Genomic DNA, 144,179 nt, shown 5'->3' on the forward strand with positions numbered 1-144,179 from the left:
CATTCTGTTACGTGGCACTAGGGATTCGAACTGCTGAACTGCCGACCTTTCGATCGACAAGCTCAGAGTCTTAGCCACTGAGCCACCATGTCCCTCATACATCTTTACCACCATCTAATGAAAGAAAAAAATATGACATTTAGAGACTTATTGCAGTTCAAATCTTATAGCTAAATTAAAGAATTTCTCTAATTGTTTATGCTGGTCATAAGCCAAAATAAAGCTTATTTTTATTTGATCTATTGATTACTGAGTGACAACAAGAAAATGTGGATTTAAATTCATTAAAAAACATCAACACAACTTCAACACTACAAATGTGTTGCCACCCCATCCAAAATAGTAACTGGGATAGTTATAGAGCCAGATAGTTTCTGGACAAACAACAAATTGCTTGTTGAAGTTCAGCCTAAGTCTATTTTATCCTACCCAGTTCCTCACAGCTTACAAACCATAGATCATAGGGCCTCTGTGGCTCAGACTGGTAAGACAGTCTGTTATTAACAGCAGCTGCTTGCAATTACTGCAGGTTCAAGGCCCACCAGGCCCAAGGTTGACTCAGCCTTCCATCCTTTATAAGGTAGGTAAAATGAGGACCCAGATTGTTGGGGGGGCAATACAAGTTGACTTTGTATATAATATACAAATGGATGAGACTATTGCCTTACACAATGTAAGCCGCCCTGAGTCTTCGGAGAAGGGCAGGATATAAATTCAAATAAATAAATAAAATAAAAAAAAAAATAAAGCTTATTTTATTTGATCTATTGATTACTGAGTGACAACAAGAAAATGTGGATTTAAATTCATTAAAAACATCAACACAACTTCAACACTACAAATGTGTTGCCACCCCATCAAAATAGTAACTGGGATAGTTATAGAGCCAGATAGTTTCTGGACAAACAACAAATTGCTTGTTGAAGTTCAGCCTAAGTCTATTTTATCCTACCCAGTTCCTCACAGCTTACAAACCATAGATCATAGGGCCTCTGTGGCTCAGACTGGTAAGACAGTCTGTTATTAACAGCAGCTGCTTGCAATTACTGCAGGTTCAAGGCCCACCAGGCCCAAGGTTGACTCAGCCTTCCATCCTTTATAAGGTAGGTAAAATGAGGACCCAGATTGTTGGGGGGGCAATACAAGTTGACTTTGTATATAATATACAAATGGATGAGACTATTGCCTTACACAATGTAAGCCGCCCTGAGTCTTCGGAGAAGGGCAGGATATAAATTCAAATAAATAAATCAAGACTTCAGCTGAACTGGGTATTGTCCTGTTCAGCATGTACATTATCTTGAATCATCAGAAAAACTTTCCCATGTACAAATATGACAACCAACCACCAGAAAAGACCTTAAAGAGTGGGAAAAGAGCTCCAAAAATATACACTACCATTAGATGCCAAAAGAGTTTTCCATATATCTTTAAAAAGGTAAAGGTTCCCCTCGCATATATGTGCTAGTTGTTCCCGACTCTAGGGGGCGGTGCTCATCTCCATTTCAAAGCCGAAGAGCCAGCGCTGTCCGAAGACATCTCTGTGGTCATGTGGCTGGCATGACTAAATGTCAAAGGCACACGGAATGCTGTTACCTTCCCACCAAAGGTGGTCCCTATTTTTCTACTTGCATTTTTATGTGCTTTCAAACTTCTAGGTTGGCAGAAGCTGGGACAAGTAACGGGAGCTCATTCTGTTACGTGGCACTAGGGATTCGAACTGCTGAACTGCCGACCTTTCGATCGACAAGCTCAGAGTCTTAGCCACTGAGCCACCATGTCCCTCATACATCTTTACCACCATCTAATGAAAGAAAAAAATATGACATTTAGAGACTTATTGCAGTTCAAATCTTATAGCTAAATTAAAGAATTTCTCTAATTGTTTATGCTGGTCATAAGCCAAAATAAAGCTTATTTTTATTTGATCTATTGATTACTGAGTGACAACAAGAAAATGTGGATTTAAATTCATTAAAAAACATCAACACAACTTCAACACTACAAATGTGTTGCCACCCCATCCAAAATAGTAACTGGGATAGTTATAGAGCCAGATAGTTTCTGGACAAACAACAAATTGCTTGTTGAAGTTCAGCCTAAGTCTATTTTATCCTACCCAGTTCCTCACAGCTTACAAACCATAGATCATAGGGCCTCTGTGGCTCAGACTGGTAAGACAGTCTGTTATTAACAGCAGCTGCTTGCAATTACTGCAGGTTCAAGGCCCACCAGGCCCAAGGTTGACTCAGCCTTCCATCCTTTATAAGGTAGGTAAAATGAGGACCCAGATTGTTGGGGGGGCAATACAAGTTGACTTTGTATATAATATACAAATGGATGAGACTATTGCCTTACACAATGTAAGCCGCCCTGAGTCTTCGGAGAAGGGCAGGATATAAATTCAAATAAATAAATAAATCAAGACTTCAGCTGAACTGGGTATTGTCCTGTTCAGCATGTACATTATCTTGAATCATCAGAAAAACTTTCCCATGTACAAATATGACAACCAACCACCAGAAAAGACCTTAAAGAGTGGGAAAAGAGCTCCAAAAATGCCATCTTCTAAATGCCTACAACTCACCAACTGGAATTATCTAGGGAAGAGCAAAATTATTTTAAAACAGTGCCTCCAATCTCCAACCTTTGCAGGTGATTCATAAAGATAACATAATTGGTTTTATCAAAGCCAGCTGAGAGATCAAGTACGACCAGAAAGGATACAATTCTTTGGACAGCTAACATCAAAAACATCATCAAAAAAGCACATCAAAGAATATTCTTTTTGCAGTCAGAAAGCTCAAACTGCCCAAGGAGTTGCTGATCCAGTTTTACAGGGGAATTATTGAGTCTGTCATCTGCACCTCTATAGCTGTCTGGTTTTGTTCTGCAACCCAACAAGACAGACACAGACTTCAGAGAATAATTAGAACTGCAGAAAAAACAATGGCTACCAACCTGCCTTCCATTGAGAACCTGTATACTGCACGAGTCAAAAGAAGACTGTGAAAATATTTACAGACCCCTCGCATACTGGACATAAACTGTTTCAACTCCTACCCTCAAAACAACGCTATAGAGCATTGCACAGCAGAGAAACTAGACACAAAGACATTTCACCCCCCACCCCCACATGCCATCACTCTGCTAAACGACTTGTTGGAAGGAATATCCATCTGGTTCAGTTCTGGTGGTGTTTTGAGCTGGTCGGAGGGGCTGTTTTCTCCTCCCAGCTCTTTCTCTAGGCCATCGGGCTCTGGATTATTGGCCGACTCTTTTTCTTGGCCATCCGGCCTTGGATTAATTTTGGAATTTTCCTTGCTGTTTCCCTCGGGGACCTGATGGCGTCGCTGGGACTCTGGAACCTCAGCTAAGTCTTGCGCCTCCCCCGGGTCATTGTCGGCTGTGGATTCAAAGTGGTATTGGTCATTACCTGTCTCTGTTGGTTTGGTTTGGCCAGTTATTCGTTTCCTTAACTGATCTATGTGGCGCCGCCACATTCGGTTGTCTGGTAGCTCTACCACGTACGATTTTGGCCCTGTTACTTTGTTACTTGTCCGGCGACCCAACTCGGGCCGTCCCCATAGTTTCGGCCCACACCGGTCGCCTATGCTCATTTCCTTGTTTTTTCTAGCTCCCCTTGTAACCCTCGGGTGTGTAATGGGGGTTCAAGCGAGTCAAGTGGGCACCGGAGTTTCGTCCCATTAGCAATTCGGCTGGGCTTTTCCCGTGGCTGTGCTTGGGGTTCTGTGCTGGACGGCTAGGAAAAGTCTATTTTGTTTGCCAGTCACCTGGCTTGAGCCTGGACAATGCCTCCTTAGCGCCCGGACGGAACGCCTGCAAGGCCATTCGACGCAGGGTGGAAAGGTGCAGAGAGGGCATGTCGGATGCCTTCCTCTGCCAGGTACTCTTCAAACTGGGCTGCCGTGAATTGGGGCCCATTGTCGGACACCAGAGTGTCCGCAACCCGTGAGTTGCGAATAGGTGGCGAGGGTTGCGATTACTGCTCGGCTGTGGTGGACTTCATAAGTATGATCTCTAACCATTTGGAAAATGCGTCCACCACCACTAGGAACGTTTGGCCGTGAAAGGGCCAGCAAAGTCAAGGTGGATGCTTGACCAAGGCCCTTGGGGCTTTTCCCATTCTCTGACTGGGGCTGTTGGGGGTAGCGGTCTGGACTCTTGGCAAGCTTGGCATTTCCCTACCCTCTCAGCAATCTCTGCGTCCATGAGTGGCCACCATACGTAGCTTCTAGCTAACCCCTTCATCCTTACGATGCCTGGGTGACCTCGTGGAGGAGGTCCAATACCTTGCCCTTAACTTAACAGGAATTATTACACGATCACCCCATAACAGGCACCCCTTGAGCCGAGAGCTCATCACGTTTCTTACCAAATTCTTTGAACCGTTCGCCCGGCGCAGCGCGCCACCCTCTCTGTACCCAACCGAGTACAGTCCTTAACACAATGTCCCGGTATGATGCCCGAGCCACCTCCTTAGATGTGACTGGGCCAGAGTCCAAAGAGTCAATAAGTAGGATGGGTGTCCCGGAGTGGGGTCTTGATCGCCCCTGGCAGTGGGCATCGGCTCAATGCGTCTGCATGCCCCACTTCTTTTCCTGGTCGATGCTGCAGCTTGTATGAGTAAGCGGCTAAAATATAGTCCATCGAGTCAAGCGTGGCGAAAGTGCCACAGGCGTTGGCGGTCGCCAGCCAGTAATCCCAGTAACGGTCTGTGGTCAGTCACGATTTCAAAATTCCGCCCAAAGACATACTCATGGAATTTTTGACCCTGATACAATGGCTAATGCTTCTTTGTCTAATTGGCTGTAGTTCCTCTCTGGGAGGACATCGTTCTAGAGTAGAACGCTATAGGGGCTTCTGTGCCGTTTGAAGTCTATGGCTGAGTACAGCCCCACCCCATAAGGGGCATCGCAAACCAGCACTAGGGTAGTGAGTCGTGATATTGGATGAGCAGGCTATCACTTGAGAGCAGGTTCTTTACTGCTTCAAAAGCCCTATTTTCTGACTTTCCCCAAGACCAAACAGTATTTTTCCCTAAGAGCCTATGCAGCGGTTCCATAGCAGTTGCTTTGTTCTTCAAAAGACCGCGTAAAATTAACCAATCCCAGGAATGCCTGCAGCTCTGCTTTGTTTTTGGGCGCTGGAGCCTTCCTAATTGCCTTAACTTTGCTCTCAGTAGGGTGAATTCCTTTCTTGTCTATCCGGTAGCCCAAGAAATCGACCGATTCGACCCCTATCTGACATTTATTTGTCTTGACTTTTAATCCGCTGTCCGGAAAATGCTCAAGACCTTTCTTAACCGCTCCCCAATTCCTCCATGTTTTCCCTGAAATTAGGACATCATCAGTAGGGAACTACCCTGGGAGCCCTTGCAGTAGTCGTTCCATCAGGTTTTGGAACAGCCCTGGTGCCACACTAACCCCAAATTGCAATCGGGTGCACTTGAATGCCCCCTGTGCGTCAATCGTTTGGGCTTCGGCTGTGCGGGCGTCTACTGGCAGTTGTTGGTAGGCTTGGGCCAAGTCTAACTTTGCAAAGACTTGCCCTTGCCCCAAAGAGTGCAATAAATGTTGCTACGGGAAGTGGCGCTTTTCTGTAAGGCTTTGTTAAGCGTCGCCTTGTAGTCAGCGCAAATTCTAATTGACCCGTCCGATTTGATGGGCGTGACGATTGGCGTCTCCCACTTTGTGTGATCGACTGGCACCAAAATCCCCTGATTTATGTGCTTGTCCAGCTCCTTATCAATTTTTGGTTTTAGGGCAAAGGACTCTCCTCGCCTTAAGCCTAATGGGGGCTACCTGGGGATCTAAGTTGAAGGAGATAGGGGTCCCCTTGTACTTGCCCAGGCAGTCCTTGAAGACATCTTCGAACTCGTTAAAGAGAATGTCTTTCAAATTGCAGTCACTTCTGTAGATGCCAGTCACTCCCATGCCCAGGGCACGAAACCAGTCTAGTCCCAACAGACTGGGCAGAGTTCCTTCGACGATCGTGATGGGCAGGGTCTTCTTGTGAGTGCCGTACTCGACTCGGACGGAGGTGGTCCCTCGAACAGGGATGCGATTCCCTGGTAGTCGTGCACTCGAGCCGCTGTGCTTGCAGATGGCGCTCATGACGGACGGCAGCGACTTCGCCAGGGTGTCCCAGGACATGATGGTGATCGCTGATCCCGTGTCCACTTCAAGCCTGCACCGTACTCCCTCGATCTTGGGCTTTGTGAAAATCTTCTTTCCACTTTGGTTGAGGCGCGCCTATAATGACAGTCGTTTGGTTAGACTTGCGCCTTTCTTGTTTGAACCAATCGCGGGCCGCCTTTCCGGTTCCGCTTTGATTGGCCGATTTGAATTTTCGGCGGAAGGTTGGGCCGCTCTGCAAACCTGAGCTAAGTGTCCTTTCTTCCCACACCGCCGGCATGTTGCGTCTTTAAACCTGCAGCGTTGGCGCTGATGCTGCCCTCCGCAGCTTCCGTGACGTCACGGTCCTCAGTGTCGCGTTTCTCGGTCCGGCAGACCCTTCCTCATCCTCGCCTCACCTTCGGATTCGGACTGAATCTCCTCCTGGTGTACTGGCGTTGGCTGCGCCGCCTTGGATTGAAGAGGCTTTTGCAGAGTCTCTGCTGCTTTAGTAGACATTTCGTGCTCTGGCCTCGTCCAGAGCGGTGGCTAGTGTCAGGTTGCTCCTGGCTAGCAGTCGTCGCCGTGGCGGATGTCCTTGACCCCTCGGATGAGTTGCTCGAGTAGCACTGCCTAAGTCTCGGTATCCGCAGTCCTTGGGCGCTCTTCTTAAAGCGGCCATGTAGTCACCGATGGACTCGCCTCCATCTGTCTCGTTCTCCAATTCAAACCGCTGCACGTATTTGGACGGCGTCGGTGCGAAATGGTTCTTCAGCAAAGTCTGCAGAGTCGGCCACGATACCGATTGTATCGGCGTTGGCTCTGCCAGGGCTTCCGCAATCTCGATTACCTCCGGCCCCCAATGGCTTAGGAAGTAAGCCCCCTTGCCGTTATCAGGATCCCTGTAGTTCGTTGGCTTCTAGAAAGCTTTCGAAACGGGTCATATATGTTCCCCATTTCTCCTTGCCCGGGTTGTACGGTGCGGGTGGCGTGTTTGCCATTTCCGCGTTTCTGCCCTGAGTTTGCTGGGTTCGGGACTAGCGTGCTTCAGCTCGGTTCTGGTTCTCCTTAGCCTCGAGATCCCACCTTCGTCGCCAATGTTAAGTTCGGGAAGTAACGAGGCTGGAGACCAGGGTAGTGACAACAGCTCTTTAATATAGGGTGAACCCAGCAACAGGCTGGGGCAAAAACCTCTCCTTTTATACAGTTCTGCTGGAGGCTTCGTCCAATCAGCAACGTGCTGATTTCCCGCTCAAATATTTAAAGGCACAACTGTTAATACATAACATTTTCTTTGCTTATGAATAGAGGCATCTAAATAGTTGGGTTCTTCTTTCAATAAGCTCTTAAGTACTGGCATCTGCTATGGGCTCAGAGGGGGGTTTCAGCAGGTTCTGACCAGTTCTGGAGAACCAGTAGCGGACACTTTGAGTAGTTCGGAGAACTGGTAGTATAAATTCTGATTGGTCCCACCCCATCTATTCTCTGCCTCCCAATTCCCAGCTGATTGGGAGGAAATGGGGATTTTACAGTAACCTTCCCCTGTATTGGGGAGGGAATGGAAATTTTACAGCATCCTTCCCCTGCCACGCTCACCAAGCCACACCCACCAAGCCAAACCTACAGAACAGGTAGTAAAAAAAATTGAAACCCATCACTGTATGGGCTATTAAGAAAGACTTGGGGGGGGGGCTGTTTCTTGCCTCTAATAAACATGTTTCTCTATTTCTCATTTAGGGAAATATAATATTCTGCCTTTTTAATGTTTCCTAAAACATTTCATTCTTCTGTGGGGTAGGTGCTAATTCCCACAACTCTGTCAAACTATTCATTAAGGCTGTATTACTATTATTCTTGTCATCTTTCCTATTTCTATCTCCTTTTCTACTTAGGACTATAACTTTGTTGCTTGTATCTTTCAGATTCATATTGTTTTATTTTGTTTCCTAGTATGATTTATGTTGATTGCTTATTTAGTATCCTATGACTATCACTAAGTGTTGTATCTTATGATTCATCATAAATGCATTTTTATGATGACTATGATGATGATTTATCACTTATAGCTTTTATGTTCACTGAGAATTTATGCACCGAAGACAAATTCCTTGCGTGTCCAATCACACTTGGCCAATAAAAAATTCTATTCTATTCTATTCTATTCTATTCTATTCTATTCTATTCTATTCTATTCTATTCTATTCTATTCTATTCTATTCTATTCTATTCTAACAAAACACAGAGAAAGGCCATGTACAGCAGGACCTTAAAGACAAAGCAAGCCCTGAAGGAGGTTGCTAAGATTGAAGGTAGAATCCCCAAAATTAGGCCAGATACAGGACCTCATCCATGCTGATCGACATTTCCATTTTTTATTGGACAGCAACCCTGGACACAGAAGATGATGTTTCTGAGGTACCACTTTAACCAACATTTCCGGGATTTCCTTTCTAGTGTTGCCTGGATGGGAAACTGTTCTCCAAAAGAAATAGCACCATCTCTTATGTTTCCTTTCAGGTGGAGAAGAAGTTGTTGGAGGAGGCTTTTGGCCTGACACTGAGGAGCCTTCTCCGGCAGTCACCCACCACAAAGCAGTTTATTTTCATTCTGAAGGTAAGGGTCCAGAAATCCCACAGCAGCTCAAAGGAACACCATCATAACCTGCACACGTGTGTTTTGGCAGCAAGATTCTTGTCACAAATGAGAAAACATGTCTTTTCTTTGTTGATTCCACAGCATTTGGACCCAGGTGGGAGATTGTTCTTGCAGGCGCTCAACCAGCTCCTCTACTGTGGGAAACATCATCCCAGGATCGATGTAAGTAGCAAAACTAAATTAACATGAATTGTAGCCTTTGAGTCCCCCACAGCTTTTGGGACCCCACCCTCAAATAACCTTCCTCTTGGAGCCAGAGAGAGTGGAGGGGGGTGGTCTTTTTCCTCTCATACCACTTGAGGAAATTCTGGGAAGGATGGCTTGCTAGCAATATGTGAGTGATGGGCCAAGGGAAGGAGAATTACTCTCCAAGAACCTTGGCAACAGTGTAAGGGATTTCTTTATCTTACAGTTTGATGAAGTCCAGCAAGCCTTCCCTGATGTTCCCAGGGAAATCTGGCAGACTGGAACCACCTATGAAAACATCAATGAAGGTAACTTTATTGAGAACACTAAGGGGAGTGGGGAGAGTTACTTATGACCTGTCTTCTTATTTACAACAGTCACATCAACCGGACACTAATGTCATCACATTTTGGGTAGTTGGCAAGAAGTTCAAATTTACAATCCTTTGCAGCACCCAAAGCTTGCATGATTGCAGTTTGAAATATTTTCATTGTTTTAAGGCAAAAAAAAAAGGGGGGGGGCGTGGGGGGAATCAGCCACTGGATAATCTGCTTTTGGATTCTCCACCATGTGATTCACTTAACAACTGTTGTAAAAACAGTTGTAAAATCAAATTCGGTCATGTGGCGACTTAATTTAAAACTGCAATGACTGGTCATGAGTTTGAGCTCCCTAGTTGTCATACGTTGAGGACAACTCCCATAGATGGAAAACCTGTATATGTTTTCTACCTGTGTAGCAAACATATCAAATTTCAATATCTCTTTCTTTCCATTTTTCTCACCTTTTATGTCCATGCAGGAGATCTAGAAATAGAGGAGTTGTGACCTCCACCCTCCGCCATTGATCCACCGATGTTCCAGGATGGATGAAGTTCTACTCCATCTAAGGAAATGGCCCTTTGTTTCTTCTTTCTATAAATTTTATAAGTTATATAAAATAGTTGAATTTGACCTGCTCTAATTTCTGACTGCATAATAACTGTTGACACCTGTGTTTCTAGATCACTGGAAGACCAGAACTCCCTACTGCTGAAGTTTCCCTTGTGGTTTGGAAGATGGCACTGGGGCTGGATATGTTCTGGAGCAGATGCTGACCATAATAGTTTTTAATATGCTGCAGCAGGTTGGTAATGTGGAGGGTTAAACTAAGGGATGGTTCAGTTTCTGCAAATGTGGGGGTGGGGTTTCTCTCAAGCATATGCTTGATTCTGCTTTCTGGCCTGTGATTTGTCTCTTAGGCTGTGTAGCAGCTTGGAATTCCATACGGTGGCTGTAACTGACCTGCTTGCCTGGACCATCACCCGTCTGGATCAACATCTCCCCAGGACAGAAGAACAACGAAACTCAGATGGATGGACTTAGGTTATTAATGGCAGTGTTTTTTCTTGTATCTATGGGACATTTATATGTCTCCAGCTATATGCCGCCATTGAAGGAAAACACAAGGTAAAGAAGTTTAGTCAAGGGTGCTTGACTAATAAGGTCGAATTAGCACATTTAGTCATATTTCCTGTCTCGTTTCCCTTGGAGGCCTGACAAATATCTGCAGGTTGGTTGAAGTGTGTGTGTGTGTGTAAGAGAGAGAGAGAGAGGGAGGGAGGGAGACGCCTCCCAGATAAACAGACAGGAAATGTGACTAAATTTGCTAATTCTACCTTATTTTAAGGCTATATTAACAGAAACTTGAAAGTCTAAAGGTAGCCCTCTTGACTGAATTTCTATCTTCTTTATCTTATGTTTCCTTAAATAGGTGGCATATAAATTTCCCATAGAAAGAATATATGTTTATTTTCATGTATCTATATGTATATGTTTATGTATTTATTTGCTTGTTATATTCTGTTCTTAATTGTCTAATTGATTTTATGGTTGTTTACGACCCATTGTCTCTTGTTTGACATAGGCTCCTCTACAAATTGGTTAAATAAATAAGTATACTTTGAATATTTTTCCTTCACTTGTTTTCTTAACGAACCTGTGCTCCTTTCTTTATTTCATTATTTTTTAAAATCTGTATTTGTTATATTTGATTTCCAAATATAAATAAAAGTATGATATAAATCTGTCGTTTGTAGAAAATTATTTATTGCATTCATTTGGGGACCTTATGTTCATCAAAACTTTGAGTATAACTGAAGTGAAGTTTTAAACAGTCAGGAAAGATAAGCCCATGGATTCCTTGATAAATGATACTTTTTTTGTAGTAAGGTCTTAATAACACTAAAGAATGTTTTATAACAATTTGTAAAGCCCCAAAAGAACAGACATTGGTTTATTTGTTTGTTTTAAAAGCTTTCTATGGTATATCTATACCCCAAAAGAATAAGATCATAATAAACCTAAAGAATGCTTTAGGTTTATTATTAGCCTTCCTATACTACCACTTCTCACAATACTAGACAACACAGTATCAGCAACAGAGACCTTCAAGTTTCTAGGTTCTATCATATCTCAAGATTTAAAATGGACCTAACATAAAAAATGTAATTAAAAAAGCACAAAGAATGTTCTTTCTGCACCAACTCAGAAAGCTCAAACTGCCCAAGGAGCTGCTGATCCAGTTCTACAGAGGAAGTATTGAGTCTGTCATCTGTAAACTGTCTGGTTTGACTCTGCAACCAAACAAGACAGACACAAACTTCAGAGGATAATTAGAACTGCAGAAAAAACAATTGCTACCAACCTGCCTTCCATTGAGGTCCTGTATGACTCAAAAAGAGGGTCAAAAACAAGACAAATTCTTTTTATTGGCCAATCACACTTGGCCAATAAAAAATTCTGTTCTATTCTATTCTATTCTATTCTCACAGCTAGGTCCTGACAAAATTTATTCACCAGAGTAACCAAGATGTTTTTGTCCTATGCCAAGGTCTGAGCCCTAACTGAACATTAACCAGTTAATCTAGTACATCCATCATGCTGTTCCCTTGAAGCCATATTATCTTGTCAACAGCTATCCATCAAAAGGGAAAGTGGAAGACATTGTTATTGAAATTGATGGATTGAGAAAAGGCCTCTGAGAAAAGGGCATACCAGAACTTTCCACTCAACCAAAAAGGAACTGGCTATATCATGGATAAAGCTTCACCTCTGGCCATCTATAGGAGCCTGGAAGGACACTGATCAAACCGCAGGTAGTTAAAGTCATGCCAGAATCATTTCAACAGAATACAGAATCTTTTATAACACACACACACACAAATCTGTTCCAAATATCTGCTCAGATTCAGTTCAGGGAAGACAAGACTCTGAGAAATTTGGCTGATGCATTGTTTACATACACATTATTCTATGTGTACATAGTTCTACTTCTTTATCATCAAGAAAGCACATGTGAATTTGACAGCGTAGAAGTCCTCCAAACCTTATTTATTTAGCAAATTTATATAGCAACCCATCACACCAAGCAGAGGGTGATTAAAACCAGAATAACAATTCAAGCCATATCATAAGATAAAAAACTTCAGACATAAACAACAAGAAAAATAAATAAATATATGCATAAATACATAAAAGAGCCCCAAGATAGCAGGAAGGCAACCAATATTCCATCACATTCAACCTCTTTGCAGGCTCACCATGGGATACCCAGAGTTGATGGGAAAACCATGTTTTCAAGGCTTTTCAGAAGGCTAACAGAGATGGTACTAACCTCATCTCTGTTGTAGGGGGATACAACAGGAAAGGAACCTCTCTTTAGTCCCACCAGATGGAACTCCTTAGTAGGCAGGACCAGAGGTGAAATGCTCTGAAGTCAGCAACAGGTTCGCTTTGCTACCAGTTCCCTTTGCATGCGTGTGCACGATGTGTGCCAAATGCGCACTTCATGCACATATGCACCATAGGCGCTACCATGCAGCACTGAAAAAAGAGGATTAAAAAGCCTTTTCTGAGTCTGCAAAAGTAAGTAGAACACAGATGGGGGGACAGCTGTGCCTCACAATTTAGATTTGCTATAAAGCAGGAAATCCTCCTTTCTAGGGAATATAAATCGCGCAGCATAGCTGATTGTTGCGCAGCTGATTGTCAGAATTTTTTTTTACTACCAGTTCGCCCAAACTGGTAGCATTTTTTACTACTGGTTCGGGCAAACTGATCCGAACCGGACATCTCATCATGTCCAGCAGAAGAGTGCGCTCTGGGTCCTGCCCAGAAGTGAAAGGCTACCAGTGTAGCATTTAACTGAGAAGAAACAATCCCTCCTTGCCATGTAGGGGTTTAAAAATCAAAACTAGCACCTTGCACCTAGACCTAGAAACCAACTTGGCAACCTATGCAGCTTGCAAAGCAAAGGCATAACATGTGATCCTAGAGACACACCTAGCTGTTTAATTTGTAACTGTTGAATTAATTTTTATACTATACTTATCCTATGTATAGGCCAGACATTTGGGAAGGAAATAGCAGGCATAGCCTATTCTGTTCTGCTCTGGCTGCTGAAATTCCCATGCCAAAGAAAATGGTATCTGATTTTCTCAAAGAAGAAACCTTATAAATCAATCAAATAAATAGGTAAAGCAATTCTCAGCAAAGTGAGAAAATTTAGTATTTCAGCTGCATTCTTTGGATCTCCAATACTTAAAATAAAGTTAACTCAAAAGTTGTGGGGGAAAAAAAAATCCTTGTGGCAGTATTAGTACTTCTTGGAAGGTGATCCAATAAGGGGATGGTTTTAATTAGACCTGAGATAGGGTAAAGTTAGCTTATACATTTTTAATACTATTTGCTTGGATGCCTTGAATTAATCAATGATTCATGCAATATGCAAACCTTTTGATGTGATGATGAAGAAAGCTCTTTTTCCCCTCTTTATAATTTAAGAATAGCCTCTTTCTTATCTACTAATGAAAGCATGAAATTTGATTTTAAATACTGAGAAGGTTTTATGATTTATTCATTTAACAGGTTAAATGATAGGTTCAACTACATTTCTCCCAACCTGGCAATTTTCTTTTGATGTAATATTTGTGTGATTTAAATAATGCAGATCCATTAAAGAATGAGAGAGGAAAATGAAAAAAAAATAATCTAGCTTGTCATTGACTAATTACCTATACTAACTAGAATGCACTACCTATATAAATATATATATATAGGATTGAGTATGTGATCTGAATAGAATAGAATAGAATAGAATAGAATAGAATAGAATAGAATAGAATAGAATAGAATAGAATAGAATAGAATTTTTTATTGGCCAAGTGTGATTAGACACACAAGGAATTTGTTTTGGTGCATATGCTCTCAGTGTACATAAAAGAAAATATACCTTCATCAAGGTACAACCCTTACAACACTTAATGATAGTCATAGGGTACAAATTTAACATTTAATGATACACTTAATGATAATCATAGGCTACAAATAAGCAATCAGGAAATGTGTAGCAATGACAATGCATTGGGACCATACTAGCTTTATGAATCAATGTTTTCCAATGAAATTGTTTTATTTCCCGATCAAGTGGAAGGTTTTGCATCGAAAATAGTTAACATCAAGCATTAATTGATATGAGATCTGAAAGTAAAGACAAAAGTGATTGTTCTTTTGCCCAAGCACAATTAATTATCGGTTTTATTCCACTTTCCATTTGAAGTTGAATACTGAAGTTCAGTATTCTTTTGAACCAAAGTTTAGATTAATGGATCACATGCCAAGATGTTTCTGCTTCAAGTTTCATCAAGTGCAGTCAATGAAGTGCTGAAGTTGCTTCAGTAACCACTGAAAACTGCAAACAGTCATTTCTCAAAATGGGATATTTTATTTCAGACATACTTTCTTTCCTTGATAAAGTTTCCTAATCAACTGCAGGAAATGTATAGATTAATATCGTAAAGAAGGCAATGCAACAACTGTTCTGCTAGTTTGCTTTCCACATAAACATAGTAACCCTGTTTATAATTAAAGTATAATCATAATATCAACAGCAGTATTTTAATTTATTTATTTCTATCCCATCTTTATTATTTATGCAAGGTGGTAAACATATTCGGACCTTTCGCTGGGAACTGAAAACTTATTTATTTATACAAGCGGGACTGGCCTGATTTTTAAATTCTAAATTTTAAATTTTTAATTTTTAATGGGAATTTTACTGGGTATTTTATATGGTCAATTGGACGGTTTTAATTTCGGCCTTTTATTGAATAAGCTTTTTAATTGTTATTTTAATATGTATATTAACTGTTTTAAATGAAGGCTGTACACCGCCCTGAGTCCTTCGGGAGAAGGGCGGTATAAAAGTTTAATTAATAAATAAATAAAATAAATAAATCCAACACAACTTCATCCTCTTCCTCACAACAACAGCAACCCTGTGAGGTTCATTAGGCTGAGAGAGAGTGAATGGCACAAAGTCAACCAACTAGCTTTCATGGCTAAGGCAGGACTTGAATCCACAGCCTCCTGCTTTCTAGCCATGTACTTACCTTTTGGTAGAAAGTTCATTAATGTTGTTGTTAATTTTAGCCCTATAACAACAGCAGCAACTACAATAACAACAACTTAATGAGACAAATTTTAAGTTATCCAGAGGACTTTATGCCCAAGCGGGGACTCTATGTTATCCTAGCCCAGGGTCAGCAACTGGACCCTCATGTGGCTCTTTCATACCTCTGCTGTGGCTCCTTGTCGCCGGTCGGCTTCACAATTGATAGGGCTTTCAGTTAGGACAGGTAGAGGAAAAAGGACGCCATGCTAGGAGGAGACCCTATGGTGGGGGAACCAGACTCCTGTCAGCGGTGGAAAAAGGACTCTTTGATGAGGGAAGTGGACATCCGGTCGGCTCCAGAATTGAACAGGGAGCTTCCGGTTAGGACCTCTGTAGTTCTTTGAGTGTTTAAGGTTGCCAACCCCTGTTCTAGCCTATGTCTGACTCTGTACCCCTAAAGGAAATTATAAGAACCTATTGAAAAGGTATCAGATTGATCTGAAAATTGTATATGGCAATAATTTGCCTCCTTCTAAAATCTAGGAATATGCAAAATTTTAGGAGATCATAAAGATATATACTACAATTATATGTAAAATATGAGTGCAGCTAATGGAATTCATCTCTTTCCTTGTTAAAAAATACGGTTAATTACACCCAAAGTTAAACATCTGTTACACTGAATTTGCTAATAGATAGAACGGGACAAAGAAAGCTTAATTAATCAGAGTAATTGAAGGCAAAGTTAAAAGCAATATCTTAACAGGGAAGGAAAAATGACAACACACTGAAGTGCTGTATGTATTATTAATTACAATATCAGAGTCTATTAGCACAAACTAGACTGAAAGGGCTGTCAAAACGTCTTCATTCAGAAATCATAAATCATCTGCAAAAAGTAGCTCACAGCAAAACCTTGGAAGGCAAACTGTATTTGAATGCACTTTATTAAATTTGGCTTTTGATCTCTATAAATACTTGTATTTTAAATGAAGGTGAATTAGAAACATAGCTCCAGGGAGGGGAGAATCTGACATAGGAGAAAATACTTTTGTTAATCTTTACTTCTAAACAAGTTCAGTTCCTTGTTATATACAGTATATATCTATATACACATATACATGCACACATATATTCACGTACATATATATAAGAAGAATTGATGGCAGGTGGACCAAGGCAATGGATAGACAATAGCTAAAATGATGATGATACATGCTCATATGTGTGTGTGTGTGTGTGTGTGTGTGTGTGTGTGTGTGCGTGTGCATGTGGTGTGTGTGTGTGTGTGTGTGTGTATATGTAGATCTTTGGTTATTCAGGTATTCTCCTACGTAAAATTGGAAGTGTCTTGGCTTTTACGCGGGAGAATACCTGAATAACCAAAGACCTACATACAGACACCTGCGAAAACCTCAGAAAACATATATATATAGGTATGTGTATATATATATATATATTAAAGTACAGGATTCTCAGTAGCTTACTGATTACGCATTTTTCTGAATTTCAAATTCATTCAGGGCAAAACTGAAGAAGCAATGGCACTTGGTGTCATTTTCTCCAATTCCTCCCTATTCTGAGTACCTTGTATTTAACTATGCCCATATAATCTGATCACACAGGATGTCCAGTTTTATCACAAAATTAATAATCTAACTCAATATCTGCTTTTCAATTCCTTGACAGTTTTCTTCCTAAATGGAAGAGCCCTAGTTTTGTATCTTATGTTCACAGTACCTGTGAGCTCACAGTACCTGTGAAATTCATTTGGCCATGTTTTTGAGCTTATATTGTTCTTGTATGTAGCAATGTGTTAGGTTTTTGTTGTTGTTGTTGTTTTGTTCACTCAGAATCTTCCCTGTGGTCTACCCTTCATAACCTGGAAAAAGACTTAACAAGCAAAATTCTTTCTTTGGAAAATTTTGAGGTAAGGCTGGTTGGAATCCTCTTTTTTTTAATCATTTACTATGGTCCACCTGTATTGGCAAGGAGGTCCAGAAAGTCCACAGAGAAGGTCCAGAGAGTACAAATATTTAAAAATCAAAAAGACAAGAAAAATGTATTAATGTGAGACACTGTAAGAAGGAAGATGGCTAAGGAGAGGAAATTTAGATCAGGGGTCTCCAACCTTGGTCCCTTTAAGACTTGTGGACTTCAGCTCCCAGAGTTCCTCAGCCAGCTTTGCTGGCTGAGGGACTCTGGGAGTTGAAGTCCACAAGTCTTAAAGGGACCAAGGTTGGAGACCCCTGATTTAGATTATGGAAGAAAAAGCAACGTAGTCCAGATAAAGGTAGGTCCCTCCCTCCCTCCCTCCCTCCTCCCTCCCTCTCTCTCTCTCTCTCTCTTTCTCTCTCTCTCTCTCTCTCTCTGTGTTTGTGTGTGTTTTGTCAAAAAGACAAAACTGCCTTCTCTGTCTCACTATATGGCTGCCTGGGAATTTACTCTTACAGTTTCCAAGGTAATGTTTTTATCCCTGATTAGCATTCAAGCATCCGTTCTAAAAGCCATTTGAGTCCCACTTTGGTTGACCATGTAGTTCATGTTGTACTTGAAAATCCAGGTAACTGCATGCTGTATTTTTTTTTCTGTCCTCGTGCTGGAGGAAAGGAGAGGAAAGGAAAGTATGGAAAGTAAGATGAAGAAGAACTCCTAAAATTGAGTCTTCCACTAGCCAAATCTAGAGAGGAAGAAATGACAAGCCTTTCACTCTTTCTGCTACTAAAGCTGCTAGTGGTCCATAGATTCCAAGGGACAAAGGATTAATGCTTGGGATGCCACAACTCCAACAGTTTAACAGTACAATGAGAAGCCTGGAGACTTCTGCAGACATTACCATACATTGAAGGACAGGCATTTGCAATACCCTTTGACTATCTAAGTAAGTGCAACTATTGTTTATTCAAATGTATTTGTGTATTTGCATTTATTAGGTCAATTTCAGTGGATTCTGAATGGTGTAGAACACTGGAAAATCAATTTTTAAAAAAACCATATAACACATCAAACCAAACAGACAACCCAGGAGTGGTTAAGTTGCTAGTACAGAAACCTGAAGATTGTGAGTTTAGTCCTGCCTTATTCATGAAAGCCAGCTGGTGACTTTGGGCTAGTCCTTCTCTTTCAGCCCAATCTACCTCACAAAGTCATTTCTTTGGCCAAAATAGGAGAAAGAATATCATGTATGTTTGCTGTTTTGCTCTACTTATAAAGTTATAAAGGCAGGTCTCAGTGTTCCAGAAAACCCCAACTCCAATTAAAAACTCTAAAGCAAGCATTTTCTCAAAGTTCCATTTATAAGAGTAGGTATACTGGCACATCCAGGAAAACCCGAATCTGAGAGCTCCAGGTTTTCCCTCAGTCAATCAAAACTCCCCAAACCATCCCCTCATTCATCAGTCAATCACATGCTCCAATCAGCATCCATCCCATCTCAAGACATCACTCCAACCATTCCTTCTCCAGATGCGGGATTGTCCTGACCTTGACCGAAAGGAAGAACACTCTTTTGTCTAAATACATTCCCTCTACTAAATTCCCACCTCCTACTTTCCCACACACGAGACAGTGGCAGCGTGGAAGCTTCCAGTTCTAATATGGCTTCCAAAGCTGACAGCAGGATAAAAACCTAATAAAGAAATAAAACCATATTATAAACAATGAAACACAAGGGCCTCAAAAATACAATGATACATTACTAGGGTAACACTCGGCCTGGGACCAAAGCCGGATTTTAAGAGCTTTCCAGAAGAGAGGGCACCATACCTACAGTATATGTAGATGGACACTATTCTAGATTCATGGTATGAGCCATGACAAAGAAGATAGCCATTCTTGTTCCCACAATGGCGGTGGTTAATATGGGGTAGACAAGAAACAATTGGATACAAGCAGTCCCTCAAAGTATACACAATTTTTACTTTCCTGGAATTTTCTTTTTCTATAAAAGAAATTTTGAGAGCAAATTCTCTTTAGATGACTGAATAATATCCTGCAGATTGGAAATGGAACACAGTAGAAACCAGAGAAATAAATGCAGCTTTATGTTAGAGACAGGACAAAATCCGGCATCTATAGGCAGTGTAACCAGGTTCTAATTTCCCAGATTAGTGCGTAATTCAAGATGTAATTATTTTCATATTACACATTTTTATAAAGGTATAAGTTGCACTTAGGTTCAGAAACAGCATATAAAATGTATTTATTACAGAATTATAAAAAAAATGTTACTTAATAGGAAAAGCTGACTTTAAAAAATCAGTGTGAAGTTTTTATATATTCAGTGCAGATTGATGTGAAAATTGGATGATATTGAGCTCTGATAAAATATGTGTAAAGCTAACATATAGGCTAAAATACTTAAAATTAGTTTTAGTCCCAAGGATAAATGTGGTTACGGTTAACTGCACATTTGACATCTCTAAGCCACTACAATGGTATTAACTCTTGACTGGCTTTACAAATATTTTAATATCCTTTTCCTGATGAGTGCCAAGAGATACATGCTGAGGCAGGCTTTCATTTGAAATTATGATTTAGCAATAACAATTCTTAAAGTGTTAATAGTGTACACAATTTCTAGAAGACACCCATTGAGCAAAGGTAGTACCCAGAGCAACACTGGAACTAAAAAAAAAAAAAAAAAGATTGGTTCCTCAACATTTTCCAGAGATTTCCCATATGAACTATACCACAGTGAGATTTCAGCTGCTGAAATGTTCTTCATTCAATTCCAAGAGTATCCCAAAAGCTTGATATTGTTCATTTTTTGCCTTAATTAATACATGTTATATAGAATAGAATAGAATAGAATAGAATAGAATAGAATAGAATAGAATAGAATAGAATAGGGTAGGGTAGGGTAGGGTAGGGTAGGGTAGGGTAGGGTAGGATAGGATAGGATAGGATAGGATAGGATAGGATAGGATAGGATAGGATAAAATAACAGAGTTGGAAGGGACCTTGGAGGTCTTCTATTCCAACCCCCTGCCCAGGCAGGAAACTTTACACCATTTCAGACAAATGATTATCCAACATCTTCTTAAAATTTCCAGTGTTGGAGCATTCACAACTTTTGGAGGCAAGTTGTTCCACTGATTAATTGTTCTAATAGGATACTTCTCCTTAGTTCTTCTTAGTTGCTTCTCTCCTTGATTAGTTTCCACCTATTGCTTCTTGTTCTACCCTCAGGTGTTTTGAAGAATAGCTTGACTCCCTCTTCTTTGTGGCAGCCCTTGAGGTATTGGAACACTGCTATCATGTCTCCCCTAGTCCTTCTTTTCATTAAACTAGACATACCGAGTTCCAGCATAATTTAATCCCTAATCATCTTTGTTGCTCTTCTCTGCACTCTTTCTAAAGTATCAACATCTTTTTTACATTGTGGTAACCTAAACTGGATGCAGTATTCCAAGTGTGGCCTTGCCAAGGCATTATAAAGTGGTATTAACACTTCACGTGATCTTGATTCTATCCCTCTGTTTATGCAACCTGGAACTCTGTTGGCTTTTTTGGCAGCTGCTGCATACTGCCAAAAGGAATATATCACTTTCATGTACAAAAGTTTGGGGCTTTATCACTCAGAGAACCATCATTTCCTTTTATTTATCCATATCCATATTTATCCATGGGTTCTCTCCCATGTGAGAAAGCCATGATAGGATGGAAGGTGGTTCAGCCAGTCTATTTGGCCACAAATATCATCATGGTGACTTGCGGGGAGTGGAGGGGGTAAGGCTAACAACTTTAAAAATAATAATGCATACAACAAAAGATACAATATATTTATATTCAAATGACCCCGAAATAACATGTTAATCTTTCAAAAAGTTGTTGATCTTAAGTAACCTCTTAAAATTCATTTTTGGATATAGAGGCAGAATTTTCTAGCTTCTTTTTTTTAAAAAAAATGCTAGTTTTGAGGATATTTTCCACTCAGATGTGGTTCACAGAATATTTAAATCAAGCTATATCATTTTTCAGATACTTTGGACAGTGGTGGGTTTCAAATTTTTTTACTACCGGTTCTGTGGGCGTGGCTTGGTGGGTGTGGCAGGGGAAGGATACTGCAAAATCCCCATTTCCTCCCGATTAGCTGGGACTCGGGAGGCAGAGAATTGATGTGGGTGGGGCCAGTCAGAATTTTTACTACCGGTTCTCCAAACTACTCAAAATTTCTGCTATCGGTTCTTCAGAACTGGTCAGAACCTCCTGAAATCCATCTCTGACTTTGGATCCAAGTTCTGTTAGGTGAAATACTAAAGTGTATACTTTAGTATTTCACATGTTAAAATGCTATAATAAAGTACTAAAATATTTTAAAATACTGAAGTTGTGAAGGTCCTATCAAACCATACTGAATATGGTTTCAGTTTTATTACAATGCAGTCAGCTTCTGTGCATTTGAGGGAGGTCAGAATTGCAATCTTTTCTAAAAAGATTTGAATGTCATCTTTAAGATTGAAAAACATGACGGTTATGTCCTGGAGCCCACAAATATTCTATCTCTCATGAGCGGATATCCTTGAAATAATTGTGGGTCCAGAATCAGAAATCATTTTGTCTTCCTCACTATTATTAGGTAAACATTTGCCTAAGTTCATGGAGAGAACAATCTGTGTACAGAGCAAGGTCATAAACACATTTTTCCACAGCCAGGAAATTTTGAGGGTATCTTTGACTCCAAGAAAGATTCATACATGATCCAGGCCTAATTAAAACACTGAGTTCTTCTGTCACTTTATTAACCAAAGGAAACAATAGGACAGGAATGGTAGGCACGCTTGTGCTCTTATGCACGCCCCTTACATCATCATCATCATCATCATCATCATCATCATCATCATCATCATCATTATTATTATTATTATTATTATTATTATTATTATTATTATTAATTATTAATTATTAATGATCATGTGAGCATTTCATTATGTGCTTTCATACTTCTCATCTGAATATGCATTGTTGTTGTTGGTAGTTGCGAAGTTGCCTCCGACCCATCGCGACCCCATGGACTACATCCTTCCAGGCCTTCCTGTCCTCTACCATCCTCTGGAGTCCATTTAAGGTCACACCGACTGCTTCAGCCACTTTGTTCTCTGTCATCCCATTCTTTTGCCCTCAATCTTTCCCAGCATTAGGCTTTTCTCAGTGAGTTCTTCCTTCTCATTAAGTGTCCAGAGTATTTCAATTTCATCTTCAGGATCTGACCTTCTAAGGAACAGTCAGGGTTGATCTCCTCTAGGACTGACTTGTTTGTTCACCTTGCAGTCCATGGGACTCTCAGGAGTCTTCGCCAGCACCAGAGTTCAAAGGCTTCAATTCTTTGGCACTCAGCCTTTCTTATGGTCCATGAATATGCATATATCACCCTAATTATAATACTGGGTATTTGTTCGTATGATCCCTTCATTTATCAGATAAATAACAATAACAACCATATAATGTAATATGTGCATCACAGTTCATGCACTTGGACATGAAAGCCCATGGCAATTGTGATATATTTCTTTGTCACCTGAGGAATGTACAATATATCCTATGAATATATCCAAAGGGAGGTCTTGGCATTTGCTGGTACATCTTAATTCTCAGGAACCTTTGCACTGAGTTCCCAGTGTGTTCCTTAATGGAAGCTGGTAATCTTTTCATCAATACAAATAAAGTATTTGCTTTATAGGATGCACCTTAATTTCAGAGCATAATTGAGGAAACACAATCAATGAAAAACTGAGTAGATAAGTGACCTTAATTAATGCTTTGCAGTGATCACAATTTGAATCCTGCTGCTAGACCAAGGAATGTCTGACACATCGACTAGCTAGCATTTCTCTATTCTTCTATCCAAGGAACAATGATTCCACACTCAAGCAATTCACCAAGTTGGCTTTTCTGTATTTCCATGGTTGTGAGTCATTTATAAGGTAAATAAGGTAAGTAAGGTAAGGTAAATAATGTGTTGAATTACGTATATGGATTATCTCCATCAATTTTACCATATTGCCAAGATGTGTGATTTTTTTTTTTTTTGAAACCCAGAAGTTTAAGAATCTCATGACTGTGGGACACAATCTTTCCCTTGTTTTCCACGAAAAGTGTCCAAAACTAGCACAATGATCTGCTACACTGTTAGTATTGCTCCTTCCACATTTGTTCTTCTGCAAATCAAATTCCAGAACAATGCATACGTTGGAAATCAATAGTTCCTTCACCCTACTGGAGCGATGATAATTAACCTTCATGCAGGAGGGATGCATGTTGCTCTGGAAGTAAAGAGAAGTTTCCTAACAGTGAGAATAATTAACTAGTGGAACGACTTGCCTTCAGAAGTTGTCGGTGCTCCATCACTGGAGGCTTTTAAGAAGAGACTGGACAGCCAAATTGTACAGGATATCCTGTTTGAGCAGGAGGTTGGACTAGAAGTCCTGCAGGTCTCTTCCAACTCTATCATTCTGTCCTTGGCTACATTATATGTGGACCTAGACACAATATAAAATCTCTTTACCAAAAGTCAGTTCGGACCTCTCATGGAAGTTGCTCACAGTCTCCTGTGCCAGCGATGAAACGTCAAAGTAAGAATATAGAACATATAATAACAGTGTTGGAAGGGACCTTGGAGATCATCTAGTCCAATCCCTACACAAGCAGGAGAGTCTATACAATTTCAGACAAGTGGCTGTCCAGTCTCGTCTTGAAAACCTCCAGTGATGTGGTGCTCACAACTTCTGAAGGCAAGGCTTTCCACTGAATAATTGTTCTCACTGAATGATTGGGTTATCAGAAAAATGAAGGAAGAAAGGAGGGAGGTAGAGAAGTTTGCAGAGGAAGAATGACTGTCCTGCTCCCCCAATTACTCCTGTCTCTGTCCCCACACAATCCTTCCACATCTCTTTCACAAACTCACTTCCACAGATTTTTTGTTTAAAGTCCCATTATTTGCTCGTCAGTATGAATGTTTCAATAAGCTTCCTTACTCCGATTAGTCCAACATTTGGGCATATTAATTGAAAATCAAATGCCTTGCGTTTTGAGCGCCATTAGATTAAACAAAACAATAGTAACAAACACTGTTGGGGGATGAGGATGCAGTTCAGCTACCCTGATGGTAACTTACATCCATTTCATGAAATAACTGGTGCCATCCTGCTAGATCTTGGCAATAACTTCCCAATAACTTTTATAGACTAGGAAAGAACATTCTAGTTTAGATATGGAGATTCATTTTCCTCCTTTTTATTCTTTCAAATTAACAAAATAAAGCTTAATGTGTGTACCAATATATCTCAGTTTAACTGTACTGTGTAATTCCTTCTGCCAACTTCAGCTCTCACAGGCAGAACGCTACTGCCATCTTAAGGGGAAGAAGCAAAAATAGTTGTCTATTCCAAGTTGATCCGAAAAGCGGATAGATCGTAAAACGGACCAATTCGCCTTCCATCCACCTCACTCACCAAACACCACTTCACTCCTTATGTCACCAAGGGATCTGTGCTGAAATTGCTACGTCGAGGAAAAACATTTAGTGCATTTGGTGTTTCTGGACTGCCTGGATAATCATCAAAATGACAAATCGCTATCTCCTTGATTAATTTTCTCTCTTGTCAAGGCTGGAGAGATGAGAGATTTGGGGGACATCACGCAAGATGTCAAGGAAATGCCAGCTGTCTCTATTACATCTCTGCGTTAACAACAGTGCAAGATTAATGATTCGTGTGCAGCGGTTGTTTTTGTAACTTTCACAGATCTGAATTCCTCGGTAGATAAAGTAATAGGATCTGTCAGTCAGCGGAAGAATCCTTGGAAGAGAGGGGCAACGGGTATTTCAAATAATCAATAATGTAACACTTGAAGCTGCTTGCTATAAACATAAGCAGACTTAACATTTCATAAATAAGACAGATATTACTTAAGTTTGGCATGTGATATGGACCCTTACCACTTTCAGAGAGACTTAATCATAGCAGATGATGTAAAGGTAGGGCCCCCAGCTCAGATATGGTTCTGTAAGAACTTACTATCAGATACGGAGTCTTGGGTCACAAATGTAGTAAAGAATTGGAAGCTGGCTTGAAACTTAATTTATAGGCAGGTAAGCCGCCCATGATTGCCACATGAATCATTGCAGTGGTGAAATCCAACATTTTTTTACTACTGGTTCTGTGGGCGTGGCTTAGTGGGCATGGCAGGGAAAGGATATTGCAAAATCTCCATTCCCTCCTCACTCTGGGGCCAGCCAGAAGTGGTATTTGCCGGTTCTCCAAACTACTCAAAATTTCCACTACCAGTTCTCCAGAACCTGTCAGAAACTGCTGGATTTCACCCCTGAATCATAGGCATTGTGAACTTGACAGTATCAGGGCAGAAGACTTGCCCTTAAAGATGCTATTTTCTCATGCAAAAGATATTGCAGATTAATATCACGATCAAGCCAGAATGATTCCTACTGGGTCTTAGGGATAAAAAGGAATTTTTTAAAAAAGGAATATGGCAAATTAATATTGCATCTGTGGTAATTGCAAAGAGATTATTGCATGCAAAAAAAAAGGAAAATTAATGATTAGATTCTAAGATTAATTGAATAAGTAGAAAAGATGAAGCTGACCAGTTTGTTCAGGGTAAAAAAATGAGGAAGTTCTTCTTGAAAGACTTTTTCCTGAATGAAGCAAAGATTAAATTATGATTTCAGGATATGGGGACTAAAAAGATACGAAGAAGATGGGGAAAATGTTAAGATAATAATTGTTCAATAGAGAGAAGGCAAAAGGCATAATTCTTTTTTTCCCCTCCCCTTTTCTTTCTGAATTCTTTTTCTCTTATGTTTTTTTTGTTTCTTCATTTTTTACTGCACTAAAAAAAAAATCTACGAAAAATATATTAGTAGAGAAAAAGGGTGCTGTTTCTATTAAGAACTGTCTGGTCAATGCCAGCCTATTCTGAATAGGTAGGTTAAGTGGAAGCTTTCCCCGAATTGTATTTCAGTTTGTTGTTTTCGTTCCAAAATAATACTATGCCACAGAGCAGGGGCACAGCATGTCTCAACAATTTTCATTTCCCTGGAAGATGACTTGTCTCGTGAACAAGCAAAGGTGCTATTAAAGCAAATCATCCACAGGCCATTGAACTGGCAATGTTTATTACACTTTTCATAATTACAACATGCCACAACCCCAAATTTTACAGGAAATTTGATTATATGATTTAACCATATATGATCATAGACTGCCAAGTTCTCTATCAACCCACATAAAGCTATTTCTTTCACAAGGAAAAAAAAAACAGAGCAATTTAACACTTGTTACTAACTCCCAGTAAAATTGAAACGTTCAGAACTTGTTCACCATTACATCATCAGGCCCCTCACCTTATCACAGGGGTGTCAAATTCGCGGGTCCTCATGGCAGCATCATGTGACATATCATGACTTTTTCCCCCTTCGCTAAACCGGGCATGGGCGTAGCCAGAGTGTGATACATCCGTGCCAAGGGCCACGAGCTTGACAGCCCTGCCTTATCACAATTTATTTTTTAATCTTAATGTCGTAGTTATGGGAAAAAACACCTTGTGATAAAATTATAATGTAATGAAAATGGTTAAACTACCCAAAGGTAAGAGAGAGAGAGACCAAATGAAATAGGAAGACAATGGATAAGCGCTAACAGTTACAACTCATAGCAGGGTGCGATTACACAAAGTGTAATTAACTTAGCAACATTTAGGGCAAAGAATTCTCTTTGTTGTCTAATTGATAATTTAGGTAAAATAAATCAGAATGTTGTGGGAAATTAGAGAAAAAGTGGGAAGAATTTAAACATTCACTAGATAAATATTTAAGTCCCATCCTGCAAATATTCAGCCAAATAGTTTGTTGGTCTTCAAATACGATACATAAATAAATAAAAATAAGATCAATTGCAAACAAGAATGTCTATACACTTGCAGTAAAACAACAAGGGCCTCTGGTGGCTCAGCAGACTAAGTCTGTCTGTTATTAACACAGCTGCTTGCAATTACTGCAGGTTCAAGTCCCACCAGGCCCAAGGTTGACTCAGCCTTCCATCCACCTCACTCACCAAACACCACTTCACTCCTTATGTCACCAAGGGATCTGTGCTGAAATTGCTACGTCGAGGAAAAACATTTAGTGCATTTGGTGTTTCTGGACTGCCTGGATAATCATCAAAATGACAAATCGCTATCTCCTTGATTAATTTTCTCTCTTGTCAAGGCTGGAGAGATGAGAGATTTGGGGGACATCACGCAAGATGTCAAGGAAATGCCAGCTGTCTCTATTACATCTCTGCGTTAACAACAGTGCAAGATTAATGATTCGTGTGCAGCGGTTGTTTTTGTAACTTTCACAGATCTGAATTCCTCGGTAGATAAAGTAATAGGATCTGTCAGTCAGCGGAAGAATCCTTGGAAGAGAGGGGCAACGGGTATTTCAAATAATCAATAATGTAACACTTGAAGCTGCTTGCTATAAACATAAGCAGACTTAACATTTCATAAATAAGACAGATATTACTTAAGTTTGGCATGTGATATGGACCCTTACCACTTTCAGAGAGACTTAATCATAGCAGATGATGTAAAGGTAGGGCCCCCAGCTCAGATATGGTTCTGTAAGAACTTACTATCAGATACGGAGTCTTAACAAATGTAGTAAAGAATTGGAAGCTGGCTTGAAACTTAATTTATAGGCAGGTAAGCCCATGATTGCCACATGAATCATTGCAGTCGTTAAGTGAATCTGGCTTCTCCATTGACTTTGCTTGTTAGAAGGTCGCAAAAGGTGATCACATGACTTTGAGACACAACAGCGGTCCTAATCTGAACCAACTGCCAAGCATCTGAATTTTGATCACATGGTCATAGGGCTGCTGCAAAGGTCATAACTGTGAAAAATGGTCATAAGTCGCTTTTTTCAATGATATTGTGACTTTGAACAGTCAGTATATGAACTATTGTAAGTCAAGGACTACCTGTATTGCACATGCATTACTGGGGCAGAGGATTTTCATACTTCTCACTTCTAGAGAACTAGACAGTTCCAAATGCAAAGCACTTCTGATATTGCTGCAGGTATTCTTATTAGTTGGAGTACATCAAGTTCAATCCACTGACTGGCATTTTTGACAGCACATTATTTAGAACTTCTAGAAGTGCAGTGCCACTTGCCTTATTCAGAGGATGAAGTTTCATGTACCTTGGACAGTAAAGTTGAATATTTAAGCCCCATCCTGCAAATATCCCAGCCAAATAGCCTCCTTAAAATTGCTAGTAAAGAACACAACAGCTGAATGTGTTAGGAAGCTCACTTTTGAATGTTACATTAACATAGGATTTTGAATGTTATATTAACATAGCATTTTGCTATCAGATCCCTGGTGCTTAGGCAACAGGTGTGTGGAAGGAAAGGCTCAGGGTAATGAGCATAAATCACAATGATCCCATTTCCTTGTTCTTCTCAAAGTACCACTTGTATTTTCTGCAAGTGGGAAAAAAAACCCCAAATCTGAGACTTACGAGCCATAATAGTATGGACCTGAAAAAGAGATGTTGTTGTAGGCATTGATTTTAATCTTTGTTATAATAGCACAGTGTTAAAGCTCTATGTATAATAATAATAATAATAATAATAATAATAATAATAATAATAATAATAATAATAATAATAATAATAATAATAATAATAATAATAATAATAATTTATTTGTATACCGCCCTTCTCCCGAAGGACTCATATAAAAACAACAATCAAATACACACAATACAGATAAAACAATAGCTAAAAAACTTATTTAAATTTGGCCCAAATTTAAAATACATTTAAAATCCCAAAAAACTAATTAAAATTAAAACCCATAAAACATCTAAAAATTCTATGCCAGTCCCGCGCGGAAAAATAAGTAGGTCTTAAGTTGCGGCGAAGGTCAGGAAGTTGTCGAAGTCCAGGGGGAAGTTCTCTCCATAGGGTAGGAGCCCCCACAGAGAAGGCCCTTTCCCTGGGGGCCACCAGCTGACCTTGCTTGGCTGACGGCACCCTAAGGAGTCCCTCTCTGTGAGAGCGCACGGGTCGGTGGGAGGCAAACGGTGGCAGTAGGCGGTCCCGTAAGTAACCCGGTCCTAAGCCATGGAGCACTTTAAAGGTGGTGACCAACACCTTGAAGTGCACCCGGAAGACCACAGGCAGCCAGTGCAGCTTGCGCAGGATTGGTGTTATATGGGAGCTCCAAACAGCTCCCTCTATCACCCGCGCAGCTGCATTCTGAACTAACTGAAGTCTCTGGGTGCTCCTCAAAGGGAGCCCCATGTAGAGAGCATTGCAGTAGTCCAGGCGAGAGGTAACAAGAGCATGAGTGACTGTGCATAAGGAATCTCGGTCAAGAAAGGGGCGCAACTGGCGAATCAGGCGTACCTGATAAAAAGGTCTCCTGGAGACGGTCGTCAAATGTTCTTCGAAGGACAACCGTCCATCCAGGAGAACGCCTAAGTTGCGCACCCTCTCCATAGGGGCCAATGACTCGCCCCCAACAGTCAGCCGTGGTTGCAGCTGACTGTACCGGGATGCCGGCATCCACAGCCACTCCGTCTTGGAGGGGTTGAGCTTGAGCCTGTTTTTCCCCATCCAGACCCGTACAGCTTCCAGACACCGGGGCAGCAGTTCGACAGCTTCATTGGGGTGTCCTGGGGTGGAAAAGTACAGCTGCGTGTCATCAGCGTACAGTTGATAACTCACCCCAAAACCACTGATGATCTCACCCAGCGGCTTCATATAGATGTTGAACAGGAGGGGTGAGAGGATCGACCCCTGTGGCACGACATACATGAGGCGCCTCATAGTTGATTTCTGCCCTCCTGCCAACACCGTCTGTGACCGGTCAGAGAGATAGGAGGAGAACCACCGAAAAACGGTGCCTCCCACTCCCAAACTCTCCAGCTGGTGCAGCAGGATACCGTGGTCGATGGTATCAACAGCCATTGAGAGATCTAACAGGACCAGGGCAGAGGAACCCCTGTCCCGAGCCCTCCAGAGATCATCAATCAACGCGACCAAAGCTGTCTCTGTGCTGTATCCCGGCCGAAAATTGGACTGGAACGGGTCTAGATAGACCGTTTCATCCAGGAACTGGGGTAGCTGGCATGCCACCACACTCTCTACAACCTTCGCCACAAAGCGAAGGTTGGAGACAGGATGGTAATTACCTAAAATGGCTGGTTCCAGGGAAGGCTTCTTGAGGAGGGGTCTCACCACCGCCTCTTTCAAGGCGGAAGGGACAACCCCCTCCAACAAAGAAGCATTAATAATTCCCTGGAGCCAGCCCCGTGTTACCTCTTGTGTGGCCAGCATCAACCAGGAGGGACACGGGTCAAGTAAACATGTAGTGGCATTAAGCCTTCCCAGCAACCTGTCCACCTACCCGGGAGTCACAGGATCAAACTCATCCAAAACAGTCTCAACAAGACGAGGCTCTGACGTCTCACCTGAATCTATCCAATTTTGGTCCAACCCATCCCGAAGCTGAGCGATTTTATCGTGCAGATACACACTAAAATCCTCGGCACGTCCCTGCAGGGGGTCATCCCGCACTTCCTGCTGCAGGAGGGAGCGGGTCACCCGAAACAGGGAGGCCGGGCGATTATCTGCCGATGCAATAAGGAAGGAAACGTACGTACACTTAGCCTCCCTCTATTTATTTATTTATTTATTTATTTATTTATTTATTTATTTTGTCACAACAATATATGTAACTATCAATGCCACTAGGTAGGTCTGAATACATGACCTAACCAGTGTTCGGTCGGCTTCCAAACGGCTAGACCTCCAGGCACTCTCTAGGCATCTTTTCCGGCGCTTCATTTCCTCAGCTCTTCAGAAAACCAAGGAGCTGGTTGAGACCTCGGGTCATATATATATGTATATGTATATGTATATGTATATGTATATGTATATAATAATAATAATAATAATAATAATTTATTTGTATACCGCCCTTCTCCGAAGACTCAGGGCGGCTTACAGTGTATAAGGCAATAGTCTCATTCTATTTGTATATTTTACAAAGTCAAACAATCTGGGTCCTCATTTTACCTACCTTATAAAGGATGGAAGGCTGAGTCAACCTTGGGCCGGGCTCGAACCTGCAGTAATTGCAGGCTACTGTGTTCTTAATAAGCCTTAATAACAGGCTTTACCAGCGTGAGCTAAACCGGCCCTATTATGTGAATTTTGCCCCATTTTATGACCTTTCTTGCCTCAGTTGTTAAGTGAATCATTGCAGTCGTTAAGTGAATCTGGCTTCTCCATTGACTTTGCTTGTTAGAAGGTCGCAAAAGGTGATCACATGACTTTGAGACACAACAGCGGTCCTAAATACGAACCAACTGCCAAGCATCTGAATTTTGATCACATGGTCATAGGGCTGCTGCAAAGGTCATAACTGTGAAAAATGGTCATAAGTCGCTTTTTTCAATGATATTGTGACTTTGAACAGTCAGTATATGAACTATTGTAAGTCAAGGACTACCTGTATTGCACATGCATTACTGGGGCAGAGGATTTTCATACTTCTCACTTCTAGAGAACTAGACAGTTCCAAATGCAAAGCACTTCTGATATTGCTGCAGGTATTCTTATTAGTTGGAGTACATCAAGTTCAATCCACTGACTGGCATTTTTGACAGCACATTATTTAGAACTTCTAGAAGTGCAGTGCCACTTGCCTTATTCAGAGGATGAAGTTTCATGTACCTTGGACAGTAAAGTTGAATATTTAAGCCCCATCCTGCAAATATCCCAGCCAAATAGCCTCCTTAAAATTGCTAGTAAAGAACACAACAGCTGAATGTGTTAGGAAGCTCACTTTTGAATGTTACATTAACATAGGATTTTGAATGTTATATTAACATAGCATTTTGCTATCAGATCCCTGGTGCTTAGGCAACAGGTGTGTGGAAGGAAAGGCTCAGGGTAATGAGCATAAATCACAATGATCCCATTTCCTTGTTCTTCTCAAAGTACCACTTGTATTTTCTGCAAGTGGAAAACCCCAAATCTGAGACTTACGAGCCATAATAGTATGGACCTGAAAAAGAGATGTTGTTGTAGGCATTGATTTTAATCTTTGTTATAATAGCACAGTGTTAAAGCTCTCTGTATTATAATAATAATAATAATAATAATAATAATAATAATAATAATAATAATAATAATAATAATAATAATAATAATAATAATAATAATAATTTATTTGTATACGCCCTTCTCCGAAGGACTCATATAAAACAACAATCAAATACACACAATACAGATAAAACAATAGCTAAAAACTTATTTAAATTTGGCCCAAATTTAAAATACATTTAAAATCCCAAAAACTAATTAAAATTAAAACCCATAAAACATCTAAAATTCTATGCCAGTCCAGCGGAAAAATAAGTAGGTCTTAAGTCGCGAAAGGTCCAAGGTCAGGAAGTTGTCAAGTCCAGGGGAAGTTCTTCCATAGGGTAGGAGCCCCCACAGAGAAGGCCCTCCCCCTGGGGGCCGCCAGCCGACATTGCTTGGCTGACGGCACCCTAAGGAGTCCCTCTGTGAGAGCGCACGGTCGGTGGGAGGCAAACGGTGGCAGTAGGCAGTCCCGTAAGTAACCCGGTCCTAAGCCATGGAGCGCTTTAAAGGTGGTAACCAACACCTTGAAGTGCACCCGGAAGACCACAGGCAGCCAGTGCAGCTTGCAGGATTGGTGTTATATGGGAGCTCCAACAGCTCCCTCTATCACCCGCGCAGCTGCATTCTGAACTAACTGAAGTCTCTGGGTGCTCCTCAAAGGGAGCCCCATGTAGAGAGCATTGCAGTAGTCCAGGCGAGAGGTAACAAGAGCATGAGTGACTGTGCATAAGGAATCCCGGTCAAGAAAGGGGCGCAACTGGCGGATCAGACGTACCTGATAAAAAGCTCTCCTGGAGACGGTCCATCAAAGGACAACCGTCCATCCAGGAGAACGCCTAAGTTGCGCACCCTCTCCATCGGGGCCAATGACTCGCCCCCAACAGTCAGCCGTGGTTGCAGCTGGCATCCACAACCACTCCGTCTTGGAGTGGTTGAGTTTGAGCCTGTTTCTCCCCATCCAGACCCGTACAGCTTCCAGACACCGGGACAGCACTTCGACAGCTTCGTTGGGGTTGCCTGGGGTGGAAAAGTAAGCTGCGTGTCATCAGCGTAGAGTTGGTAACTCACCCCAAAGCCACGGATGATCTCACCCAGCGGCTTCATATAGATGTTGAACAGGAGGGGCAAGAGAATCGACTCCTGTGGCACCCCATACATGAGGCACCTCATAGTCGATCTCTGCCCTCCTGCCAACACCGTCTGCAACCGGTCAGAGAGATAGGAGGAGAATCACTGAAAAACGGTGCCTCCCACTCCCAAACCCTCCAGCCGGCGCAGCATGGTCGATGGTATCAAAAGCTGCTGAGAGTTCTAACAGGACTAGGGCAGAGGAATAACCCCTGTCTCGAGCCCTCCAGAGATCGTCAACCAACGCGACCAAAGCTGTCTCCGTGCTGTATCCAGGCCGAAAACCAGACTGGAACGGGTCCAGATAGACCGTTTCATCCAGGAACTGGGGTAGCTGGCGTGCCACCACACTCTCTACAACCTTTGCCACAAAGCAAAGGTTGGAGACAGGACGGTAATTATCTAAAATGGCTGGGTCCAGGGAAGGCTTCTTGAGGAGGGGTCTCACCACTGCCTCTTTCAAGGCGAAGGAACAACCCCCTCCAACAAAGAAGCATTAATAATTCCCTGGAGCCAGCCCCGTGTCACCTCTTGTGTGGCCAGTACCAACCAAGAGGGACACGGGTCCAGTAAACATGTAGTGGCATTAAGCCTTCCCAGCAACCTGTCCACCTCCTCGGGAGTCATGGGATCAAACTCATCCCAAATAGTCTCAACAAGACGAGGCTCTGACGTCTCACCTGAATCTACCCAATTTTGGTCTAAACCGTCCTGAAGCTGAGCGATTTTATCGTGCAGATACACACGAAAATCCTCGGCACGTCCCTGCAAGGGATCATCCCGCACCTCCTGCTGCAGGAGAAAGCTGGTCACCTGAAACAGGGCGGCCAGGCGGTTATCTGCCGATGCAATAAGGGAGGAAACGTACGTACACTTAGCCTCCCTCTATTTATTTATTTATTTATTTATTTATTTATTTATTTATTTTGTCACAACAATATATGTAACTATCAATGCCACTAGGTAGGTCTGAATACATGACCTAACCAGTGTTCGGTCGGCTTCCAAACGGCTAGACCTCCAGGCACTCTCTAGGCATCTTTTCCGGCGCTTCATTTCCCTCAGCTCTTCAGAAAACCAAGGAGCTGGTTGAGACCTGCGCCGGGTCATATATATATGGTGTGTATGTGTGTATGTATGTGTGTGTGTATGTATAATAATAATAATAATAATAATAATATTTTAATTTATATACCGCCCTTCTCCCGAAGGACTCAGGGCGGTGAACAGGCAGATAAAATATAAATACACACAGTAATTAAAAACATCCCTTAAAAAACTAATTCAAATGCCCAAAAATGTTAAAAACGTACTCCCGTAAAATAACAAAATTTTAAAACCCATCCAATAAAAATAAAATCAGGCTAGTCCAGCCATACGAAATAAATAAGTTTTAAGTTCTGAAAGGTCCTAAGGTCAGGTAATTGTCAAGTCCGAGGGGAAGTTCGTTCCACAGGGTCGGAGCTCCCACAGAGAAGGCCCTCCTGGGGCCGCCAGTCGACACTGTTTGGCTGACGGCACCCTGAGGAGTCCTCTCTGTGGGAGCGTGCGGACGATGGGAGATAGAAGCCGGCAGTAGGCGGTCCCGTAGATAGCCCGGTCCTAAGCCATGGAGCGCTTTAAAGGTGGTAACCAATACCTTGAAGCGCACCCGGAAAACAACAGGTAGCCAGTGCAGTCTGCGCAGGATAGGTGTTATGTGGGAGCTCCGAGACGCTCCCTCGATAACCCGCGCAGCCGCTTTTCTGAACTAGCTGAAGTCTCCGGGTACTCTTCAAGGGGAGCCCCATGTAGAGAGCATTGCAGTAGTCCAGGTGAGAGGTAACGAGAGCATGAGTGACTGTGCATAAGGCATCCCGGTCCAGGAAGGGACGCAACTGGCGGATCAGGCGAACCAGATAAAATGCTCTCCTGGAGATGGTTGCCAAATGGTCTTCAAAGGACAACCGACCATCCAGGAGCACGCCCAAGTTGCGTACCTTCTCCATCGGGGCCAATGATTCACCCCCGACAGACAGCTGCATCTGCAGCTGACTGTACCGAGGTGCCGGCATCCACAGCCACTCCGTCTTGGAGGGATTAAGTTTGAGCCTGTTCCTCCCCATCCAGACCCGTACGGCTTCCAGACACCGGGACAGCACTTCGACAGCTTCACTGGGTGGCCCGGGTGGAAAAGTACAGCTGGGTGTCATCAGCGTACAGTTGGTATCTCACCCCAAAGCCACTGATGATCTCACCCAGCGGCTTCATATAGATGTTGAACAGGAGGGGTGAGAGAATCGACCCCTGCGGCACCCCACACATGAGGCACCTTGGAGTCGATCTCTGCCCCCCCTGTCAACACCGTCTGCGTCCGATCAGAGAGGTAGGAGGAGAACCACCGATAAACGGTGCCTCCCACTCCCAACCCCTCCAACCGCCCGCAGCAGGATACCATGGTCGATGGTATCAAAAGCCGCTGAGAGGTCTAATAGGACCAGGGCAGAGGAGTAACCCCTATCCCTGGCCCTCCAGAGATCATCCACCAGTGCGACCAAAGCTGTCTCCGTACTGTATCCGGGCCGGAAGCCGGACTGGAACGGGTCTAGATAGACAGCTTCATCCAGGTACTGGGGTAGCTGACATGCCACCACACTCTCTACAACCTTCGCCGTGGCGAAGATTGGAGACTGGCCGGTAGTTCCCAAAACAGCTGGGTCCAGGGAAGGCTTGAGGAGGGGTCTCACCACCGCCTCTTTCAAGGCCGCGGAAAGACCCCTCCCGCAAAGAAGCATTTGTAATCCCTGAGCCAGCCTCGTGTCACCTCCTGAGTAGCCAGTACTAACCAGGAGGCACGGATCCAGTAAACATGTGGTGGCTGCTCAGCCTACCCAGCAACCTGTCCATGTCCTCGGAGTCACAGGATCAAAGTCATCCCAAACCACCTCAACAAGACGGGCCTCAGAACCCTCGCCTGATCTACCCAATTTTGATCCAATCCGTCCCGAGCTGAACGATTTTGTCGATAGATAACCGTTAAACTCCTCATGCGCCCTTGTAGGGGTCCTCCCGCCTCCTGTTGAAGGAGCGAGCGGTCACCCAAACAGGGCGGCCGGGCGGTTATCTGCCGACGCAATGAGGGAGGAAGCGTGGGCAACCGCAGCCCTCATTGCCACTAGGTAGGTCCTACTATAGGACCTAACTAGTGTCCGGTCAGCCTCAGAGCGGCTGGATCTCCAGGCACTCTCTAGGCATCTTCTCCGGTATGTATATGTATATGTATATGTATATGTATATGTACAGTATATGTATATGTATATGTAGAATAGAATAGAATAGAATTTTTTATTGGCCAAGTGTGAATGGACACACAAGGAATTTGTCTTGGTGCATATGCTCTCAGTGTACATAAAAGAAAAGATACGTTCATCAAGGTACAACATTTACAACACAATTGATGATCAATATATCAATATAAATCATAAGGATTGCCAACAACAAGTTATAGTCATACAGTCATAAGTGGAAAGAGATTGGTGATGGGAACTGTGAAACGATTAATAGTAGTGCAGATTCAGTAAATAGTCTGACAGTATTTATTATTTATTTATTTATTTATTTATTTATTCGAATTTATATACCGCCCTATCTCCCGAAGGACTCAGGGCGGTTCACAGGCAGATAAAAAACATATATATACAGATTAAAAAACCATTAAGAAACTTATTTAAAAAGCCAGATTATTAGTGTTGAGGGAATTATTTGTTTAGCAGAGTGATGGCCTTCGGGAAAAAACTGTTCTTGTGTCTAGTTGTTCTGGTGTGCAGTGCTCTATAGCGTCGTTTTGAGGGAAGGAGTTGAAACAGTTTATGTATAAAACACAAAGGAAAAAAAATAGAAAGAGAAAAGTGAAGAGCAGGGGGAAAAATGGGGGATACAGACCAAAAGGGAAAGAGGCTATAGAAAATATTCAGTTCAAACTTGATTTAAATCTGCGCATTTCAAAACCTAGGATAGAGTTATTAGGTACAAACATTTGAAGATGTAAGGCCCCAAGAACCAAGAAAAAAATCTGATTTTTTTTCTGTGCAGTTTGCTATATTGTTCATCACCTGTAAATAATTTTTTTTGCCAATCTAAAACAACTACTGGCATCATTAAAGATATACTCTGAGAATTGCAAGGGGGAGCTGTCTTAACTCTCTTTCTCCCAACCAATCTATTTAAGCTTCCCTGCCTCTTTGCACTCTGCAATGGCAGACCCTCCCACCTGGGAATCCAGACTACATTCCACCACAGAGGATTTGGTGGGCATTCACTAAAACTCCTAGTTTTGTTTCACATTAGTGTTTATATATGGGGGCACAGGTGGTTCAGCTGATTTGGACTGGTTCGCCTAAACAGGTAGCAGAAATATGCCATCCTATTTAGGTACGTTTGAGGCTGGGTTCTTGCATGGAAGGCGCGCACGCAAACAAAGTGCATCCGCAGAAGGCTGGGCGCTTGTGTGGAAGAGAGACACATGTGCAAACCAGGGGCGCGCACACAGGAAGCGAGCATGCATGCATGTGGCAAACTAGTAATAACATAATCTGAAACCCACCACTGTATGGGGGTATCATGTTAATCTCACCTCAAATCAGAATTTGGGTTTATTCTAAATCTAAAGTCCAACATTAATTAAGTTAATGTTTGTTTGTTTGTTTGATGGTGGTACTTTTCCAGCACTCCTTCAGTTAACTTTAGTGATGGAACTAATGATCTGTCCAAAATCCCTTTGGCATTATTATTTTATCTTAATTTAATTTAATAAAGATCAGGAAGCAACAATATGAACATGGTGAAACAGACTGGCTCAGGTTGGCAAAGGAGTGAACAAGCATATACTCACCTCCTTTTATGCTGAATATACATTACGAGAAGCTGGACTGGAAGAAGATGTCTGTGGTTTTAAAATTGGAGGGAGAAATAACAATAACCTGCACTAGGCTGATGTTTTTTTAATTGATAATTTTTAATTATTTACATTTATATCCCGCCCTTCTCCGGAGACTCAGGGAGGCTTACAGTGTGTAAGGCAACAGTCTCATTCTATTTGTATATTTACAAAGTCAACTTATTGCCCCCCCAACAATCTGGGTCCTCATTTTACCTACCTTATAAACGATGGAAGGCTGAGTCAACCTTGGACCTGATGGGACTAGAACCTGCAGTAATTGCAGGCAGCTGTATTTTAATAACAGGCTTCTTACAGCCTGAGCCACACCGCGGCCCCATTGTTGTTGTTGTTAGTTGCGAAGTCATGTCCGACCCATCGCGACCCCATGGACAATATTCCTCCAGGCCTTCCTGTCCTCTACCATCCTCTGGAGTCCATTTAAACTCATGCCTACTCTTCAGTGACTCCATCGAGCCACCTCGTTCTCTGTTGTCTCATTCTTCTTTTGCCCTCAATCTTTCCCAGCATTAGGCTCTTCTCCAATGAGTCCTTCTTTCTCATTAGGTGGCCAAAGTATTTCAGTTTCATCTTCAGGATCTGACCTTCTAAAAAGCAGTCAGGGTTGATCTCCTCTAGAACTGACTTGTTTGTTTGCCTTGCAGTTCAAGGGACTCGCAGGAGTCTTCTCCAGCACCAGAGTTCAAAGGCCTCAGTTCTTTGGCGCTCAGCCTTTCCTATAGTCCATAATGATATTATGAGACTATACAATATATATATATATATATATATATATATATATATATATGTATATATATATGTATATGTATATATGTATATATATATCTATCTATGTATATCTATATCTCTATATCTATATGTATATGTTTATATATAAATGTATATGTATATGTATATGTATATGTATATGTATATGTATATGTATATGTATATGTATATGTATATAATATATACAATATGATGAGACTATCCTAATAGCCCAAAATATGAATGATCTGAAAGGTCTATTCTAAAAGTCAAGGAGCACAGCAAAAAAAAAAAAAAATGGGACTAAAATTAAATATAAAGAAGACCAAAATAAATACAACAGGCCGAATAAATAGCCAATAAAAATATCAAAAGGCAGAAGCTACCCACCAAAATATTGCTGGGTAGCTTCTGCCTTTTGGCATCAACCATCAACAGAACAAGCAGTCAAGAAATATGCTTCAGATTAACACTTAATAGAACAGTCATAAAGGCTTTGGGGGGAAAAATATTCAAATGCTGTGATGTATTTATACCTACAAAAATCAGAACAGTCAAGCAAAGTAGATGTATTTAGTTAAAGTGATGATGACTGCATATTGAAATATTGAAAGGTCAGGGGCAGGTTGGCACGTGGAAAATCTATTTATTGATTTGATCATTAAGAATAAATGCCGATTTGATGTCATATAAACAAATGTGTGAATTAATGCCCCATCTTTTCATTGTGCAATCGTCTTTCCTGCAGTCAACACCCTTCTTAATGTGTCATATTTTAATTAAGTGCTAGGATAGGATAGGAAAACCTCTTCCCAAAGGGCTTTTTGATCTAACAATTAAGACAACTGAATTCACCAGTTTAACTCTGATGAATTTCTGGACATCTATGCAATTTTCCTTGGCAACAGTTTGGAAGTGGTTTATCATTATCTTATTCTGGGATTTTTTTCCCCCTTGACTTCTCAGTCTCATGAACATTTTTGTTGTTTTCAAATATTCTACCATGCAAATGCTAATTAGTCTAATCTTATTTAATTTTTCTGAGAGGTCAACTAGCAGGTTTCAGAATGATGAATCACTGTTAATTTTTAAGAAAGAAAGTTACATATCATTTGTTGCTAATCACAGCAATAAAACCAATTCAACCCCCCATTGCCAAAAAACATGTTAATGCCCCAAGAATAAAATGCAAACGTGAAAGTTGTTCATAGGAATAGTTTGAAAAAAAAAATAAGGAAACTGGCAGGCAAATTTAAGCAAGTTGTGCCTCATCAATTACCATCTTTTCTTCTGAGATAATTCTTTTAAGCTTGAAATAACTACATTATATATGAAGAGGTCAGAAATGGAAAGTCTGTTTCATAATTTTTATGAAATCATACTGGGGGAAAAAGAAAAGAATTAGTAAATGGTTAATGGTATTTTAAGGCTAGTAAGACATCTCAAAAATGCCAAATGAAAATAGCCTCCTTCCTTCCTTCGCTCCTTCCTTCCTTCCTTCCTCCCTCCCTCCCTCCCTCCCTCTCTTATCATAATTTTTCATAAATTATGATTTCTAGGTAGCTTCATCCTGGACAACTACAGAGAGGAGAAATAGTTAAATACTAACTATGTTATTGATTGTCCATTATTACTATTGCTGTCCCCACTTTTGCCTTATAATTATACAATATTTAAACATGTTGCGAGGATGGCAATATGCAACATTTAATATGCTACATACATTTCAAATTCTTTGCCTAGGACATTTCTGTAGGCCAGCATTAACGAGAATTCTACTCAATTAATCCAAATAATTCCTCTTTAATACACGATCATCCTCTAAGGGCATTTCTACACAATCATTGCACTTTAATTCATCCATTCTTATTGCAGTCATCCTTGCATTTTTGGAGACACTGAGTAAGGTGTACAAAACTCCCTCTACCTGATCAATAGCAGAGAACAAAAATTGGCATTTAGGTCATACTCTAGCCCCATCCTGATGTTAGGGTTATTTTTTACCCCTTGATAGGTTCAAGAAAATAAGACCTATAACGTTTAGACCAGCCACCAAGAGACAAAACTGTCAGTCTCCTCAATTGAAGAAAAATGGCTTAAAGATATGAAAATGCTATGGTGGCTAAAAAACTACAAAGACAAACAAGTAACAAACAAGATCTAGAAGTAGGCAGGAGTTCCCTCCAATAGGAAACCACCCATACTGCAAGATTACAATTTCAACACTGGTCATCTAATTATCCTTCGTAACCTGAAAGTTGATCAGTTAGCTGCTCAATAAAGATAAGGCTGGAGAAAAAATAGCTTTGCTGCTCAGTTTAGTAATGGTGCCAAAGACCGATGTGGACATTCCCTTAGTTTATCTGGAATTTTGATCATGGTTGTTAGACAAACTGGCTTTTGTGGGCAAAGGGAGGTAATTTTAAATTCAGAATCATTTTTCCCCCCAGTAAATATTGCATACCTTATTGCCCAAGCATACCAGTGTTCATTTTCTAATGTATTTAGCAGACCTGGGAAATTTCCAAACAGTCTTCAATCTGTGCTTATTGGCCACATTAGAATTTCTTAGATATCTGTGTTTTTAGATCATGCCCTGGGATCTCCTTTTTAGGTAATTTTTTTTTTAGAAAGAGCAACAGCAACTAAAGGTAAAGGTAAAGATTCCCCTCGCACATATGTGCTAGTCATCCCCAACTCTAGGGGGCAGTGCTCATCTCCGTTTCAAAGCCAAAGAGCCAGCGCTGTCCGAAGACGTCTCCGTGGTCATGTGGCCAACATGACTAAATGCCAAAGGAGCACGGAACAACACTGTTTCCTTCCCACCAAAGGTGGTCCCTATTTTTTCTACTTGCATTTTTTATGTGCTTTCGAACTGCTGGATTGGCAGAAGCTGGGACAAGTAACAGGAGCTCACCCCGTTATGTGGCACTAGGGATTTGAACCACTGAACTTTCAATCAACAAGCTCAGCGTCTTAGCCACTGAGTCACTATGTCCCCAACAACAGCTAGGTTACTTCATTTTGATGAAGTGGTTCCACATCAGATCTGATCATCCACCCCTTTCAGCCTGTATTAGAATGCTACTTTCATTTTAACGTATCATGTGGACATTGTAAAGCTTGCAAGTTGTTTTAAGTGGCTTGCTTTTTGTTATAATAAAGAATTCATCCATTTATTCATATACTGTATATTATCTCAGTTGTGTTGTGCAGTTACTTATCTCCATCTCCAAGGCATACTAAATTCGATCTATTGATTGACTTGCCTATGTGCCTACTTTTGTCATAAAAGGTCTTGATTTGCTTCCTGCCATAATTGTGGAAGTTCTGTGTGTTAATTGATCACAGAATAGTAAATGTGGGTGGGAGTAAAAATAAATAGTGTTTTCAAAGAGCTGATAGCCATTTCAGAATGCCATTTCAGTCAAAATTTAATAATAATAATAATAATAATAATAACAACAACAACAACAACAACAAAACTTTTCTCTTTCACCAAGCAGGGCTGGCCTAATGATAAATTTAATCGAGGGTTTTAGTGGGGTTTTTAAGGGGATTAATCTGTTTTATAATTTTTATTTATTAATTTTAAATTTCTCGGCTTATCGAATCAGATTTTTAATGTATATTGTATTTTAAATCTTTTTGATATTTATATTTTATTTCTGCTGTACACCGCCCTGAGTCTTTGGAGAAGGGCAGTATATGAAAAATAAATAAATAAATAAATAAATAAACAACAGAGTTGGTACCTTGGAAGCCTTCTAGTCCAATCCCCTGGCCAGGCAGGAAACCCTACACCATTTCAGACAAATGTTTATCCAACATTTTCTTAAATTTTTCCAGTGTTGGAGCATTCACAACTTCTGCAAGCAAGTTGTTCCACTGATTAATTGTTCTAACTGTCAGGAAATTTCTCCTTAGTTCTAGGTTGCTTCTCTCTTTGATTAGTTTAGGGCCGTGGTGGCTCAGGCTGTAAGATAGCCTGTTATTAAAACACAGCTGCCTGCAATTACTGCAGGTTCTAGTCCCACCAGGCCCAAGGTTGACTAAGCCTTCCATCCTTTATAAGGTAGGTAAAATGAGGACCCAGATTGTTGGGGGGGCAATAAGTTGACTTTGTAAATATACAAATAGAATGAGACTATTGCCTTACACACTATAAGCCGCCCTGAGTCTTCGGAGAAGGGCGGGATATAAATGTAAATTTTAAAAAAAAAGTTTCCACCCATTGCTTCTTGTTCTACCCTCAGGTGCTTTGGAGAATAGTTTGACTCCCTCTTCTTTGTGGCAACCCCTGAGATATTGGAACACTGTTATCATGTCTCCCCTAATCCTTCTTTTCATTAAACTAGACATACTGAGTTCCTGCAACCGTTCCTCATATGTTTTAGCCTCCAGTCCCCTAATCATCTTTGTTGCTCTTCTCTGCATTCTTTCTATAGTCTCAACATCTTTTTTACATCGTGGCGACCAAAACTGAATGCAATATTCCAAGTGTGGCCTTACCAGGGCATTATAAAGTGGTATTAACACTTCATGTGATCTTGATTCTATCCCTCTCTTTATGCAGCCCAGAACTGTGTTGGCTTTTTTGGCAGCTGCTGCACACTGCAGGCTCATATCTAAATGTTTGTCCACTAGGATTCACAGAGAGTCTAAGCCAGCACAATGATTTTGAGCCTGACCTTATTCTGACATTGGTGGAAGCAGGGGTGATAGTCAGCAGATTCTGACCAGCAGGTTCTGGAGAACTGGTAGTGGAAATTTTGTGTAGTTCAAAGAACTGGTAGTGGAAATTTTGAGTAGTTCAAAGAACCGGTAGTGGAAATTTTGAGCAGTTCAGAGAACTGGCAAATACCAACTCTGGCTGGCCCCAGAGTGGGATGGGAAAGGAGATTTTGCAGTATCCTTCCCTTCCCACGCCCATCAAGCCATGTCCACAGAACCAGTAGTAAAAAAAATAATAATTCCACGACTGGTGGAAAGATTGGATTTTCCCGCAACCAGCAATATCAACTTTCTCCGCCCCTTAGAACAAGACGGGAAATGTATATGTGCCCAAGTATGTGTATGTATTTGTGTGGAGTTAAGTAATCTTCTTTGAAGGGTACACTTAAGGTCAATGTTGCATCACTTTTACAGAAATTTAAAAGGAAGCTACTCCAAAATTTGAAAGGAATAAGGTAAGGAATATGTGGTTTCAAAAGAAAATAAGATCCTTTTTTCTTTGGCATGTTCAGAATTGCTCTCATAACAAAACTTTCATTCTTTTTCCTTCCTGGGGAAAAAAAGAGAGAGAGAAGAAAGATGTGTAGCACTTATCCACTGAGTACCGGATGAGCAGAATAATGATAAAAGCATGTCATTTAGTTTCAAATGGGATAATTTCCATTTTAATTGCACGCTGGCTGTTTTAATGGAATGCTTTATTTCAATTCATAGGTTCCAACTATTAAGGAATACGATTTATTTTGCAGAACCTGTTAAGGAAGAACATGGTAGGAAAAAAAAATAACTCACAATGTTATGTACTCACAATGCTTCCTATGGGAAAATTGCTTACTAAATGCATTCTTGATTGATCTGATAATTTGCTTTCTTTACTTTCATTCCCATAGACAAAACCATGGCTTGCTTAAACTATTGAATAGTTCAGTCCAAAAGTGGAACAGTCCAAAAACTTGCTAAAGTAAAACCAAGAACCTCCGTTCTATTTTAGCATAATAACAACATTTGCATATCAAATTAAATCCAGTTTACTTGTCCAACTCTAAGCTAGCTTTATTTTTTTATTAAAATGTTGCTTGTTGATTATTTCAAGATTAACCTTAATTTGGGTGGATTTGGATTTCAAATATGGTAAAATTAGATTAAATTATAATTGAAGAACAAAAGTTCCCAAACCTCTTTTTTGTAGTTATACCAAAGGCAGTTTTAGAATCTCTACCATTAAATGTTGTATTAGTATTTCATCACCATCAAATTTGGGTTCATAGAGAGATGCTGATTAACCATTGAAAATTGTGTTGTATTCCATTTGATTTCTAAAAATATCAAGAAAACAGTTTCTTAAAAATGTGGACGATCAGTCCACTAGATTCATTGCTGACTGGAAAGCAGAGGTGGGTTTCAGCAAGTTCTGACCAGTTCTGGAGAACCGGTAGCACAAATTTTGAGTAGTTTGGAGAACCAGTAAATACTACTTCTGAGTGGCCCTGCCCAAATCTATTTTCTGCCTCCCAAATCCCAGCTGATCGGGAGGAAATGGGGATTTTGCAGTATCCTTCCCTTGGAGTGGGGTGGGAATGGAGATTTTTACAGTATCTTTCCCCTGCCACGTTCACCAAGCCACGCCCACCAAGCCATGCCCACCAAGCCACACCCACAGAACTGGTAGTAAAAAACTTTGAAACCCACCACTGCTTGAAAGGTAGTTTTTCTACTAACATACAACACAATACAATATAGTATGGTAAAGTATAATATAATAATACGACATAGTTTTGTTATTTATTTACAGCTAATTGCTTCCATTTTATTTATTGTATTAATGCAGCCAAGTTACACATGGCAATAGTAATAGTTTTGACCAGTATGGGTTTATTTTGCTATCCCACTTTTGCACCAAACTGGAAATAAAACTTTAGTGTATGATATTGTGTTTCACCAGCTAATATAAACCTGTTACTGGATTTTTATTCTAACTTCTGCTTTTCTTATTATGTTTTATTTTTTTTCCCACAGTGTTCTTTTCAAACACATGTGTGATATGCACAACAAGGAGCTGACAATTAACAGACAATTGCAACTATGTTGATGTATGAGTGACGGAGAAGAGTGATTAGATACTACATCTCTTTATTTTACCAATCTAATCTCCAAACAAATAGCCCATGCTTGGAAAGCTTATTGGTCCATCTGCTGGCATTGTTATTAAATGCCAGATCAATTCCTAATGAGGCAGTGACTATAGAGGAATAGACCAACTTAAGGTAAAGGTAAAGGTTCCCCTTGCACATATGTGCTAGTCGTTCCCGACTCAAGGGGATGGTGCTCATCTCCATTTTGAAGACGTCTCTGTGGTCATGTGACCAGCATGACTAAACACCAAAGGTGGTCCCTATTTTTCTACTTGCATTTTTTACGTGCTTTTGAACTGCTAGGTTGGCAGAAGCTGGGACAAGTAACGGGAGCTCATCCCATTACACGGCACTAGGGATTCGAACCACTGAACTGCCGACCTTTTGATCGACAAGCTCAGCATCTTCACCACTGAGCCTCCACGTCCCTAGGACGAACTTAGTTTGTATTATTATTTGTATTACAGAAAATGTGAAAGATGCTAATTTTATATTTTTCCTCTTTTCGTGGTTAGGAATGCTATGATGAAATTTAGGCTTCAGGTAATTTTTCTCTTCTGGAATGATGCAAGAGTGTTAGAGCTTCACCATGGAAACTATGAACTCTGACTTGGCATCCAGAGCCACTGGCTCATAAAATTAACACTTTTGTCAGGAATAAAATTTTATTTTTCAATAAGCTATTAAGATTGTTTTGCAATAGCCCAAGATGTGGTATGTGACCTCTCTTTATTCTTCTCCAAAACAGATTTTCTATATAAATTGGAATGAGAGGGTGATGAAGCCCAACATAAGTAAGTGCAATTATATTGTTGAGTGGGGACTGAACTTCCTAACTTTTAATGCAAGATCTTAATTATTGACATTGTATGGCATTGAACAGTCTATTTGCTGTCTAAACTGCCCAAGGAGCTGCTGATACAGTTCTACAGAGGAATTATTGAGTCTGTCATCTGCACCTCTGGGTTCTGCAACCCAACAAGACAGACACAGACTTCAGAGGGTAATTAAAACTGCAGAAAAAACAATTGCTACCAACCTGCCTTCCATTGAGGAGCTGAATATTGCACGAATCAAAAAGAAGGCTGTGAAAATATTTACAGATCCCTCACATCCTGGACATAAATTATATCAACTTCTACCCTCAAAATGACGCTACAGAGCACTGAACACCAGAACAACTAACGAAAACAGTTTTTTCCCGAACACCATCACTCTGCTAAACAAATAATTCCCTCAACACTGTCAAACTATTTACTAAATCTGCACTATTAATCTTCTCATTGTTCCCATCACCCATCTCCTCCCACTCATGACTGTAACTTTGTTGCTTGTATCCTTACAACTTATATTGATATTGTTTCCTGATTGCTTATGACTATCATTAAGTGTTGTACCTTAGAATTCTTGATGAACGTATCTTTTCTTTTATGTTCACTGAGAGCATATGCACCAAGACAAATTCCTTGTGTGTCCAATCACACTTGCCAATAAAAAAAATCTATTCTATTCTATTTTATTTAGCTCCTTGTTGACTACTTAAACAAAGAATGATGCAAATGAAAGAAATGTCACATAAATCCAATCTACACAGAAATAAGTGATGAGCAGAGCTAAATCTGTGATTGTAGGAAAAAACCGATAATTATGTAAGACCAATGCCATTCAACACATTGGTGGTGGTGGTTGCTGTTGGTAGTTTATATGACCACCTAGAGAAGATGAAAAAAATATTCAGGAATTCAATATATCATATCTGGTGGTCATTTTGAATTAAAATAGCAGTCAGAACGAGCCTGGAGAATATTCTGTCTTAGTACTTTTCAAAAACCTTTGTGAAAATGATTTCTATTTATCTTATTATAAAGGTGCCATTTCTAATGGATTTTACTGCTGGTCATAGAAACTAATGTTAGTATTGCTGCTTTATATAACACATCCTATACATAAGAAAAGAGCAAACCCACTTCTTTCTAGCAATGATGATGTTATTTTGGTAATGGAATATCTGCAAGAACCAACTTAAGAGAGCACCAAGGACCCCATAATACATCTTTCAATCCTTCTGAAGTCTCACACTTCAGCTTACATTTACACTTACGCTAAAATCCCATACTGTTGGAATCCTTTAGTTTGGAAGAGTTCCCATTAACTTTTCTGTGCCTTGGGAAGCATAACAAGCAGAGATGGTGTCTGATAGATAACTAGAAATACGATTGCACAAGATAAGATACTAAGATATATCTCATAACTAATTAAATGAAAAAGTACTACATTGTACTTATGTATGTACCTATGTCAATCAAGCTTACTTCATAACATATAAATAACATAATAACAGAGTTGGAAGGGACCTTGGAGGTCTTCTAGTCCAACCCCCTGCCCAGGCAGGAAACTTTATACCATTTCAGACAAATGGCTATCCAACGTTTTCTTAAAAATTTCCAGTATCCGGCGGCAACGGACATCTGGAGGTGCCTCTCCTGCCTCCAGTGTCCGAATCCGGCCGCCTCCGAGGCCCTTAGGGGCCAGGTGTTCCGAAAAGGACACCTGCCGCACGGACGGCTCGCCAGGGGTCTCCCAGCCGACATACAGGACTGGGGGGACCGATGCTGGCGCGTCCTAGGCTCGGAGGGGTTCGGAGGCCTCAGGCCGCGGCCATTATTTTGGTCGCCTGGGCCGCTGTGCCCGTGACACCGGGCTTTGGATTTATAATTGCAGCAGCCTGGTGGCGAACAGGAACGGAGAAGAATTGAGGAAGGAGAAGGGAAGGAGATATCGGCAAATGTGAGTGGAGTGCCCGAGTGCGGGGGTTTCTCTTCCTGCGACTGGAAGGAGCACGAATCACTTTGGAGAGAGGAGAACTTAAAATAACAAGATTACCGGTTTTGTGGAGCTCTGGAGAGAAGAGGTGATGGAGAAATTTAGGAGGGAAGGTTTGAGGCCCCCCCTCCCTCTGGGGAACAATGGTGGCGTCCAGCTTCCTCCTTCACTATGAGAATCTTGATGACATCACTTCCCTTCGGCTTCCTGGTTGACTAACTGTACTCTGGACTCGTTGCTCCTGTGAGTGCCCCCTGGTGGATCCGGAGGAAATTACAAGGATACTGTGCTTGCCTGAGGATTTTAAAAAATTTTTTTAAATGGCAAAAGGTCAGAGACCAACTGCTGGAGAAATGGAGAGAATTTTGGAACTGTTGAATTTCTTTTTGTTAGTTAGCGCCCAATGTTCAAGTCTGTCAAGATCCTTCTGTATCTTGAGCCTATTTTCTGGAGTGTTGGCTATTCCTGTCAGCTTGGTGTCATCTGCAAATTTGATGAGTTCCCCATCTATCCCCTTGTCCAAGTCATTGATGAAGATATTGAAGAGTACTGGGCCTAAAACAGGGCCTTGGGGTACTCCACTGCATACTTCCCTCCATGTGGATGTAGTTCCGTTGAGGACTACACGTTGAGTGCGGTTGGTCAGCCAGTTGCGAATCCATCTGGTGGTGGTGCTGTCTAACCCACATTTTTCTACTTTATCTAGTAGTAGGTTATGGTCTACTTTATCAAATGCTTTGCTGAAGTCCAAGTAAATTATATCGACAGCATTCCTCTGGTCTACTAATTTTGTCATTTTGTCAAAGAATGCAATGAGATTAGTCTGGCATGATCTGTTTTTGACAAATCCATGTTGGTTTTTGGTTATTACTTTGTTTGCTTCAATGATTTGTTGCTTGATTATCTTTTCCAGAATCTTCCCTGGTATTGAGGTCAGGCTGATAGGTCTGTAGTTTCCTGGATCTGTTTTTTTTTCCTTTTTTGAAGATGGGAACTACATCAGCTCTTTTCCAGTCCTCTGGCAGTTCCCCTGTGCTCCAGGATCTTTGAAAGATATAGTTCAATGGTTCTGAGATCTCATCTGCCAGTTCCTTCAGAATCTTGGGGTGTAATCCATCCGGTCCTGGTGATTTGAACTCATCTAGGGTAGACAGGTGTTCACTTACCATTTTTTTCCCTATTTTAACTTGTGTTCCTAATCTGTTTTTTTTGTGGTGCTGTTTTTGATAGCACCACTTCCTGGAAATACATTTTGCAACAAAATTGTTTTTCCATCAACTGAATAAAAACTGGTAGAAAACAAATGAAAACAAGCCTAAACAACCTAATGCTTTATGCTACTGAACTTCCGTGAAGAAAGATGTAAAAAAATTAACTAAATCAGTGTTCATGCTGCCTGGGGAATTTTGAAAGTTGAAATCCACATATCTAAAAGTTGCCAAGTTTGAAAAATACTGACCAATTTAAAATAGTATTAAGGGACAAATTAACAAAATTGGTCTGGAATTGGATCTGAATATAGTCTACTACCATAAAGTACTTGGTATGATCTGGATGGATAGCTTTGATATTAACAAGGATATTTCACTCCTGGAGGGTTCTGGCAAATTTATATGGAAGAAATAGACATTTCTTGCATTATACTTTACAATTACATTACATTGCATTAATTACATTATTAATTACATTACATAATACAAAAATGATGTTGAGACCAGTGGTGGGTTTCAAATTTTTTTACTACCGGTTCTGTGGTTGTGGCATGGTGGGCGTGGCAGGGGAAAGGATTCTGTAAAATGTCCATTCCCACACCAATCCAGGGGAAGGTTACTGCAAAATCCCCATTGCCTCCCGACCAGCTGGGACTTGGGAGGCAGAGAATAGATTGTGGTGGGGCGGAGCCAGACAGAATTTTTACTACTCAAAATTTCTGCTACCGGCTCTCCAGAACTGGTCAGAACCTGCTGAAACCCACCTCTGGTTGAGGCCCTAGAAAGAGATTAGAGAAGATAATAAGGGGTCTGGAGGCTATATCATTTAATGAACGGTTAAGGAAACAAGATACGTCTAGTCATAGTGACATGATAGCTGTCTTCCAGTACTTGAGGGGCTGTCATAGAAGAGGAGTTGGCTTATTCTCCAACGCACCCGAGGGCAGGACAAGAAATAGTCTATGTTCTGAATGATACCTGTTAGACGTATGATATTGTAATTGTGGGGACTGCCTGATGCTTTTGATATTCTTTCCTGCAAATATTAGAAAAATTGTAGGTTATGAGGTACAAATGTGAAAGAATTAATTCTTGTGGATCTGGTACCGGTCCCTTCCCCCAAAATATGAGCACATGAGTAATAGGTTGCAAACTGAACGTGGGCCAGCAGTGCTATCTGATTGCAGAGAAGGTAAATGCATATTTTACTTATTTAACAGAAACAAAATTTCCAGATCATAGAAAGTAATAATTCCAAATGGTTTTCCTATTTTAGAGTGGAATTGGTTGGTCTGTACATCAAGTATTATATCCACTTCTACTTACTCTGCTTTCAGAATAGAATAGAATAGAATTTTATTGGCCAAGTGCGATTGGACACACAAGGAATTTGTCTTGGTGCATATGCTCTCAGTGTACATAAAAGAAAAGATACGTTTGAGGACTTCTGGTATGGCTCCGCTTCGTTGAGAAGCAGCTTTGATTAGGCTGCTAACTCCCTATTCGGTAGAGCTGTCAGGACATTGTAAATCTGGTCCAACAGCTTGGAAATCTCTTCCCTCGGGCAAAGAGGGAGAGATGAGCATTCAGGCTGAAGTTGAGACACCCAAATATAGCCACAGAAAAAGCTTCTGAGGCTTGCGGGAAGCTCTCCTTCCATAGCCTGAAAAGCTCCAGATTGGGGGAGGCATCTGCCTTTTATGGCAGATGAAACGTAGCGTCCAATTTCCACGGCAGGAATTGATTTATGATGGATTGTAACGTGGACGGAGCAGAAACTGGAGTTCTAGCACTTGTTTGTAAGAAGACTGAAAGCCCCTGAGGATATATTTGTTGCGAAGATAGGAGAGAAGAAAGCAAATGGCGGTTTTGTGGAAACGAAAGTTAAAGAAATGCTTACTAACAGCTAGTGTCGAATTAGAAGATATATAGGGAGATACCGACTAAATGGAAGAAACGAGAATTTTATGATTTATATTTTTTCTTCTTCTTTGGGATTATAGTGATTTAGAAGAAAAGTTTTTTGAATTTTTCTTTTTGAATTTTTTTTTTGTCCGTTATTAAGTTATATTTTTAAAAAATAGCTTTTAAGCAAATAGTGCCAAAAGTCATTAAAAACTTTGAAATTTCATCAGTTCAGATTCAAAAATTAAAAGAAGAAATCAAAAAGGAATTAAGAAATTCTTTACAGGAGTTTTTGGAGAGTCATTTTTTAGAAATAGATCAAAAATTTGATGAAATAGAGAAAGGGATGTTGGATTTTAAGGAAGTGGTGGAAGACCAGAAGAGGGAAATGAAAATGGTAAAGGATGCAATTGCGCAAATATTAAGCTCTTGTATTCAGATGGAAGATGATCTTGCAGAAATTAATAAAGTTAATTTAGAGTTGCAAAGGAAAATAGAGGAAATTCAAAAGAATCAAAACAATTGGAACTTAGATAATAAGATGGAAGATATACAGGCAAAGATAGATAGGGCAGATGAAGAAAGAGTAATATTACAATATAGATTAATGGAATATGCTATAAGGGTGAGGGGTTTGAAGCAAAATAGGAAGGAAAATTTAAAAGAGATTTTTACGCAAGCCTTTGCTCAGATAAAGGGTGTGGAGCCAGAAGATTTTGAGATTAATATTGAAATAATTTATCATGTTAATTCTTGATGGGCAAGACAAAATAGAGTACCGAGGGATGTGGTTATTTATTTTACAACTAAAAAGGTTAGGTATGAAATTTTGTAAGCCTTTTATAAAAATAAATATCAAATATTGGGACAAGATATAAAAATGATGAAGGAAATTCCTCCTAAAATGTTAAGAAAGAGAAGAGAATTTGCTTTTTTAGTGGATGAGTTTAAGAAACATCAGATATATTTTAGATGGGAAGTTCCAATGGGTTTGTCAGTGAATTTTAGAGGCAGAAAGTATTTTCTTAATTCAGTTATGAAAGCGAGACATTTTTATATTAATGTTTTAAAGTGTGGGAATCCTTTGTTGTTAGATGCTAAGTTAATTGGTTTGGAAATGATGGAAAATAGAATGGAGAGGGAGGAATGTTTAAGATGTGAATATGATGATTATGGTTAATTTTGGAATTGATTTGTTTAGGATATAAATTATAGGATTTTGTTATTTGCTATTTGTATGGTATAAATCTATGGGATGATATTATTTAATTGTGAAGGATGGAAAGTAAAATTTATGAATTTAGATAATGTGGATGTAATGATTTTAACTGTTTACTGTTATATTGTGGATGTAGTTTAAATGATTATTTGTTTTAATTGACACGTTTATAGATAGTAAAAGTTATGAAGTTAAGCTGGAAATATTATATTTGAGAGATTTTATTGAAATGATATTTGATTGATGGAGTAGTATTGGAAGATTGGATATTAATGTTATGACAATTGAAGAAATATATAAGTGATGAAAATTTGAATTTGAGAAGCTGGATTGTAATTTAAGAAATGGACTTATGAAATTTGAAGGAATATACAAGTGGGTGAAAAAAATTTGAATTTTAGAAGATGGACTAATTTTTAAAATGGACTGTAAGAAGAATGGACATTAAATGTTATGGCAATTGAAGAAATATATAAGTGATGAAAATTTGAGCTCGATAAGATGGACTGTAATTCGAGAAATGGACTTATGAAATTTGAAGGAATATACAAGTGGAAAAAATTGAATTTGAGAAGATGGATTAATTTTAAAATGGACTGTAAGAAGAAGTAATATGTGAAGTTGGTATTGCTTCTTTTCTTTTTCTTTTATTATTCTTTCCTATCTCTTTATTTTTATTGTGAGGATCTAAAGTTTTAAATTTTTAAAGATGGGAGGTTATGTATATTTTGTATATTTTAGCTTGTGATTGTTGGTCATAATACCCGGTATTTGCTCTGGGAAGTCTGGGGGAAGGGGGAGGAGGGGGAAGGGGGAAATGATATATGGATTGATTATTAATGTACAGTAATTTTTGAAGATATGAAATTAAAATTTAAAATGATATTGGGGATGCTCGACTGCCATTTCAGAAAGAAAAGGAGAGAGGAGTAGAAGGAGGGAAGAAAGTAGGTAGGAAAGAGTAGAGAAGGAGGAGGGGAATAAGAAGGTTAGATAGGGTGGAAGAAGGGAGGGGTGGAGAAGGAGGAGAGGAAGTAGTAAAGTGAAGGAGATGAAGGATGTGAAAGTAGTAGAGGGTAGAGAGGGAGGTTGTGAAGAAAGGAAGTGGCATTGGAGCAGGCCTGAATCAGTAATAAATAAAAATTAATGATTAATGATGGATAATAGTTTGTACATAAATATGATGTTGGAAAATGGAAATAAAAATTATTTATAAAAAAGAAAAGAAAAGAAAAGATACGTTCATCAAGGTACAACATTTACAACACAATTCATGGTCAATATATCAATATAAAGCATAAGGATTGCCAGCAACAAAGTTACAGTCATACAGTCATAAGTAGAAAGAGATTGGTGATGGGAACGATGAGAAGATTAATAGTAGTGCAGATTTAGTAACTAGTTTGACAGTGTTGAGGGAATTATTTGTTTAGCAGAGTGATGGCCTTCAGGAAAAAACTGTTCTTGTGTCTAGTTGTTCTGGTGTGCAGTGCTCTATAGTGTCGTTTTGAGGGTAGGAGTTGAAACAGTTTATGTCCTGGATGTGAGGGATCTGTACCTTCTTTCAAAAGAATAATTAAAATAAATAAATACATTCAAAATGTTGAGGAGTGACCCAACTGGTTATTTATAATGTTTGGGATGGAGGGGTGGGGGGAAGAGTTCAAAAGTTGTTAAAAGAACTCTGTCTGAAATTTAACTTGGAAAGTTAAATAAAACATTTTACTCATTATTTGAACTTATCCCTTTTGGAAGCTTCATGAAATTAGACACTTTACAATAATCAATGGATTTGTCCAAATTCTGATTGTTCTTTGACTGATTCAAATTTGGAATTAATTTCAAATTGGCAGATTAAATCATTAGGCTCCCATTCTACAATGTATTTAAATGGTTTGAATATATAAATTAGTTGTGCCGTGTTCTTTAATATGTTTCCAAGTGTGTTAAATAACTTTGAATCTTTTACTGCAAATCTCTTCTTAAATATCTCATCATTTTTAATCTTTTAATTTTAGTATAGCGATGAAATACTAAAATTCCTTAATAAATTGAATAGACCTACACATGTCTATTTCTCTGGCTTTACTGAATTAGAAGATTAATTTGTCCTCTCATTTTCTATCTAGCACCCAAAACATTAACTCTTGGTTGAACTTCTGAAAGAATTCTGTCGTGTCTAAAATCACAATTTATTACATTTGCCCTCAGTGTGATAAAATTGGAAATAAATAGCTAATCTAAATGCAGCACTTTGTATTACAGTTTTCCATTCTCCAAGCCCACTAGAAAACTAAACCTTACTTGCTTATCTGGTCTTTCCAACTATCAGGATATTATTATCCTGAAACACAAATAGATCTTTGTTATACAATGAAGATCTAATTACCATTGCATTTCCTACTTGTCACCAGAAAAATGCTTGTAAATTAGAGTATTATTTTACAAATATGCTCAGCAATACAACCACATCACCAAAAAAAAAAGTACACAATAAAAAAACATATTTTCCAGCTGGAGCTGTGCTGTCACACAACTGAAAGGTTACAAATATGATTAACTGTGACAGGCCTCATGTGCTGCTCTTGTAAATCTCACACATGATAACGCATTAGGGTTGGCAGGTGTAAACAGAATGGGGAAAGTGTAATTTTTTTAATGCCATGTGCAATTAAGACAAGTATATTAAGCAAAGAGTTGGAAATGGCAATGCTCAAGAGTTGAGATGTAAATGGGGAGAGAAGGTTTCTTAAAAAGTATTTTGCTTAGGACATTGTAATGTAAGGTTGTTAACTTTGCTTGTAATTTCAAGGTTACAAATCTACCTGGAGTTTTCCCCCCCCTCTTGCTATGCATTCATCTCTGAAAAATATGCCATCAAAAAAATGTACTTTGTAATGGAATCTTACAGATTACTGAAGCCCATATGTACATAGCATATGTCCTCTGGAAAGATACATTTATTATATATTCTGGCAGATGTCGCCTTGGCAGGAAGAGTGTATACATGATGCTAACTTAATATTGTGCCCTTTTCTCCAAGAGCTAAACATTTCTTAAAGCATGTATTATGGTAAAATGGAACAAAAGCTCACTTTCAGAAAGTAGACTCGTGCCTGCTTTTGCTACCTCTGACTTTTCCAGCTGGAGTTTATGCCTCCTGGTAGAATAATTAGAGAGTCAGATTGTTGTAGTGTCTAAAGGCAATCAGGAGAGAGGGAATGCTAGGCCTGCCCTTGGACACAAAGCCAGCTGGGTGACTGTGGAGATGTCAGCTGTGGAGATGTCAGCTGTCCCAACCATGGCTTAGGGCCCGGGTACTTACGGGACCGCCTGCTGTTACCGTATGCCTCCCACCGACCAGTACGTTCTCACAGAGAGGGACTTCTCAGGGTGCCGTCCGCCAAGCAATGTCGGCTGGCGGCCCCCAGGGGAAGGTCCTTCTCTGTGGGGGCTCCTACACTCTGGAACGAGCTTCCCCCGGGTTTACGCCAAATACCTGACCTTCGGACCTTCTGCCGCGAACTGAAGACACACCTTTTCATTCGCGCGGGGCTGGCTTAAATTTTAAAAAAATTTTAAAATTTTTAAAATTTTTAATTTTTATAAATTTTAAATTTAATTGATTTTAAATTTGTTATTTATTTTAAATGGGGTTTAGTTTTATAAATTTTTAAAATGCAAGGCTAATTATAATAAGTTTCTTAATTTCTATTTTAAATTGTACATTGTATTGTTATTTTTTACTGCTGCCTGTACACCGCCCTGAGTCCTTCGGGAGAAGGGCGGTATAAAAATCAAATAAATAATAATAATAATAACTTGGTCAGTTAGAAAAGAAAGATTTTCGAGACCATTGTTAGCCAAAAGTACACTTTACTAAAGTGGTTACAGTAAAAGCAAAGCTTTTGCAAACCATTGGTTAACTTTTCCCTTGTTCCCACCAGTGGTGGGTTGCTAGCGATTCTCCCTGGTTCGGGAGAGCCGTTAGAGGAGATGTTGATGTGAGAGTGAACCGGTTCTCTCTGACCGTCATCTGGGCCCTCCCGCCTGCCCTGCGCTATACCTACCTTTATTCCTTCATTTTTAGCCCAGTTGAAAGGCGCAGCAGAGCGGATTGCCACGCCTCAGCTGTTCTGGAATTCAATGCACTTGTGCGAAGCGCAGGTTTGGCCAATCTGGATTGGCACCTGCCAATCACGTGCAAAGCACATGCATGAAGTGAACCAGTGGTAACACCAGTTGAAATCCACCACTGGTTCTCACCTTCCTTCAGGATTATCTGTAAGTGTCCAATTAGGTGTTAACAAATTGTTTGGGTAACAGTCCCTGTCTTTGCAGACTGTTTGGTTGTAAATTCCACAATGTGACTTTGGAACGTCCAGCAGCTCTCATGGGATAGTCTGTTGCTTAGTTTCTATTCCTCTTATTCTACCCCCCACTTCTATCCCACTCGGCAGCTTTCCATTCCCTTCAAAGATGGCAGGCTGCCAGCAGGCAATGCAGGGGCGAAATGCTCGAGTGGTTCAGAGAACCAGTTGCAAAACTCCCTGCCACCCCCACCCCCCGCCAATGACCAGCTGAGCCACGCAATCATCAGAGGGTTGTTGTTTTTTTTACTTTTAAAAGCATTTTTCCTTCGGCTGGAAAAATGCTTTTAAAAGTTAAAAAAAAGCCTCTGATGATTGCATGGCTCAGCTGGGATCATCAGAACCCTTTAAAAGCATTTTTTTCTACAACCTCTTCAGCATTTTGTAGAAAAAATGCTTTTAAAAGAGCTTGCTTTTAAAAGGCTCTTCTGGTGATCCCAGCTGAGTTGGACGAAGAGGTTGTAGAAAAAATGCTTTTAAAAGTTAAAAAAAAAGTTGGCCATGCCCACCCAGTCACATTACCCCCCCCAATCAAGCCCCGCCCACAGAACTGGTAGTAACAAATTTTACATTTCACCCCTGAGGTAATGCATAGCATAGCAGGATGGCAGTCCTGACCGGAGGAGTCCCTCACTCAGTCCTAGGAAGGAAGCAATGGCAAACCACTTCTCAATGGCCAAGAAAATTGCAGGGACTTATCCAGGCAGTCTCCAGGAGTCAAAAACTGACCTAGAGGCACTAAATATAAAGGAACTGAATTGAAGTGCTTTTTTAAGTATATGCCATTCAGGCTCATTTCTGAGCTGTAGGGCCTATCAGCAAAGAACAAATAAGGAAGGTCTCTTCAATGGACCTCACTTTTACTTGTGATCCCCAAAATGTGTTGTGATTTAAGACTGCTGTATCTAGACTGTAGCAATTCAGGCAATTGCTTGGTAGGTGCTGCCTTGTGGCCTCCCAGATTTTTTCAGTGGCCTTTGCATACTACTGGCTGAAGTAAGAACCACACCAAACCACATCATATCAAGCGCTTTTCTTTCTTATGTTAAAGGACTTAACTTGATTTTTTTTCTCACTCTACGTTGTCTACTATGATAGTTCATATTGAAGCTTTTAGCTGAACCTTTAGGACACGTGTAATTTTTAAACCCATACGGACTAGTGTGGTGTTTCTCAACCTTAGCAAGTTTTAGATAGGTAGAAGTCAACTCCCAGAATTTCTCAGCCAGCTACTGAAACAAAATATTGAATTAGTAAAACTGAATTAATACTGTATTAAATACAGACTAACATATGGCAACCAGGCAAATCAGAAAAATGCATTTGCTAGTTAAAAGATTAGAAGTACATTGCAAGTTAGAAGATCAATGTGTTTCCATAGACCATTATGTTATAATTAAGGAGACGTGTCCAAATTCATCATTAGCCATACCCATATTGTTCTGCTTGAATAGAACTATTATTTATTTTGATTGCTATGAGAACAACATGCATGAGGAATAAAGATCTAGTAAACTAGATCCCAAATGGAATTACCATTCACATACAATTCAGTGTTACAGTTTTCATACGCTTTTTGTGCTGAAAACTTCCTCGGCTTATACTCGAGTATATACGGCTTATACTCGAGTTTTTTTTTTTTAAAGCCCTCGGCTTATACTCGGATCGGCTTATACTCGAGTTTTTTCTTTCTTTTTTCACATTTTACTGACGGAAGCCTGCTGGTGCAGTGAGAGGGCGGGCGGGGAGCCGCCAGCCTTCTCAGCTGAGGGAGGGAGGGTTTCCCCAACCGGTAGGTGCCTCATTTCCCACCCTCGGCTTATACTCGAGTCCCCAGTTTACCCCAGTTTTTGGGGTAAAATTGGGGACCTCGGCTTATACTCGGATCGGCTTATATTCGAGTATATACGGTACATTTAGAATAGGTCAGGAACATCTTCAAAATTTTTATGATGTCATCACTGTAATGTAAGCTTGGCCCCTTTTCTACATCAGTGTGATGTCATGAAATATGTGTAAAAGGGGCAGTGCTTATGCTAAATAAGTCTCAAGCTGCTTTCAACATTTGGCCTGTCCTTCCCAAACTGCCATAATGGACTCGCTGAAAGTAAAAAGTAAAAAGTACCTTATTCCACCAGACTTGAAATCCTGGGATTAGAAAATTTAGAACTCCGCCGACTCCAACAAGACCTGTGTTTAACACACAGAATCATCTATTGCAATGTCCTTCCTGTCAAATACTACTTCAGCTTCAATAGCAATAATACAAAAGCAAACAATAGATTCAAACTTAATGTTAACCGCTTTAATCTTTTTTTTTTTTTATTCAAAAAGTTTTACAAAAAAATTTTTCCTTTCCCCAACCCTCTCCTTCACAAACCCCTCCCCTCCCCTGGCTTCCCGGAACAAACACAAGGTATAGTTAAAATAAAACAAACATATGCTAAAAAATTTTTCCCAAAACTATTATACCAATTCTCCCTCTCTAGCTCTGACTTCCTCCTTACATAACCAAATCCTTCAAAAAATTAACAATAAACAGTAATAAAATATATAAATCAGTAGAACAAATTAATCCTAAAATATTTAAAACCAGCTAAAGCATAAAAATCCAATCCAGTCCAGAGAATATCTCCCTTATAGCTTCTACTACCATATAACCATAAAATTTCCCGCCCAAGTCTTTCTTACATAAGATCTTTCAAGAATATTCTATTTAAAATTCAATACAACAGATTATAAAATTTATAAAATTTCAATAGAGAAAATTACAATATTATTTAATTAATTACAATATCTATTCAACTTTAGTCCTTCCTCATCAAAATCCAGTATATCCAAATATCTAGTCTCTTATAATCACAAATTGTCTTTCGGGATCACTAATATTTTCTATTAATATTTTAAAAAAACCTTGTTTCAAAAATAATACTTTTGTCTCTTGCCATTTTTTTTGGTGCATTAATCTCTGTCTTTCCTTCGTTGCTCCTTTTAAAAAGTCAATCACAATATTTCCTAGTAATTCCTTATGTCCAGAAATCCAAAAATTACTGCCGTATATTCCATCAGTCCAAAAAGAGAACTCTTGGGAAACATTAAGCTTGTGAGTCTTTTCCATTTGAGGGACAATCTCCTGTAGCACAAATTCAGGCAGCTCATCCAAACTATTTAAAGAAAACTTCTTTAGATCACCTTGTTTCTTCACGATCAAATCTTCATATTTATCCACTTTTATTTGTATGTCCTCCATTCCATTTTCCGAATAATTGCACTGGTTAATTTGCTCCAAACTCTCATCCAAAACGTCCCCATTTTTTATCAATTCGTATTTTTGAATAATTAAATACATACTTTCTGTGTAGTCCTGTATAAAGTCACGAATCCATTCTTCTGAAAGAACCTCCATAACAAAATTCCTGCTGAGAATCCCCTTGTAAAGTACTTAAACAGCGTAATATAATCCAACAGTCCACAGTCAAACACAATAAGATAAAATCTCCATTCAGTTTCGATTCAACAGCAAAGCTCCCTTTGATGTATCGCTCTGCTTTCAGTTTCTCTAAAACGAAACTGAAGCGGGCGAAGTCAGAAAATCAAAAATACTTGCAAACCAATAATTGTTCCTCACACTCGTTCCGCCTGCTTTTCGTATCCACAAAAAGAAATCAATTGCTAGCAGAAGTGGACACCTTCCTCTTTTCCTGCTTTTTCAGGAGCGCAGAGAATACTGGAGGTGGGGGAGGGGTAAATAAGGGGATTCGACCGTTCAGGACTTTGTATTACCAAAACAAAGCCCCTAGGGGAATCTACCCAATTCCTCCCCCTTGCTCTGTCTCTCTCTTTCAACCAGAGAGAGAAATGAAGCCGGGATCAGTTGTTAAATCCGGCTTTTACCATAATCAATGCGGAGTGCCATAAATTAGCACCCAGCGAGAAAGGTGGCACCACCCAGAAGCCCTTAACCGCTTTAATCTTGATTGCAGAAAATATGACTTTTGTAACAGAGTTGTTAATGCTTGGAATACACTACCTGACTCTGTGGTCTCTTCTCCAACTCCCAAAAGCTTTAACTAAAAACTGACTACCATTGACCTCACCCCATTCCTAAAAGGACTATAAGGGGCATGCATAAGTGCACAAAAGTACCTACCGTTCCTGTCCTATTGTTTCCTTTCAATATATGTTCTTGTATATGACTTTGTGACAAAATAAAAATAAAATCAAATATATATTGTGTTCAATTAATCTGTTCTATGTATAAATGTAGCTCAATCCAACCTGACGTGGATCAATTAAGGCAATTCAACTGCAGCTTACAATCTTTGTGAAAGGAGTACACATAACCATGTCCAAATATGGAAATGAGTTTCTGTCCCTATACAGGTATTAATTTACTTAGAAGCACTAAGAGAGTCATGTAATAACCAATTAGTGCGGTTCATTTTGGCTTATTTTTCATACATTTTGTTGCAATTGAATTGTCATGGGCTATTTGGGATCTATTCCACTGCTATTTTCTCCAGCTTCTACCATTTCCACTTTATCCATGTGGAAAGAAAACTGCCAAATGAATATTTAGTCCACAAAAACCCATTGCCAAAATCAATGCCTGTGCCTTGAAAGTACCAAAAGTTCTTTAGTGTTTTTATTGCCACAAATCCACCTTTCTGGAAAATGGGTTTGTTACTTCTACTGAATATAATTTAGAGTGACAACAAAAGCTTAGAAATCCTTATCAATATTAATATTTTAAAAAAACCTTGTTTCAAAAATAATACTTTTGTCTCTTGCCATTTTTTTTGGTGCATTAATCTCTGTCTTTCCTTCGTTGCTCCTTTTAAAAAGTCAATCACAATATTTCCTAGTAATTCCTTATGTCCAGAAATCCAAAAATTACTGCCGTATATTCCATCAGTCCAAAAAGAGAACTCTTGGGAAACATTAAGCTTGTGAGTCTTTTCCATTTGAGGGACAATCTCCTGTAGCACAAATTCAGGCAGCTCATCCAAACTATTTAAAGAAAACTTCTTTAGATCACCTTGTTTCTTCACGATCAAATCTTCATATTTATCCACTTTTATTTGTATGTCCTCCATTCCATTTTCCGAATAATTGCACTGGTTAATTTGCTCCAAACTCTCATCCAAAACGTCCCCATTTTTTATCAATTCGTCATTTTGAATAATTAAATACATACTTTCTGTGTAGTCCTGTATAAAGTCACGAATCCATTCTTCTGAAAGAACCTCCATAACAAAATTCCTGCTGAGAATCCCCTTGTAAAGTACTTAAACAGCGTAATATAATCCAACAGTCCACAGTCAAACACAATAAGATAAAATCTCCATTCAGTTTCGATTCAACAGCAAAGCTCCCTTTGATGTATTGCTCTGCTTTCAGTTTCTCTAAACAAAACTGAAGGGGGCGAAGTCAGAAAATCAAAAATACTTGCAAACCAATAATTGTTCCTCACACTGTTCCGCCTGCTTTTCGTATCCACAAAAGAAATCAATTGCTAGCAGAAGTGGACACCTTCCTCTTTTCCTGCTTTTTCAGGAGCGCAGAGAATACTGGAGGTGGGGAGGGGTAAATAAGGATTCGACTGCTCAGGACTTTGTATTACAAAACAAAGCCCCTAGGGGAATCTACCCAATTCCTCCCCCTTGCTCTGTCTCTCTCTTTCAACCAGAGAGAGAAATGAAGCCGGGATCAGTTGTTAAATCCGGCTTTTACCATAATCAATGCGGAGTGCCATAAATTAGCACCCAGCGAGAAAGGTGGCGCCACCCAGAAGCCCTTAACCGCTTTAATCTTGATTGCAGAAAATATGACTTTTGTAACAGAGTTGTTAATGCTTGGAATACACTACCTGACTCTGTGGTCTCTTCTCCAACTCCCAAAAGCTTTAACCAAAAACTGACTACCATTGACCTCACCCCATTCCTAAAAGGACTATAAGGGGCATGCATAAGTGCACAAAAGTACCTACCGTTCCTGTCCTATTGTTTCCTTTCAATATATGTTCTTGTATATGACTTTGTGACAAAATAAAAATAAAATCAAATATATATTGTGTTCAATTAATCTGTTCTATGTATAAATGTAGCTCAATCCAACCTGACGTGGATCAATTAAGGCAATTCAACTGCAGCTTACAATCTTTGTGAAAGGAGTACACATAACCATGTCCAAATATGGAAATGAGTTTCTGTCCCTATACAGGTATTAATTTACTTAGAAGCACTAAGAGAGTCATGTAATAACCAATTAGTGCGGTTCATTTTGGCTTATTTTTCATACATTTTAAGTTGCAATTGAATTGTCATGGGCTATTTGGGATCTATTTCACTGCTATTTTCTCCAGCTTCTACCATTTCCACTTTATCCATGTGGAAAGAAAACTGCCAAATGAATATTTAGTCCACAAAAACCCATTGCCAAAATCAATGCCTGTGCCTTGAAAGTACCAAAAGTTCTTTAGTGTTTTTATTGCCACAAATCCACCTTTCTGGAAAATGGGGTTTGTTACTTCTACTGAATATAATTTAGAGTGACAACAAAAGCTTAGAAATCCTTATCAATATTAATATTTACAAATTATGACATGATTAACCCAGTGGTGGGATTCAATTTTTTTTACTACCAGTTCTGTGGGCATGGTTTGGTGGGCATGGCAGGGGAAGGATGCTGTAAAATCTCCATTCCCTCCCCACTCCAGGGGAAGGTTACTGCAAAATCCCCATTTCCTCCCGATCAGCTGGGACTCGGGCGGTAGAGAATAGATGGGGTGGGGCCAGTCTGAGGTGGTATTTACCGGTTCTCCGAACTACTCAAAATTTCCGCTCTTCGGCTTTGAAACGGAGATGAGCACCGCCCCCTAGAATCAGGAACAGCTAGCACATCTGTGCAAGAGGAACCTTTACCTTTAAGGTGTTGTGGATAGGTGCTCCCATACACATTGAAGCACTTTCTGAGGTTTAATCTGAAAAGGTGCATAAACTTAGCTACATTAGTTTCCTAGTATAACAAGTCAATTTAATCTAAACTGAATTCCTATCTATTATCCTCGCAATCCAATGCAAAATATGTTTGCAGATAAAAGCCAACCTTGTCCCATTCTTTTCTGTTTATCTTTGTGTCTGGTTCGTTTGGCAGACTCCTTTCCTTTTTTTAATCTTTATTTTGTTCCATATCTGCTTTGTGGAATAGAAGTCCATGACTCTGTCTTTGGAGATGGAAAGTCTTAGCTTCTACAAGTAGGGCTGAGAAAACTGGTGTAGAAATTCATTGGGGGTCAAAATAGGGATTTGAAGATAACTTATTTCATTCTTAACAGGAGAATAGGAAAAGCTGGTAGCAGTTCAGAAATTTTATATTGCCATGTCTGTTTGGTGCTCAGCTATCTCTTGTCCCTATTTAAGCATTTATTTGATTATGATAAACCAGATTACTAATTCCTCTACTCTGGAAAATCCCTAGGGATGCCTAAAGTTGTTGGCCTTCTCATGTGGTGTGGAATTCTGTGGTGATTAGACATAAATAGCAATAGCACTTAGCAATAGCACTTTGACTTATACACCGCTTCACAGTGCTTTACCTGTGTACTTACGGGACCGCCTGCTGTTACCGCATGCCTCCCACCGACCCGTACGCTCCCACAGAGAGGGACTTCTCAGGGTGCCGTCCGCCAAGCAATGTCGGCTGGCGGCCCCCAGGGGAAGGTCCTTCTCTGTGGGGGCTCCCACACTCTGGAACGAGCTTCCCCCGGGTTTACGCCAAATACCTGACCTTCGGACCTTCCGTCGCGAACTGAAGACACATCTTTTCATTCGCGCGGGGCTGGCTTAAATTTTATTGATTTTAAATTTTCTATTAATAATTTTAAATGGGGTTTTAGTCTATTATATATTTTAAATTTTTAGGCCAATTATAAAATAAGTTTTTTAATTTGCATTTTAAATTGTATATTGTATTGCCTGTTTTTACTTTGCCTGTACACCGCCCTGAGTCCTTCGGGAGAAGGGCGGTATAAAAATCAAATCAATAATAATAATAATAAAATACAGCTCTCTCTAAGCGGTTTCCAGAGTCAGCATATTGTCCCCAACAGTCTGGGTCCTCCTTTTACCAACCTCAGAAGGATGGAAGGCTGAATCAACCTTCAGCCTGGGGAGATTTAAACTGCCAAACTGCAGGCAGCCGGCAGGCAGCAGGCAGCAGAAGTAGCCTACAGTACTGCGTTCTAACCACTGCTCTACCACAGCTCATATACCAGTGGTGGGGTTCAGGCAGTTCTCACCTATTCGGAAGAACCAGTTGTTAACTTTTTTAAGCAGTTCGGAGAACCAGTTGTTGGAAGAAATCTTATCTTGTTTTTTTCCACTTTACAGGGCTAATCCTATAAGGAAGGCAGGAAGGAAACATTCTCGTGTTGTTTCTAGCCTAATCTTTATTGCCCTGCTTACAGAAACTGCCTCTCTGGTTAACCCTTATTACATTGTAACAGGTAAGGTGAAGCACACGTCGATGTGAGTGACATTGAGTTGGCCGCACCCACACGGTCACATGACCACCAAGCCACACCTACCCAGCTGATCATTAGAACTGGTTGTTAAATTATTTGAATCCCACCACTGTCATATACCCGTCCAAACCAGTTGTGAAATTCAGCCAGATCTATCCGCATCGTGTGATCCAGTAGCGCCCACCCATCCGGATGTCATCAAGTCCTGTTTTTGACCCTCTGCACATGTGCAGAAGGCTCTGCACATATATGGAGGAGGCGCGTGCTCACATTTGTGAGCCGGTAGGGAAAGGTAAGTGATCCAAACAAGAAATTGTTGATAAAATTATCATTTCTAGTCTTGTCTAATGCATCTTTGAAGCTTTCTAAACCAAGAGCAGTAGTGCTGCAGGATTTCACTTTATTCTGATATTCTAAGGGGCTTGGAAAAATGATAGGTTTCTACAATGTTCTTTTTTTTAAACACTGAAATAAAATTACAGTTTACCCTAACCATAACAGACATGCCAGTTAAGTCAATTATGTGTTTTTTAAACAACAAATAACAAGCATAGCAAACATTGGCCTGTGCAAATACAGCGATTTTACAACATCCTCTTAGAAATTAACTAATTTATCAATGTCATATTTCATACACCTCTTATTGTTAGAAAGTAGTTTACAGAAAAATATTGACCATCAGACTACAAAGACATGATGTTTTTATTTATTTATTTATTTATTTATTTTTGACATTATAGAAGTCAGCAGGAGAACTAGAAATATGTTTTAAACACTTAATAGGAGCCAAACATTTAATGTAATATCTAGTTTGGACTTCAAGGTTAGCAACTTGAAATTGATGCCTGGCCATTTCTGAGTCAAATCTAATTGTCAAATCTATATTTTTCAGTTCAGAAAAATAGAGACATGCAGAGGTATCTAAATGGATTGAAAGACATTGGATTCAATTTGCTGATCTGATTTCACTTTTCAATTTGATTTAGAGATTCAATCAAATTGCTTCAAAACAAAATTTTCCGACATTTTGCACAGCTGCGTGTCTGAATAGACACCCACCCACACATGTCTGTGGGTGCTTCGATGTATCCAGTCCAAACATAAAAGTAATTTGTGATATTCCCAAGTGTCAACGTATGTAATACAAAAGCACTTTTCATTTGAAGGTGTTTCATCAAAAACACACCACCTTGGCAGATGATTAGTTTGGCAAGATACTTCACAATTGTTTTCTCCTTGCAGACCATATTCAAGGATATTAATTGTACATTTTACCTCGTGCATTGCACAAGTTTGGAAGACTGATGCCTATTCAACTTTTGGATGTAAATATTCTAGCCCGATGAATTATTGGATGACGCTATTTTATTCTGTATGATGCGTGTATGCAGGTGTGTGTGATAATCTATTTGGTGGAAGGAATGAAGAAAGGAAGGGGGAGAATTTAGCAGTGTTGTGATGGACAAAATCATCTTCCTGCATATGTGATTCTAACAGGAAAAACAAACAGCTGTCAAGTGTAACATTCATTGAAGGTGAGATAAGTAGCACATTAAAAAGGAGAAAGATTGAGCAGCAAAAAAAAAAAAAATCTTGATATGTATCACTTGACTTCTCATGCTACCCATATCCATCGCTTTCCCTTCCATTAGGCCCTTCTTTTGTTAAGATCACTAAGCAAAGAGCTTTGACTGTTTATAGTTGGAGATGGTACATTTCATTGCATTTTTCCATTAAATTAATGTGTCATTTTGAAGGCCGTTATGAATACAAACATCTATTATTTGTTTAATTGTGAAGATGTTTTCTTGCTTCTTCCTTCCTCATTTTTCTTCCATAAAAAAAAAAAAAAAGAAACCCGGAAAAACTCAGAATGAGTTAATGCATTTAAATTAGATTTGTTTAATTGTAAAGATGTTTTTTTGCTTCTTCCTTCCTCATTTTCCTTCCATAAAAAAAAAGAAAGGAAACATGGAAAAACTCAGAATGAGTTAATGCATTTAAATTAGATCACTTTAAAGATAATATTGCATTGAACAATGGATGATGAAGGCAGCGTAATTAGCATATAAGACACTCAGAATAAAACTGTGTAGACATGTTGATATGAGCCTCAGGAGCAAAATTACAAAAAGCAAATAGAGAAATTAAACAGAAAATCTATATATTGATTTTTATTGTACTTCATAAGAGAACTTCCCATCAAAATACATTATTCCATATTCCATTACTTTCAACCGCTATTCAGCATTGGCAGTCATATGAAATGAAGAGCTTTATCATTAACTTTTGATTAATGTTTATTTATCCTCCTCCCAATTTCCACTGCAATAAAATAAACTACACACATTCCACACTATGACTTTGTTGTATAAATCAATTTATCCTGTGCTTAAAACTACATTTGACTTGAGGAAGATTTTCAGCATTGATCATGGGATAAATAGCTGGATCCATTTCATATACTTATTCTTTTAGAGTTCCAATTATGTCATCTCATTCAACATTTCTTTATTGTAGTAGAGCCCCTGGCAATATTTTCTGGTGATCACTGAAGATAACAATTTAGGAAATGCCATTGATTCATACATCTTCTACATCTTAATCCTGAAAAGTAAGTTCTTTTCTTCCTTCCTTCCTTCCTTCCTTCCTTCCTTCCTTCCTTCCTTCCTTCCTTCCTTCCTTCCTTCCTTCCTTCCTTCCTTCCTTTCCTGTTTATTCTTTTTCTAATGTGATTGATTCTTTAATAACCAAAAGACTTTGTATGGGCATATGAGCACCAAACCCTTGTTAACATAACCATGATGCTGGACTGAACTGTTGCATTTGAAACATCTACCATATTTTTTGGAATATAAGACACACTTCCCCCCCAAAAAAGAGGGTGAAAATTTGGGTGCGTCTTATACACTGAATGTAGCCCTGCCTATCTGCTGGCCCCACCCTTTGGCCTCTGCCTCCCAGCAATTTACCTCCTTGCAGCAAGCAGCAAACAGCCCTGTTTCAGCAGAGCCTGATTAGCATAAGCAGTTGATTGTCGGTTGGATATGCCTCCCGACCCTTAGCTGTTTCAGGCTGCAGGGATTGCCATTGCCTATTGCTGTGCAGCCCTCCACTGTTTGCTGCAAGGAGTTAAACTGTTGGGAGGCAGATTTTTTTTTTCTTGTGCTAATCAGGCTGCGCTGAAAATGAAAATGGAACTAAAGCAGGCTGTTTGCTGCAAGGAGGCAAATTGTTGGGAGGCAGAGGAAGAGGCAGATGGTTTTTCTTGTTTTCCTTCCCAAAAAAGGTAGGTGCGTCTTTTAGTCCGGAGCGTTTTATACTCTGAAAAATACGGTAGGTCAAGTTTGATTTCCAATGACTAGATGGACAAGTCTATGCAGTTTCTTCAATATTATCAAAAGTGATTTCCATCACCTTCTTCCTAGGGCTGAGAAAGAGAGACTAGCCAAAAGTCATGCAAATGGCTTCTGTAATTGTCACTCTCAGACATATCAGCACACTAAGAAACATATAACATTTATATATAAATATAACATTCAACTGATCATAACAATAGCTCAGCTACAGCCCTTGGTGCCCAGTCATAGCAGCAGCAGCCTTAGCTGTTCTGATTCTTTCTGCAATATGCAAAGATGGGCTGCTGGGGGTTTGCAGGGGTTCTGGAGAACCTCTAGCTAAGATTCTGTGCAGTTCAGAGAACCCCCAAATCCCACTCCTGGTGGACCCCCAAACCCCTCCCCTCCCAGGAGTCTCCATGCGGCCTGTTTTGGATGCAGGTAAGTGCACGGTGCACACGGAGGCTCAGGGAGGATGAAAAACAGGCCTACCAAAAGTTCGGAAGGGCCTCCAGGGCCTGGGGAGGCCATTTTCATCCTCTTGGAGGCTCGAGAAAAGCCTCTGGAACCCGAGGAGGTCAAAAACGCCCCGTCCCGCCATGGTACAGGAGGCTGACTAGGCCACGCCCACTAAGGCCACACCCACCCAGCAACTAGGCAGAGAACCCCTTGCTAAAAATTTTGAAGCCCACACCTGGCAATCTGCAATAATGTCAATATGCATAATCTATGAGAAATATGTTCTTTATCCACCACTACATTCTGTGGTAGATGGGAAATAGTAATGATTATGTGAATGTTTGAAATTATTACCATCCTAGTTCTCTCTTCTTCTGCCTTTCTGTCTTCTCTTTTTTACCTTCAGTAAGATTCTAAAGTTTCCAGTGGGTTATGCATGGAGCATAAAAATCCAGTTAAGATATCCGCAGATCCCAATGGTTGCATTTGTGGTGTTCTCTTTTTATGAATGAATCATTTCATGAATGAATCTCTCTCTCCCTGTATACCAATGACTGCACTTCTCTTCTCTCTGTATACCAATGACTGCATCTCCAATGATCCATCTGTTAAGCTACTGAAGTTCGCAGATGACACAACAGTGATTGGTCTCATTCGAGACAATGACGAATCCGCATATAGACGAGAGGTCAAACGACTAGCCTTGTGGTGCAACCAAAACAATCTGGAACTGAACACACTCAAAACCATAGAAATGGTGGTAGGCTAGGAAAAACCCTTCCATACTTCCACCTCTCACAATACTTGACAACACAGTATCAACAGTAGAAACCTTCAAATTTCTAGGTTCTATCATATCGCAAGATCTCAAATGGACAGCTAATATCAAAAACATCATTAAAAAAGGACAACAAAGAATGTTCTTTCTGTGCCAACTCAGTAAGCTCAAACTGCCCAAGGAGCTGCTGATTCAGTTCTACAGAGGAATTATTGAGTCTGTCATTTGCACCTCTATAACTGTCTGGTTCGGTTCTGCAACCCAACAAGAAAAACACAGACTTCAGAGGATAATTAGAACTGCAGAAAAAATAATTGCTACCAACCTGCCTTCCATTGAGGACCTGTATACTGCACGAATCAAGAAGAGGGCCGTGAAAATATTTACAGGTCCTCACATCCTGGACATAAACTGTTTCAACTCCTACCCTCAAAACGACGCTATAGAGCACTGCACACCAGAACAACTAGACACAAGAACAGTTTTTTCCCGAAGGCCATCACTCTGCTAAACAAATAATTCCCTCAACACTGTCAGACTATTTACTGAATCTGCACTACTATTAATCGTTTCATACTTCCCATCACCAATCTCTTTCCACTTATGACTGTATGACTATAACTTGTTGCTGGCAATCCTTATGATTTATATTGATATATTGACCATCAATTGTGTTGTAAATGTTGTACCTTGATGAACGTATCTTTTCTTTTCTTTTTTTTTTTTTTTTTTGCATTTATATCCCGCCCTTCTCCGAAGACTCAGGGCGGCTTACATTATGTCAAGCAATAGTCTTCATCCGTTTGTATACTATATACAAAGTCAACTTATTGCCCCCCAACAATCTGGGTCCTCATTTTACCTACCTTATAAAGGATGGAAGGCTGAGTCAACCTTGGGCCTTGTGGGACTTGAACCTGCAATATTGCAAGCAGTTGCTGTTAATAATAGGCTGCATTAGCCTGTTGCGCCACCAGAGGCCCTGTATTTTATGTACACTGAGAGCTTATGCACCAAGACAAATTCCTTGTGTGTCCAATCACACTTGCCAATAAATTCTATTCTAATTTCATTTATATGAAAAGAAAATGCTTTTTTTTTCCTAACCCCCAAATCACCTTGTGCATTCCTGGAGTTGAGACAGCCAGAAAATGATCTTCATTCCCATTCATGTGTTTTATAGGCTTGCTGCTGCTGCCAGAGGATGCTGAGGACTGAAAAAAAGGACAAAAGAAAGGACAAGAAAGCTATCATGGAAGTTGTTCAAACTTTTCCAATGCATATAGTGTATAGAGATTCCCCTTGAGGCAAATCACTCAACTCACAATATTTGAAATATATATAAGACATGTACCGATACATAGAAGTAAAACAGAATCCCATAACTGTAGGACTTTATGTAGTGGAATAGGTGAATGATCTTTGCACCATTTGTTTAAAAAGAGAGAGCGAAAGTATTGGTAGTCAGGTTCTGAATTGGTATTCTATTCTTACGGATCTTGGTATTCTATTATTACTGATCTTAATTATAATAATTCAAGTCCAGAAATATAATGATATCCCTGAGCTGTACTCATCTTTTTCTTCTTCTTCTTTTTTAATAAATATTTTATTCCACCTAGTTTGATAATGAAATTGTCAAGATAATGAAAAGAGTAATCACTTCAAGCAAATGGGCAACTTTAATTATGTTGATGTCTGAGGTATGAAAGTAAGACGATCCAGCAATAGGTCACTGATCGTTAATAATTGAACTATGAAGACTGAGTTAGAGTACCATGAACTGTATACTCCAAAGTAAATGACATTAATTTAGGGGTGCATAATTTTCAGCATCAGTGCTAAACATATCATCAGTCATTTCAAATGTTTCCTTCTGGTCAGCCCTCTCTCTTCAGGGATAGCTATTACCTCAAGTCCTAGCTCCAGTGACAACAGTTGAAATTAATTAAGCAATTGCTAAAGGTAAAAAAAATATGTCTGCATTACTCTAGAACAGGGATCTCCAACCTTGGCAACTTTAAGACTTGTGGACTTCAACTCCCAGAATACCTGAGCCAGCAAAGCTGACTGAGGAATTCTGGGAGTTGAAGTCCACAAGTCTTAAAGTTGTCAAGGTTGGAGACCCCTGCTCTAGAAATCTGATTTCCAGATTTGTTGTTTGGTATCTCCAGTCAGATATGATCATGAGGATGAAGGTTCATTCTCCGAACTTGTGGGTTGGTTTCTGAATGTTTCATTACCAGGCTAGGTAACATCTTCAGTGGATTATAGGGGATGTCAAAGTCGGTGTTCTTCTGTTTATAAGGGTTTTGTGTGATCAGTAGGTCTTGTGACGGGTCTTGTGATGAGTCAGGTGTGGGTGTGCCATTTTATGTCTATTCTGATAACATCAAAGATAATAATTTAGCAAAAGAACCATGGTCCATCATTTTTTTCCATAAATATTTTTTTCTAAGTTACTTAAGAAATCAATCAGATGTATAAGCAACACAATAAGTTAGAATTAGAATTCTTTCTTGGCCAAGTGTGACTGGACACACAAGGAATTTGTCTTTGGTGCATAAGTTCTCAAAGTACATTAAAAATACATTCATCAAGAATCATAAGATACAACACTTAGTGATAGTCATAGGATACCAAATAAGCAATCAAACCATACTAGGAAACTAAATAAAACAATATAATATAAATTGTAAAGATACAAGCAACAAGGTTATAGTCATAAATAGAAGGAGATAGGTAATAGGAAGAATGAGGAGAATAATAGTAATACAGACTTAGTAAATAATTTGATAGTGTTGTGGGAATTAGTTGTTTAGCAGAGTGATAGCATGTGGGGAAAAAATTGTCCTTGTGTCTAGTAGTTCTGGTGCGCAATGCTCTGTAATGTTGTTTTGAGGGTAGAAGATGAAACAATTTATGACCAGGATGTGAGGGGTCTGTAGATATTTTCACAGCCCTCTTTTTGACTCATGCAGTATACAGGTCCTCAGTGAAAGGCAGGTTGGTAGCAATTGTTATTTTCTGCAGTTCTAATTATCCATTGGTTACAGAGCCAATCCAGACAATTATAGAAGTGCAGATGACAGACTCAATAATTCCTCTGTAGAACTGAATCAACAGCTTCTTGGGCAGTCTGAGCTTTTTGAGTTGGCGCAGAAAGAACATTCTTTGTTGTGCTTTTTTTGATGACATTTTTGATGTTAGGTGTCCATTTTAAGTCTTGAAATATGATAGAAACTAGAAACTTGAAGGTCTGTACTGTTGATACTGTGTTGTCTATTATTGTAAGAGATGGTAGCATAGGAGGATTTATCTTAAAATCTATGACCATTTCTACAGTTTTGAGTGTGTTTAGTGTGATATATTTCTTTGTGTGCCTATCTACCTCCAACATTATGACCAGCCCTTACATTTATGACTTTCTTATAAAGCAAAAGAAAGCTGAAAGATGAGCCTAGGCACAGTTCCATTTAGCGACTGCTTCAATTAATGACCAAGTTGCCAGTCTCAATTGTGGTTACCAATGACTTAAGGTAGTTCACAACCAAATAATAGTAAAAACAAGAAAAAAATAATGAACAAAAAGAAGCAAAGGATAGCAAAGATGGTAAAACTGGACAAGAATGTAAAAGAAACAAACCCACACAACCCAAAAGGGATGACAATCATCCTTACTAATCATCCTCACCAAACAGTATTTACTCTTACTCCGTTACTCACTGAAATCGAAAACTTTGGAAACCAATCAGAAACTCTTTTTATTAAGCCAAAAGGATCCTTACCGTTCTCAAACAAATTTAGATGTTTTTTCCCTTTTAATTCAAAAAACACAGGTAAGCTACGCATTTGTGAATCATATATTTATATCAAATTAGCAAGGATCCAAGTGATCATTTTCACCTGGGCTTCTCCTAAAGACTACCAACAAGACAAATCAATAAAATTTCTACTGTTTGCAGCACTCATAGTTGAATCACATGAAAAAGGATGTCCATATATGTTTTAGATCAGAGGTGGTATTCAATCGGTTCAGACCGGTTCACCCAAACCGGTAGCAGAGATCACGGGTGGGCCTGTCTCGGCACTATGCCGTCCTATTGAGCCACATTTTTGAGGCTGGGTGCATGTGCAGAAGGCGTGTGGGCACAGCAAACCTGTGGTAACAATATGTGAAACCCACCGTTATTTTAGATATATGTCTTTCTAAGGCTGAATAGTCATTTCGATACTGTTACTGCCACATGAAAAAATGTGAAAGGTGTAATTTGATGACTTTTATTTCTTACAGTGAATCAAAGCAGCCATTTTGTTTAACTTCATCTCTTTCACTCACATCCTCTCGGTTGGAAGGCATTAACATTCCAAAAAGAAGTTCTCAGATTGGTGAGGCTGCATTTAATGCTGTAAGTCACCCAGACTTGCCTCGAAGAATGATGGGTGGAAAACAAATCTAATAAATAAATACATAAATAAATATTGTAGTAAATTGGCCATATCTTTCAAAAAATCCTTTATTTCAGTGACTTCTCCTCACCCCAAACTTCTAACTAGATTGCAAAACGTCAGTTATGGATTTTTATAATTCAGATACAGAAAGTTTAAATATGTTTAAGGATGTGACATGGATATAGCATGCCTTTTTGTACTAGTGCTCTGGGTCAGGGGTCTCCAACCTTGGTCCCTTTAAGACTTGTGGACTTCAACTCCCAGAGTCCCTTAGCCAGCAAAGCTGGCTGAGGAACTCTGGGAGTTGAAGTTCACAAGTCTTAAAGGGACCAAGGTTGGAGACTCCTGCTCTGGGTTGTTTGCCCACATAAGCTTTTCTGATGTGGTATGGTGCATAGGATGATACTTTTGAAAAACAGTTTTAAGATCCAAGCTGCCAATTACTAAAAAAATATATATGCATAAATCAGTTTGACAAAATTATACATGTGTATGATTACTGTAAAGCTATATGATGATGTTGAAAAATGAGCCATGAGCTGTCTGGCAAATGGCAGGTAATTACCAAATGCAGATAATTAATTTCCTTTGTATTATCATCCTATGCATATTTTCCAATTATTATTATTTTTTTGGTAAAGATTTATCCTTAGATCATTATTAAATAGAAATTTGTTGAACCCGCTCCTTTACGCTTCATTTTTTTTTAAAGTTGTTCAGAATATTTTAAAAAGTATCCTGAAGTGCACACCATCTGCAAGGCCATATTTCTCTGAATTACCATATGTTGGCACTCGTCATGCCTCTTAAATTAGCATGATCCCTGACAACTATCTGTAATGTCCTCCCTCCCTCCCTCCCTCCCTCCCTCCCTCCCTCCCTCCCTCTTTCTTTCTTTCTTTCTTTCTTTCTTTCTTTCTTTCTTTCTTTCTTTCTTTCTTTCTTTCTTCAGCTAGCTGTGTGTTTCAGCAGCATTGTACATCTGACTCCTTCAAGCTTGCAAAATTAGATTGCTTCCTAAGATCTCTACTGGATGCAAGACTCACTATCCAGGATCCCGCTGTTACAAATCTTGATCTTTTCTCCCACCTAAGGTTTTCTTGTTCATTTTCATGCATTATTCCCTTAAAGTATTCATCCAAGTCCATTCTTCTTTTTTTAAGGGGTACCGTCATTATTTTAAACTAGAAAAGAGGTACTTCTACAGAAAACTACCAGTTCAATACTTCTTCCAATTTCTGTTATGAAATTGATTATATTTTCTATTGATTATGAATACAGTCTTCTCAACTTGCAATTTTTGTTGAAAAAGTCCAGGAGTGCTTTTTCCGGCCAAAGGCTCTGCTTTGACAGAGTTTTGTTGCAAAATCAACACACTTCAAAAGGATAAATAATAAACTTATCTTTATGGGCAGAAAAAAAAACCCAACACAATAAAATGAAAATGTCACTGTTCCTCCATATCAGCTATTCCATAAGTAGCCACCATTCAGGGGTGAAATGCTACTGGTTTGGTCCAGTTCGCCTGAACCAGTAGTAAAAAATGCTACTGGTTTGCTGAACCGGTAGTAAAAAATATTTTTTAAAAAGTTCCAATGATCAGCTGAGCGACCCACGATTGTGGGAACTTTTTTAAAAAACTTTTTTAGCATTTTTTTTACTATCAGTTCCCTAAAGCCTGCTAGGCAAAAAAACGGGGGGGGGGGTGTAGGCAAAAAACGGGGTTGGGTGGTCCATTTTTGAAAGAGAGAGAGAGAGAGAGAGAAGGAGGGAGTGAAAAAAAGAAGAAGGAAGAACTACAAACCTGGCACTAGATCCAGCTTCAGAGGATAATCCAGGGCTGGAATGGACCTGGAGGTCATCTAGTCCTATCCTGCTCCAGCAGGACAGTTTCTGTCTTTTGATCCCCCAGTCACATGGTTACATAGCCATGCCCACCCAGTCATATGACCCCACCAAGCCACGCCCACCAAACCATGCCCACAGAACCATTAGGGAAGAAATTTAGATTTTGCCACTGCCACCATTCCATCATAGCCCTGGACAGTTTGCAAAGGGTGCAGACAATTTGAAAAACATTTTAGGTTCCTATAAATTATAATAGGATTCCTGAGAAAACACTTTTTGGCTTTATCATCAGAGAAGACCCAAAGCTTCTTTAAATCAGAGATTATCTCACGGAAAGAAGAAGATTGATGTAGATCTGAGAGACTAGAAGGGAAGAGGATGTTGTACTTTTTTTTTTTTATTTACATTTATATCCCGCCCTTTTCCGAAGACTCAGGGTGGCTTACAGTGTATAAGGCAATAGTCTCATTCTATTTGTATATTTACAAAGTCAACTTATTGCCCCCCCAACAATCTGGGTCCTCATTTTACCTACCTTATAAAGGATGGAAGGCTGAGTCAACCTTGGGCCGGGCTTGAACCTGCAGTAATTGCAGGCTATTGTGTTCTAATAACAGGCTCCTAACAGCCTGAGCTATCCACGGCCCTATCCACTTTGGCCACACTTTTCTCCTGAGCCACACATTGTTCTGACTTGGGCCAATAGGCACATTTGGTTTTTGACTGCATGCCAGAAGCAAAAAACATAAAGGTCTAAGACAACAGGGGAGGCTTGCATAAAATGAAAATGAACAATTTAATATATTTTCATTAAATTCATAAAAGTCTTTTAATTCTTAAGGCTGTGTGGTGCTTCGATTCTAAAGGCAAATGAAACATTCAGTGTATAGGGATGCTCATGTAGCTCCTGCTTGTATCCTGTATTGGAAAAGCATCTTTTCCAGAATTAGCACCTACATCCCAATCCCGGTACAAGCCACGTCTGTTTTAAAGAGCTGCAGATCAACCTTTTCTTCTTTGGATCCTAAGAATGACGCAGTCTTTTTAATTACTTACCATGGCTGCAATAATTTCTTCATTCATTCATTCATGAAATTTATATTGCCACCTATTCGTACATGGTGACTCAAGCTTAAAAAGGTAAAGGTAAAGGTTCCCCTCGCATATTTGTGCTAGTCATTCCCGACTCTAGGGGGCGGTGCTCATCTCCGTTTCAAAACCGAAGACCCAGCGCTGTCCAAAGACATCTCCATGGTCATGTGGCCGGCAGGACTAAATGGCAAAGGCGCATGGAACACTGTTACCTTCCCACCAAAGGTGGTTCCTATTTTTCTACTTGCATTTTATACGTGCTTTCAAACTGCTAGGTTGGCAGAAGCTGGGATAAGTAATGGGAGCTCACCCTGTTATGTAGCACTAGGGATTCGAACCCCTGAACTGCCGACCCTTCGATCGACAAGCTCACCGTCTTATTTATTTATTTATTATTATATTTATTATATTTATTATATTTGTATACTGCCCATCTCCCGAAGGACTCAGGGCGGTTCACAGCCAATAAAACAACAGAAAACATATAATATGTATAAAACAGTAAAAAAGAATAGAAAATTAAATTCAATTGATGGCCTAAAACTTTTAAATACAAATTTAAAACCCCATTTAAAACCCCTGATTTAAAAACCCCAATTTAAAACTACGTACAAGCTAGTCCTGCTCTTCGAAACAGCAACGTCTTCAGCTTACGGCTGAAGGACCTGAGATCGGGGAGTTGACGAAGCCCTAGAGGGAGCTCGTTCCAGAGGGCAGGGGCCCCCACAGAGAAGGCCCTCCCCCTGGAGGTCACCAGCCGACATTGTTTAGCTGATGGTACCCGGAGGAGGCCCTCTCTGTGAGAGCGCACTGGTCGGTGAGAAGCTAATGGTAGCAGTCTTAACCACTGAGCCACTGCATCCCTTTTGGTGGGCTTAATCTCTTCTTATTTCTAAAGCATACTGGTGGTCATTATTCAGACTTCTAAGAAAATAACACTACCTGTCACCTATTACTTCTTTGTGAGTTTCCTAAACATGTTGTTTGATAGTGTTAGTGATATGATTCCAAGAAAAATCCTTCAGATATGCAAGACCATAAATGTAGCCATTAACTCTTTAAAGCAGCTGCATATTTTTCTGGGAGCCCACAGCTACCCTGCACACCTTGCTGATGCTGATCCACCTATCTCTGAGGGTTTCAATCCAACCCACAAAATACAACAGGATAGAGACATTCTAGACCACCTTAATGAAAACAAAAGTGTTATCTGGGGGAACCAAGAAGATGTTCTTTCTCTGTTGCAAGAAGGGACATAAAAGAGGCTATAAATTCATTCCCTCACTTTAGGACCTTTGCCATCACCACTCCTGCCATTACGGGAGGCTGTGAAGACCTGGTTCTTCTGCCAGACACTGGCATCAGATGTCATGTGAGCCCTACAATATATTGGCTGATTCTGTCAAGAGTTTGGAAATGATGTCTTTGTTGCTGTATTATAATTATTTTCATATTGAGACTAATGAACATTTTATGTTGTTATTTTTGTTGACCATATTAGAATAGAATAGAATAGAATTTTATTGGCCAAGTGTGATTGGACACACAAAGAATTTGTCTTGGTGCATATGCTCTCAGTGTACATAAAAGAAAAGATACGTTCATCAAGGTACAACATTTACAACAAAATTGATGGTCAATATATCAATATAAATCATAAGGATGGCCAGCAACAAGTTATAGTCATACAGTCATAAGTGGAAAGAGGTTGGTGATGGGAACTATGAAAGGATTAATAGTAGTGCAGATTCAGTAAATAGTCTGACAGTGTTGATGGAATTATTTGTTTAGCAGAGTGATGGCCTTCGGGAAAAAACTGTTCTTGTGTCTAGTTGTTCTGGTGTGCAGTGCTCTATAGCGTCGTTTTGAGGGTAGGAGTTGAAACAGTTTATGTCCAGGATGCGAGGGATCTGCAAATATTTTCACGGCCCTCTTCTTGATTCGTGCAGTATACAGGTCCTCAATGGAAGGCAGGTTGGTAGCAATTATTTTTTCTGCAGTTCTAATTATCCTCTGAAGTCTGTGTTTTTCTTGTTGGGTTGCAGAACCGAACCAGACAGTTATAGAGGTGCAAATGACAGACTCAATAATTCCTCTGTAGAATTGGATCAGCAGCTCCTTGGGCAGTTTGAGCTTACTGAGTTGGCGCAGAAAGAACATTCTTTGTTGTCCTTTTTTAATGATGTTTTGATGTTAGCTATCCATTTGAGATCTTGCGATATGATAGAACCCAGAAATTTGAAGGTTTCTACTGTTGATACTGTGTTGTCAAGTATTGTGAGAGGTGGAAGTATGGAAGGGTTTCTCCTAAAGTCTACCACCATTTCTACGGTTTTGAGTGTGTTCAGTTCCAGATTGTTTTGGTTGCACCACAAGGCTAGTCGTTCGACCTCTTGTCTATATGCGGATTCGTCATTGTCTCGAATGAGACCAATCACTGTTGTGTCATCTGAACTTCAGTAGCTTAACAGATGGATCATTGGAGATGCAGTCATTGGTATACAGAGAGAAGAGAAGTGGGGAGAGCACACAGCCTTGGGGCCCCTGTGCTAATTGTACAGGTATTTGATGTGATCTTGCTTAGCTTCACCTGCTGCTTCCTGTTTGTTAGGAAGCTTGTGATCCACTTACAAGTCTGTTCCGGTACCTGTAGCTGGTTTAGCTTAGTTAGAAGAATGTTTGGAATGATGGTATTGAATGCTGAACTAAAGTCTACAAAAAGGACCCTTGCATAGGTCTTTGGAGACTCAAGATGTTGTAGGATGTAGTGCAGAGCCATATTAACAGCATCATCTGTTGATCTATTTGCTCGGTATGCAAATTGCAAGGGGTCTAACAGCGGATCCATGATGGTTTTCAGGTAGAAAGCACTAGCCTTTCAAAGGTTTTCATGACTACAGATGTTAAAGCAACTGGTCTGTAGTCATTCAGTTCCTTGATGGTGGGCTTCTTCGGCACTGGGATGATGGTAGAGCGTTTGAAGCAAGAAGGAACATAACACATCTCTAGTGATTTATTGAAAATATGGGTGAAGATGGGGGCCAATTGGTCAGCACAGACTTTTAAGCAAGAAGGAGTTATCTTGTCTGGGCCTGGAGCTTTTCCTGGCTTTTGTCTGTGAAATAGGTCCTGCACTTCCTTTTCTGTGATCACTAGGGGTTGTGAACCCAATGAAATGGGGTCAGTTGTAGGAGGCTTGGCTGTTGTTGGTGTGTCTGAGATGGGGGTTGTGGAGATGGGTGGCTGTAGTTTCCTTTCAAACCTGCAGTAAAACTCATTCAGGTCATCTGCCAGTTGTTGATTACCTTCAGCCTGGGAAGGAGGTTTGCCATAGCCGGTGATATTTTTAAAAGTTGTCCACATGTTTGCTGGTTCATTTGCTGAAAACTGATGAACCATTTTTACTGATGAACCATATTATGTTAAGAGAGTGGCATATAAATTATCTAAATGAGATAATTCTGTTATAAATCATCTAAATGAGAAACAAATAATTCTCTCAACACTGTCAAACTATTTACTTAATCTGCACTACTATTAAACTTCTCATCGTTCCCATCACCCATCTCCTTCCACTTATGACTGTATGATTATAAATTTGTTGCTTATATCCTTATGATTTAAATTGATATTGATTGTTTCCTGATTGCTTATTTGTACCCAATGACTATCATTAAGTGTTGTATCATTAAGTGTTAAATTTGTACCCTATGACTTATCATTAAGTGTTATAAATATTGTACCTTGATGAAGGTTTCTTTTCTTTTATGTACACTGAGAGCATATGCACCAAGACAAATTCCTTGTGTGTCCAATCACACTTGGCCAATAAAAAAATTCTATTCTATTCTATTCTATTCTATTCTATTCTATTCTATTCTATTCTATTCTATTCTATTCAGTAAATAAATATTTTCTGTAGGTTGCTGGCAAAAGACAAAGCTGCTTTAAAGAGATGCTGAAAAGGGGACAGCTGTCCCTTTGTAGGCTGAAGGACCTTTTTGGAATCAATTCTGAAGCACTGCATAGACCTATTGATTAATATTGTTTTCTTAATGTTTAGCATTAACTCGAAATTTTCACATTGTGTTTTATCTTTTATGAGTAAGTAACACCTTTAAGGCTTCTTTAGTATCAGGGCTGTTCTCTGATATCTGCATCAAGGTTTTGACCTGTCACTTGTATTCTGTTCATTTCTTTCAGTCCTGTCATTGTTTTGGTATTCTTGCTATTCAGGTGAAGCAGAAGAGAGGATAATATACACCCTCAACCAGTAGTGGGATTCAAGTAATTTAGCAAACGGTTCTCTGCTCTAATGATTTCTTCCAAACACCAGTTTACCAAACTGCTCAGAAAGTTAACAACCGGTTCTCCCAAAGTGGTGCGAACTGGCTGAATCCCACCACTGCCCTCAACTCATTCTTTTCCCCGATTCTGAATTGTTTCTCCAAATTTCATTCATTCTTGCAGTATCTTCATGTCCTTTATTGGAAAGAATAATCAGAAATAATGGCAAGCTTATTAGGCTTAATATAGCCCACATAACTGAAAGAGAAACAATCATCATCTTCTTTTAATGACCCCATAATCCCTTGTGGGATGGAATCTGGGTAACTGAATGGAGCTAGCAGAGTGTTTTAATGGCCAGATGCCCTTCCTGTCATCAATGCTGAGTTTTGTGCAGCAGATATATTCTCAGTGTGTCCAGAGAGAGAAATACCTGTGGTAGGTGTGTGTGTGGTGTGTGTACACATTCCATATAGATTATTTCCTGCCCTTTCACTATATTGTCACAAACAAGTTACAACTCCTGAATCAAAGAGTTGTATTTTCATAGATGTACAGACATTTATTTAATTTGTTCTAATTAATTCCAGTGAAGCAGTGGTAAATCCTTTTCTGCAGTTTTTCCCATCTCTAGTAGCCATCATTACTACATAAAATAAGAAAAAAATTCTTCAGATAGCACTATTATAATGATTTTTTAAAATATTAATATTAGTAGCAGCAGAAGCAGTATCTGTCTCTTGTTTAATTATGGTTCAGAACACTCAGAAAAGTGATGAACAATACAAATGTTTGTGATTTATATAAAAAAATAAATGTTCTGCAGCAGAACAAAAAGGTGAGGCAGGAAAAGAAATTTAAGTTTAGGGAAAAAATCAATTAATACAAAGGCATTTTTAGTAATTATGTTCTGCAGATAATGAGAAAGATTGAAGGTGGTGATGAAATAGTGAACATCGTAGGTGGGTATGTCATGATTTTTTTAATTTTATTCCTTACAGGAAATTCCACCCCTATTCTTTGGAGCATGTGTCGTTGTGAATGAGATAGATCGTTATATGATAATATTTGGTGACAAATATGTTTCCTCAAATATTATGTCCAGATATTGGACTTGCTTGCCAGAACTTCATCAAGTTTTTATAAAACTGGAAATTAATAAAATTATATGGCAAAGCAACTCAGTCTAATTAAAAACAGTAGATCCATTTTAATGGGTACATAAAGCTGTGCCCATTTCAGCCAGGGAAATATTAAATTTGGACTGACAATGAATTACACATAGCTTGTGGGCTCTCTTTAAATATAAAAAAGAAGTTGAAATCTTATGGTTCGGTTGTACCCATAAAACAATCATCATTTTTCTTCTTAAAATTTGTTGGAGTTCAAGGACAAGCAGCAAGGTGAGTGGACTTAGTTACAACAATGGTAGGTATCCAATTGGAATACAATACCAACAATAGTAGGTATCCAATTGGAAGATCTTAAAGGCCAGGTTGGGGAAAATCACTAAGTACAACACTGACTTGATGGCACTTGATCACTCAAAGGAATACTGTAAATGGCCAGAAATGTCAAGAATGAAGCCTACAATTTAAATAACGTATTTTTTGGAGTATAAGATGCACTTCCCCCCCCAAAAAAAAGGAGTGAAAATTTGGGTACATCTTCTACACCGAATGTAGCCCTGCCCACCTGCTGGCCCCCACCCTTTGGCCTGTGCCTCCCAGCAATTTACCTCCTTACAGTATGCAGCAAGCAGCAAGAAGAACCAGCCCGTTTCAGCTTCAGCACAGCCTAATTAGCACAAGTTGATTGTCCAATCGGCCTCCCGATTCAGATTCTCAACTGTTTCAGATTGCCATTGCCTATTGCTGTGCAGGTCTCTGCTGCTTGCTGCAAGGAGGTAAATTGCTAGGAGCAGATTTTTTTTTCCCCCTTGTGCTGATCAAGCTATGCTGAAAACGAAAATGAAAGTAAAACAGGCTATTTGCTGTTTGCTGCAATGAGGCAAAATAGCTGGGAGGCAGAGGCAGAGGCAGATTTCTTTTTCTTGTTTTCGTCATCAAAAAAGGTAGATGCGTCTTATAGTCCAGAGTGTCTTATACTCTGAAAAATATAGCATACGGCCATTTGACTTATGGATCAGAATAAGAAATTATTTAACAAACTTTTTTCTTGTTTTTCTCTCTACCCCACTTTTTAAAAATATATTTCATTTTCCAAAGGCACTCTAACCAACAAAAAATCAAATTGATGGCGGTGTTAACGACATGGGAGTCATGAAATAAGTGTTGTAACAAAACATAACATATAGGCAACTTACAAACCTCAGAAGATAAAGTATACAGTAGAAGACATAAAAGAGGAATCAGCGTGTTTCATGAAGAATGTAAAAAGGTGTATTTCATAAAATGCCAAAAAAAGTATAAAAAGAGACCATTGTATCAGGATACTTAAAATCTTAAAATCCTGCTAGTGTACATAGTCAAAGATTACTCACATGACCCAAATTTAGTTACCTGTAGGAAAGGAAAAAATATTTTCAAGCATTCTGAACAATCTATAACAATAGACCTGAGCTTGCAATTCCGATAGAGTGATCACATAGTAAATAGAACACCGCCTGTCATGAACTATCTCCCTGAAGATCTGGGAGATAACACACCTATTATACTGAGAACCTCCATAGTCAAAGGTTCTCAGTATTTCTATATGTAGAATATGATATCTTATTAAGGGTACATGCTTAAACTCAGCCTCTTTGAACACAGCCTCTTTGATTAATATTGGTTTCCTATACTCTCTGGAGGGTGGGATGGGCGGAATAAATAAAAGCTATTGTGAAAGGTTCAGGTTCAATTCATATCTTTTAACAAATTACAAAAGGACTGGTATTGTGCTATTATTAATGATTGGATGGTAATAATTGTAGTAAGGATATGGCTGCACTGATGGGATGGGTATATTCTAACAGAAATAGGACAGCAATGGTCATGGTTCTTTTGTCAGAAATAAGTTAAAGAAGGAGAGCATGAAAGCAAGACAGAATCCGCCACACAGACTGAGAATTGAGTGACAAGCAGAAAAAGGACATAGCTAAAAAAAGAACAAGAAGGACTGACACACAAGACAGCTGGTAGATGGGAAAGCCAGATCTGATTAAACATTGTAATGATATGCATGTCCTTTAGAAAACAAGTTCTTAAATGAGTTATAATCGTCGAATATTTATTTTACATGTTCATGTTTATTGAAGTAGTACAGTAGTATTACAGCAGCTACTGGTCTACTGAACGAACTCGGAGCCAAGTTTTCAATGTTTTTATTTATTTATTGCTAAATTTATGTGGTTGACCATTTAACTGACAAAGTGAAAAATCCAAAAGAATACAAAAACAACTAAAACAATATCAGGTGTAGCAGAGCTATGTAACATGGTTAGTGCTATCCTATCTCTCTCTCAAAGTCCTTTCCTTTTTCTATTTTTCAAAAAAATAAGTAGATAGGTGAGAGAAAGAGAGAGAGAGAGAATAGAGAGAGAGAGAGATGCAAAACATATACTATATGCATGTATGTATGTATGTATGTGTATGTATGTATGTACACACACACACACACACACACACACACACACACATATATGCCCCAGAGCTCACTGTAACAGCATTGCCAAAAAGGCACTAAGAGTTCTGAAGTTCTGAAGTTTCTTCTCCAGTAATATTGTATTGCTAACTAAGGCATACAAAACCTTTGCCAGACCAGTTCTTGAATAGAGCTTATCCGCCTGGAACCCACACTGTATTTTGGACATTAACATGATTGAGTGGGTTCCTAAGAGATCTATAAGGGGCGTGTGTGCATAAGAGCACCAGCGTGCCTACCGTTCCTGTCCTAATGTTCCCTTTGATTGTATCCAATTCGTATGGTAATTTCATGCTTATACTTTTTTTAAATTTTATTTTGTCACAACAGTATACGTAAACATTGATATAAAACAACAATATAAAACAATAAAAAGAAAAACATATATATAAGCAAAAGTATGTAACAACTATATTAATTTGATATAATGAAAGGGAACAATAGGACAGGAATGGTAGGCACTTTTGTGCTCTTATGCACGCCCCTTATAGTCCTCTTAGGAATGGGGTGAGGTCAATAATAGACAGTTTTTGGTGTTTGACAAAATAAATAAATAAATAAAAAATAAAATAAATTTTACAAGAAGAGTATTCCACTCCTCTACTCACAATAGAATTCCCTATGTTACCAGGCTGGACTTGAACAATCTGGAATTGTGCCCCCTGCTGTCCGATTTAAGCATAGTACACAAAATTATCTGCTACAACATCTTGCCTGTCAATGACTTCTTCAGTTTTAACCACAATAGTACAAGGACAAACAATTGATACAAACTCAAGGTAAACCCCTTCAAACTCAATTGCAGGAAATACGATTTCAGCAACAGAGTGGTCAATGCCTGGAATGCTCTACCCAACTACGTTGTTACACCCTCAAACCCTCACAGTTTCAACTTCAAACTGTTTACCATGGACCTCACTCCCTTCTTAAGAGGTCCATAAATGGGTGTGCATAAGGGCACCAGCATACCTGCCATCCCTGTCTTACTGTCCCCATTTATTTGTATTTACTTCCTTTGTTTATGTTTATGTTCATATCTATACTTGTCATCTTGTACATATTTGACAAACAAACAAACAAACAAACAAACAAACAGTCTTAGCATATCTCAGACTCAATAGTTCTGTGAAATAGTATACAGATTCATTGTATTGTCTCATAACTGCACTGATTACTCTCTAAGGATTGCATGCATATAACCTGCTTAATGAGTAAAGAAGAGGAAGCCATCACTTCTGGAGACACTTCCAATGTGGCAAACAAAAAGATGTTCTGCGTTTTGTGGAGGACATTGAATAGAATAGAATAGAAATAGAATAGAATTTTTATTGGCCATGTGTGATTGGACACACAAGGAATTTGTCTTGGTGCATATGCTCTCAGTGTACATAAAAGAAAAGATACATTCATCAAGGTACAACATTTACAACACAATTGATGGTCAATATATCAATATAAATCATAAGGATTGCCAGCAACAAAGTTACAGTCATAAAGTCATAAGTGGAAAGAGATGGGTGATGGGAACTATGAGAAGATTAATAGTAGTGCAGATTTAGTAAATAGTTTGACAGTGTTGAGGGAATTATTTATTTAGCAGAGTGATGGCCTTCGGGAAAAAACTGTTCTTGTGTCTAGTTGTTCTATTGTGCAGTGCTCTATAGCGTCGTTTTGAGAGTAGGAGTTGAAACAGTTTATGTCCTGGACGTGAGGGATCTGTAAATATTTTCATGGCCCTCTTCTTGATTCATGCAGTATACAGGTCCTCAATGGAAGGCAGGTTGGTAGCAATTATTTTTTCTGCAGTTCTAATTATCCTCTGAAGTCTGTGTCTTTCTTGTTGGGTTGCAGAACCGAACCAGACAGAGAGGTGCAAATGACAGACTCAATAATTCCTCTGTAGAACTGAATCAGCAGCTCCTTGGGCAGTTTGAGCTTACTGAGTTGGCGCAGAAAGAACATTCTTTGTTGTCCTTTTTTGATGATGTTTTTGATGTTAGCTGTCCATTTTAGAACTTGCAATATGATAGAACCTATTAATTTAAAGGTTTCTACTGTTGATACTGTGTTGTCTAGTATTGTGAGAGGTGGAAGTATGGAAGGGTTTTTCCTAAAGTCTACCACCATTTCTACGGTTTTGAGTGTGTTCAGTTCCAGATTGTTTTGGTTGCACCACAAGGCTAGTCGTTTGACCTCTCATCTATATGCGGATTCGTCATTGTCTCGAGTGAGACCGATCACTGTTGTGTCATCTGCGAACTTCAGTAGCTTAACAGATGGATCGTTGGAGATGCAGTCATTGGTATACAGAGAGAAGAGAAGTGGGGAGAGCACACAGCCTTGGGGGGGCTCCTGTGCTAATTGTACAGGTATTTGATGTGATCTTGCTTAGCTTCACCTGCTGCTTCCTGTTTGTTAGCCAAAAGGAAGCTGAATGTGAGATCCAGACATCTGATTATTTTCTCTGGAGGAAGAGACATCAGCTGGGAATTGTAGGTTCTATCGTGCTCTAAGCCAGGAGTCTCCAACCTTGGTCCCTTTAAGACTTGTGGACTTCAACTCCCAGAGTCCCTCAGCCGGCAAAGCAAAGGAGACCCCTGCTCTAAGCCATTAATTTATTCTTTTTAAAGAACTCAATGTTTGACCAAGCCTCACTTTTTAGTCACCTTGGTGTTTAATTTTCTTTTTATTACCTCTTCAAGATTGAAAAGCCTTCGGAAATTACAAGATTGGTAATCACTGGATGAGTCCTTCTTTAATCGATTTAAAAAGAAAAAAGAAATGTTTCCAGCTCTGTAAGATTTTATTTTTTTGTAATATATAGCAAAATAAGAATGTAGTATTGTTTTGGTTTTTAAATATTAAGAATTTGGATAAAATTGATTCCATGAAATATGTGGAAGTCAATTAAAATATCTTCTCCGGTAGAAAAGAGTGTCTGTGTTTATAAATTGCTGATAAGAAGGCTTTCCAGACTCACATTATAAAATACCAGATGGATTCATTAAAGAAAATTTACAACCCATAGACTCAAGAACACTGTGAATTAGTTAACTCTAAACTGGGACCAAAAGTGTCGGAAGAGATTCAAGCTCCTTAGAGCAAAATTAAAAAGGCAATTATAGAGGACTCTAAAATTATAATCCATAAAAAATTGAAATATTCTATTCTGTAAAATACCAAAAGAATCAGGTGGATTATTTATTAAAATTGAAATATGGGAGATTTGCTGGAGAAGCTAAACTGCAAGTACAAGTGGACTTTGATAAGATGACAGGACTTTGAGAGAAGAGATAGAGATAAGAGAAGAAAACAGATGTTATGTGGAACTTGAAGGCTGCTGGAAGGAAGAATAAAAAAAGCAATATTGATTCATTTGGTTAAGGCTAAATAATGGGTTGGTATTTTTTGGTGTTCTTAATAGACATTTTGAGTGCAATGATCTAGTCTGTAATACCTATGACATTAATATATATATATATATATATATATATATATATATATATATATATATATATATATATATGTTTTCTGAGGTTTTCGCGGGTGTTTGTATGTAGGTCTTTGGTTATTCGGGTTTTCTCCCGCGTAAAATTGGAAGTGTCTTGGCAACGTTTCGACGAAGTCTCATTCGTCATCTTCAGGCTTCAGCTTCGTGCTTCTGGGAGCAATGTGTGATTGCAGCTGTTTCTTCATTCCACACAATGTCCTTCCACACATTGCTCCCAGAAGCACGAAGCTGAAGCCTGAAGATGACGAATGAGACTTCGTCAAAACGTCGCCAAGACACTTCCAATTTTACGTGGGAGAAAACCCGATATATATATATATATATATATATATTTATATATTTATATATATATATATATATATATATATATATATATATATATATATATATATATATATATATATATATATATATATATACACACACACACACATACAAGGGAGTTTTATAATAATGGTTGTTATTTTTGGAACTGTTTAATGATTTTTTGCTTTGGAATTGTACTGGGTAATGGGTTGATTTGTAATATCTATATTAGTACACGTGATATATATATAATTGAAGGATTACTATCTCTGGTAATGTTTAATGAGTTTTAATCTTTGTAATGTTTAATTGCTAATTGAGATTAGATTTTGCTTATTATTACGAGGCATTAAGAGGATTAGACTTTAAATGGAAATGGAAATATATATATCTGTGTTAGATATTTCTGCTAACTTTTATTGGACCTTTGCTAATTGATAAGGCTGGCTGAGGATTTACAGATGAGTTTTTGGAAAATGGGATGAAGATATATATTATCGTATTTTAAGAGACAATGATAAATAGTTAATGTTGAATTTTCTTGCAGGTGATAGAAAGTAAAGTTTCCTTTTCCTATTTTTTTTGGTGGGGGGCAGGGTAGGTGGCATTTTTTAATTTATTTTTTAATATATTGTTACTTTTTGTGGTGGCAATAAAAAATACCGTGCTCTGCATTTGGATGTTGGAAACTTCTCTTGGGGATCTGAATGCTGTACCCGCAAAACCAGAATAATTGATGCAGTCTACAATGCATCCAATAATGAGTTGGTGCGCACAAAGACCCTGGTCAAAAATTGTATTGTCCTCATTGACAGCACACCATACCGACACTGGTATGAAGCCCACTATGCCTTGCCCCTTGGGTGCAAAGAGGGTGCCAAGCTGACCCCTGAGGAGGAAGAAATTTTAAGCAAAAAACATTCAAAGAAAATTCAAAAGAAATAGGATGAGTGGAAAAAGAATGCCAAGATCAGTAGCCTCCTGGAGGAGCAGTTCCAACAAGGAAATTTTAGTGGCGTTTTTTTGTATCTGTTTTATCTATCTAATCTCATTCCTAATAAAATTATTGCACCACTTGTAATACTTAAGAAGAAATCTCCATGTTTACAGGAAGTAATTTCATGCTTGAGGGAACTGTTGATAGAAACACTGAAACATAGAATAATGCCGAGTAAGAGTTGGAAGGGACCTTGGAGCTCTTTTAGTCCAACCCCCTGCTTGAGCAGGAGAATTTATTCTATCCTGGATTAATGATTGTCCAATCTCTTCTTGAAATCTCCAGTGATCCAGAATCCACAAGTTTCGGAGGCAAGCTGTTCCACTGATTAATTGTTCTCATTGAACTTCTGTGAGAAATCAAAGGCTATTCAAACAATGGCTCATTATTTTGATCTTGGTTTTCAGTTCCTAAATGCAAATCAATACAATGGGAAAATTTTGTGAACATTTAAAAGACATTGAAATTAGACTTTGGAAAATGTGAGATTTTAGTTTATACTGCTACTCTTTATGAAAATAGTGCACTAACTTTTTCACCTGGGGAAGCATATACAGTAGTCAATCATGCAAGCTGATTGAAGAATTGAGTTGAGTTGAGTTTATTGTCATTGCACCTCGTACAACAAAATTAAATGCCATCTTCAGTGTACATTATACATATAAAAACACAGATCCTTCACATTCAATACAATTCAATTGAAAATCCCTGATATTGCATTAATATTGCACTATACAGTAGAATTCCATATAGTTACTGCTCTGGGATAAAAGCTGTTTTTCAGCCTATTTGTCCTTGTTTTTATTATCCTGTACAGTCTGCCAGATGGTAATAGTTCAAAAAAAAAAAAGGTGCCCAGGATGAGATGGATTTTTAAGAATGTTTTGAACTTTTTTAAGGCAGCAGGAGCTATAAAGCTCTTCCAAAGAGGGAAGAGGGCAACCAATGATCCTCTGGGCAATGATGTTAACCCTCTGGAGTGCTGCCCTATCTGCCACTATGCAATTAACAAACCACACACATGTGCAGTAAGTTAAAATACTCTCTATGGTGCAGCGGTAGAAGGTCACCGGCAGTTTTTCATTCAGTTGTTGTTTCCTGAGAAGTCTCAGGTAGTATAATCTCTGCTGGGCCCTTTTGACCGGTGCTGCCATGTGAGCGCCCCAGGTCAGGTCCTCTTTTATAATAACACCCAGAAACTTAAAATTAGTCACTTGCGCCACTGATAAGAAAGGGCTGGATGTCTGATCTGTTCCTTCTATAGTCCACTATAAACTCCTTGGTCTTATTGGTGTTAAGAACCAAGTTATTGTCTCCACACCACAAGAGCAACTGGTCCACCTCATCTCAATAGGCAGACTCATCCCCCCTGGGGATGAGTCCCACCACTAGGGACTGTCTAATACCCCTGAAAATTAATTTATTTCTTCATTTTAAATACTACCTTTCCGCCAGTGGTGGCATTTAGTCGGGTCTATCTGGTTTGGGCGAAACGGTAGTGGCAGCTGTGGGATGCTCCACCCATCCCTCCAGATGTCATCACATCCTGTTTTTGATGCTCAGTGCATGGTCAGAAGGCTCTGCGCATGCACGGCGGTGGTGCGAGCAAGTTCACATTTGTGAAGGTAAGTGAATACCACCCCTGCTTTCCACTCAGAAGATTACATAAAACGAAGTGTTAAAATAAAATATAAGACAAAGATAACTAGCATGAAATTAATGCCTTCCCTTAATATTACATTCATGCCTAAAGTGAAGAAAGAAAAATTCAGGAATTGTTCCTTATGCTTTCCAGATGTTTTTTTTTTTTAATTCATTTTTCCTTCCATTAGTTTATTTTTGTTAAAAAAATATATGGATCCTTCTTATCTCTAAAAATGAGTTGCAGGAAAGTCAGAAAAGTTGATACAGAAAACAGAGTTTTAAAAAACTCAGCACTGGATTTAAATCGGTATCTGGAAGAGACTTCATTGTTCATTGCACATTCCAATACTAAGTTATCTAGTAGTTATCTCCAAGATCAATACATATATTTCATATTTAGTAAAAAGCATTATACTGTTTATTATATTCAAAATATCTTCCAAAATTCATGTGTTACATAAAATTGGTTTGGAAATGTTTATTTTGAAAAAAAAAAAAAAACTGAAGAGAATACAATCAAAATATACCCTTAGAGACTAAATATATACTTTGGCTCTTTTTTTTTTCTTTGTATTTATTGTCAGAATTCTAGATGAAAGTGTTTTATTTATTCTGATTTTTTAAAAAATAGGAAATTGACTTGAAGACACATAAACCTTTACTTTGTGATGTCAAGGACAAACTTGGTGAATCATGCTAACAATCTAATATTTTTTTGGTCAACCTCACATTCTCTATTCTTTGGGTCTAATGTTCTTAGAATTCCAAGTGTTTGTAATGACTGATGAAAGAAAAAAGCTACTGGAATCCATCACCTATCACGCTACTTACCTAAAACTCTGGGCTTTTCCCTACATACTAATAAAGTGCTTGTATTATCAGAGTTGAAGAAAAATAACTGATGAATAGAGAAAGCTATAGAAAGGCAGATATCAATGGCACAAACCTGGATTTTTCCCGGTTCTGCAAAAAATACGGAACGTTGTGATATGAGGATTGTCCTGTTCTAGTTCTAAGGGATTTTTGCTTTCTGTTTGGAGGTGGATTTCACATAATTTTACCATTGGTTCGCCGTGCACCAAAAATGTGCCCACGTGCCTTCCATGCATGTGCATGGCCTTCTGCACATGCACTTTGCTTGCACGTGCAACTTTCACGTGCAGCTTGCAGGCTTAGAAAACATGGCTAAATAGGACGGCATAGCGCCAGGGCAGGTGGGCAGGCCCACCCGCAGATCGCCACTACCAGTTCGCCCGAACCAGTCCACCCAACTAAATGCCACCACTGTTTCTGCTTCATATTTGAATTGTTCTCCTAAATAATTTTCTGTATTACTCTTTTGGAGGGAGAAGGATAGTCTCCCCACTAGCTATATAAAAAGTATGCTATAAACAAACATGGTTCTAAGAATTCTACAAGTCTCATGTTCACCATCTCAGAGAACAGCGACAAAAACAAAACAAAGCCCTGCACATTGCAAAGGCAGCAAGATGCTTTTTTTTTTTCCTTATAAACTATAGACATATTATTTATTTATTCACTTATTTATCAGATAAAAGAAACTAATCATCATCGTGAACAAAAAAAGTGGATTTAGGATTATCAAGGCTACCCTGCAGCTTCAGTAAATAATGTAGTCTTTAAATAAAGGCATTTTGATGCATAGATTCAGATAATTAAACATATACTGTACTCTGCCTTTAAAGTGCAATATTTCTTCAAAAAGCAAATAACCTCTCAAGGTGCATAATTAAGGAAAACCAACATATTTCTATAAGTTATAAAAAGGGGAAGATCACACTTCAGATTAAAATTCCAATTAATCTATGTAATTATCACAGAGAACCAAGGTGATAAATTTCAATGTACCTTTCCACTGTTTAATAACGCCAATAAAACACAGCTCTCAGGAACAAAGAAGTGTTGATGACTTTCACTGGTAGTTTGTTTCAGGCAGGTTAAATGTTAAATGCAAACTTTTATATCTCTATGCAAACTGCAATCAAAACATTTCCCAGTTTTTTTGAAACATGGACATCTAGGCCTTCAAAAAGACAGGGAAGAGATCTTCCCATTATCCCTTTGGATGATGTTATTTAGACAAAATATGAACACTGAAGAATATTCTCACACATTTTCATATAGCGGTAAGAAGCTGATGTTGTTCACGTTTATTTTCTTTTCAACAGTTTCACCAAGTTGACTAACCAAGTTGACTAACACCATGTTTTCTGGTATTCTAGAGCAGAAATAGATTTATGATGGAAAGCAGTGATAAAATTACCTTACATAATCACCTAACATTTTCATAGGCATCCTACTGTACCATAACATAATTGGCATGGATTTTAAGTTGTTCCAGTGGTTGCCAGTTCTAGTAACGTTCTAGTAAACTATCTATTCATGATCCAAGGTGCTGGTCTATTGACTAGAAAGCAATATTTTCATTTCTTAATCATTTAAGAAAATGTCTAGGATAGAAGTATTTTTTAAAAAAAGAATTTATTTTTATTTCTCATAAACATACGTATACAAACTCTTAACCAGTATCAATCTTACATATTATCTTTGAATTCCATATTAATTCATTTTTCTGTCTTAAATAATTAAAATAAAATATACTTTTTGTTATGTCCACGCAGGTGTGAGCAGAGGCTTTTCCTCTGCTACGCAAGTGCGGGACATATTTTAAAGCTATTGGTTAAAGACTGACAGTTCCCTTTTAAAAGGGGCTGTTAGCTGAAACTGTATGTTGGTTTATACTGAGTCCTTATCTTAATAAAAACATTGCTGCTGGAAGTTTGGCTCCTCACCTATGTTTCGACCCACACATTCCACTCTTGACTGCTCTTCTACCCTTCCAACTCTTCTACAAACCACAACAATCCTTCTCTTTCTTTTATCCTTCCTTTCCCTCTCTACTTCTATCCTTTTCAACTCTCCTCTTCCTCCTTTCCTTCATATTCCCTACTTCCCCTTCCCTTCCCCCACTCCTCTCTTCTTTCTCCTTTAGGATAGAAGTATTGAAGTGAATGAAGAAACACTGTTGCAGAGGAAACATTATGAAAACAAATGATATCAAACTGCCTCTTGTGTAATGCTCAGAATAAAATTGTCTATTTAGAAAAATGTACTGAGTCTCCTCAAACAATCACATTTGGAAGTTAATATAATCATACATATTATCAACAAATGAAGCTTCACTCCCTACAAAGAAATTAAATACAGACTATAACATTATAACATTGCATAACATATAACTCAAACACTGGGTAAAATAGAATAGAATTTTATAGAATAGAATAGAATTTTATTGGCCAAGTGTGATTGGACACACAAGAAATGATTATCAAAGTCCATTTTGGAAATCTTGTCTACAATTCAGGATCTTCTGGGAGTAGTACAATATCCTTCCCCCTCAATAAAAAAAAGAACCATTACTTGAAAAAATGTAATATATTTAAGTTTACATTCATGTCACAAAAAATGAAAATGCATTTTCATGAAAAACATATTTTATATAATAAGGTTTCTAGTTAACAATGTCAGCCTCCACTCCAATCTTCACTTCTATTTCTGCATGTTATATTTAGTAGTTAGATTGCAATGTTATTATGTTTAGTGTAGAATAGCTCATGGACTTAAGGTGTATTACTATCCTATACAGGAAAGGAGAAGAGGGCCCTTTAAGAGTGTCGTCTGACATAAAAAAGGGGAGGGGGAGGAAAGGTTTGAAATCAGCATGAAGACTAGATGCACGGGCTTTTCAACCAAACCTGCATTCCTGACATGCCAAGCAGCAGCCAGAGACCTTCGGAAGAAGTTTACCACGGGGGCCGAGAGGGAGCTGGCATTGGCCCAGGCTTGCCTGACCTCTTGTGGGAGGGAGGGACTAATGAGGGGATATGGGATTTGGCCATATTTTGTCTCAGATTTAACTATCCACGGCTGTATTCCATATGTATTTAGTAAAAGTACTTTTCTTTATTTTCAAATAAAGTCAAGGTGTTTTCTTTCCTAAATATAATCAGAGACAGTCTGACAAACTTTTTGAATGCCGGTTACCTCCTTATAAATTGCGTAAGATATGTCAGCATGGAATAAGTAGTCTAGAAATGTGACTTGTGACATCATCTAGCAGTAGATGAATATTTCTTTTCTTTATTGATATATTTGAAAACTGGGCCATTATATCTCTATTTACATTTGGCCTTGATGGCAGGTTAATTTTGGAAGCTGTAATCACAGCATATTTGGAAATTACTAGGTTAGGAATCTCACCAAATGATTTTCTATCCTGAAACACAAAAAAAAAAAAAATCCCTGGGACCATTCAACTTACAGAGTTGAATGAATATAACCTATAGGTAGACCTATGGCACCTTGATGGAGTAGACAAAAATTATTTCAAGTTGAAATTATTTTATCTTATTTCATTCACTGATAAGAATGAAAAGGCCCTCACCACAAAGGCAAGACAAATTAAGGATTAGGATTTTGCTTGGAAAGGTGTTTACAAACATCTGAAAAGACTAAAAGGATTTGGGTGGATTATCACTGTTTAGATTGTTGTCACTCTTTCTAATCAGAATGTTATTGATTAGTTGGGGTTTTTTTTTACATGTATCTTCTCAACCTCAAACAAAAGTTTATCCTACCTTACTCTGGAGCACAGAAAATGAAATTAATCTGTGCAAGGACACAGACAATATTAAAAAATATTTCTCATACCGAAGAGAAAATTATTCCACTTCCTTCAAATACAGATACAGTGTAATTCCTTTATTTTGTCTCTAAAACTATTCTGTAGTATGCATATACTTATGTATCTGTGCGGTGGTGAGTTTTACATTTTGTTACTACCGGTTCACCGCACATGTGCCCGGCCTTCTGCACATCACTTTGCCCCAGTAGGTAGTAGGAAACTCAGTCAGTGTAAAAATAAACAAACTTTATTCAAACAGCTAAGAATTACTTCATTCTCAGCGTAGTTCAACTAAATTAAAGCAAATTCCTTCCAACACAAATTCCTCAGTCCTATCACCAACCTTGGTCCAATTAGGCAAACTGCCAAAGGCCTTTCATGACAAAAGTTCAGAAGATACCGATACAAAATAAATGCCAGAAGATGAAGCTATCAACATTGTTTTCCAGCAAAGCCCAAATGCTCTTGCTGGTCTTTTAAGCCTTATAGGAGGAATCAACCATGATTTCCATTACCGGTTTGCCTGAGCCAGTCCAAACCAGCTGAATACCATTTCTGTTTGTGTGTGTATGAATGTGTTCCATGTTAAAATGATGTATAAAATTAAAATTTACAAACAAAAGCCAGCTGTTACAGAACACTGACTATAAGTAATTCTCATTAAATGATAGTAATTGGGACCAGTAATACAATGCTATTTGAATATTAATTTGAGTTCCTATGGAGATTTGACATCTGTAAGCAATATTAGAAAACGGAATTGGTATTGGGAAAACATTGGTAAGTGGGCCAAAGTAAAATCAGTGGATGAAGTTAGTTAGTATTAATATAGGAGGGCTTTGCTGTTGTTAATTGCAAAGTCATGTCCAGCCCATTGTGATCCCATCGACAACATTCCTCCAGGCCTTCCTGTCCTCTACCATCCTCTGGAGTCCATTTAAGCTCACACCTACCGCTTCAGTGACTCCATCCAGCCACCTCATTCTCTGTCGTCCCCTTCTTCTTTTGCCCTCAATCTTTCCCAGCATTAGGCTCTTCTCCAGTGAGTCCTTCCTTCTCATTAGGGTAGGAGGGCTAAAGAACCTAAAAAACAAAACGTAATTTTAGCATATTTACATTTGTTAAGGACAGATATTGTCCGTCTAGAAGGGACTTATTTAATAGAACAGTCTCTATTAATGAAGGATTAAGTGAGACAGGTTTACCTCACAGATCCCAGCAAAAAAATGTGGCTGTTATGGTCCAAAAAGGATTTCCAATTGATGAACAACAAGTTATTACTCATATAAATGGGTGTTATTTAATTTTATATGCTAAAATAACAGGGATTGTAGCAGCTATGGTTAATATTTATGGACCTGATTTAGATTCTTCTATTCTGTTTTATGGATGTTTTCAACATCTGAATGAGCACATTTATGATACTGTTAATAAGAAGGGATTTTAATGAAATATTGGATCCTGATCTGTATAGAAATATACAGGACCAAAAAAGAAGAGGACAATAACTAGTGACAAAAACAATTAAGTCCTATAGGGAAAAACTGAATTTGATAGACTTTTGTTGTTCGATGTATCTAAGTAAAAGAGAATACACATTCTATGCAAGTCTACACCATATTTTTTTAGATTTAAGTATTTTTTTAATATCATAAACTCTATATCATCAAGATCAAGAATGTAATATTGATGTTTATTATCTATCAGACCATAGTGAAATTATTTTAAGTTATTCGTTTCAGAAACTGGTCATGGTACTGAGAAATTGGTATTTTTATGTCTCCATACTGAATGATGAAGAATTTGTACAGTAATGCATGTAGAGGCTTCACAATTGTTTACAATGAATTCAGAAGCATCAAGTGCCAGAATATTTAAATGGGAAGCATATAAATCTTATATCTGAGGTAGAATTATTGTTTCTGCATTATATAAAAACAAGAATTAAAAAAAAACCCGCTTGAAAGAAAATTGAAACAACCATCCATTTAAAGAATCAATTTTGTACTTATACCAAATGCACTAAATAACATAACATAACATAACATAACATCAGAGTTGGAAGGGACCTTGGAGGCCTTCTAGTCCAACCCCCTGCCCAGGCAGGAAACCCTACACCATCTCAGTCAGATGGTTATCCAACATTTTCTTAAAAATTTCCAGTGTTGGAGCATTCACAACTTCTGAAGGCAAGTCGTTCCACTTATTAATTGTTCTAACTGTCAGGAAATTTCTCCTTAGTTCTAAGTTGCTTCTTTCCTTGATCAGTTTCCACCCATTGCTTCTTGTTCTACCCTCAGGTGCTCTGGAGAACAGCCCAACTCCCACTTCTCTGTGGCAGCCCCTGAGATATTGGAACACTGCTATCATGTCTCCCTAGTCCTTCTTTTGTTAAACTAGACATACCCAGTTCCTGCAACCGTTCTTCATATGTTTTATCCTCCAGTCCCTAATCATCTTTGTTGCTCTTCTCTGCACTCTTTCTAGAGTCTCAACATCTTTTTACATCGTGGCGACCAAAACTGGATGCAATATTCCAAGTGTGGCCTTACCAAGGCATTATAAAGTGGTACTAGCACTTCACGTGATCTTGATTCTATCCTCTGTTTATGCAGCCCAGAACTGTGTTGGCTTTTTAACAGCTGCTGCACACTGCTGGCTCATATCTAGATGGTTATCCACTAGGACTCCAAGATCCCTCTCACAGGTACTACTATTGAGCAAGGTACCACATATACGGTACTGGTGCATTTTGTTTTTGGCCTAAATGTAGAACCTTACTTTTTCACTGTTGAATTTCATTTTGTTAGATAGCGCCCAATGTTCAAGTCTGTCAAGATCTTTCTGTAACTTGAGCCTATCTTCTGGAGTGTTGGCTATTCCTGCCAGCTTGGTGTCATCTGCAAATTTGATGAGTTCCCCATCTATCCCTCGTCCAAGTCATTGATGAAGATGTTGAAGAGTACTGGGCCTAAAACAGAGCCTTGGGGTACTCCACTGCATACTTCCTCCATGTGGATGTAGTTCCGTTGAGGACTACACGTTGAGTGCGGTTGGTCAGCCAGTTACGAATCCATCTGGTGGTGGTGCTGTCTAACCCACATTTTCTACTTTATCTAGTAGTAGGTTATGGTCTACTTTATCAAATGCTTTACTGAAGTCCAAGTAAATTATATCAACAGCATTCCTCTGGTCTACTAATTTTGTCATTTTGTCAAAGAATGCGATAAGATTAGTCTGGCATGATCTGTTTTGACAAACCCATGTTGGCTTTTGGTTATTACTTTGTTTGCTTCTAGGTGTTCGGTGATTCGTTGCTTGATTATCTTTTCCAGAATCTTCCCGGTATTGAGGTCAGACTGATAGGTCTGTAGTTTCCTGGATCTGTTTTTTTCCTTTTTGAAGATGGGAACTACATCAGCTCTTTTCCAGTCCTCTGGCAGCTCCCTGTGCTCCAGGATCTTTGAAAGATATAGTTCAGTGGTTCTGAGATCACGTCTGCCAGTTCCTTCAGAACCTTGGGGTGTAATCCATCCGGTCCTGGTGATTTGAACTCGTCTAGGGTAGACAGGTGTTCACTTACCATTTTCTTCCCTATTTTAACTTGTGTTTCTAATCTGTTTTTTGTAGTGCTGTGTTGATAGGTTGGATTGTTTTTCCTTTTGTGTAAAGACAGATGCAAAATATGAGTTAAGTAGATCTGCTTTCTCCCTGTTGCTTGTCATCTTCTTGCCACTTTCTCCCAGCAATGGGCCAATTGTTTCCTTGACTTTTTTCTTGTTTTTAACATGTTGGAAGAAGCTTTTTTTATTATTTTTTACTTTTGTCGCTAGCCTTTGTTCATTGTGAGCCTTAGCTTTCCTCACTTCATCTTTACAGGCTCGGGCTATTTGCTGATATTCTGCCTTAGTTATTTGCCCCTCTTTCCACTTTTTATATTTGTCCTTTTTGTCTTTCAATTTGTCAGATAGTTCTTTATGCATCCATGCTGGTTTCTTTTGTGATCTACTATTTTCTTCTTCATTGGTATTGTGTTAGACTGTGCTTTTATAATCTCACTTTTCAAAATTTCCCAAGCTTCTTGAGTTGTTTTCCCCCTGAGGATTCTCATCCATTGAATCCTTCTCAAGATCTCTCTAAGTTTATTGAAATTAGCTCTCTTAAAGTCCAAGACTCTAGTTTGACTTTGTTCTACTACTTGTATTTGCTTAATGTTGAATTCCAATATTGCGTGGTCACTTGCCCCAAGGTTCCTGTAGCTTCAACACCTTCTATCATTTCATCTCTGTTAGTGAGAATTAAGTCCAATATGGCTGATCCCTTGTCGCCTTCTCTATTTTTGGGAAACAAAGTTGTCTGCTAGGTTTGTTAGGAACCTGTTGGATCTTCCACTTGGTGCAGAGTTTGTTTCCCAGTTGATGTCAGGGTAGTTAAAATCCCCATTACTACTGTGATGTGCTTCCTACATACCTTAGTTAGCTGACTAGCAAAAGTTCATCTACTTCCTCTGTTTGGTTGGGTGGCCTATAGTATAGACCTATGGCAATATCGTTTTCACCCTTTTATATTGACCCAAATACATTCAAGATGATTTTCATCATTGTTGTGCTCTATTTCTGTAGAGATGTAGTTATTTCTTATATATAGTGCAACTCCACCTCCTCTTTTATTTGGTCTATTTCTTTTAAATAATTTATATCCTCTAGCTGTATGTTCCATTTGTCAGTTTCATCCCACCAAGTTTCCGTAATGGCAACAATATCATATCTACCCTCATTTACTTGGATTTCTAATTCACCCTGTTTATTCCTCATACTCTGTGCATTGGTGTATAGACATTTGAGTCCATTTGGATTGATCTTGTGTTTACTGTCTACATAACCTGTGTTGACTGCCCCTACTTTCATGCCACCTGTTGGTTTAGTGCACATGGTATGGCACTCACTGTTAAATGCTTGGTTTTGCTTGATAGCATGGTTGATAGTCTTACCCATACAGACATCTATGTTACATGCACTGATAACCCTTTTAGTTTTCGATTGCTGGGGACAGAAATTTTCTATATCAGTTAATTCTCTGTCCCCACTGTTCAGTTTAAATGTTTATCCAGAAAATCTGTGAATGTATTGCTAAGTAACTCAGTCCCTTTCTTTGATGGATGCAATCCATCTCTTTGTACAATTTTCATTGGACCAGTTGCAGACATCATGACTAATAAAACCAAAGCCTTCCCTTTTACACCACTCCTTTAGCCACACATTAAACTCCACTACACGCTGGCCTTTACCTTTTTGTTCCTTATGTACTGGTAAAACCTCTGAAAAGTTAAGCCTACAACCTATGCTATTAAGTTCATACCCTAAGCTCTGGAAATCATTCTGCACAGAAAGCACATCCTTTTGGGACAGATCATTTGTGCCAAGGTGTATAATAGCATCAACATCAGAATCCTTACTGGCATTCTTGACTATCTTAAGAATACGTCTCTTGTCTCTGCTGGCAGTAGCACCAGGTAGACACCTGACGTCTTTCAAAACCTCCATATCCTTTCCTAAATTTACATCCCTTACAATTGAATCACCAATCAGAAGGTGGCTTCTCTTTTTGGATACCTTGCTCTTCTTGTGTGACCGATCTGTAATACTTGATACACACTTTTCCAAAGTAGGTTCACACTTTTCCAAAGTAGGTTCACACTTTTCAAAATTTCCCAAGCTTCTTGAGTTGTTTTCCCCCTGAGGATTCTCATCCATTGAATCCTTCTCAAGATCTCTCTAAGTTTATTGAAATTAGCTCTCTTAAAGTCCAAGACTCTAGTTTGACTTTGTTCTACTACTTGTATTTGCTTAATGTTGAATTCCAATATTGCGTGGTCACTTGCCCCAAGGTTCCTGTAGCTTCAACACCTTCTATCATTTCATCTCTGTTAGTGAGAATTAAGTCCAATATGGCTGATCCCTTGTCGCCTTCTCTATTTTTGGGAAACAAAGTTGTCTGCTAGGTTTGTTAGGAACCTGTTGGATCTTCCACTTGGTGCAGAGTTTGTTTCCCAGTTGATGTCAGGGTAGTTAAAATCCCCATTACTACTGTGATGTGCTTCCTACATACCTTAGTTAGCTGACTAGCAAAAGTTCATCTACTTCCTCTGTTTGGTTGGGTGGCCTATAGTATAGACCTATGGCAATATCGTTTTCACCCTTTTATATTGACCCAAATACATTCAAGATGATTTTCATCATTGTTGTGCTCTATTTCTGTAGAGATGTAGTTATTTCTTATATATAGTGCAACTCCACCTCCTCTTTTATTTGGTCTATTTCTTTTAAATAATTTATATCCTCTAGCTGTATGTTCCATTTGTCAGTTTCATCCCACCAAGTTTCCGTAATGGCAACAATATCATATCTACCCTCATTTACTTGGATTTCTAATTCACCCTGTTTATTCCTCATACTCTGTGCATTGGTGTATAGACATTTGAGTCCATTTGGATTGATCTTGTGTTTACTGTCTACATAACCTGTGTTGACTGCCCCTACTTTCATGCCACCTGTTGGTTTAGTGCACATGGTATGGCACTCACTGTTAAATGCTTGGTTTTGCTTGATAGCATGGTTGATAGTCTTACCCATACAGACATCTATGTTACATGCACTGATAACCCTTTTAGTTTTCGATTGCTGGGGACAGAAATTTTCCACCCCAATTCACCTTAAAGCAGCAGCTCAAACTCACGTGCTTTTCTGAAGCAAATCAGAAAGAAATGCAGAAATTTTCCACCCCAATTCACCTTAAAGCAGCAGCTCAAACTCACGTGCTTTTCTGAAGCAAATCAGAAAGAAATGCAGAAATTTTCCACCCCACTCCACCCCAAAGCAGCAGCTCAAACTCACGTGCTTTTCTGAAGCAAATCAGAAAGAAATGCAGAAATTTTCCACCCCACTCCACCTTAAAGCAGCAGCTCAAACTCACGTGCTTTTCTGAAGCAAATCAGAAAGAAATGCAGAAATTTTCCACCCCACTCCACCTTAAAGCAGCAGCTCAAACTCACGTGCTTTTCTGAAGCAAATCAGAAAGAAATGCAGAAATATTCCACCCCAATTCCACCTTAAAGCAGCAGCTCAAACTCACGTGCTTTTCTGAAGCAAATCAGAAAGAAATGCAGAAATTTTCCACCCCACTCCACCCCTTAAAGCAGCAGCTCAAACTCACGTGCTTTTCTGAAGCAAATCAGAAAGAAATGCAGAAATTTTCCACCCCACTCCACCCCAAAGCAGCAGCTCAAACTCACGTGTTTTCTGAAGCAAATCAGAAAGAAATGCAGAAATTTTCCACCCCACTCCACCTTAAAGCAGCAGCTCAAACTCACGTGTTTTCTGAAGCAAATCAGAAAGAAATGCAGAAATTTTCCACCCCACTCCACCAAAGCAGCAGCTCAAACTCACGTGCTTTTCTGAAGCAAATCAGAAAGAAATGCAGAAATTTTCCACCCCACTCCACCTTAAAGCAGCAGCTCAAACTCACGTGCTTTTCTGAAGCAAATCAGAAAGAAATGCAGAAATTTTCCACCCCACTCCACCTTAAAGCAGCAGCTCAAACTCACGTGCTTTTCTGAAGCAAATCAGAAAGAAATGCAGAAATTTTCCACCCCACTCCACCAAAGCAGCAGCTCAAACTCACGTGCTTTTCTGAAGCAAATCAGAAAGAAATGCAGAAATTTTCCACCCCACTCCACCCCAAAGCAGCAGCTCAAACTCACGTGTTTTCTGAAGCAAATCAGAAGAAATGCAGAAATTTTCCACCCCACTCCACCCCAAAGCAGCAGCTCAAACTCACGTGTTTTCTGAAGCAAATCAGAAAGAAATGCAGAAATTTTCCACCCCAATTCACCTTAAAGCAGCAGCTCAAACTCACGTTTTTCTGAAGCAAATCAGAAAGAAATGCAGAAATTTTCCACCCCACTCCACCCCTTAAAGCAGCAGCTCAAACTCACGTGTTTTCTGAAGCAAATCAGAAAGAAATGCAGAAATTTTCCACCCCAATTCACCTTAAAGCAGCAGCTCAAACTCACGTGTTTTCTGAAGCAAATCAGAAAGAAATGCAGAAATTTTCCACCCCACTCCACCTTAAAGCAGCAGCTCAAACTCACGTGTTTTCTGAAGCAAATCAGAAAGAAATGCAGAAATTTTCCACCCCAATTCCACCTTAAAGCAGCAGCTCAAACTCACGTGTTTTCTGAAGCAAATCAGAAAGAAATGCAGAAATATTCCACCCCAATCCACCTTAAAGCAGCAGCTCAAACTCACGTGCTTTTCTGAAGCAAATGAGAAAGAAATGCAGAAATATTCCACCTCCACTCCACCTTAAAGCAGCAGCTCAAACTCACGTGCTTTTCTGAAGCAAATCAGAAAGAAAAGCAGAAATATTCCACCCCAATTCACCTTAAAGCAGCAGCTCAAACTCACGTGCTTTTCTGAAGCAAATCAGAAAGAAATGCAGAAATATTCCACCCCAATCCACCTTAAAGCAGCAGCTCAAACTCACGTGTTTTCTGAAGCAAATCAGAAAGAAATGCAGAAATATTCCACCCCCAATCCACCTTAAAGCAGCAGCTCAAACTCACGTGCTTTTCTGAAGCAAATCAGAAAGAAATGCAGAAATATTCCACCCCCAATCCACCTTAAAGCAGCAGCTCAAACTCACGTGCTTTTCTGAAGCAAATCAGAAAGAAATGCAGAAATTTTCCACCCCCACTCCACCCCAAAGCAGCAGCTCAAACTCACGTTTTTCTGAAGCAAATCAGAAAGAAATGCAGAAATATTCCACCCCAATCCACCTTAAAGCAGCAGCTCAAACTCACGTGTTTTCTGAAGCAAATCAGAAAGAAATGCAGAAATTTTCCACCCCACTCCACCTTAAAGCAGCAGCTCAAACTCACGTGTTTTCTGAAGCAAATCAGAAAGAAATGCAGAAATATTCCACCCCAATCCACCTTAAAGCAGCAGCTCAAACTCACGTGTTTTCTGAAGCAAATCAGAAAGAAATGCAGAAATATTCCACCCCAATTCACCTTAAAGCAGCAGCTCAAACTCACGTGCTTTTCTGAAGCAAATCAGAAAGAAATGCAGAAATATTCCACCCCAATTCACCTTAAAGCAGCAGCTCAAACTCACGTTTTTCTGAAGCAAATCAGAAAGAAATGCAGAAATATTCCACCCCAATCCACCTTAAAGCAGCAGCTCAAACTCACGTTTTTCTGAAGCAAATCAGAAAGAAATGCAGAAATATTCCACCCCAATCCACCTTAAAGCAGCAGCTCAAACTCACGTGCTTTTCTGAAGCAAATCAGAAAGAAATGCAGAAATATTCCACCCCAATTCCACCTTAAAGCAGCAGCTCAAACTCACGTGTTTTCTGAAGCAAATCAGAAAGAAATGCAGAAATATTCCACCCCAATTCACCTTAAAGCAGCAGCTCAAACTCACGTGCTTTTCTGAAGCAAATCAGAAAGAAATGCAGAAATATTCCACCCCAATTCACCTTAAAGCAGCAGCTCAAACTCACGTGCTTTTCTGAAGCAAATCAGAAAGAAATGCAGAAATATTCCACCCCAATCCACCTTAAAGCAGCAGCTCAAACTCACGTGCTTTTCTGAAGCAAATCAGAAAGAAATGCAGAAATTTTCCACCCCACTCCACCCCAAAGCAGCAGCTCAAACTCACGTGCTTTTCTGAAGCAAATCAGAAAGAAATGCAGAAATTTTCCACCCCACTCCACCCCAAAGCAGCAGCTCAAACTCACGTGTTTTCTGAAGCAAATCAGAAAGAAATGCAGAAATTTTCCACCCCACTCCACCCCAAAGCAGCAGCTCAAACTCACGTGCTTTTCTGAAGCAAATCAGAAAGAAATGCAGAAATTTTCCACCCCACTCACCTTAAAGCAGCAGCTCAAACTCACGTGTTTTCTGAAGCAAATCAGAAAGAAATGCAGAAATTTTCCACCCCACTCCACCCCAAAGCAGCAGCTCAAACTCACGTGTTTTCTGAAGCAAATCAGAAAGAAATGCAGAAATTTTCCACCCCACTCCACCTTAAAGCAGCAGCTCAAACTCACGTGTTTTCTGAAGCAAATCAGAAAGAAATGCAGAAATTTTCCACCCCACTCCACCAAAGCAGCAGCTCAAACTCACGTGCTTTTCTGAAGCAAATCAGAAAGAAATGCAGAAATTTTCCACCCCACTCCACCCCAAAGCAGCAGCTCAAACTCACGTGTTTTCTGAAGCAAATCAGAAAGAAATGCAGAAATTTTCCACCCCACTCCACCCCAAAGCAGCAGCTCAAACTCACGTGTTTTCTGAAGCAAATCAGAAAGAAATGCAGAAATTTTCCACCCCAATCCACCTTAAAGCAGCAGCTCAAACTCACGTGTTTTCTGAAGCAAATCAGAAAGAAATGCAGAAATTTTCCACCCCACTCCACCCCAAAGCAGCAGCTCAAACTCACGTGTTTTCTGAAGCAAATCAGAAAGAAATGCAGAAATTTTCCACCCCACTCCACCCCAAAGCAGCAGCTCAAACTCACGTTTTTCTGAAGCAAATCAGAAAGAAATGCAGAAATATTCCACCCCAATCCACCCCAAAGCAGCAGCTCAAACTCACGTGTTTTCTGAAGCAAATCAGAAAGAAATGCAGAAATTTTCCACCCCACTCCACCCCAAAGCAGCAGCTCAAACTCACGTGTTTTCTGAAGCAAATCAGAAAGAAATGCAGAAATTTTCCACCCCACTCCACCCCAAAGCAGCAGCTCAAACTCACGTGTTTTCTGAAGCAAATCAGAAAGAAATGCAGAAATTTTCCACCCCACTCCACCTTAAAGCAGCAGCTCAAACTCACGTGTTTTCTGAAGCAAATCAGAAAGAAATGCAGAAATTTTCCACCCCACTCCACCTTAAAGCAGCAGCTCAAACTCACGTGTTTTCTGAAGCAAATCAGAAAGAAATGCAGAAATATTCCACCCCAATCCACCTTAAAGCAGCAGCTCAAACTCACGTGTTTTCTGAAGCAAATCAGAAAGAAATGCAGAAATTTTCCACCCCACTCCACCTTAAAGCAGCAGCTCAAACTCACGTGCTTTTCTGAAGCAAATCAGAAAGAAATGCAGAAATTTTCCACCCCACTCCACCCCAAAGCAGCAGCTCAAACTCACGTTTTTCTGAAGCAAATCAGAAAGAAATGCAGAAATATTCCACCCCACTCCACCCCAAAGCAGCAGCTCAAACTCACGTTTTTCTGAAGCAAATCAGAAAGAAATGCAGAAATATTCCACCCCAATTCACCTTAAAGCAGCAGCTCAAACTCACGTGCTTTTCTGAAGCAAATCAGAAAGAAATGCAGAAATTTTCCACCCCACTCCACCAAAGCAGCAGCTCAAACTCACGTGTTTTCTGAAGCAAATCAGAAAGAAATGCAGAAATTTTCCACCCCACTCCACCCCTTAAAGCAGCAGCTCAAACTCACGTGTTTTCTGAAGCAAATCAGAAAGAAATGCAGAAATTTTCCACCCCACTCCACCCCAAAGCAGCAGCTCAAACTCACGTGTTTTCTGAAGCAAATCAGAAAGAAATGCAGAAATTTTCCACCCCACTCCACCCCAAAGCAGCAGCTCAAACTCACGTTTTTCTGAAGCAAATCAGAAAGAAATGCAGAAATTTTCCACCCCACTTCACCTTAAAGCAGCAGCTCAAACTCACGTGTTTTCTGAAGCAAATCAGAAAGAAATGCAGAAATTTTCCACCCCACTTTACCTTAAAGCAGCAGCTCAAACTCACGTGTTTTCTGAAGCAAATCAGAAAGAAATGCAGAAATTTTCCACCCCAATCCACCTTAAAGCAGCAGCTCAAACTCACGTGTTTTCTGAAGCAAATCAGAAAGAAATGCAGAAATTTTCCACCCCACTCCACCCCAAAGCAGCAGCTCAAACTCACGTGTTTTCTGAAGCAAATCAGAAAGAAATGCAGAAATTTTCCACCCCACTCCACCCCAAAGCAGCAGCTCAAACTCACGTGTTTTCTGAAGCAAATCAGAAAGAAATGCAGAAATTTTCCACCCCACTCCACCCCAAAGCAGCAGCTCAAACTCACGTGTTTTCTGAAGCAAATCAGAAAGAAATGCAGAAATTTTCCACCCCACTCCACCCCAAAGCAGCAGCTCAAACTCACGTTTTTCTGAAGCAAATCAGAAAGAAATGCAGAAATTTTCCACCCCAATCCACCCCAAAGCAGCAGCTCAAACTCACGTGCTTTTCTGAAGCAAATCAGAAAGAAATGCAGAAATTTTCCACCCCACTCCACCCCAAAGCAGCAGCTCAAACTCACGTGTTTTCTGAAGCAAATCAGAAAGAAATGCAGAAATATTCCACCCCAATTCACCTTAAAGCAGCAGCTCAAACTCACGTTTTTCTGAAGCAAATCAGAAAGAAATGCAGAAATTTTCCACCCCACTCCACCCCAAAGCAGCAGCTCAAACTCACGTGTTTTCTGAAGCAAATCAGAAAGAAATGCAGAAATTTTCCACCCCACTCCACCCCAAAGCAGCAGCTCAAACTCACGTGTTTTCTGAAGCAAATCAGAAAGAAATGCAGAAATTTTCCACCCCACTCCACCCCAAAGCAGCAGCTCAAACTCACGTGTTTTCTGAAGCAAATCAGAAAGAAATGCAGAAATTTTCCACCCCACTCCACCCCAAAGCAGCAGCTCAAACTCACGTGTTTTCTGAAGCAAATCAGAAAGAAATGCAGAAATTTTCCACCCCACTCCACCCCAAAGCAGCAGCTCAAACTCACGTGTTTTCTGAAGCAAATCAGAAAGAAATGCAGAAATATTCCACCCCAATTCACCTTAAAGCAGCAGCTCAAACTCACGTGTTTTCTGAAGCAAATCAGAAAGAAATGCAGAAATATTCCACCCCAATCACCTTAAAGCAGCAGCTCAAACTCACGTTTTTCTGAAGCAAATCAGAAAGAAATGCAGAAATATTCCACCCCAATCCACCTTAAAGCAGCAGCTCAAACTCACGTGTTTTCTGAAGCAAATCAGAAAGAAATGCAGAAATTTTCCACCCCCACTCCACCCCAAAGCAGCAGCTCAATCTCACGTGGTTTTCTGAAGCAAATCAGAAAGAAATGCAGAAATTTTCCACCCCACTCCACCTTAAAGCAGCAGCTCAAACTCACGTTTTTCTGAAGCAAATCAGAAAGAAATGCAGAAATATTCCACCCCAATCCACCCCAAAGCAGCAGCTCAAACTCACGTGTTTTCTGAAGCAAATCAGAAAGAAATGCAGAAATATTCCACCCCACTCCACCTTAAAGCAGCAGCTCAAACTCACGTGCTTTTCTGAAGCAAATCAGAAAGAAATGCAGAAATATTCCACCCCAATTCACCTTAAAGCAGCAGCTCAAACTCACGTTTTTCTGAAGCAAATCAGAAAGAAATGCAGAAATATTCCACCCCAAAGCAGCAGCTCAAACTCACGTGTTTTCTGAAGCAAATCAGAAAGAAATGCAGAAATTTTCCACCCCACTCCACCCCAAAGCAGCAGCTCAAACTCACGTGTTTTCTGAAGCAAATCAGAAAGAAATGCAGAAATTCCACCCCACTCCACCCCAAAGCAGCAGCTCAAACTCACGTGTTTTCTGAAGCAAATCAGAAAGAAATGCAGAAATATTCCACCCCACTCCACCCCAAAGCAGCAGCTCAAACTCACGTGTTTTCTGAAGCAAATCAGAAAGAAATGCAGAAATATTCCACCCCAATCCACCTTAAAGCAGCAGCTCAAACTCACGTGCTTTTCTGAAGCAAATCAGAAAGAAATGCAGAAATTTTCCACCCCAATTCCACCTTAAAGCAGCAGCTCAAACTCACGTTTTTCTGAAGCAAATCAGAAAGAAATGCAGAAATATTCCACCCCAATCCACCTTAAAGCAGCAGCTCAAACTCACGTGCTTTTCTGAAGCAAATCAGAAAGAAATGCAGAAATATTCCACCCCACTCCACCTTAAAGCAGCAGCTCAAACTCACGTTTTTCTGAAGCAAATCAGAAAGAAATGCAGAAATTTTCCACCCCACTCCACCCCAAAGCAGCAGCTCAAACTCACGTGTTTTCTGAAGCAAATCAGAAAGAAATGCAGAAATTTTCCACCCCACTCCACCCCAAAGCAGCAGCTCAAACTCACGTGTTTTCTGAAGCAAATCAGAAAGAAATGCAGAAATTTTCCACCCCACTCCACCCCAAAGCAGCAGCTCAAACTCACGTGTTTTCTGAAGCAAATCAGAAAGAAATGCAGAAATTTTCCACCCCACTTTACCTTAAAGCAGCAGCTCAAACTCACGTGTTTTCTGAAGCAAATCAGAAAGAAATGCAGAAATTTTCCACCCCAATCCACCTTAAAGCAGCAGCTCAAACTCACGTGTTTTCTGAAGCAAATCAGAAAGAAATGCAGAAATATTCCACCCCAATTCACCTTAAAGCAGCAGCTCAAACTCACGTTTTTCTGAAGCAAATCAGAAAGAAATGCAGAAATATTCCACCCCAATCCACCCCAAAGCAGCAGCTCAAACTCACGTGCTTTTCTGAAGCAAATCAGAAAGAAATGCAGAAATTTTCCACCCCACTCCACCCCAAAGCAGCAGCTCAAACTCACGTGCTTTTCTGAAGCAAATCAGAAAGAAATGCAGAAATATTCCACCCCAATTCACCTTAAAGCAGCAGCTCAAACTCACGTGTTTTTCTGAAGCAAATCAGAAAGAAATGCAGAAATATTCCACCCCAATCACCTTAAAGCAGCAGCTCAAACTCACGTTTTTCTGAAGCAAATCAGAAAGAAATGCAGAAATATTCCACCCCACTCCACCCCAAAGCAGCAGCTCAAACTCACGTGTTTTCTGAAGCAAATCAGAAAGAAATGCAGAAATATTCCACCCCAATCACCTTAAAGCAGCAGCTCAAACTCACGTGTTTTCTGAAGCAAATCAGAAAGAAATGCAGAAATTTTCCACCCCCACTCCACCCCAAAGCAGCAGCTCAAACTCACGTGTTTTCTGAAGCAAATCAGAAAGAAATGCAGAAATATTCCACCCCACTCCACCTTAAAGCAGCAGCTCAAACTCACGTGTTTTCTGAAGCAAATCAGAAAGAAATGCAGAAATTTTCCACCCCAATCCACCTTAAAGCAGCAGCTCAAACTCACGTGTTTTTCTGAAGCAAATCAGAAAGAAATGCAGAAATTTTCCACCCCCACTCCACCCCAAAGCAGCAGCTCAAACTCACGTGTTTTCTGAAGCAAATCAGAAAGAAATGCAGAAATATTCCACCCCACTCCACCTTAAAGCAGCAGCTCAAACTCACGTGTTTTCTGAAGCAAATCAGAAAGAAATGCAGAAATTTTCCACCCCAATCCACCTTAAAGCAGCAGCTCAAACTCACGTGTTTTCTGAAGCAAATCAGAAAGAAATGCAGAAATTTTCCACCCCACTCCACCCCAAAGCAGCAGCTCAAACTCACGTGTTTTCTGAAGCAAATCAGAAAGAAATGCAGAAATATTCCACCCCACTCCACCCAAAGCAGCAGCTCAAACTCACGTGTTTTCTGAAGCAAATCAGAAAGAAATGCAGAAATATTCCACCCCAATCCACCTTAAAGCAGCAGCTCAAACTCACGTGCTTTTCTGAAGCAAATCAGAAAGAAATGCAGAAATATTCCACCCCACTCCACCCAAAGCAGCAGCTCAAACTCACGTGTTTTCTGAAGCAAATCAGAAAGAAATGCAGAAATTTTCCACCCCAATTCCACCCCAAAGCAGCAGCTCAAACTCACGTGCTTTTCTGAAGCAAATCAGAAAGAAATGCAGAAATTATTCCACCCCAATTCCACCCCAAAGCAGCAGCTCAAACTCACGTGTTTTCTGAAGCAAATCAGAAAGAAATGCAGAAATTTTCCACCCCAATCCACCTTAAAGCAGCAGCTCAAACTCACGTGTTTTCTGAAGCAAATCAGAAAGAAATGCAGAAATATTCCACCCCAATCCACCTTAAAGCAGCAGCTCAAACTCACGTGTTTTCTGAAGCAAATCAGAAAGAAATGCAGAAATATTCCACCCCAATCCACCCCAAAGCAGCAGCTCAAACTCACGTGCTTTTCTGAAGCAAATCAGAAAGAAATGCAGAAATATTCCACCCCAATCCACCTTAAAGCAGCAGCTCAAACTCACGTGTTTTCTGAAGCAAATCAGAAAGAAATGCAGAAATATTCCACCCCAATCCACCTTAAAGCAGCAGCTCAAACTCACGTGTTTTCTGAAGCAAATCAGAAAGAAATGCAGAAATATTCCACCCCAATCCACCCCAAAGCAGCAGCTCAAACTCACGTGTTTTCTGAAGCAAATCAGAAAGAAATGCAGAAATTTTCCACCCCACTCCACCCCAAAGCAGCAGCTCAAACTCACGTGTTTTCTGAAGCAAATCAGAAAGAAATGCAGAAATTTTCCACCCCACTCCACCCCAAAGCAGCAGCTCAAACTCACGTGTTTTCTGAAGCAAATCAGAAAGAAATGCAGAAATTTTCCACCCCACTCCACCCCAAAGCAGCAGCTCAAACTCACGTGTTTTCTGAAGCAAATCAGAAAGAAATGCAGAAATTTTCCACCCCAATTCCACCTTAAAGCAGCAGCTCAAACTCACGTGTTTTCTGAAGCAAATCAGAAAGAAATGCAGAAATTATTCCACCCCACTCCACCCCAAAGCAGCAGCTCAAACTCACGTGTTTTTCTGAAGCAAATCAGAAAGAAATGCAGAAATTTTCCACCCCCACTCCACCCCAAAGCAGCAGCTCAAACTCACGTGTTTTTCTGAAGCAAATCAGAAAGAAATGCAGAAATTTTCCACCCCCACTCCACCCCAAAGCAGCAGCTCAAACTCACGCGTTTTTCTGAAGCAAATCAGAAAGAAATGCAGAAATTTTCCACCCCCACTCCACCCCAAAGCAGCAGCTCAAACTCACGTGTTTTTCTGAAGCAAATCAGAAAGAAATGCAGAAATTTTCCACCCCCACTCCACCCCAAAGCAGCAGCTCAAACTCACGTGTTTTAGCTTTGTGTATACTGAAAGATATAACCCAGCAACTTGTAATATAAATATAATATATAAAGAGGTTTTTTACAGATATGAATAGATGGGAAACATTAAATTCACTTTTTAGGAAAAAAATGGATATTCTCAAAATAAATACTATTCTCACATTAATCTACATTCTTAGAGGAATCCCTTTTCAAATATCCCCAAAATATTCTCAAAAAATAATTTGTGTCCTTAGAAAATTTGTACAGGGTTCTTCAATTCTGAGAATATCTTTACAGAATAATTGTATGCAATTACCAAGAAAGGAAGGAAGTAGTATTTACTTTTTCCAAATCTGGAGATATATCATGAAGCTTTCCTATTACCAATTATTAAATACTGGAACCAACAATTTGTGTTAATTTTTTGGGACAACTTTGGAATATAAATATTATAGCACCTTCATTTGGATATATTAGGATCTAAAGATAATACAACTCTAGTATGTCTGGAAACAAATATATCAGTTAGAAAGTTAAGGAATGGAATGTCTAATAATGATGGAGTTGATCCTTTTTGTTATGCTAAATTGACTTCATGGGAAATGCAACATTAAAAATTGGGAAAATGGTGGAAATATGGAAAAATGTGGAAACTGGATGAAATCTGGAATATTGTTTTGCAACATTGATAAGTGATGAGGAGGAGTTTTTAACAAATATCAGATATAACAGTGGCAATATTTACAGCTACAATATTTATTAACTACATTGTTTGGATCAGCATCAAAGATACTAGAACAATTGATGAAATGTCTTAAAATTTAAAAAAAACCTCTACTATTAGTTTTTGTCAAACTATTTACTAAATCTGTATTACTATTATTCTTCTCATCCTTCCTATTATCTATTTCCTTTTCTACTTATGACTTTAACTTTGTTGCTTGCATCTTTACAATTTATATTGTTTTATTTAGTTTCCTAGTATGATTTATACTGATTGCTTATTTAGTATCCTATGACTATCACTAAGTTTTGTATCTTATGATTTATGATGAATGTGTTTTTATGAGGACTATGATCATGATTTATCACTTATAGCTTTTATGTACACTGAGAGCTTATGCACCAAAGACAAATTCCTTGTGTGTACGATCACACTTGACCAATAAAGAATTCTTTTTTTTATTTCATTTTGTCACAACAGTATACACAAACATCAACATAAGAAAATCAACACATTATAAAAGAAAATATATATATATAAGCAAAAGTATGCAACAACCATGTTAATTTGTTATATCGAAAGGGAACAATAGGACAGGAACGGTAGGCACATTTGTGCTCTTATGCACGCCCCTATTCTATTCTGTTCTGTTCTGTTCTACTCTTACAACAGCAGTTGTGGTAGTTCTGACAATATTTGTCATTAGGCAAAACCCATGTGGTCATTAGGTGCAATTGATCGCTATTTACGACCTTCTGCTATATTTCCGATTAGCTTTGTTTTTCAGAAGCTGTCAGTGAAGGATACAGATGGTGATCAAAGGACTGTGAGATGCTACAATATCATAACTGTGACCTGTTTGCCAAGTATCCATATTATGATCACATGACCACAGGTATGTTGCAATGGCCACAAAACCATGAAGATGGTCAAACTCGATTTCATTGAGGGCCACATCAGGGTTTTGTTTGACCTCAGGGGGCCAAGTGGGCATGGCTGGGGTGGGTGTGGCCAGGATGGGCATGGCCAGCTTGATATCCTGCAGCTCTTGGCAGTGAAAACAGAGCCTCAAATTCCTCCTCCCTCTGTTTTTGCTGGCAGAGGACTGCAGGAGGCCATCACAGCCAAAAATGGAGCCTAGGAGAGCCCAATGGGTCCCTCACAAACTCCATTTTTGCTGGCAGAGGCACCACAGCTGGTCCTTCACTGTTTCCAGGGCAGCCCCGCAGGCCAGATCTAAGCATTCTGCGGGCGGATCCAGCCCATGGGCCTTGAGTTTGACACCACTGTTCTAAAACTTCTCATTCAACACTGTTCTAACTTTGAATAGTAAGTGAACAAATCATTAAACAAGGACTACCTGTATATGCTGTCTCTAATAACCTTTCCAACCCCCTAATATCCTAATGCATACTCCATTAGCACTTAAAAGAAATGTTCCTTTTTGCAGTTAACAAAGTAATAAAATGATAAATGCATTTACTTTTAATGGAGAAATATAGTACATGAAATTTGGAGGTGATTTAAACTTCTTTTTCAGGAGGTAGAAAGAAAAGAAAAAAAACCTGAGACTGAGCCAGTGTTATGCCTATAGCTCATCTTTTATTACATCTGTCTTCCATTTCACTTCTCTTTCTGTGAGCAAATACAAAGTTTAAAAGATGTCTATAAAAAGATGTTATGTAAAAAAAAAAACGTTCAAACATGTCAGTGTTCTTCCTGCTGTAGACAGGAAGCACTAAAGCAGCACTAAAGCAAATCAGAGCTTTAGGTTCAGGGCTCTGCAAGCCAAAATATGGACAATTACTAAGAGTAGAGCATCAAAAGGAAGTTAGCTCTTAATATTCAATATGGTTTTTCACTTATCTGAATTTTATCCTAAAATGTTAAAAATGTCAGGAAGCCAATATTGTATCAGCTTTAGGTTCACATGGAAGATAAACACAAGAGACAACTGCTACTTCAGAGCCCAAACTGACCTCACTACTCAACATCGGTATCCGTGGTGGGTTGTCCCTGGTTTGGACTGGTTTGCAAGAACCAGTAGTAAAACCGTCGGGAGGCTCTGCCCACCGACCCCAATGTCATCAGGAAGCTTCTGCGCAGCCCCATTGTGAACCGGTAGTAAAAGTAAGTAGAAGGTAAAGGTAAGTAGAAGGTAAAGTTTCGTTCCTGACTCTAGGGGGCGGTTCTCATCTCCGTTTCAAAGCCAAAGAGCCAGCGCTGTCTGAAGACATCTCCGTGGTCATGTGGCCAGCATGACTAAACGCCAAAGGCACATGGAACACTGTTACCTTCCCACCAAAGGTGGTCCCTATTTTTTTACTTGCATTTTTTACATGCTTTCAAACTGCTAGGTTGGCAGAAGCAGGGACAAGTAACAGGAGCTCACCCCATTATGCAGCACTAGGGATTTGAACCACTGAACTGCCAATCTTTCAATCGACAAGCTCAGTGTTTTATCCACTCACCCACCACATCCCTTATTGGTATTAGACATTGGTATTAGATGAGCTAAAATCACATTTGTCCCTGTGGGGCATATTCAATAAATTAAAATGTTGACAGCAGCATGTCTGTTGCTATATGCTAAACATGATGTCTCTTCCCTCTATAAATTCACACCCAAAGAGTACTCGAATGGGTTGTCACTTGAAGTCAACCTTTCTTAAAATAAAAGTAGGGTAAAATGCAGTAGTTATAGGTGATAGGAGTTATGAATACAACACCATCAATATGCTTTTAACAGCCAGATTGTATAAGTCTTTCATATCAGACTTAATCCCTTGATTCATAACAGATCTGCCTTTTACAATTTTTGTAAAGGAAGTTTGTACATACCATGCCAATTCCAAATTTTCGCCAAATATGATTTTCCTTTCTTCTGTCCTGTAGTGTATCGACTTCCTGTCCATTATATGCAATAAGTGGAACATGGAATGATTTATTCATGGCATAAAACATACTGTCTTCATCATACTTCTAGTTCAAGAGAAATGGAAGCATTGAGCAGATGCTGTTGGAAAGTGTTGGGTGGATTTTGGTGCCAGGATGGGATAATTCTGAATATTAGTCCATTGTAGAAAGAAGAAAGAGTATAACTTGATGGTCAAACATTTGACTAGGCATGATTCCCCTTCTTTTAATAAAATGGAATACAATCAATAATAAATGCTCAGGAAGATTTTGAAGTTCTCCAGATATTTTTAAAGTTTCTTGAAGAAAGTTATGATGAAATAGGTTTTGACTAACTGCTCCAAACAGTAGATGACATTTTAATGTTACTGTTTAATGATACATTTGATTTCATTTTCCGTTAGGTCCGTTTTTTAAAAATAAGGATGGAAAGCACGGGAAGATAGAGTGCTATTTTAAATTTTTATATACTCCATATTCATAAGCCCTGGAAACAAAGCAGTACAAGGAGGAAATGTCATTAAGAATCATAAAATAAATGCACTACTAGAAACTTATTGATCTTTCAGCAACTCTTGAAGGGAAACCAATGGCTCATAAATTTTTAAAAATAACAACTTCGTGTAAGAATTACAACTTTGAATTCAGATGGAAGTGAGATTTTCCTGATAGAAATTCCTATTAATTTTCCTTTAATATACATAATTAATAACTAAGTTTCATTCTGTGACAATCATGGACTTCCATGTAAAACCATGGGTGCCTAAAACTCCAGATAGTTACAATAGAGTAGGCCTGTGCAAAAGCAACTTGATCTGCTTTGTTGAAGAGAATAATAACATGACGGCAATGTACCATAATTTTCTTTGCTAAGAGGGATAAACAGCATGCTTGGCCTTGACAAAGTAATTTGTTTGGGTTAAATTGCTTTGGGTCAGAAGAAGACTCCAATTGTAAATGAAAAATTTCCAGACTAGGTGAATTCAGTGCTCATTGAAATATTCCAAAAATGGTAAAACATTTGCTATTTAATGTGTTATTGTTGGACTTTCATTTCAAGAACGAAGCTCTGTGAAGGAGATGAATCTCAGCTATCCCAAAAATTGACTTATACTTTAAACCCGTTCTGGAGCAGAAAGCACATAACATTCTGTTTTGAAAAGTTTAATATAGCCATATTTCATATATCTAACTGACCAGGTAGATAAATGGATCTCCAGTCAATTTTTGGATGGTTTCTGACAATTTCTTCTCTTCCCATAGTGCTGTCTACAACTGTAGCATCCCCCAAAAAAGAAGTTTTAGGAGATACAATTGAAGCATAATTGTACTATTCAGTAAACCTAGTATTATAATGTTAACAACACATTTTTCTTTGATCCTGACACACAAATTAAACAAATTATGCATGTAACTGTACTCAATTATTTTTTTAATCTACTAAAAACCAGCTGGAATAGGCCTCAGCTGGGATAGTTAAGGAGATTATCTAAGACATTTTAGCAAAGTGCATTGTTTTGGCATTAAAAACACTTTTGAGAACTGAAAGTATCATTTGTTCTTCTAGTGTGTCAAGATGACACAAACTGACAGTAAGAAATACTGTTAGCAGATTTCATGCAGATTAGGTATAATGTTGTGAACAGAAGAAAAAAATGACAGGTCATGATACCCAATCAGAAGTCCCTGGAAAAGGAGCCAAAATTTTAATATTCTCATAAACAAGTTCATTTTTCAATATGAAAACATGGTATTGTTTCATATGTTACAAAATAAAGACGAAATAAAGTAACAATCCTGATGAGAGCATGAACTAAAGTTCAGATACGGGCCCATACTTTTGACAATTTGAAGACTGAGTCAAAAGCTAACAAGAATAAATAGCCCAACTTCCTATAACATAGACAATTTACATATTATGGAATGAATCAAGTGATTCTTGCTGATGTTTCTTTTAAGATGCAAATTTTCCTTTTATTTAATGCCACTTTTATAAATTAGTGGGTTGAGGCTTCATTGTATTTTATGCTTAATTTTATTTGTCTTACTTTATTATCTTTTGGTAAACGGTTTTGGAAACTACCTTTTCCAACTAAAAACATGTTTCCTATATATTAGAGAATGCATTATGTTTACTAGAACGCCAATGCTAGAATCAGAGCACTAAAAATCGAATGGCTGCTAAACAAGGAGAAACGTATTAAAAGATTTGAATAACAATGGGGGAAAAGTTTTGAAGAAGCTCAGCAAACTACTTTTCTTTGATGATGCCCATAGACCAATATTAATGATCATCATTAGTAAAAAGGTAAAGGTTCTCCTCACACATATATGCTAATCGTTTCTGGCTCTAGGGGGCGGTGCTCATCTCCATTTCAAAGCCAAAGAGCCAGCGCTGTCTGAAGACATCTCCGTGATCATGTGGCTGGCATGACTAAATGGCAAAGGTGCATGGAACGCTGTTACCTTCCCACCAAAGGTGATCCCTATTTTTCTACTTGTAATTTTTTTACGTGCTTTTGAACTGCTAGGTTGGCAAAAGCTGGGACAAGTAACAGGAGCTCACCCCATTACGTGGCACTAGGGATTAGAACTGTTGAACTGCCGACCTTTCAATCAACAAGCTCAGCATCTTAGCTATTGAGCCATCATTAGTACTTGACTAGTTATTGCTCAGTCTTAAAAAGTGTTTTTTTTTTAAAAAAAAAATCAGCTTTGGACAGAACCGCTTTGCAATCCCAATATGCCAGCAATTCCAATATACCAGTAATATGCTTATCCCAGTATTTGGCTCACTAAAAACAAACAAAAAAGCTGAGAAGACAACAACAGCAATGGAAAATACAAAGTTTGACAATACTCTCCCTCTTTCCTTCAGGAAGACCTTAGTTAGAATCACAGAGATGGGATTAGTCAGGCCACCAAGTTCAATCTTCCACTCTGTGCAGGAATCCAAGTTAAATCATCAATGACAGAGAGCTACCCTCTCTCTATCTGATCTCATTAGGTACAGTGATGCTTATCAGCTTTCTCAGCAAATGGTTCCAGCGTTGAAGAACTTTTATCGCTAAGGAAAGCAGTAGGGCTTTTATTCGTTCCTTCTAGGGTACAACTAAATTAATTCCATTTTGTTTCTGAACCACGGTGGGAGTTTTGAATACAGTGGACTCCTTCTCTCTTTCTATTACTTCAGTTCCTCTTGAATAAATTGTAACCTGTGATTGTTCTATTCCAATCATGGGAATCATCAGTTATACTGAGGAACTCATAGGGAGAGGGAGAGAGGGGGAAGGGACAGAGGGAGAGAGAGAGAGTGGGGAGGGACAGAAGGTTAGGTTTAGGGTTAGGGTCCGGTCCAGGGTTTGGCATACCTGGAAGAGGGACCCCAGCACAGGAGATGGGTAATGGGACGATCATCCAAAATGAAGGCTACAGGTGGCGAGAAACATGGAGCTGACAAACAGCTGATCCCCACGGACTGCAAGCCGGCCAATGATCAGCTGATCATGGCAAGCTGGCAAAATTAATTTAGTGCCCCTCACCCAAAAACATTTTATTAGTCCTTTAAAATATAATTCCTTCTTGTTACTGTATCTCAACCAATATACTCAGTAACTGGTTTAAAAGATATAATTGGTCAGTATGGTAAAGTATCTGGATTTAAGGTGAATCAGCAAAAGACAAAGATGATAACTAAAAATATGAATATACAACAAAAAGAAGAGTTAGAAAGAACTTCAGGTTTTGAAATCGTTAAAAAGGTTAAATATTTAGGAATATATATTACAGCTTCAAATGTTAAATTATACAAAAATAATTATGAGGTATTGTGGCAGAAGGTATGGAAAGAAATGGAGAGTTGGAAGAAGTTACAACTATCTTTGCTGGGAAGAATAGCGGCTATAAAATGAATGTTTTGCCCAGGTTTTTGTTTTGTTTCAAATGATACGGTGTTTAAGAATGATATTAAATTACAGGAATGGCAAAAGGGATTAGTAAATTTGTATGGATGGGCAAAAACCAAGAATAAAATTAAAAGTAATGCAGGATATAAGGAAAGGTTGGGTCTTAGAATGCCTAATTTAAAATTGTATTATGAAGCAGTTGTTTTATCATTAATTACTGATTGGATTAATTTAACTGAGGAAAGAGTTCTGAATATAGAAGGTTATGGTTTGTTATATGGGTGGCATGCCTATTTATTATATGATAAGAAAGTTGATAAAATATTTAAAAATAATATAATTAGAAATGCATTATTGAGGGTTTGGAGGAAATATCAATACAAATTAGATGGAAAGATTCCAATATGGGCAAACCGAGACCCATGATAGAAAATATAAATATATATCAAAAGATGGAGGTAGTTACTTATAAAGAACTTCTTTGTATGGAAAAGGGGGAGTTACAATTAAAATCTAGAGAAAAGATGGGGGAAGAAGGGAAAAATTATACATGGTTCCAATATGGACAACTACAAGCTAGATGGAAATTAGATCAAAAATAGGTGTTAAGCAAATTGAGGATAATTTGTTAAAACAAATGAGAGATCAAGGTCAACAGCATATTAAGAGGTTGTATAATGTATTAGTAGAAATAGATTCAGAGACTGATTTGGTTAAGGATTGTATGATTAAGTGGGCACAAAATTTTCAGCAACCAATAATGTTGGAAACTTGGGAAAGAATTTGGGTGAGGAATGTTAAATTTACACAAGCGCAAAATATGAGAGAAAATTTTATAAGATGTTTTATAGATGGCATTTAGACCCCAAAAATTGTCATGTATGTATCCTAATGTACAGGCTAAATGCTGGAGATGTGATTGTGAAGATGCTACTTATTATCATATATGGTGGACTTGCAAAAAAGTTAAAGCATTTTGGATTAAAGTATGGTGGATCATGCAGAATATTTTGAAAAAGAAGATTAAGTTTACCCCGCAGTTCTTTTTACTAGGAATAATTATGGATTGTACAGCTATAGAGACTAAATTGATTCTGAACTTAATAACAGCCGCAAGACTTTTGATTGCTCAATATTGGAAGAAAGAAGAATTACCTACAATTGAAGAATGGACTCTTAAAGTATCAAATCTGGCAGAAATGGCAAAAATCTCTGCTTACTTGAAAGACTATACACAAGAAAAATATATTTTAGAATGGAAAATGTGGATTGATTATATTCAAAATAAGTATCAGATAAAAAATCAAATAGCATATGAGTAAATTTAGGAAATAATTTGTATTAGATATATTTTTGAAGGAGAGGAATTGAGAGTGTGAATAAGCGTGGAGAGACTAGAGATTATAATTTAGGAATTATTTTAGATTATGATTGTTAGTTTTGATACCCTGCATTTTGTTCTGGGAAGTCGGGGTGGGGGTGGGGGTAAGGGAAGGGAATTGGGGGTTGAGGTTAGTGATGGAGTGATGGTTAATGTACAGGGATTATTGAAGATGTATAAATATAATTAATGTAGGGTCGGGTCTGACCAGTTGCCATTTTAGAATGGTGGGGAGGAAAAAGAGAGTAGGAGGTAGGAAAGAGGAGAAGAGGAAGGAAGAGGGGTAGAAGAGGGAGAAGAGTGTAGGGTGGAGGGAGGAGAGGAGGTAGATAAGAGAAGGAGAGGAAGGTTTGGAAAGTAAAAGAAGGTAGAAGAGGGAAGAAGGTTAAAAAGGGGGGTGGTGACTGGGCAGGCCCGACTAATTATATATAACTGTACATTGGATGAATTATTTGATAAGATTGTAAAAATAAAACTTTTTTATAAATATATATATATATATATATATAATTCCTTCTCATCCCAGACATCATCATATAAGCATTCCAAATTTACGATGAAATTGTGAACAACAAGAAGGGACATTTTATCCTCCCTGTTGGAGAGGTTAAAAAAAGCTAGAAAGTTCTGGGTTCAAATACACATATCGTTTCAGATGATTTTAAAGATTAATATACAATTGAGAACAGAGGGTTTTCTTTTGGGACGATAGAGAAACAGTTAGGAAAAAGTTATGAAAGTTTGTTTTTGTGCATGATTGTTGTTTGCTCAGAGATGCATTTCTTGGTATCTTTTTCTTGCTTTTCTATTTTTCCTTCATTTCCCCCCACCCTTTCTTGCATCTTGGATTTGTCTTTGATTTCCTTCTTTTTCATTTTATAATGCATTAGTTTTTATTATTTTTATAATAAAAAAATTATATTAAAAAACCCAAAAAGAAATCTATTATTTGATGACTTCATCCTTGGGTCTAGAGATCTAATGGTACCTGTAGTCAGCATTTCTGGAATCATACAAGCACCTGTAACATTCCTCTTTGCTTTTCAATCTTCTTCAGGCAACAGGATGGCTTGATGGCATTACCTATATCTCCAGATTCTTTAAAATCCTTCCTCAAAATACATGGATCCTCAAAATACATGGTGATATAGTTTTTAGCAGTTTTAGCATTTATATTTATCTTTACATGGGGTAGTTACCAGTAGTGGGTTCCTCTGACCTTCGCTACCGGTTCAGAACCAGAAGTGCACGCGGGGTGCTTCTGCGCATGCTCAGAACCTTCTGCGCATGCACAGAGCGTCCATTATGATGTCCAGGCAGGTGGGCAGAGCCTCCCGCTGCCACCACTACTGGTTCGCCCGAACTGGGGTGAACCGGCAGAAACCCACCACTGGAAGTTATGTAGTTATCAATGAAGCTGACAAATACTGGATATTGTTGTCACATTTCTAATCCAGGCTTCTCACAAACAGAACATTTCATGAGCCACTGTGTCTAGATGGAGCATTTTTTTAATTTGTCAAAGTAGTGAGTCACCCCCATCCACATCTCTTTCTTTTCTTCTTATGGGGCATAACTCCATCCTTTCTGTTTTTTAGACTTCTACTCTAGTCTGTTATTTTTCAGGGTTTCCTTTCCTTCTCCTTATATAAACCAAGAAAATGCATGAAAGTTTATCAGTATTTTTTTTTCCAGGGGTTCTTCTTCAAAGGATAGAGAAATTCTATATAAGATTGGGATATGTGGATTCCCTCAAATAAATTGTAGTGAGAGCATTTTTCCACCAACATCTTTTTCAAAGCCTTATCAATATGGGTTCTCAGTGCCTTTTTTAAAAAAACAACATTGTGATATCAGTGAAATCCAGAGGGTTATATGGTGCAAATAACTGCTGTCTGATATTTATATATTTATTTATTATCATATAGCTGCCCATTTCTTGTCAGAGTTGACTCCTACAAATATCCTCATTCAAATTTGCCTCTAAGATTGCAAGACTAGACTAGAGTAGAGTAGAGTAGAGTAGAGTAGAGTAGAGTAGAGTAGAGTAGAGTAGAGTAGAGTAGAGTAGAATAGAATAGAATAGAATAGAATAGAATAGAATAGAATAGAATAGAATAACAGAGTTGGAAGGGACCTGTACCACTTCAGACAAATGTTTATCCAATCTCTTCTTTAAAACTTCCAGTGTTGGAGCATTTACAACTTCTGGTGGTAAGTTATTCCACTGTTCTAACTGTCAGGAAATTTCTTCTAAGTTCTAAGTTGCTTCTCTCCTTGATTAGTTTCCACTCATTGCTTCTTGTTCTGCCCTCAGGTGCTTTGGAGAATAGTTTGACTCCCTCTTCTTTGTGGCAGCCCCTGAGATATTGGAACACTGCTATCATATCACCCCTAGTCCTTCTTTTCAGCAAACTAAGTGTGGCCTAAGGCCAGAGAAATGACTGCCAGGGTTATGAACAGGTTGAGTTCTTAACAGAGGCTTATGTGCCAGCAGAGGGATCTTACACAAGTCCTAAAAAATATTAATCATGGGTTTTTCTTAGGCTCTGACTGAATTGAAGCAAGAAGGAGAAGCTAGCCCAGTTAAATTTTCTGGTGAATATAGTGTGGCAGGAATATTTTGAAGGTGTTTTAAAAGAGCAGAGACTTAAATTAAATGTTGAATGCTATCAAGGTATCTTTTATTGCTTTCAAGTGACAAAAGATAAAAAGCAAAAAACAGACAAAGATATTTTGACTGGAACTCGGATACCTGTAGATAGAAATGCAAAAATTGCAGGTGTTCCCACTGAGCAGATAGTTCTTCTTTATTGACTTATAAAACAACACACTTTATCAAGAGCTCAGCCAAGCCGAGAGCAATTATTTATTCACTTTACATTTGGCTTTTATATAAACAATGTCAGCTTCTTCAGAAAGGCTTATAATTCTGCATTTTATACAATAACTTTCCAGAATGAATTATGCCAGTGGTCTTCTTAACATCTTCATCTTATTCAGAAGATGAAGCATTTATGGCGGCTTGTTTATAGCATTACCAATACAAAACTAGAAACTAATGTATCACCTCTGCAACAGAGAATTAAGCCCTGTTCAAGCATTAGTCCTTGAATATGCAAAGAGAGTTGCACCAAGTTACACTACTATCCTTGTACTGGTATGACCTTGGGAGACTGGAAGGAAGAACTGCAGATTAGACAACAGTCAGATAAGAGGTAATTGACCCTGCAAAGAAAATGGCAAATATCTCAAAAAGGATTCTCCCCTGTTTAATGGATTGTGAAAATGAGGAGAGGTGATGTTCGTTCAATTGCATAATTGGTATCAGTCTTATGAAGTAGCCCAGATAAAAAGCACACCAAGGAGTACCAGCTTTATCTTTATTGTAAGGTTAAGAGAATCTTGCAAGTGCGAAAGTCCATCTCTTGCACCTTACTTTTACTGTCCAAGAACTAGGACTAGTTCCAGTGGTGGGATTCAACTGGTATAACAATGGGTCAGAAAAGACGTAGCTGAGCCTGTAGAAGGAAAGGGAGTATGACAAACACTTCAGAAGGAACTAGTTCTTCCTCTTGTCTCCCAAGGACATTCTCACTTATCTGTACATCCATAAACCATTAACAGCTATAAATCATAAGAACAACTGGAAAGTTCAACATACATCTGAGTGCCTTTACAACTAACCAATACTAGACAATCTGGTCTTTGGGCCCTATCATCTCTATCTCACTCTTTCCAAATTATGCAATAACCCTGCTTTCCTAGACAATAAAGATGTCAGCTTCTAGATAGTTTGTCTTGCTTCCTTTACTTCCTTTAGAAGTTTTGAGGAAGGGGAGGAACCTCCTTGGTAATCTTCCTCATCTGAACAGTCATTTGAAGAGAAATGTAACAGGACAAAAATTCACAGATTGCAGCTCTTTGATGCAAGCCGTGAGCCCTTACAAATTAAATATGATAAGAATAATCATTTTAATTATAGGATTTGGATTCCTTTTTAATAACATTTAAATAACACAAAGTGAAATTCATTTCCCCCCCTAACATAGCCATTCCTTTTTTGGAGTTGTTCTACTTTTTGAGGTTCTGCCCCAACAAACTATTCAAAAGTCAAGGATCCAGGTGAAGAAAAAAGTTCCCACTCTTACCGTAAGAATGGGAAATTCATGGCTCTGCAGATGTTGAAAACCAAGTTATTGGTTGGATCAACTTGGACAGGGAATGTAAAATTCAGGCTAGCTAAGATTGAATACATAGATAAGTTATGACAGCAGGAGCTATAGTAATACTGTCTGACACAAGATTTTAGAGACTAATGCTCTTGCTGGTATCACCCTGTTATGGCAAGCAACTTCTCGGGAATAAGCAACTACCCTAATAATAATGAATATTTTGGTTTGGTGTAAATGAAATACGCTATGTTGTGTAAATTCATGTCTCCTGTGATATTTCGATTTAGCAGGAGTGAAACAGGCTGAGGCTCTCAGTACAAAATGTCAGGAAATGCATTACTTTTCATTTTCAGCCTCCAGGAAAAATATGAACTTTCAATGGATATCTCACAAACAAATGATATTCTGATGATATAATTCATTATACTTTCAGGATCTTGATCTTCATCAACAGCACTTGCACCTTTACATTTTATAGAGCTCAGCATTATTTATTCTATTCAGCTACACCGAATAGGATAAATGAAATCTATTCTGTTGTGTCAATAGGTCCAGAATGGCTGGTGAGGCTACTTGACAAGGGAAAATACAAATACATATGCACATTCATGTGAGAATAAAGAATTCTATACCCAACACAAGGAAAGGAAAGGAAAGGAAAGGAAAGGAAAGGAAAGGAAAGGAAAGGAAAGGAAAGGAAAGGAAAGGAAAGGAAAGGAAAGCTTTTAGTCTTCTTAACCACAGTTACAAGTACATGAATATTTTGGCCTCTCTCTAGATTACAAAATAATCTTCTTTCCACAGTCTACCCTTTCTAATCATGAAACTCATAAATCACAAGTTCTTTTTTCCCCCAGCAAAAAGTCTATAAGGCATTTCCAGTCACTAATAAATGCAGTAATTGTCATTTCTTTATTCAAAAAGTCAATTTTGCCATCTCTTCTCATTTTGTCAACTTTACCAGTCAATCCTCTTTTGAGGATGAGTATTTCATTTATTTCTTTTGAGGATGAGTATTTCATTTCTGTTTAGTAAATTTTTGCACGAAAGCTAACACAAATTAATAAAGAGCAAAAGAAGCAAAGAAAGGACAGAAGAAAGAAAAGATAAAAAGTATAGCGAGAATGAAAAAATAGAAAACAGAATCTTCTGATTTCTTCTATAGTAAATATAAATACATTTACAACATTAATTCTGCGATTTTTAAAAAGAGCTCAGTTTTTTCTGTTACCCAATGTGTTGTGAAAATTTCAGTCTTTCTACTTTTGTGCATGTAATAATAATCATGCACATAATTATTATACATAAAGCAACCATCCACAACTCTTTTCTAATTGTCTACCCTGGTCCCAGATATTTACAATTCTATGACTGCAGACTATGCCAGCTGCTCTTGATGACAATTTCCAAAATAATTAAGTTTAGTATTATTCCTAGGTGTTCTGGATTTCTCCTTTTTGCTTGTTGAGACTATATCCCTTCAACCTAACCTCTAGCAGTCCTGATTTTGGATATCCCCCTTATTTCACTACAATAGTTGAGAAAGAACAATCTAGACCAGGGGCGGGTTCCAAATCCCATCGCAGTTCGCTTGTGAGCACACACTTGATCATATGCCAAAGTGTCTGAGCAGATGGGTGGAGCCTCCCACCACTGCAACTACCAGTTCCCCCGATCCAGTGCAAACCGGTAGCAAACCACCACTGATCTAGACCTATCCTTATGATTTATATTGATATATTGACCATCAATTGTGTTGTAAATGTTGTACCTTGATGAAGGTATCTTTTCTTTTATGTACACTGAGAGTATATGCACCAAGACAAATTCCTTGTGTGTCCAATCACACTTGGCCAATAAATTCTATTCTATTAAAAAATAAAGCTTATGCCTCAAGGAAAGAAAGAAGGTATGAGTTGTACTGTATACTGGAAAGTAGTGGGGAATTACTCTAGTATAATTGCAGGTTGCCTTCTGATATTGTCATGAAAGTAAATGACTCATTCCTTGGTGGGTGAAGATACTTCTCAGTTTGAGACCCAGGACATATCCTTCTCCCAATTCTCAAGGGCAAATGAAGATATTTTTATCACATTTTGACCCATGATGATGAACATGCTTTTAACCCTTGGGAGAAACAGTCAGATCTCATACAGTTGAGCTCTTTATATTAAATCTTGAAATCTGTTCCAATTTGGGTAAATTGGTCCCAAAATACCTGTAATACTATAAGGGAAATAACTTTGGAGAATAGGAAGGAGAGCCGCAGATGGGACAATGTCAGTCTAAAAGGTATCTCAGCCCACAGAAGGAAGGAGGGAGTGGGAAACATTTCAGAAGGGGTACTCCCTGGTTTCTGAATGGTAAAAGGACAGGAAGGAAGAAATACTTTCAATCTTACAAGATTCTGTTAAAGTAACCTTAAAACAAAGAGAGATCTGTTACTACTGCCTGGTGATTCTTGTCTGTACCAACTTGCAGAACTAACAATACCATTTACCCAGAAGGACAACTGCTCTACATCCCTCCCCCTCCATTTTGTCCTTCACATTGTTATTCATCAGCACCACTACTTTACACATTTTTTTAAAGCAAATGGATCGCTTCTAAAGAAAGAACTAGTCAGTAGCCTCTTTTCAATTTAAATGTGTAAAAATATCCAGTTAGACTTTATAGGATACAGAGACAAACTTAGAATCAATCCCAAACCCCAGGACAAAAAGTGGTGTTTTAAAAATTCAAAATGGTGGCATTTAAAGCCCTCCCCTTTTAATAGGACGAGGCTTTGATTACAAAGTCGTGACAGCCATATTTACTTTTCTAATGCTTTTCTAATTCTCCTCCATCCAATGCTCCTAGATTTTTTCCCTCTGGTAATAGGTGGACAGTCAATAAACATCCACCTCTAGTATTACCAATTCATTCAATTCAATGCTTTTAAGTCAAAATAGATTTTGCTAGTTATAATAAAGATAGTATGGTGAGAACAGTTTAACAAATATATAGCAGGGTAATATATTCAAGCTAAGCAACTTTTAAGATCGATTGCAGTTTATGTCAAATCCCTCTTGAAGTTATAAAGGTGTTTAATTACCTCTCTGTTCTAATTAAAAATTTCCTTAAGATTGGGAGCTGACTCCCTTAGCTCACAAAATTGAAAGAAGCAAAGGCAACCTGAAAATTGGTTTGGTGCAGAACGCTCCACTACAGTGAGAAAACTTAAGAGATGCATACTTGCAATATCATCAGTCTGACTGGCTTCATCCTTTCTCTAATTTTATATATATATATATATATATTTGCTTGTTTTCTGAGGTTTTTGTGGGTGTTTGTATGTAGGTCTTTGGTTATTTGGGTTTTCTCCCGCATAAAATTGGAGTGTCTTGGCGATGTTTTGCCGAAATCCCATTCGTCATCATCAGGCTAAGTTTTTACAGCTTAGTGCTTCTAGAAGAAATGTGTGATGGCAGCTGTTTCTTCCTTTTAACTGCTAGTGGGGGGTTTGAACTGATTGGTTGGGAGCTTGGCTGTGTTCTGATTGGGTGGAGGTGTGTTCTAATTGGTTGGGGGTTTGGCTGTGCTCTGATTGGATGGGGGTGTGTTCTATTTTGGGGGGATTGCTTGTGGTCAGGTTGGTCTGAGATGCAGGGGGATTTGAGTTGGTGGGCTGCATTGCTGTTGTTTGGCTTCGCATTCGTGGTCGTGCTACATCTTCATGGTGGATGTCAGTCTGCTGCATGTATGGATTGGAGGGGTTTGAAATGGCTAATGATGCAGCTGTGGTCTGGCTTCTGGTCCATGGTCGTGCTTCATCATCGGTGTGGGTTTGAGTTTGCTTTCCGCATGGATGTGTGGTGGTGACATGCTGTGTGGCACTCGTGAGTGTGGGTTTTGCGTCATTCTTGATGTTAGGGACTCGTTTGTCAATAAGGACGGGTTTCCAAATGGCTGGTAGGTGGGAGGTATCATCTCATTTATTCAAGCTCCCAACCAATCATTTCAAACCCCCTAATAGCAGTTAAAAGGAAGAAACAGCTGCCATCACACATTTCTCCTAGAAGCACTAAGCTGTAAACACCTAGCCTGATGATGACGAATGGGATTTTGTTGAAACGTCATCAAGACACTTCCAATTTTGCGTGGGAGAAAACCCGAATAACCAAAGATATATATGTATATGTATATGTATATGTATATCTATATGTATATGTATATGTATATGTATATGTATATGTATATGTATGTATGTATGTTTGTTTTCTGAGGTTTTCGCGGATGTTTGTATGTAGGTCTTTGGTTATTCGGGTTTTCTCCTGCGTAAAATTGGAAGTGTCTTTAGAAGCATGAAGCTCTAAACACCAGCCTGAAGATGACGAATGAGACTTCGTCGAAACGTCGCCAAGACACTTCCAATTTTATGCGGGAGAAAACCCGAATAACCAAAGACACACACACACACACACACACACACACACACACACACACACACACACACACACACACACACACACACACACACACATATATATATATATATATATATATATATATATATATATATATATATATATATATATATATATATATATATATATATGAATGAATGTGGTGGCTCAGGGGCTAAGACATTGAGCTTGTTGATCAAAAGGTTGGCAGCTCAGCGGTTCAAATCCCCAGTGCTGTGTAACGGGGTTAGCTACCCTTACTTGTCCCAGCTTCTGCCTACTCAGCAGTTTCAAAAGCACGTAAAAATGCAAGTAGAAAAAATAGGGACCAGCTTTGGTGGGAAGGTAACAGCGTTCCGTGCACCTTTGGTGTTGAGTCATGCCGGCCACATGACCACGGAGACGTTTTCAGACAGCGCTGGCTCTTCGGCTTTGAAACGGAGATGAGCACCTCCCCCTAGAGTCGGCAATGACTAGCACGTATGTGCGATGGGAACCTTTACCTTTACCTTATATAAGCGACGTGGTGGCTTAGTGGGTAAGAAGCTGAGTTTGTCAATTGAAAGGTCGGCAGTTCAGCAGTTTGAATCCCTCGTGCCACGTAACGGGGTGAGCTCCCGTTACTTGTCCCAGCTTCTGCCAACCTAGCAGTTCGAAAGCACATAAAAAATGGAAGTAGAAAAATAGGGACCACCTTTGGTGGGAAGGTAACAGTGTTCCATGCACCTTTAGCTTTGGGTCATGCAGGCCACATGACCATGGAGACATCTTCAGACAGTGCTGGCTCTTCGGCTTTGAAATGGAGATGAGTACCACCCCCTAGAGTTGGAAACGACTAGCACGTATGTTTTTTTTTGTTGTTTACATTTATACCCCGCCCTTCTCCGAAGACTCAGGGCGGCTTACAATGTATAAGGCAATAGTCTCATTCTATTTGTATATTTTTTACAAAGTCAACTTATTGCCCCCCCAACAATCTGGGTCCTCATTTTACCTACCTTATAAAGGGTGGAAGGCTGAGTCAACCTTGGGCCGGGCTCGAACCTGCAGTAATTGCAGGCTTTGTGTTCTAATAACAGGCTTCTCTATTGCCTGAGCTATCCCAGCCCCGGTTTGAGGGGAACCTTTACATATATGTATAAAATATCCTGCATCAGAAGAAACTAAAAGGGGCCATGGAAAGATGGACAGTTCTTACAAATATTTTCTTAATTAAAGACTTTGAACTTACTGTAATCTTTTTTTAATTGGATTTTATTAAAACTTTTAGAAAAGAAGATAAAAAAAACTAATAGAAACTAATATAGAATAGAAAAAAAGAAAAGAAAATGGAGATAAGAAAGAGCTATAAGTGCAAAAGTAAAAGAGAAAGAAAATCCAAAGAAATAGTTGCTGATATGTTGTACATATAAGATCAACTACAGCACATATAAGTTCAATTCAATTTTTTCTATAATCTATGGTGTTTTACCATCAAAACCGTATCCTCAAGAAATGTATCATAAGTTCATTTTTTCTGTTTCATGCAAAAAGTCTGTAAGTGGTTTCCAGTTAATAATAAATAAATATTGTCTTTTTTTTAATAAAAGGAAGATCAGCCATTTCTACAAACTATAAACATCATCTTTTACTGCCCTTCCTCCATTCTAGGTCATGCCAAATTTTTCCGTCTTTGCACATATAATAAATTTGCTGTAGTTGCACTTTGGATTTTTAATTTTATAACCTGCCAGCTGTCACTGTGTTTGAGTTGTTTGGCCATATAAATGTATTTAAAATGTGTCTTTGGTGACACATACCAACAATACATAATTCTTGGAGAAAAATATTCTCCAAATAATTGGAGAAAAATATAGGAATGATGTCTTTAGATTTGTCTGAATCTTTCTTTGATTTTGTTGCTTCTTTTTTCAAATGGTTCTAAATGGAGCTTATGTCATATTATTTGTTAAATGTTGATTCTTTATGCCTATGTCATCCCATAGGCATTTTGGGATTTTACTTGGTCTAAAAACTCTACTGTTTTCCACCTGAAGTTGTGACTGGTCTTGTCAATCTGTTCTAAGGAGTTTTTATCACGTCTTTTGACTGCCAATTGATTTAATGCATGAGTTCTTTGCAGACATTCAAGTTGGATTTAGAAGAGGCAATGGCACCCAAGATCTTATTGCTAAAATCCTATGTATAATGGAAAAAGTAAGAGAGTTCCAAAGAGGAGTATTTTCATGTAAACAATTATACAAAGACTTTTGATTGTGCAAACCATAACAAATTGTAGGTGATTGTAATAATTAAATTGTAAATGTAATGTTCCTTTAAAATCAAGGATGTAGCAGCCATCTAATATGTTTCTTGGAAAAAATATATAGAAGGACCAGACCTCAATAGTAAGAACAGAATATGGAGAAAATAAGCAATTCTAAATTGAGAAAGGATTGTGCCAAGAATACATAAGGTAAAGGTAAAGGTTCCCCTCGCACATATGTGCTAGTCATTCCCGACTCTATGGGGCGGTGCTCATCTCCGTTTCAAAGCCGAAGAGCCAGCGCTGTCTGAAAACGTCTCTGTGGTCATGTGGCTGGCATGACAAAACACCAAAAGCACACAGAACACTGTTACCTTCCCACTAAAGGTGGTCCCTATTTTTCTACTTGCATTTTTTATGTGCTTTCGAACTGCTAGGTTGGCAGAAGCTGGGACAAGTAAGGGGAGCTAACCCCGTTACGCAGCACTGGGGATTTGAACCGCTGAACTGCCAACCTTTCGATTGACAAGCTCAGCGTCTTAGCCACTGAGCCACCGCATCCCAAGGCAAGAATGCATACTGTCACCTTATATGTAGGCTATATCATGAGAAGTGCTGGATTGAATATATCAAAATATCAAAAACCTCAGATGTCCTGATGGCTGGAAGGAAGATTTTTAAAAATTCCTTACTGAAGGCAAGGATAGAACTGTAACAGTTGGTGTACTACTTAGTATGTAAAAAATTGTGTTCATTTCAAAAAGCAATGCCAACCCAAGCCTTAGAAGAAGCTGATGTAGCAAAAAAACCTTATTTTCCTAGGATCAAATATCTACAGGGAAATGACTGTAGCATGAAATAAAAGAGACATCTGCTACCTGAGAGGAAGACTATGATAAATCTAGATAAAATATTATTGTTACCACAGTGACAACAAAGGTACGTATTGTCAAGTCTATAGCTTTCCTAGTTGCAACATATGGCTATGAAATCTGGATCATCTGGAGGCTTAACAATGAAAAATTGATGCCTTTGAATTGTAGCGCTGGAAAAAAATTAATGAGAATATCTTGAATAGCAGGGAGTATGAATCATTCAGTACTAGATGCAGTAAAATCAGACAGTTCAATGGAAACACTAATCATGAAACTAAAGCTTAGATACTTTGAACAAAGTAAGAGTTGTTGGAAGCTTGGAAAAAGATGAAGGCAATTAAAAAAAGAGATAACTTGAAAAAGTGAACTGTATACCATCATTAGTGATACAAGGATGGGTTTACAAAACCTGCAAAAAGCAGTTACTCACAGGAATCTGTAGCAGAATAGTCATGTTATCAAGGGTTGGTAGTGGCTGAATAGCAACATTATATCCCATCACAGTTGTCTTTCTAAATTATTTAAGCCCACTTATTAGGACCTTATTTCTAGTCCCTAGTCAACTTCATTGTTGTTCTCTGAATTTGTCTTGGTTGTCCCAAAGGTGCTTTTTCAGGAGGCAACTGGACTTTCTGGTTTTGCTTTGAAGATGTTTCACTTCTCATCCAAGAAGCTTCTTCAGAGCTAAAGAAGTTTCTTGGATGAGAAGCGAAACATCTTCAAAGAAGAACCTGAAAGTCCAGTTTCCTCTTAAAAAGCACCTTTGGGGTGACCTGAACTGAACACAGTACTGAAGGTGGGCATGTACTGACCAAAGCAACATAGAGTAGAATGATAGCATTCCTTGATTTGGATGTTATTCTTATGTTGATATATGGTAGTTTAAAATTGTATTGCTTTCTTACAGTCACTACTGGCTTACATTCAACTTGCAGCCTATCAAAATACCTTGTATAAGTATATATAAGATAAAATACTTTACTACCGGTTCTGTGGCTGTGGCTTAGTGAGCGTGGCTTGGTGGGCGTGACAGGGGAAGGATACTGCAAAATCCCCATTCCCTCCCCACTCCTGTGGGAAGGATATTGTAAAATCTCCATTCCCACCCACTCTGGGGCCAGGCGGAGGTGGTATTTGCCAGTTCTCCAAACTATTCAAAATTTCCACCACTGGTTCTCCAGAATCTGTCAGAACCTGCTGAATTTTACCCCTGCTCTGTATCACTCAGAAAATTATTTAGTATCCTTATATTGCATAAAAACATTTGAGAAATTGTTATATCTGCTTCAGTTCCTAGTGGTTACATGGGAAACACTGCCTATTTTTACTAGCTTCACATAATAACTTCTATCCCTTTTAAGCACATTCCAATCACAATTTTCATCTGGTTGTCCATCCATCTCATTCATATTCTCCTCTTTCTTCTTATCTTAACCTTACCAACATACATAACGTAACAATTTTTTATACTCCACTATCTTTTTGTATCTCATACTCAAAGTATATGAGTTTCTCTTTGTCTTAAGAGAATGATCAGCCTTCCTTTGGTCCAGGACCGATAGATCAATTCTTTTTGCAAGCCATGATATTATTAGTAATACCATGGACTTTGTGTGAGACTTCAAATCAATTTTTGATTTCTGGAGGCTAACAGCACTGGTCCTTGCAGAGGACTGACCAGGTGACTTTCCTAGAACTGACCAGGTGACTTTCCTAGAACTGACAGGTGACTGTCCAAAGTTCATCCAGCTGGATTTGTGCCTAAAAAACTCCCAGTGTCTTTAATCCAGCACTTTAACCATTCAGATTAAGCTGTATCTCTCTGCTTTGCTCTGCTTTTTATCCCATTTTGCCAATTGATTTTTTTAAAAAATCTTTATGGATGATAAATAAATAAACAAACATCAAGCTATTTGTTTTTTGTACCGGTAGTCCTTGACTTATGACCGCAACTGAACCCAAAATTTATGTTGCCAAACGAGACAGTTGACAATTTATGACCCTCTTGTCATGGTTGTTAAGTGAATCACTGCAAATGTTAAGTCAGCAACACAATTTTTATGTGAATCTGGCTTCTCCATTGACTTTGCTTGTCAGAAAGTTGCAAACGTTGATCACGTGACCCCGGGTTGCCAAGCATCTGAATTTTGATCACATGACTATGGGGATGCTGCAACGGTCATAGGTGTGAAAAACGATCATAAGTCACTTTTTTCATTGCCATTGCCATCAGTTGCCATTGTAACTTCAAACAATCACTAAACAGACTATTGTAAGTCAAGGACTACCTTTATATCAAAACTGAACTGAAAAGTATGTATGCTTGCAGGGGGCTGACTGGAAATCTAGAATCTGCAAAATATAAACTAAACTGGAAATTACTCAGTCATTTTCTAGCAACTAACCTTTTACAAAGCCACAAAGATAGAATAGGATGGAATGGAATGGAATGGAATAGAATAGAATAGAATAGAATAGAATAGAATAGAATAGAATAGAATAGAATTTTTTATTGGCCAAGTGTGATTGGACACACAAGGAATTTGTCTTCGTGGATATGCTCTCAGTGTACATAAAAGAAAAGATACCTTCATCAAGGTACGACACTTACAACACTTAATGATAGTCATAGGGTACAAATTTAACACTTAATGATACAACACTTAATGACAGTCATAGGCTACAAATAAGCAATCAGGAAACAATCGATATAAATATAAATTATAAGGATAAAAGCAACAAAGTTACAGTCATACAGTTATAAGTGGAAGGCAATGGGTGATGGGAACGATGAGAAGATTAATAATAGTGCAAATTTAGTAAATAGTTTGACAGTATTGATGGGATGCGGTGGCTCAGGGGCTAGGACATTGAGCTTGTCGATCGAAAGGTCGGCAGCTCAGCGGTTCGAATCCCTAGTGCTGCCGTGTAACAGGGTGAGCTCCCGTTACTTGTCCCAGCTTCTGCCAACCTAGCAGTTTCGAAAGCACGTAAAAATGCAAGTAGAAAAAATAGGGACCACCTTTGGTGGGAAGGTAACAGCGTTCCATGCGCCTTTGGCATTGAGTCATGCCGGCCACATGACCACGGAGACGTCGTCGGACAGCGCTGGCTCTTCGGCTTTGAAACGGAGATGAGCACCGCCCCCTAGAGTCGGCAACGACTAGCACATATGTGCGAGGGGAACCTTTACCTTTTACCTTGACAGTATTGAGGGAATTATTTGTTTAACAGAGTGATGGCGTTTGGGGAAAAACTTTTCTTGTGTCTAGTTATTCTGGTGTGCGGTGCTCTGTAGCGTCGTTTTGAGGGTAGGAGTTGAAACAGATCTAGGTTTTTTTCAAAGAAATCTGATAATATTCACCTTCAGATTTGTACACACATTTATATTTATTTTTCTTTGCTGAACTAAAAGACGTTCTCAATATTCATTCTATCAAATATCTCAGGGCCTTTTGGAGTTTTGTCCATGACTATATGTTACAGAAGATTTTTTACTTAATTGGTTTACGAGTAAACCTGCAATTTGAGGTTGGTAGAAGCAAAACTTAAAATTTAGAGATCTCAGAATTTAGGATTTCTAATTTGGACTACAAGTTCTAATAAAGTTTATGGACCTGATACAGGCTAAATTGCATGCACCGTGTAAATTAGGAATTATTTTACTAATCTGTTATTTCTCCACCCAGTGTAGTCAATGTGCTTGTTCATTAAAAGTGGTTTATTTTTCAGTCTACTCCTTATTTTCTGCCTTATTTTTAGATGAAAACTACTCTGTAAAAAGTAACCTTAATCACATGACATTGATGCCTGGTATCATATGGCAGAGTTTACTTATCTGCTGGATGGATCAGATATTCAAGATATTCAAGCTTGTTTATCGTGTTCAGTTCCTTGTCTAGTTTAGTCAGTAGAAATTTTATCGATTTAACACAGGATGTATTTATCAGGTGGCTTGCATGTTTAATACATTGTGCAATAGATAACAGAGAGGATTGTTGCTAGATGAGCTGTCAGCATTTCCATTATAATGCCCATTTTACCAGTTCCTTATCACTCGGGACAGCTCCCTAGATGTCAACCCCATGTCTATTTTTTTCAAAGTATACAATTGCTTTTATATGAATTCACCTGCTTTGAAAGCAATGGAAATGAGCTGTCTTGTAGATCTTTAATCTGATCACCAAAATGTAAACAACCCATTTGTGTACTTTGGCTCTGAACAAAACTTTTAATCAGTATCTCCACTTTCAAAAAAAAAAAATAGCCAAACCATTATTTTGATGATTTTAATCAATAATTAAGGTCCCACAATACATAGTATAGACCAGGGGTCCCTAACCTTGGCAACTTTAAGACTTGTGGACATCAACTCTCAGAACTGGAAGCTGAAGTCTACAAGTCTTAAAGATGCCAAGGTTGGAGACCCCTGGTATAGATAACCAGTTTGGTATAGTGGTTTTACCAGGGGTGAAATGCTCTGATGTCTGCTACCGGTTCGCTTCGCTACCACTTCACTGCACACGTGGTGCAGCACAGGCTCTACCGCGCAGTGCTGAAAAAGGAGTTTTCAGAAGCCCTTTCTAAGGTAGGTAGAACAGCAAGGGAGGGAACAGCTGTGCCGCGTGATTTAGATTCGCTAGAAAGCAGGATTTTCTGTGAATATAAATCACGCGGCACAGCTGATCATCAGCAATACTGGTTCGTCTGAACCAGTTTTTTTACTACTAATTCACCCAAACCGGTAGCATTTCACCCCTGGGTTATCCCAAATTGAGGCACACATTAGGCACAAAACCAGCTGAGTGACTTTGGGCCAATCTTTCTCCTTCAGCACTAGGAAGGAGGAAATGGCAAGCCACTTCTGAAAATGCTACCAAGAAAATTATATGGATTTGTCTTTTTTTTTCCCCTCTTCCTCTTCTTTTTTTCAAGATAAAGCAGAAGCAGATTTTTGAAAGAATACCTTTTTAAAAAAAACAATAATTACTATCATATTAGTCACAAGGTCATCATTCAGTTTATAGTCTTCAAACAAGGGATGTGGGCCACATTGAAAATTTCTCCCCTTGTGAAAAATGGTTGAAATTGGAAAATCTTTTGAATGTAGAAGTTTCTTCACGTACTCTGAACTGTGTATTCTTATTTGTTTGTTCCGCTGCCACAATAGTTTTAGTATGAATTATTTTAACACTACACAATGTCTGGCAAGCAGAAGATTTATAGTTCCCAAGTTGTTATTTTCTGAAGCCTTTTGCTTTTGCAATGTGGTGGACCTCAACTTCCAGAATTAATATCAAGACAACTCTGTTGGCTGAATTTGTGAAACTTGAAGTTATATCTGGAGGACATCCAACTGGACAATACAATGTTAGTGTAAAGTATGCTAATGGCATATGTTTAATTATTAGAAGATAAACATGACCTGCTGTTTTTTGTAAAATGATTCTTGAACAGCTGTATGGAGAGTACCGAATGCAACAATCCATAATTCGGTCCTCAAATTAAATGGCCTTTGTAATCTTCTCTTTCCTCAAATGCATCTTTGGGGATGAATAGTGAAATCACTGTGGTGCAAGAAAAAGACCAAAAAAAAAGTATATTTAATCGCAAATTCTAGAATATAGCGAGAGGGATTGAATGAAAAAATGCATATTTTGCAAGCAGCCATATTTATGTTGACTCAAGTATTTAATTTAATTTAATCATATAAAGAACGGGTGCCATATGAAGAATGGTTGCTGGAATTGGGTATGTCTAGTTTGATGAAAAGAAGGACTAGGGGTGACATGATAGCAGTGTTCCACTATCTCAGGGGCTGCCACAAAAAAGAGGGAGTCAAGCTATTCTCCAAAGCACCTGAGGGTAGAACAAGAATCAATGGATGGAAACTAATCAAGGAGAGAAGCAGCCTAGAATTTAGAAGAAATTTCCTGACAGAACAATTAATCAGTGGAACAACTTGTCTCCAGAAGTAATGAATGCTCTAACACTAGACCTTTCTAAGAAGAGATTGGACAACCATTTGTCTGGAGTCGTATAGGGTTGGACTAGACCTCCAAGGTCCCTTCCAACTCTGTTTATCTATTCCAGAAATGGGCCCAAATGTCCAGTAGGCCCATTTTTTGCCCTCCCTGCACATACCTGCATCCAAAACAGGCCAGATGGGTATTCCTGGGAGGGGCAGGGTGGGGTGGGAAGGAGTAGCCAGGAGTGGGATTTGGGGATTCTCTGAACTGTGCAGAATTTTAGCTAGAGGTTCTTCCGAACCCCTGCAAACCCCCAGCAGCCCACCCCTGGATAGGACTGTTTTTTAAAAATGAAACTGAAACAAGGAACAATGAGATTTACCAAGATAAATGAGAAAAAATGTTACCAAGTGTAACCTTTTCAGTAATGCTCTTTTATTAATCTTTAACATATAGTAGAGAAGCCAGCTATAATAGAGCAGAATAGCCTGCAATACCAACATTTAAATGATCAAATTCAGGAAATCCACTTGCTAGTTATGATACTGGTACAAAAAAACACAAATCTTATGCAGAAATTGGGTTCAATTATCCCTTTAGAACAGTGGTAGTCAACCTGGTCCCTACTGCCCACTAGTGGGTGTTCCAGCTTTCATGGTGGGTGATAGGGTTTTTTTCCGATACTGAAGCACTTTCCTTTTTTTTAATTTAATTGACTTTTTAAAAAAAATTCATAGCATTATTTAAAAACATTTTCATTAGGTTTTCATAAAATTCCCCGTGACAATTTAAATTTCTGAAAATATACTATTTATATCGCCCACGCATAAGTTTAGTTCACGTTACGTAAGTGAAACTAAATGGCGCTATAGTGCGACTGCAAACAAAAAAGCCTCTGTGGAACTGATGGGCGGTTAGAAAATTTTACTACTAACAGAGATACAAAAGTGGCCGGTAGGTATAAAAAGGTTGACTATCCCTGCTTTTGAACATAAAGCCTTATTTTGGAAACATGTCTAGAATGTCAATTTCCTAGTCAGTTAAATTTTCACTGATTCCGTTAGAAAAACCCCAAAATTTCCATGGTGACCTCATTCCAGCCTTTCTTCTTGGATAAACATCACATTGCATAAAAGTCTGTGGAATATACATTCCTAGTCAGTAGAAAAATCATGTATGTTAGATATAGAACTTCCATAGTAATTGCATTTCCTTACAAGTAATGCCTATAAATGTACCATTTTTAAAAAAATAAATAAATTACTAGGCTACTAACAGGGTCTATTAATAATTAGATTCTTCAGAGAAACAGGAGGTAATTAAGGCATTTTGTTTTCTTTAAAGATAGCTAAAGCTATCTTAAATCTTAAGTGTTATTTTAGGTTAAATAAATGTTAGGACCAATTGGTTTATAAACAAACAAATGGTAGTGTTATCAAATGATGTGAAGAAATGGCCTTTCAACTAAGAGAATCATAGACTCATAGGGCTGGAAAGGCCCTTGGAGATATTCTAGTCCAACCTCCTGCCCAAGGCAGGAAATCTTGTACCATCCCAAACAAATAGTTGTCCAATCTTTTCTTGAAAACCTCCAGCAATGAAGCATCCAAGATTTCCAGCAAAGGGTTATAATATTCTTCTTCTCAATTGGTTAGTTTCTTTGTTTTCCATCACCTGCAAAAATAATAATTAAAAAAATGTCATCACTGATTTAGAATTCTTATTTCTTTTCTGTGGAGGCTGTAGACGCTCCCTCATTTCATACATCTACAGTATTTATTTTTCCTTATAATAATAATAATAATAATATTTTAATTTGTATACCGCCCTTCTCCCGCAGGACTCAGGGCGGTGCACAGCCAGAATAAAATACAAAAAGAACAGCACATAGAATATTAAGAACAACCCCTTAAAAAACTTATTCAATTGGCCAAAATTTAAAATACAATAACACCCTATGAAATTTACAAAAATTTAAAACCCATAAAAGCAAATTAAAAATTTTAAAATCAAGCCAATCCAGCTAGACAGAATAAATAGGTTTTAAGTTCACGCCGAAAGGTCCGAAGATCGGATAGTTGACAAAGTCCAGGGGGAAGTTCGTTCCATAGGGTAGGAGCCCCCACAGAGAAGGCCCTCCCCTGGGGGCCGCCAGTCGACATTGCTTGGCTGACGGCACCCTAAGGAGTCCCTCTCTGTGAGAATGCACTGGTCGCTGGGAGATAGAAGATGGCAGTAGACGGTCCCGTAAATATCCTGGTCCTAAGCCATGGAGCGCTTTGAAGGTAGTCACCAATACCTTGAAGTGCACCCGGAAGACAACAGGCAGCCAGTGCAGTCTGCACAGGATGGGTGTTACATGGGAGCTCTGAACCGCTCCCTCTATCACCCGCACAGCTGCATTCTGGACTAACTGGAGTCTCCAGGTGCTCTTCAAGGGGAGCCCCATGTAGAGAGCATTGCAATAATCCAAGTGAGAGGTCACGAGAGCATGAGTGACCATGCATAGGGCATCCCGGTCCAGGAAGGGGCACAACTGGCGAATCAGGTGAACCTGATAAAAAGCTGTCCTGGAGACGGTTGTCAAATGGTCTTCGAAAGACAACCGCCCATCCAGGAGAACGCCCAAGTTGCGCACCTTTTCCATCGGGGCCAATGACTCGCCCCCAACAGTCAGCCACAGCTGCAGCTGACTGTACCGGGGTGCCGGCATCCACAGCCACTCCGTCTTGGAGGGATTAAGCTTGAGCCTGTTCCTCCCCATCCAGACACGTACGGCTTCCAGACACCGGGACAGTACTTCGATTGCTTCATTGGGGTGGCCTGGGGTGGAAAAGTACAGCTGCGTATCAGCAGCGTACAGTTGGTATCTCACCCCAAAACCACTGATGATCTCGCCCAGCGGCTTCATATAGATGTTGAACAGGAGAGGCGAGAGAATCGATCCCTGCGGCACCCCACACATGAGGCGCCTCGGGGTCAATCTCTGCCCCCCTGTCAACACCATCTGCGTCCGGTCAGAGAGGTAGGAGGAGAACCACCGATAAACGGTGCCTCCCACT

The sequence above is a fragment of the Ahaetulla prasina genome, chromosome 7, assembly GCF_028640845.1.
Source record: "Ahaetulla prasina isolate Xishuangbanna chromosome 7, ASM2864084v1, whole genome shotgun sequence".
Classification (NCBI taxonomy): domain Eukaryota; kingdom Metazoa; phylum Chordata; class Lepidosauria; order Squamata; family Colubridae; genus Ahaetulla; species Ahaetulla prasina.